We start from the raw sequence: 144179 nt of genomic DNA, 5'->3' as shown, positions 1-144179 counted from the left end.
GAAAGTAGTGGCCTTAGGTAATGCCCATGTTTTTATAAATGTGCAGACTTCTTCAGCATCTTGTTCCTGCTGCAAAGTTGGGTATGAACTCTGTGGGTCTGAATTTATCTCTTATTTTCCTTTTTATCTGTGTTAGGGGCTGGGATGTAGGCAGTCTTGCCTAGTAGTCAGAGCAGGAGTCCAGGTTGGGTAACAAAGCCAACAGTCAGCACCAGAATCAACTGCCAATTACCAGCGCCAGGGGTCAAGCCAGAGTGAGAACCAGGAATCGAAGCTGAGGGTCACAGCCAAGGTCAAATACTAACTGCCAGAGTTGGTTGAGGAGACATGATGGCTGAGGTCAGAGCCAGGACTGGTAACTGATGACTGGAGGCAAGGTAAAAGGGCAGGAACTAGAGAAAAGGCAAGGCTCAAGCACAGAGCAGGAGCATGGTAGGAACAAGAGCAAAGGTAGGGTGGGGCAGCAGCCGAGCAAGAATCAGGAACAAGGGTGGATGCAGGAGGCAGGCACAAGCAGGTTCCCATACAGCCACAACAGGAAATCACCTTGTCACTCAGACAAACTTCCTGTGCCACCTTCTCGCTTAAATAGTGTGGCTGGACCAACAGTGTAGCCAGGCGATCCTCCAATCAGGTCTCCCTTCGGTGGTGCCTTAGAGGAGCAACAGTCTTAAAAGCTTCTCAACCCACTACATTTCAAAAGACATTGGGTAGAAGCCAGGATGGCTCTAGACCTGAGACATCACAACCTGCATGTTCAATATTGTCCCAATCTTAGGAGTATCATGCATAATTGGCTTTGTTGTTGATTTCTCTCCTAAGCAGATGGTTTCCATTGTTGGAAATTGACTCTGGGCTTTGTTCAAATGCAAGATTCTTTCTCACACTCTCCACTGCTCTGCACCAGCATTCCTGATTGTGCTCTGCTGCCTCAGATTAGGGTGTCACCAATGTACACTTTCACGCCGAGAGGCCGTCTAGCATCCGCAGCTATTGCCACTGCCAGACATATTCCAACAGGAAACCTCAAGAATATCTGCCAAATAGCACATTCAAAATGCAAACCTAGGAGCTTTCCGCATCCAGGGGAATCTGCCAAAATCCTGCCAACACATTTAATTTGCTAAAAAATATGGCTTCTTTCAGCCCAGCAAACATTTCAGTCCTGGTGAGGAAATAGAAATGTTCTGTTTTAACGTACTTGTTCAGTTTCTCAGGGGCAAAGCAGAATCTGAGTGAACCCAGTCTCTTGACTCTTCTATTCTATGAATTATGCCAGCTGCTATCACGAGTTTTCTTGCAAGGAATTTTCATGTTACTTTGCAGACAAAGTTGTTTAGATTTGGGCTTTGCTACAGACTGTTATGGAAAAAGATCAATGTCTTAAGAGGACATACTATGTTGAGTTTCAGCCTATATCATTCACTGAGTTTATGGAGGTGCTTAGACTGCTTTGTGCTAGTCTGTGAGTGGGAGCCTTGTCCTTACTTACTGGCCAAGTACTGACTCCATTGGTCATTGAGATTATCAGCATTTCTCTACAATTCTTAAATAAGATGTTGTGGCCCATGCTCAAGAAGCCAACTCTTGACCTTGACAAACTGGCTGTCAATTTGTGTCCCATTTCAGGGCCTGTTGTGGAGAAGTTTGATGTCCGGCAATTTTGGCAGATTCTTGATTCTTCAAATTACCTTGATCCTGGCCAACCTGGTATGGCGTAGAAACTACACTGGTAGTATTAGTTGGTGATTTCTTCTTGTTCAAAGCATGGGAAGATTAATGAGGTAACATTGGCTGCAGTGCATTTATACAGATGGCAGTTCTACGACTCCATCATATCTGACCCAGCCAGAGCAGGAGAATAAATTACGTAGGGCTTGTCTATCTGGTGTGGCAATGCGCTGGAGGGGGTCGATTTCTAAAGTGCACTAACACGTTGTGCACCAACTGGTCCATGTAGACCCTAGTGATGCACGCTAAAAGTTCCTTAGTGCACCTTAACGTAGTGCTGTTTGAAACAGTAATATGGTAAAGTGCACTAGGGAACTTTTAGTGCACACCACCAAGGTCTGCATGGACCAGTGAATGCACAACAGGTCAATGAACTTTAGAAATCACACACAAACCCCATAGTGCGCATCACTGCTCCATGTAGACAGCCTTTAGTGCCTAAATGAATCTGGGGCTAAGGTCAGAGTTAGCTGGTTGTCACTTAATCTAAATAAGACTGAGATAATCTCTGTGCTGGGGGGCGGGGGGCAGGAGTACACAGATTAGTTGGCAGAACTTGTTTCTGATCCCCTGCATTGAGGGAGCGAAACCACTATTTGTAAAAGAGGTGAGCAACTCTGGAATGCTGGTAGATGCTGGGCTGGTCCTGAATGCCCCAGGAACAGCTTGTGATCAGAGCACTTTTTTTTCCATCTCCACCTGGCAAGACAAGCCTTTTCTCACCTTGCCACAATTATTCATTCCTTAGTCACCCCTGGAGGGCTGCAAGCAGGTTTCAGGAGGCCTTCCAAGCAGGACCAGAATTAGACTTGCTGGAGCCCAGGGCAGAAAGCCAAAGCCCCATCGTATGGGGCCGAAGCCCGAGGCCCTGAGTTCCACCAACTGGAGCTGAAGCAGAAGCCTGAGCAACTTAGCTACACAGTGCTCCCTGTGGCATGGGGCCCCAGGCAACTATCCTGCTTGCTACCCCTTAATGCCGGCCCTGGCTTTTCTCTGCAGAAAACCAGTTGTGGCGGCACAGGTGGGCTGTGAAGCTTTCACACCATGTCTGGGGGGCCTCAGAAAGAAAAAAGTTGAGAACCCTTGCTGTCAAGCGCTCTACATGGTACCTTGAGACCATTCAGAACTAATGCTGAATGCTGTGGCCAGCTTATTAAGTGGAGTTACACAATGGGAGCACACTAGAACAGGACTAAAAGATCTGCCTTGGCTTCCAGTAATCTTCTGGGTGGAATTCAAGGTGCTGGGTTTTAATCTATAAAGCCTTCACCTCCACTCTCCATGAGATACTGCCACTGCTGAACTCATCTGAGATGCTCTAACTTAGATAAATGGGAAGACTCCACTGGCAGGGCATTTTCTGTGAGGAGTTCTCCATTTTGGAAATCACACCTCCCTTGGTCTGTCAGAATCTGTATTTCTCAACCTTTTAGGAGTTCTACAAAGCCGTCTCTCTCTTTTCTCAGGCTATTGAGGAGAGAGCAGGCTGAGGGCTGGGGTGGTTATATTTATATGCAGTCCTTTCCTATTAGTTGGTATTTTGTGTGGCCTAGTTGTCCAGACCACAGGATGGTACCTAGAACTATAATGAATAATTTTAATAAAATCAGGTGGCATGTCCTACATCCTCCCATAACCATGTTTTGCATGCTTCCAGGAGACACCCTTTCCTTGGCATGTATCGTCATATAGTGCAGTTAACAAAATGTGGCAGAGGCAGATAGGCTATCAGAATTAGTATTCTGACTCTCTGTGGCATCTCCCTCTTGCCTAGCACCAGCACCTCACAGGAAAGCCCAAGACTGGTCTCTTTCCTCAATCTACAGTAAACACTAAGATTGTGTGGATATTTTGCAACTGTACTTCACTGGTTGTTCACGTGTGCCCAGGACTGGAATTTTTTCTCTCACTGTAGGCCTGATATAGAACAGGGTGGAGCAACTTAAAACCAAGACATTTTGGATCATTCATTTAAATCCCTTGATATTTTAAAAATATCTTGGACAGAAATCAGGTTGAGGCTTTGTCGAACTAATTTGAAAATTTGTGCTATGGCAACTTTAAATTCTAATAGATAAGTAAATTATATATTTTAATGCCACTACCAGTAAAGTAGCTTAAACTTGACTTGCCCTGTCCCAGAAAACCCTTAAGCAAGTAGCTAGCATTACTGACATTAATAGTCCAGCTAAAATAAGCATGGTTATAGCCTAAGAAGGCTAAAATTGTAGGTTTATTAAAAACTTCTCTGAGTGGTGTAAAAATATTTAACGTCAGAATAAAATGGGTCCCATATCAACAGTGAAAAGTTATTTAACCTTTCAATACATTTACAAAGACATTGTGAACTCTTTATACACACAAGCTGACATTTTGAAAAATAGGCTAAAGTTATGATATCTGAGGAGGGCATTTTCAAAAAAAATTTTGAATCAGAAAATGAGATTTTTTCCCCTTCACCTAAGTGATTTCTAATCACAAATCCTGTTGACTTCAAACTATAAACCCTGATGCAGGTGAATAGCCTGGTTGAAGCATTTCAATTTTCTTGACTTGTGGATGCTCAATATATTGGAGAGTGGTGTTGGTTGCCAATATAGCACAGAATATTTGGTTATAAAATCCTGAGGGACCCAGAGCCCTCAGCCCCTGCCATCCTGCCACAGCTGTGGTGAGCTGCGGCACTTAAACTGTATCCCCTTCACTATAAAAGATAGGGAGTGGCTGGCAGAGTGTGTGAGCTCTAGGACACTAGAATTTGCTCCCTACCTGGGTGTGATACAGCCTGAATTTGATGACTTTCTGGGCCTGTTGCAAAAGATAGCTGTTTGATAGGGCTTTTGGAGAGGGCGGAGGTTGTGCTTCCTAGATGATGAAAGGGCTAGCTGGCTGGCTGAGATACTGTGGAACTGATTTGTTTAATGCTGCTGTGGTTTAATTTAGGGTTATGTCTATACTGCAGCAGGAGTGTGCCTTCCAACTCGGGTAGTCAGATATGTGCTAGCTCTCTTCGAGCTAGTGAGCAAAAAGTAACAGTATGGGCACTGCGGGATGAGTGGTAGGACCTAGCCTAGCTCCACAAGTACAAACCTACCTGATGCTCTGGGTCCATACTCTCATGGGAGATGCATTCAGCTGCTGTGTAGACATACCCTTTTTCCAGACAGCTGATTCATTTTCCTCCCTAATCCGGTCTCCCAAGAAATGAGGCCTTGCCCCTGTCCAATTACTCATGTTAAACCAGGCCTACAACCCTTAATTGCATTGATTGTATAATTAATGATGTTAGCGCTCCTAGTGCTTTAGAGAGGTGTCTGTTTTATTTTAAATCTAATAAACAAACATCAATTTTGTGTTTGAGTTTGTGTTGTCCAGGCTCAGGACTTGTCTTTTTCAGCATAGATGAGAATTTTAATTGCAAATGTTTTAGTAGAAAATAAGATTTGTAAAATCTGAAATTCTACTCACACTTAGGAAACTATTTAAAGAAACAGGCACAAAACATCTTTCCCAACTTGAGACTATAAAATGGAAAGAAAGTAAAGAATTAGCAACAAGTAAGAGAAAAATCTGATCCAAATTTTAAAAATTGATTTATCATTTTTTCTTACATTGTGATATTTATCCACTCTGATCCAAAGCCCATTGCTTTGCTGGAACACTTCTGCCAAGCAGATGGGCTTTCTACGTCTTTGCCTGAATGCTCGACATTCACTATACTCAGGGCAGTTGCCACATCACCATTCCTTCTTAGGCATATCTATTTTCCTTTTCTTTATTTTCTATTTTTCCTCCGAGGAGATTTATAGTCACGGCCTCTGTGCCTCTTCCGAGAGCCTTTGTTTGCTTTTTTGTTAAGCAGCTGTTTGGCATATCTATTTTCCATTTGTAAGTGTCAGCTGCAAGCCTGCAGTCAGCTAAGCCCAAGCAGTGAGCTTCAGGGAGGCATAAAAATGGTGGAGAGATCTGGGGGATCCATTCTTGGGAAATGTTGAAATACCAGGTAAATAACTTTGTACCATCCATGGGTCGTGTCTGACAAAGAAAGCAAAAAAAGCGAAGGTGGTAGTCTGCATTGTAAGCATTTGCTTGTCTTAAAAACAGATGAGAGCCTGATTGAAACATAGATGCAGCCAAACTTGGATGCATGACCCTTACATTCGGCTAAGTACTCTTTAGACAGGGAATTTCCCACACTTCACAGAAGAGCCCAAGAGAGTGGAAAAGAGAAGCAATATTAATTCATTGGATGGGGATTATTATTATTATTTCAGTAGCATCTCCAGTCAGGAGCCCCATTCTGCTAGGTGCTGTATAAACAAAATGAAATATAGCAGATGGTCAAAAAGCTTAAACACTTTCTAGACTCTACAATGCAGAAATCCACACAAATCCTTAAAAATCACTTTCTCTGGACCTATTAGATAGAAAAATGGGAATGTATTGATTTAAACCTATACAATGAAAAAGGCTCTGATCCTACAATTAGCCTACTCACAATAACATCTGAATGGAGCTCAATTGTCTTCAGTAGGACTTCAGAGAAGTGCAAGGGTATGTCCATGGGGCTCTGATTGCAGCATCAGTGCCATGGGACTTGTGCATGGGCATAATCTAATTTACACTGGTTCTGTAGAGAGACACCTAATTTATACTAGTGTAGTGAGTTTAGAATCAGGCCTTATATGGTTCATAAAAATCACTCATTGCTTAGTGAGTTTTATTGCTTAATCACTCATTGCTTAGCATGTTTTACCTAGGTATAAAAATGTGGGACCTGAAAGCATTCGCAAGTGTAATGCTCAATTTTTTTTGTCTTAACAGTTTAAGTTCACCCTCTAAAATAATTTCATTTGATACACTCCATGTCATCTATGGAAACATTGCAAAGCTGCACTGTATAATAAAAACGTACTAGGGAATTATAAGTGGAGAAAAAGCATTATTAGAACACACAACCTTCCACACTAATGTCATGTTGCCCCTTTAGGCTTCAGCTTTTTTGCTTTAAAAATTATGAGAATTTGCAGGCATTGAAGAAGCCACCAGAGGAACTTCCCACGGGCCTCTCAGCACCGCAAATTAGAGAAAAATGGGATATTAGACAATAGGTTTGATCTTTCAAAGCATAGCTCCCACAGACCACTACACATTCTTGTGAAACAGAAATCAAGCATGCCTTGGCCCTGGTCCTGCAATGAGTCCCATGTCAGCAGACCCTTGCAGAATTCAGGCCGTTGTTTGCTCCCTTTGAAAGGAGTTATTTTCCAGGCCAGGGGTGTGTGTGCTGTACCAGGGAGTCTGTGTAACTCCAGCTACGGATCCTGACGTAGGTCTACTCCTGACTTTGCCCAGGTTAGATAAAAGAGGTATTCTATTGTTAAGGATGGTGCTTAGTTTGGGGATTAATGCTGGGCCCCCTTCCTCCACAGGAGGAAGGGCGGGTGTTTGTGCAGAAGTGTGTGGCTGACACCTCTCCCCTGACACTGGGAATCCCCTACCTGTCAGATGACTGAGGAATGATGATGGGGTGATCCTGTTGAGTATCTCCAGGCAAGAGCTGGAACCATACCTAGGCAGGAAACAGGATGAAGTACCCCCCAGCTGAAGAGCCTGGAATGAGGCATGGTGAGAGATGCTGGAGCTGTACCTGGTGCTTTGAGGGACTGTTGGGACTTGGAAGACAACATATTGTTTGGACTGTGCTGGGGAATTCCGGATTATGGGGGTAGGACTTTTGTTATGATTTTCATGCATTGGACTTTGGTTTTAAGTTACCCCTGTAAGGACTATGTATGTGTGTGGAGAGTTTGGGTGCAGTCACTGGGGACTCTGCAAGAAAGTGGAAACTGAGGCAGGCACATCTGTCATGCTGCAGCCCACCACTAGAGGAAGCCCAGCTGGGCTTGCCTGCTCAGTCTGTTTTTATCTTTAGTTAGCATGCCATCTAGAGGGAGAAATAAAACAAACGTGCCACCAATTGAACTGACTACCCTGTGCAACAACACTGGTACATGCTGGGAGGAATCTTGTTCTGGGATAAGGTAAAATCTCTTTGAGCTGATGTGTGAATGAGTCCCTTATTCAAGTCTGTTGTAAGAGACGGTTAAAGGGACCACACCTGAAAGAAACCCTCATGGAGTCTGCCCCCAGAAGACTAATATGCAGTGGTGGAGATACTGTGACCTAGTGTTTGGGGCATGAGGAAGAGGGGGGAGAGAGAAGAGAACATACAGAAAAAGACACACAAGGAGCAAGAGACACCAGAAAAAAAAAAGGAGTAGCTGAAAGCACAGTGGCTGACACTGGAAGAAGGCTGCAGAGACATTCTGGGGGTGGGGGAGCAGGATGACAGAGTGCCCTGGGTGCTGTAAGCCAAAGAAGCGGTTTCCTGCAAGGATTCCTTCTGCACGTGAGACTATACAGTTTTTGTAAATAAAACGAAACTGCAAAGAAAATACTAAACTCCAATGTCTGCTTCCAACTGGAATGTATCCAGGGCCCCAAATGTATTCAGTCAGGCCCCAAAGGGGCAACTGCACATTCTTCTATACTGTTGCACTATACTGTACTCTCATTACAGGACACTGGTGACTTTCCCCTCACACACCTGTGGGAGAAAGTAGGAGGCAGAGAGGAAAGAGGGCTCACTTACATGGAATTAAAAATATGCAGCCTGGATGCCAAATTTAATCTTTTAAATGCTCGGAGATGCAACCAGGGCAATTTCTTAGCTTTTCCTATCCATCCAGGCTTTGATGTCACCACAGTATCGGACGTAAGATTTTAGTACCGCCCATTGACTCTTTGATGGATAGTGGGTAGTCTGAGTGGTAGGGACAGAATCTATTTCCAGAGAAATGACAGTGTTTCAAGGCTCTAATTGTATTTCAAGAGCATAGCAAAGCAAGTGGAAGTTGTATAAACACACATCACAAGGTCAGTTTGTATTTTAAGCATCACACTTTTAATTACACAGGGGAAGACTGAAGCAGAAATTATATATACATATTTCCATTAAGAATAATAGGTGCAGAAAACTAACAAACAAAGTAATGCAAGTAGAATGAGCTCATTTGGGAAGAGCCAGATTGCAGTCAGGCCCTTGGCATGTTCACGAGAGAGGGGAAGGGACCCCAAGTATTTGCACCTTTGAGCCCTCTGCATACAAGGACTGCTCTTCGATTATGCTGCCAAAGCGAGTGGGGGAGGAGATAGAGGGAGGCAGGGCCCTGGCCCCTCTACAGCTGACAATCACATCCCTTTCCCCGCAAGCAAGTCAGTAACTTTAAAGGCACAACTGAGAGCAAAGTAAGGAAGTTATGCACACATTTCCCTTTATACTTGTACCAAATGACAAACAAACAGTTGAAGAAGAGGCCAAACAGAGCCCAGCAATGTACCACCACACAGTGATAGCTCAAGAAGAGTTCATGTGGTCTTTGCAAATTTCTATCGGGCTGCATTAATTAATTCTTTCTAGGGTTGGGCAGAAAACAAATTGAGGCTTTGAAATTTGTTTTCAGTCCAAATTGGGACCAAACACCCTCTCTCTCTCTCACCTGCACCCCCCCAGAGATTAAGGCAGTCAGCTAGAGTGTTAGAAACCCTGCTCTGCCTGACTTAGATCTTGCCCATGGATCTCTCACATCCCAGGTGAGTACGATAGCCACTAGGCTATTCTAGGGTCTCTTTTGCTCCTCTCTGAATCCTCTTCTGGATCAGAGAAACCTTCTAGCCAAAAATTTCAGACAATATGTTTCCATGAAAAGTTTTGGTTTTCGCAAATCGGCATTTTGCTAGGGGCGAGAGTTCTGCTGCCTTTGCCAGTTCTATGCCAGGGCACGTTACTTCTAAAGGAAGTGAATTGTCTCAAGAATTCTCTGATGGTTTAAGCAACTAGTGGACTGGAGAAGCCGCTCTTTGGAGTTTTGATAGCAGTATTTGATAGAGACGAATGTACCTGGGAATTTAGGATCTGATACAGAACCAACTGAAGATGGCTTCAATGGGCTTTGAATCATACCCTAACTGCACTTTCCACTACAACTCCCACTGAATTCAACTGGAGCCAATATTACGCAGCACCTTTGAAAAATTACACCATTGTTAATAAAAGTGCCAATAATAATCAGTAAATAAAACTTAAAAGCCAAACTTGAGACACCTACGTTGGCAAAAGGTGTGCTGTATCTTTAAAAGTCTGCTAGTGTTCAGTCAGATCTAGCCATCTGGACCGATCATTTACCAGCAGGGAGATTTTGGGTAGCTTGTCATATCTCTGATGGGGAGATCTGACTTTGAGGCCCCAACATTGCAAGCTTTCCCACCTGGGCTCAGTGGCCTGTCTGTGCAGGGAAGCTTGCAGGATTGGAGCTGACGTACTGGAACTCTCCCCTCCCTTCAGTGCTGGCAGTTGAACTATATTTGTTAAAAAAAGTTTTACTGTTTTCTTGTGCGAGAGTACACTGAAATGTAGAACTGCTTGTAAAACCCACTGAAACATTAGATATCCCCTCATCTGTAGTAAACTGTTTTTATCACCATAAGCTCTTAGCAGCAGAAACTATATTTCTGAGTTCTGTACAACCCCGAAAACACTGTAGGTGCCACACAAATAAGCAACGATCGTATTTTGCAAGATTTTACTCTAACATGCAAGCTGACATTTACTCACTTTATTACCATTTGCCTAATAATTCGGCACAGTCACGTGTAGAAGATCTTCTGCCTTCTCTCAGTTAACAGACTATTAAGCTTTCCCCTAAGAGTAATAAACTCTTGTAACATAGCAGGGCAGCAGTTCACTTTGGCACTTTTTTCAAAGTGAAAATTTGTGTTTCAGATCTGTGAACATTGCCCGAAACAGCTTTTGCCAAGTTGATGCAAAGGAGACATTCACTTCAAAGGTCACTTTGAGCATTTCTCAAAGGAGGTGTGAATATATATATCTCGCATATAATTCAATCTAAAATGTTTTAACTGTCTCCTTTAATTTTGACAAAAAATACTGTATATTTTAGTAAAGATACATATATAATCTGCAGAGGCTGTGAGCTGCTGAGCTAAGAGATATAGGGCCTCATCCTGCACTGAAGCCAATGGTAAATGCCTACTGACGTCAGTGTACAAGAGCAGGCCTCGAAAGACCAGTGCATGATCTGACCAAGTTATATCGCCAGCTGCACTGTTTTTCAGTATGAGTGACTATAAATAAAGGAGTTTGTGAGCAGTCTCTCAGAAAAGCAGCGAAGTTTGTCTGCAAAGTATAAAAGCTACTGCTATTGTGTAAGTCCAGTTTTTAGTTAGTTACACAACGTGTGACCTTCTGGGAGCCACCCAGACCATTGAAGAGTTTGTTACCGCCTGCCCTGCACCTTGAGTCTTTATGCTGTGCAGCTTTTGTTCAGATCCCTAACACCAGGAGCCTGCCCACAAGCACAACTCTCAACTTGCTTCCAGCAGCCTAGTTACTCCCTTCCTCCCTAACCACCTTTCCACATCTCACCAAATCCATCCTGCCCAAGTTCCTAATTATCAGACACTTGGACTTTTCCCCCCATGGTTCATTACACCTGAAGGTGTGAAACCAGCCCCTCAGTTATCAGCTCACTTTGGCACACACATTCCACACAGTTTGCACACTAGAGACCTACATGGGTAAAAATAAACAATGTATTTAACAGAAAACCCACAGATTGAAAGATGAAATAGGAAGAGCAAATATATGTTACAGAGAATACAAACAAATATGCAATCTCAGGCTTTACACTTAAGTATTAGATAAATTCCCTCTTCTAATGTAAGTTACCTATTGCCTTTGAACTGTTCCCCAGCATACCTACTAACAGTAGGGGGGATCCAACATTCACGAAGCTTCCCGCTCAGTTTCTGGATGATAGCTTCAGTCTCAAACCTCCTTTTCAAAGCGTTTCCCCCACCTTTTCTGTCATGGTGGCTCGTGGTTATTCAGAGTGGGGGAAATTCCCAGTTGCCTCAATATCTTTCCATTAACTCTAATGGCCCGTCTTCCCCCCCTCCCCCGGGTTGTGCAATGGATCATTACTTGAGTCCTGTTTTGTGTAAACACCTGGCTTGGGAGGTCTCCCTGCTATGAGGTGGAACAGAAGTTTATGAGCACAGTTCTCTATTTACATAAAATCAGTGTGTGTACACACTGATTATCACGTTTGAACATAAGCTTTCATAGATGATCTTACTGGGTACATTCTATAGTACAACAACATTGTATGCAATCTGTTGATTTGATGACTCATTCTTTGGTAGGGTTGCCAACCCTCCAGGATTGCCCTGGAGTCTCCAGGAATTGCAGATTAATCTTTAATTAGAGATTATGTCATATGAGGAAACCTCCAGGAATACCTCCAACCAAAATTGCCAACCCTATTCTTTGGGGGATCAAGCTCCCCTGTTCTTGCCTTGTGTTTCTGGACCCTGACTGTCTCACCCAGTAAAAACAAAAATCATAGCCGAGTGAGAGCATTTCCTTTCAGCAGGGAAATGAAAAGGTCTGAGCGTTCACAGTTTCATGGGCTTTGAGGCCAGAAAGGATCACTAGATCTAGTCTGACCTGAATAACACAGGCCATAGAATTTAAGCCTGACTAAAGCACGTCTTCCACAAAGGCATGCAGTCTTGATTTGAAGACTTTAAACAAACTACCAAGGGAAATGGTGAAGTCCCCATCTCTTAAAGGATTAATCAGCCTCCCATCTATAGATTTTGAGCCCCACTGAAGGTCTGAAGCCCTGAAGAGCACATAGCAATACTAGGAAACTAAGGAGTTCCTATGCTGAACTGCATCAAAACAAGACTGATGCCTTCAGGTATTCATACAACATCTATAGTAGACTTTCAGGAATACATTTCAAGATCATCTACTGTGTAATTCAAAGTCAGCCTAAAAACCTGGTGGTCCCAAGCTTCTTTCTTCACCATAGCCATATCACCCATAATTTCAATCTCTTTCCCCTCTCCTACAGGTAGTTTTCATGGTAAATTCCGCAAAAGACGTTTGTCTTAAGGCAAAGTCCAGTGCTATTTTTTTTTTTTTTGACTTGCTCAGAGAAGACTACATTGCCAGCTGTCTTTTTTGACAAAGTAAGGGCCAGGATTGAATTGCATGCATCGCTGCTGCACATACAAGGTTGTGCTCCTCTGACAGTTAAAGAAGGCAAGCAAGATGGTGCCTGACGCCTCTGCATCATCTCCTCCACAGAGGCCTGCTCATTTTTACATAGCTCTTGCTCATTTGGAGATCCAGAGGCTGATATTCAGAGTCCAGCCTCAGACAAAAACCTAACAGCTGAGCAGTGTTGCTGCAGGTTTTGAAAGGAGTGGTAGAGGTTGAGGGAGAGAGCACTCGGGACTAACAAGCTGCTTGTATCCAGACATTACATGATACCCTAGACCACAATATCTAGGACACAGCTCTACATTTCCTTTGAATCTCTGTGGTTTCTCTCTCCCATTAGACTCAAATGTCAGCTTCTAGCAACACAACTTTTTATTAGAGATCCCAAACTATACTCTGAGGTGTTTGTGTTTTACAAACCTAGCTGGAATTTATTTTCTCTTTTTTTTTTTAAATTCTCTCCCCCTCTTCCCCCAAGAAAGTTTTGTATATATGCTATGTATATATACACATATACCCAGAAAGCTGTGGTATGCTGACACTAGCAAATGCCCTTGTCTGGGAATATATACTGAACTCCTTTTTAATTGAAAAATCTCTTTTCTGCTGGTTTCACTGTGTATACTCTACCTTTTATGATTTTATAAATCCCTGTTTTCTGAATTGCATAGGGTACCAAATGTTCTGGTCAGACTAATCCAAAGGATCAGACCACCATCATCTTCCTTTGTTTCCAACTTAACTTCAAATCGCATTCATAATCGCTCACTAACTTTACAAAGCTGCCTCTGAACTTATTCCACCCTATTTCTCTCACCTCCTCTTGCTCTTTCACCCACTCACTCAGTTTATTCTTCTCAGGTTTCATTATTCAGTTTCTTGCTCGTACATTTCTTTATATGATGAACGCTCTATTACTTGTGTTGTTCCATCCAGATCTCTCTCTCTAAGGCATTTCTTTTCAGATTCTATCATAAAACCCCCCTCATCACTTTAATGGGCAATTGATTCTAAACTCCTCTCTTTCCAGTCTCCCTTCATCAAACCTGCTCTACAGATGGGACATCTCTCTTCTCATACTCCAAGAATGAAATTCGTCCCCTGCAGAGGGGTCAGTCCCAGGCCTCTGTCCACCATCTAAGTTCCACTTAAGCCTTCAAAAGAATTTCACCTCCAGTGACTTTCCCCCTTTAACTTGTTTCTTTCACAATAACTTTTGACAATGACCTCTACTAGATTCCTTCACCACCTCTAAGTTGTACCAGCACTTAATGTACTGTATGTGCCTGAACTGTTCTGTGTTTGTAATAGGCTGCAAATTCCTTGAAGCATGTCTCCTTATATTTTTGTATGGCACCAATCACACTGATGGTACTCAATAAAAAACTGCTATAGCCTGCAAGAGTACTTACTCTACACAACTGCTGGTTTAAATGTCTGCTGTTCTGCTGTCCATTTTCTTACTGAATTTTTCCTTTTTGATAATAGTCATTGGTCTGATCTCTGATGTGCATGTACACACATTTTTCTCTTTGTAACATGTTGAACTTTTTATGATGGACTTTAAAGACAAATTATATTGCAGTGTACAAAAATTCCTTCCACATAAATTCACACACTTCAGACCGTTCTAGGTTAGCTGGGGACACAATCAGTCTCTTAAAGGTTCTGCACTTTCACTTTCTTCATAGCAAGCTTTCTTTTTTAAACCCTAAAAATAATCTCAGAAAATAAAAACATCGTTTTAGTGTCCTGCCTTAATCCAACAAAAGTAAAAAGAGGCTGTATTAGATGGAAGCCCCATGTTTAGCTTGCCCTGTTTTATCTATAAGTATATCACAGATGATAAACAGAGGACTAAAAATATACTGTAATCCTGAAAACTGGAACAAAGCCTAAGTAAAAGGGCTGAGGAAAACATACTGAGGAAAGAAAGAAATCCTCACCAGGTTCCCACTAGCACAGTAGAAATAGAGCATTTCCACTATACGGGGGCATGAGGATTCCCAAACCAACTAGGGATTAGACCTGCTGTGTGATCATCAGGGCTGCAGTCAGTTTGTACAGGGTCCAGGTCAAAATTTAAAATAGCACTTTGACCCCATTTTAATTTATTCCCCAATGAGGAGAACCCTTTCCTCTCACACTTCTTCACCTTCTTCTTCCTTATAGCCATCCCCAGTTTGTTTTTTTAACCAGCTTGTTTAATTCATTTTATTTAATTGTTTTATGTTTTAAAAAGATTTCCTCTCAACAGTATTTTTTTTTTTTAAATCCAGTCACACTGTCTGACTGCAGGCAAGATGACCAAGATAGGGCCAGCATTGCAGAGAGATGATCAGGTAACAGATGCAGAGACAGCAAGCAGAAGAGGCCAGAATTCTGGAGTTTCTCTTTTGCTCTGTGGTTCCTTACTTGCTGAAGTCAGTTTAGTCATCTGGGGATTGCCAGCGCATAGCAGCAATGTGACCCTGGGATTCCCCCACCCCACAGGTTGTTGGTTTATCTAGTCTAAATATTTTAAAAGGTCAAATTTGCTGGCTTTATAGCAGGCCTCATTCAGATGTAGAAGAGCAAGTTGTTTTGTTATCTAGCTGAGTTACTTATGGACCCCATGAATATAGAATCTGAGTACCTCATAATCTGCAATTGATTTAACTTCCCTGACACCCCTGTGAACCAGAGAAGTGCTATTATCCCCCTTTTACAGGTGGGAAAGTAAGGCACAGGGAGGCTGTGACTTGCGCATGATAACACAGGAAGTCTGTGGCAGAGACAGCAACTGAACCAGGGTCTCCCAGGTCCCAAACGAGTGCCCTCACAACTGGACCATTCTTCCTCCTATGGGTAAATTGGTTGTAATGTGGCTTTGTGCCAGAATGGTAAAAACAGCTTTAGCAGGAGTCAGGATGTGTCTCATAGTGATACCTAGGCCACAGCACTCAGTTTTTGGCACTAAAAAACTCCTCCGTGTACATATTTATATTGTGGTTTCTGTTTGACTTTATATTATTTCCCTTACCGGTCCCCCATTCCAAGAAGGGCTCAGCCAGTCATTTTACTGTGTACCAGGCACTTCCACCTTCCCTGGCAACAGAACCCCATGCTGCTTACGAGAAGGGAGTTGCTGAGAGAAATGATACATGTGGGTAGGGAGGGGATCAACAGCTGCCACTCGTGCAATAGCGGTGGAGGCAGGTGTGAACAGGGACCACTGCCCTCATGTGAGGTTGCATCTGCCAGTTTCAAGACAATACTATCCACATTCATTTGATCCCTGAAAACTCTTTTTGCAGCACCAGAGCCTGCTTAACCAGCTCGTCTGTTTGTATAGCAATAAAAAGCTACATACTCAGCCTAGAGAGTATGTAGATAACCTCATCACCCAATTCTTCCTCATCTCAAACCAGCAGAGTCACTGTCTCTTGATCTTGGGACTGCTCAGGAGGTCCCACACTCCCAGCATGGTCTTTGCCAAGCTCCTGATCTGGCTCCTCATTCCATGTAGTGGATTGGAGTCATTGTTTGTCTTCTCCCTTCATCATCCTTAACAGTGGGCAACAGCATAGCTGACTGTGCTGAACAGTGAGCTCTAAGAAGTCTTTATTCATCCCTAGCCCATTACTGTTCCTGGGCCTTATTCTATTGCACCTTTAGGCCCCAACCTTTTTCTTTCTGCCAAGGTTTGTTGGACACCAGGTCATACACCAGGGTGTTCCCAATCAGAGTTTGGCTGCAACCGTACCTCCTAGGCACCAGTGCACAGACATCTGCTTTTGGCCAGCAGATGGCACGCTCATAGGAAGTCTCCTTCTGCAATACCCTTGCTGTTAAAGGAGTTGAACAATGGCGTTGTTGATGCTTGTAAAATGATATGCAATGATAGGTCTGTGAAAAGCTATTTGTACAGGTAAAGCTCTTCTAGTAGCATCTAACTAGACAGTGATCAGACTCCAATGCCATTAGGATTATACCAACTCTTACCATCAACCATGGCAATGCATCAGTGAAGACAGGCACCAGGGAGGACCCCAGGATGGTTAGCTTCGCTCAGAATAACTCTTCTAAATAATGGTGCAAATGCCGGTCTACTTCAGCAGCCATTTTGTGTGTAAATAGGTTGTGTGTTACAGGTGTGCTAGGGAACCATGTGATGGCTCACAAGCCAAATTTTATTTGTGTAGGCTCAGAGTGTTTGTTGACCTTTAGAGCACAGTAGACAGGCGCCTCTACTTACACATGCATTTGTCGGATGATGCAAGGGGAGGAAATGCAATGAGAGGTATGGAGCAGTTCTGAGCAAGGAGTCACTTTACCTAAAGTACTAATTAGTTGCCTGTTCTATTTTGCGTAAGTGTGCTTAGCCTATACATTTTTGGCTAAGCACACTTCATAAACTGTAAAAATAAAACAAACAGCAGGAGATCTGGTATACCAGAAGGAAGAGGGAGAGACAGCAATGCCTCTGCAATACACTGACAGAGGGAGATGAAGAAAAAATAAAGTAGTGCAATTCTACCACAATGAACAAAGTTTCCAAATGCCAAGCAGATAAAGAGAAAACACAATAATGAAAGTTCTGTTGTGAATTACCTATACTTCAGGCAACCCTTTAAAGAGTGTATTCAGTGCGGGCACTGCTGCCTCTTCACGGATAATTATTTCTTCAGGGGTCAGGATTTTACCCTAAAGCTTCTTGTTCGTGTGTTCAATGTGTACTCAAAACACAACTGAATAATATTACAGTGCCTAGCACCCTAGGGTCCTGTTCCATGACTGGGAATCCTAGGCACTATGGTAATACAACTAGTAAACAATATTAAGAAAACATTTGAGTTTCAGCAAGCCCTGCAATTGCTAGATTTCCAGATGGGAGGCTATGAGCAGCACAGGAAAAGTCTGAACCTACTCTAATTTATGTTTGTCAACATTGCTTCTGATTTCTTCCCTTTTAGCACAAGGCACCAAACTAAGCACTTTCCGTTGTCCTCTCCACTGACTGAGGAGCGCTTTTTTCCTGTATCTTCTTCCATGTTTCCCCTAACTTCTAAGTTCATCTCTGATCAATGATGTAGACTTCAAAAAGAAAATACCACATCTCTCTCTTATTTGTCTTATGTCCTTTCTGATGTTCTCTCCTTGAACTAATGCTTTCTATCCAGTGGCCTTTGTAAAAAAAAAAAAAAAAAAAAAAGATAACATTGGTTTAAGAAAAGTGTGGATTTGCACTCCACACTCCTTTCTTTCTGCCCTGCTATGCAGCTTCCTGAAATATAAACAGATACTAGGGTCAGACCCAGCTATAGGTCACCTCCTCTCTTCTCAGTGGGCAGCCATATCACAGTGCCTTATTAATACTTACAGCTGGAGAATGCTAGGTATGGCATGCAGTCATGCATAATGCAGTACCTTTCCGAAGAAACATTCCCCTACCATTTTTTTGTCCAACAAAAACTATATTACGATATGTTTTTTCTTTACCCTTCAGGTGGTATGGTCAGGTTTCCACACAGTTATAAAATTAGATGAGAGGACTCAAAGCAAGAGGAGTGGAGGAAAAAGTAATGTCTGAGTTGGCTTTGACTGGGATAAAACAGACACCACCACCTGCAGGGATTACCTGACCCAAATCCTTTTAGGTTTCCAAACTTATTTACAAATAAACCAGTTTTTAGTACTGAGGGATTTTTTACCTGTGGATGGTTCTTCAGCTGGTGTAAACCAGGGTAAATTCCATTGACTTCGCACAAGCAGAGGAGCTGGCCCGCTGAGTTTTAGTTTTACCCGGGCTTCCTGGCTGTTGCTAGTTCTTTAATATTATGAAGTATTAATTCAAACACTAAGGGCCAGATACTCCCAAATTGCTACACTGAATAGAAGAGCAAAGGGGGACAAAAAAGCCCCTTGAAATGTAGCCGACATGGCGAAGCAATGACACTGCAGCATGTTGTCCTGTGGCTCCAGAGCCCCTCTGTATGAGAAAGTCAAAGTCATGGCTGTGAATCTGGAGGGGGGTAATGCTAGGTCAGCACCAAATTATGGTGAGATGGTATGAAATCTCAGTTCAGTTACTGCTAATTTGTGTAATCTGGGGCACAAATGGTACCTGCAAAATTAAAGGTGGGCCTAGATCTGAGTGGTTGCACCACCAACTACTCATTTTGCATCCACGCACAAAGATGAAGGATGGTCATGTAGTTAAAGGCACTGCACAAGTACTCAGGAAATCGGTCTTCTCTTCTCGGCTTTGCAACAGATTTCCTGTGTGATCTGGGGAAATCATATGCTGGGCTATTTGCAGAAGATGGAAAAGGCTATTATGGGATTCTCAGAAAACAAAGGGACTTTTAAGAGCAGAATATGGATGGTACCTGTACTTTTAAAATATTTTCACTCTTCTCCCTCCAAACTGGGTAGGCACGCAGTCTAATCCTGAGCTCTCAGGTCACTGGGATTTTCAAAAAGCATAGTCTAGTGCTGTAGTTTCTGTGCATTACCAGGCTGCCAACTTCAGAATTGCCACTTCCTACCACCAACGGAAGGACACTTCACTGCTTCTCTCCTGTGTCACCTGTGATATAGTAAGGCATTACAAAAAGCACACCTGTCCGTGAAGAGACAGAAAAAGCCCACTCCTTTAAAAAAATAAATATATATCTTATACTTACAGCAGCTTTCTGTGCTGACGTTGCAAAAAGGGAATATGAAAACAGGAAGTTTCCTAAATACACAAGATCCTAAGCAATACCTTTGTGTGTCATGACACTTCAAAGACTGCTTGTGTCGGGACAAACTGTTCCAGCCACCATGCTAAGTTCACATCTCACTCTCTCTGTCCTAGTATGATTTGTAAAAGCTGACAACTTGGAGACTGTCACCTTCCTGTGGGCACAGAGACCCAGGCAGGCAAATATCAGGAAACCACATAAATAGGACAGATACCTGAATGTCCCAGAGGCCATACATGAGTACTATGCTCCTGGGGGAATTTTGCACAACTACGCATGTGCAGAATTCATCTCCCCCACAGATTTCTTTGCTTCCCTGCAGAAAAATGACTTTCTGAAGGGAAAACAAAGGTAAGCCGCAAAAGTGGTCATGTGCCCCTCCTCAGCAATGCAGATGTGTCATTTTGGGCACCTGGAGCAGCTGGTGGAGAGGTAAATCACTGCAGGGGAAAAAGGCAGGGCTGAGGATGCCCTGTCTGGTGGCTCCCACCCTGTACCAGGCTCAGATGCTAGTCCTGGCTGCGGTGGATGGGACTTGCTCTTCCCCTAAAAGGAGCGGCCAGGCCCAGGTCAGACCCACCCCCAGAAACCTCCCTGGTTTCACCAGAGAGCTCTGCACACACGCCTCCCACCCCCATCACTCCTCAGCCATGAGGGAAAGAATCATAATATGGGGAGCTGCTCCCCTATGTATCCGGTCCCTACCACACCCAAATCCCCCCCACTGAGGTCCCCACACTTGAACCCCCACCCCATTGAGTCTCACTTCCTGCTGTGGAAACCCCCCCCCACTAAACCCCATCCCCCTTCAACCAGACCCGCACTCCAACCCCCACCCTGACGAGCCCTCTGCACCCAGACCCCCAACCAGCAGCATCTGGACCCCCATTCACCATGCCCCACTCCCCCAGCACCCCTATCTGCCCCCACTAATCCCCTACACCCAGACCCTCCTGCTGAGCCCCAAACACTTTCACCTGGACACCCCCCCGCCCCCGAGTCCCCTTGCCCCTGAACCTGGAATCCCCCAACGAGCCCCAATGCATCCAGATATCCCCATCCCGCACCCAAACCCCACAGAGCCACCCACACCCCAACTGCCCCACATGGAACCCTCTCACCCCACACCTGGATCCCCTCCACACACTTGGATCTGGCAGGCTTGGCCTGCCTATCCACACCTGGTGCGGAAGGGCAGGGCCCCAAAGGCATTTCCGGGGCAGACCTGGATCTTGCACTGTATCAGGGTTGGGTGAAGCCCCACCACTAAGCCCATGTCCTGGGCGGAGCGGGGGGGGCTCCAGCATGGCTGTTGGGAGCACAGACCACTGGCTGCACAGAGATGGGAGATCACCCTTCAGCTTCCCCTGCACTCCTCCCAGGTCTGGGTGAAGGGGGATGAGATTTATTTATTGACAAATAGAATTTGCAGAAATTTAAAATATTTTGTGCACTTTTTTTCTGGCATAGAATTTCCTGAGTAGTAGTACTAGGTGTGATCACCACCTGTGGGGTTTTCTGTGGAACTGTTCAAAATAATTAGATCAGAGCAGACGAAAAATTAACTAACACCTCAGAGTGAACGGTGACTGATGTACCCCCAATCCCAAGGCCTCCCATCACCACCCTTCATTCTGTGACTCACACTGGAAGCATATACTCCAAGAATACTAACTTTGATCACAAATTGTAGCGTAAAGCTTATCTAATGGGCACAATTGCCGGGAAGTTTTAGTTTAGCATTTAGAAAAGTTATTTTTCTCATGGAACCACTCAGAAATTTGGAAATAATAGCTATGAATTGAAGGTACTCAAAGTCTCAATGGCCGACCAGGTGCTGGATGCAGCAGGCGCTGTCCATACTGTGCTTTCTCGCTGGTGGTATGAGAATTAACAAGCATGGAAACCTTCTGTGCCCTGACACTGTACCTTCTAAATACTGTTTCAAAGGGATACACTTTTATAATGGTCAAAAACAAACAGGTTAGTGATGGATATTACCCCTACAGACTCCCCCCCCCCACCCGATGCCTCAGTCAGTGTCAGAACAACAAGAAGGGCCACATCCTGCCCCTACTTGCTTTCCCCCACCATTTAGCTTGAATGAATCACAGTTTCACATGGAAAAAACCTTGGTCTTGCTGCCTGGTTTAAGGTGAGCATATTTTACCAGAAACAAACAGCCCTGTGGGAGTGTTCAGTGTGATAAAAGTGTTTGGAGGGAAGAGAAAACTTGTAGGGGTGTAGATATCATCAAAGATATTCTCTTTGATCACCGAGTGCTAGCAGCATTTTGTTCAGCAAGTCCAAATGTTTGTTCAAACCAGCAACAGAGCTCTGCATAGACTACCTATGCCCATTCAGAATCCTATTGATCTCCAGTTTCTTCCTACTTCAACATCAGACACCTTTTGTTTCGTGTGTTTAACCCCAGTTATTGTACAAAGAAATTAAGATTTTCTTGTAGAGACTCCAAAAATTGAAAAAAAAATTCGCAATTAGGGTCACATAATTTGCCAGCAAAATTATCTACCTGCTCAATTAATGTCCTGGTAACACTACTGACTCCAGTGAAGCTCTGTGAGGGTACCAAAGCGCTTTGGGATCCTTCAGAACAAGAAGGCGTTACATGCAATAAGGGCCTGACCGCACTGTAATCTATGGAGTTTTGTATCAACTTCAATGGAAGAAGGATCTGTCCCGCCCCATCGCGTCATACTTTCCAGATGAAGTTTCCTGACAGAATCTTATGAACAGATATTTATCATCCTGTCTGGCAGTGCAGACAAGGAAAGTGTATAATCAATTAAAACTGAATCTGAATTACTTTCCTGCAGTTGTGCAACTCCACATACAGTACGTTTAAGAACAAGTTCTTCTAGTACTTGCTTAAAATTCTGTGGTGGAACACAATCTTCTGCACCCCTCAGTTATTGCTGTTCACAGTAACAATTATGGAGGACATTTACACATATCAGAATTAAAAATTATGTTGAATCTTATCTGTTTTACTAACTCATTTCCACCAATTTTCATTGGTTTCTTACTGCATATTTTGTTGAAGAAAATGTGGGGTCCTTGAAATCCTGCAGTTACTTTTGGCTGATGAAAGTTTACATTACTAGTGTGGTGCTACTGGACCACGAAGACTCAAAACAGAAAGGACACATAGTAAAGTAGATTTAAAAACCATCAACACAATGCATTTTTCTCATTTATTCAAATTTTCTGCAGGAAGTAAACACTGAAAGATTTAAAAAAAACTTCACTCTGCAGTATGTACAGGTTTGTGACATCACATGAAGAAATTAATTTCTAATAAAAAATGAGACCAGTTATATTACTGAAAACACATCACAACAAACTTGGTTGCAGTAAACCCCAGAATTCTTATGTATGGCAATGAGAACCGTCATTCCATTGTTTTAAAATGGTGAAATACTCCTGGTACAATATTTCAATTATTTAAAATAGAGTTGAAAACGTATATGACCGATTACAATTGTGTGAGTTCTTTATGCTTTAAAAGTACTTTTGAGGTTTTTTTCAAGACCCTTTTGATTTGAAGCACATTCTTTCACAAAGCTAAAATACCACAACAGAAGTCATGTCCAGAAATGGAATACTGTTGTGTGTTTTGATGAACTGACCCGACTTTAAGACATTTTTGCCAATGCACAGGGTCCCCCATGCACTTTTCATGCAGAAGGTAATCACAACTTTAAATAAAAGGTATTTTCTATACATTCTTCCAGACTTGCAACTGTATACTTACATGCAAAAGTTTTTAAATCTATGTGATCATATTTACACTTATACATGGAATATACATAACCAAAAACAAGATTAGAAGGTTTTTTCCTTTCCATTAGAATACAAAATATGTATTTTTCATTAAGGAAACCACTATTTACATCACCTTTTAAAAACCAATTTCAACATATTATATGTTTAACAAGTCAATTTATTTACATATATAAATATATATAATATATACTTACCAGTTTACTCCTCTGTAAAATGCTGCAGAGAACAAACTGGTAATATTTCACAGACGTCAATGAGAGCTGTAATACTCTTTTATTGACAACATTTAGCAGGGAAATTTTAAATCATTCATATCTTTTTTTTTTAATCGTAAATTAAACATTTTAAAGTGTTATAAACAATAGATGGCTAAAACAAGTGAAAAATATGGCTGAATTCCATTTCAATCTTCTGATCTTCATAAACTGTTTCACCTGAAATGATGGTTTAGTCATATCAGTGGAAGCCTCCCTAACCTTTATTCTTTCTATGGTCACATGCACCTTAGCAGTTTATGCTTCTAAAACTGAGGCAGAAAAGAAACCAGAAATAGCAATTCTGCCCTCAGTCCTCCATACCTCATTTCCCATTGAGACTTAGTGCAATTCTCGGCTCTCTCCACCCCAGCTATCATATTCTACACTCTTATCTAGCTGCAGTGCAAGCCCCTCTTCCTCCATGGTGCTGCAAACCTGGATTTTGTTAGTCAGGTCCCACAGCAGTATTCACCAAACCTGCAACCCCCTCCTAGACTACTATTCTCATCCATAGTATGATAATTTAAGCTCCTTCCATGCAGGTCTGAAGAATAAGGGTCAAGTTGCAACCCCAACCACTTCCTCTCCCACTTTTGTCCCCCACTCCCACAATTGGGAACCCTCTATTTGAGGAGTGGTAGTGGGGAAAGCCACCAACTGCGTACGCCTTGGAAGAAAGGGTCTACTAGTCATGGGGCTGAGGATTACTAAGGATAGAGCTGTGAGAAAGTGCAGAAACACAGAAACACAAGGCCTCTGTATGGATGATCTTAGTCTATCACTGATCCTTCAGAATCCATTGCTGGTGAAGCAAACCCTGCCCCTGCATGCTGTTTGATGGAACAATTAGGAAGAGAAACCCATAAGAAGAATTTTAGTGATCTCCTCCCCTGTAACTCCTGGGTGAGAGCTAACAGAGAGGGCTATCAGGCCTTTTAGTTTCAATTGGTTGAAAACCAATTGGTTGAAATTGGAAACCAATTGGTTTCAGCTTGCCAATATGGATAGGGGCAAACCAGGCTTTAAAATTTTCGTTGCTAGGCAAGAATCACATTGGTATTTGGGAAGCTAAAGTGGACAATAGTTTTGCCCCATCCACCAGTGGCTAACCAAACAGTATTAAGTAACCAGTTTAGCAGGAACTGTGTGCCAGAAGAGTGCCCTCACCTCTTTTCTAGGGTCTTACTGATCGTTGCAAATTCTGCCATGGGTGAGATTTTTCTATCAACATGTTCTAAAATTATATTATGCTGTATTGTAATTTACTGACGTCTTAGAATTTTAGTTCTCTTTCATTAACCTCATCTAAAAGGAAAGCTAAATTGTTAACAGTTAAAACAGTTAACATTTTAACTTAAATGTCACATAAGCTTTAGAAAACAAGTTTAAAAACTATATATTATAAATAACAATAGACTACCATAGAATAAATACAAGGTAAGCACCCCCTAGGGGATTCTGTCTCACTTCTTGCTAGGGTTGGTTAGAAGACAGCGAAGTCTGATGTTCCCCCATTTTTCATCAGAATTTTGTTATGACAGAAGTTTTCCAATCACATCTACTTCACTCACATTCAAGCTGCCTCCTACTGTGTATGAAGTACGCAGTGCTCCTCAAGTAAACTACATCATTGTATTTATTCTAGTGACCATCTATTATTCTATGTTTCATAGCTATATACATGTAATTTCAAGAAAAATGATCACTTAAGACTCTTAAGGGACATGTTTCATGGATGGAACAAAATGCCGTCTTTTTTTAATATTTATGTCAGGCTGATTCATATAAAAAGATTCAACTCCAATGGAAATAATCTAAAATATAGTTTACCTTGTTAATTTCTATGACATTTTATTTGTTAGCAGAAAGAAAAGGAGTACTTGTGGCACCTTAGAGACTAACCAATTTATTTGAGCATGAGCTTTCGTGAGCTACAGCTCACTTCATCGGATGCAGGCCACTTATTATAAATGTTAACTATGAAAGACAAACAAAAAAACCTTTTTTTTTTGTAATTTACTGCATAGCTGAAATCAGGCTAGTGATAATGAAGTTTAAAATAATATTAGACTCATGTGAAAGTTTTAAAATACATATCTCCTTCATACAGCTCAAGCATATATTAAGCTTTGCCCGGACAACATAAAAATGTATTTTTTATTCCCTCTATAAATCTCTATACCTTGTGGGATGTTTTGTATAGGGCACTGTTAAATATTTGTGTTCCCTAACACACTACAACTTTGATTATCTAGATAGTACCAGGATTTTGTTCATAACATAGGGAATTTTCAATGAAATAAGCAGCTATTGAGAACATGATCCAGTATTGGATAAATTAGGTTCAGCAGTACTTATGGTTATTAATACAGTTACTTTTGTTTTGGAGGAGTGGGGGGAGGTAATTCTTTGCATTTTTCAATGAATGTTTGGTGCTTCTTGGCATTCATGTGTGCCACTAGAAAAGCGTGCTGCTCAGCTTTTCCCACACAACGCTTTCAATGTATCTCAGCTTTGACCTACAACTCTCCACTACTACAGTCCAAGGCTGATTTTGAAAAAATGCTGTCAACATTACAAAATGTTGGGTGGAGGCAGGGGAACAGAGGTGACAGGCCATTTCTGAGAGGATATCCACTATGGAATAGAACAAAACCACCAATCTTATTTTCACACACACAGTGACACCTAACAAATTGTTCTGAATCTAGGTTTTCAGGGATGAAAGGCCAGTGTATTAACCACAGATCAGCTGCTCACAGAGTAATAAATATTTGCAGAATATGCAGTTACAGGAAGACCCACCATGTTTTCCACCACTATCTCACAATTTCCACTGAAATATGGAATATGTGTTCTATAAATACCATAACTGTTCTTTTAACAGGAAGCAACATGGTGCTGAAAAAACATTTTGCTTATGCGTTTCACAAACTGGTATCAATGGCAGTTTTCTGGCCACAGAAGACGGGTCTGTTTATTCCAAAATTATAAGATGCCTTTTTTACCTTCCCTTTATACGTCTGCATTTAAACTCCTAGTGGCACAACTGCATTGTAGACACATCCTACACTGACAGGAGGGGTTCTCCCATCAGTGAGAGGCGGTAGCTAAATTGATGGAAGAATTCTTCCTCTGACTTAGTCCTGTCTACACTGGAGGTCAAGTCATCTTAACTGTGTTGCTCAAAGGGTGTGGAATTGTCACACCCCTGAGACACATAATTGGGTCAACTTAATATTGACTGGTTTCAGAGTAACAGCCGTGTTAGTCTGTATTCGCAAAAAGAAAAGGAGGACTTGTGGCACCTTAGAGACTAACCAATTTATTTGAGCATAAGCTTTCGTGAGCTACAGCTCACTTCATCGGATGCATACTGTGGAAACTGCAGAAGACATTATATACACAGAGACCATGAAACAATACCTCCTCCCACCCCTTTAATATTGACTGTTGACTTGGCTTAAGACAGGGGAAGCAACAGGTAAAAGTGGACCAAAAAAAGACCTTTTTTTATTTTTTTTTTAAAACAGTGTAGATGAAAATCTGCTTTTTATATAAAATGCTAGGAAAACCTAGAAAACAATCTTTAATCATAACCCCTATTTTATATGACTACTACTCCGGGTTCTGCAGAATGTTCTAGTCAAAAGCAAGTGGAAGGGGGAAAAAAAAAAAAACCCACCACACCATAATTCGGGGATAATCACAAAAATAATTAAATAATAAGAACACAAAATTTGGAAGCACTAAAAATTACATTTCAGTGCATTTGATTAATTAAACACTGACAGATTACTATCTCTACTCTACTACTACCCTGGATGGACTGTTCCATTTCTTAAAAAAAATTCTTAAAGTTTCACAAAACGTATTAAACACATATCAAAGGTTACACTGTCTCTATGCTTAAACCGCCAAAAAAAAGGGAATATACTACGTGGAAAGAATGAAATGCAGCAGAATGCATTACCACCACCTTGGCTGTATGCTTACTTTATTTTATACCTAAATACCTGTTGTTCCAAATAAGACTTCAGTCACAGACTATTCATAACTTACTTTGATGCATACAGAATTGTGTCTTGTACAGCTTATAACTCTCACAGTTTCCTTGTGACTATCTACGGTAAAGCAAACATATCTACATGTTTTTAAATATCACCAGAAAAACAAAGTTTCTCAAATGAAAATATGATTCAATAAGACCATGCTTTTCTCAAATCATGCTCAATTTATACAGTATTCCAGTTCATACTTTTTTTTTAATTTTATTAACACAGATTCAAACTCATTGACTATAAACTCATTGTGTTGGCTGTATATTTCACTCAGGTTCTTTTTTGATTGTTAGCACCTTTTCCAAGAGTCCATACACTTCTCCATTCACATTGTGTTGATGGGAGCTCTTATTCCCCATATGGCTATTGTAAGGGCTTCTTAAATTATGAAAAGGAATTTTAGGTTCTGTGTCAGGTAATAACTCCTCCTTTATTGTAACAGGAGTTGAATTTTCCGTAAATGAAGGTTCACTCCAAATGTCCTTATCATGTGCTTCTTGGCTATTAACAGAATTGCCTCCTTTCTGTAACATGTAATACAATATTGGATTGGTTTTGGTTAGTCTTGGGGAGTCTTTTTCATATTCACCCTTGTCCATTCCTGTGATAACCCATCTGATGGGGCCTTTTTCACTGGGTATGGGGCAAACACTAAATTGGTCAGATTCAGGTCTAGATACTGTACATCCCAAATGTTCAGAGAAGGGGGAACTAGCAGGACTCTTCACTGCTACTGGATACTGAAATGTCCTGTGATCTACACAACTGTTTGGTTGCACAGGATTTCCCATTAATGCATTTACTGAGGAAATGCTACATTCGGGTTTATTATTTGCTACATTATTTTTGTTTCCTTTCTTCTTGCCCTCTGTTACTGCATTATTCCTATGCTGTGAAAAATCTCTCTCAGAGTTTTCTGAGAGAAGCAGTTGTTTCAACACATTAAAGCCTTTACTATCTCTAGACCAACTCCTATTTTCACTTTCATTATTCGAACCATGACCTGCAGTATATTTAAATTCAAGATCGCTTCTGTTAAATTTCAGCTCTTGCTGGTTAAGCAAAGGCCGATACAATGTCTCTGCAGGAGACATGTGATTGTTTGAAGCATCAGTCACATTACTTTTTACCTTTTTTAATGGACTTTCTGAAGACTCAGTATGAAATTTCCTCTTCTTAGGAATGGTGCAAAGGCTCTTTGAGTCTAGAAGTGTCAGTTCACTATTTCTGTGACTTCTGTCCAGATCATCAACGGGGTAACTATCTTGATTCTGTCTCAGCAATCGACTTAACAAGCCATTTTTTGAAAAAGAAAAATCTTCATGTGAAAGAGGCTCAGGTTTCAAGTCCTCAGATGCTGGAGAGGCACCTGTGTTTCTCTGCACTGAACGAGCTATTCCTTGAAATGTGTTACCCTTACTCTCTCTTATTGGCTGTGCATTTGGATTATGAGGAACATCTGATTCTTCACAAGGTTCAGTTTTTATTTTCACAGTCAATATTTGCTCACTCAAAGCCTTATCCACCTGTTCTTGTGAGCTTTCATCTTTTAAAAGCATCCTCTCTTTCTTTTCACTTTTACCTTTATTGGGGGTTCCCAGAAGCAACTGAAGGACAGTGCGTCTTTCAAGGAGATTTTCTATTTCTGAACTAGGAAGTCCTTGTTCAGTGGGTGTAGGATGACAATTGAATATTTTGTTGTTTTCTTCAAATTTACCTGATACATTTGTGAGCAAAGGACTATTCAATCTATCAATCAACCCTATAGGTTTATCTGTATTTACTGTTAGCAGCTGTTTGCTCGTTCTTTGCTCTTCACCTGACATGGAAGTCTGCATTCCACATTGAGCTAAGTTCTGCAACAGCTTGCTGGCACTGAAAGCTGCAGAATTTTGTGCACTTTCATTTCTGTTCATTTTAGTTCCTTTAAGTTCTTTATTTTTTGTAAGATCTATCAAATGTTTAGATGCTGGATTCATTAACCTCTCTGGCTGGACGCTGCAAGCATATGGTGGAGAATTATGTTTGACTGTTAGAGAAGATTGGTGGGAGAGATTTATAGGAGAGTCTGCTTTTGTAGAAATAAGCAAAGGTGGAGTGCTTAATGGAGTTCTTCGATTTGCACTGGAACTTTCTGTCACAGGAGTCCTCTTACCAGTTTGTACAGTAAATGTTGCCACATCAGCTGTACTGTGTGGTCCCTGAGAGTCTGTATTTTTCTCTTTATCTTCACTCTTATGCCCAAGTAATAACTGAAGCAGTGTTACTTTCTGATGTGGATTCAGTTTAGAACCTTTAGTAGTGTCTTTATCTTCTTTATTCTCCATACTGTTATCTAGACATGGAATTTTTGGATCCCAATTATGAAACAATGGCCGACTCAGATTATCTACAGAAGCAGGCTGTCCAGAATCTTGTTTGTCTGTCCTCTGTTTGAAAGATAAATCTATAGGAAGACAGTTAGAATGGGAACTTTCATCGTCACTGCTGTCATCTTCTGTAAAACTAGGATTGTTGTCTGAATACTCATCCACAGTAGTTGGTGTGCTACTGTCCTCAAAAATACCTGACCTCTCATTCTGCTCATGCCCTTTTGTTTGTTTAGTTGCATTCTGACTTTTAAGAAGATGTAACAGCAAACTGTTGCTGGGAGATGGTTTTAAATGGTTTCTTTCCAACGTATTTTTGTATCCTACATTTTTGGGAGGAGAATGAACGATTCCAATGGGGCTCTGAAATGGTGCCATATTGCTCTGGCTAGTTATTGTTTTTGCTGATGATCTCATTTGACCATTAAAATGGCTTGGCATTCCTTTTGACAGACTGAAATGGCCAAGGTCTTTCTGGGCACTTTCTTGTAATCTCGCCATAGCAGCAAGTCTCTCACTTGCTACCTGATTTGCATTTTGTGCTTTTAAAGCATGTTCCCTGGAATACTGCTGCAAATGAGCTTCACTTGAAAGAAGTAAAGCTAGCTGACTACAAGCTACGCTGGGTTTAGGAGAAGCAGTAGGACTAGATCTTTTCTCTACCATGCTTGCAACTGCTTGTAATCTTGCAGCACATGACAGAGGCTCATTCATCACCTTGGGTCCATTCTGCCCTGTATGTGGAGATTCTATAAACCTCTCTTTAGGCAGGTTCGTTGTTACATCAGGCAGAGTGGTGTCCAGCTTTTGATCTTTTGCTTTTCTTTTCTTCAGCAGAGTCTTCAAGCGACTAGTTGCAACACCATAGCACCTTACATCTTTCTCCACTTGTAAAGAATCATGGCTGAGGGAATACCCTTGCTCCTTGAGGCTCTGCCTAATCTGTTGTGACAGAGCAACACTCTGCAGCCTAGAGCTGAACGACTGAAGCAAAGAGGCAAGTAGTGTGCTATCCTGTTTGCCTTTAGGCACATTTTCAACCATGCCAGCTAACAAAGCTTCTTTTTTTCCATTCAAATCCACAATGGAATCAGACAACCGCCTTCTCTTTGCTGCATTCCAGTCTTCAGAAGACTGTAATAGTCTTGCTTTTTTGAGATGCAACATGCCAGATCCCTGATATGTATGTGTGTTAAGAACTGGACCATTACTTTGACAGTTGGGAAATATATTTCCAGAAATCTTAAAGTTTTGATCCTCTCCACTATGCCCAGTAGGCTTTTTGTCAACTGCAGTACCTGAGCCTCCCGCTGCCTGATGCATTAGTAATCCCTCTAGGTAAGTTAGAACAACAGAATCCTGGTGCATCTCAGAGCCAGGCTCTTCTCCATGAGTCATGTTCAATAAAAATATCCACAAAGGCTCTGCTTCTATTCACTTTAAAGACTAGAGTTTGGTGTGGCTGAATTGAGATGCAAGGTTAATAAATAATAGGTAGAAGTCTATAATTTTTTCACATAATCTGAACTAAAACAAATGTTACGTTCCATGCAGGCTTCTTCCAGCATATATTGCTTAAGAGCCAAATTTTCAGTCATATCAGTCTCTGTAGATATATAAAATATTTATGAAAGATGTCCAGAAGAATTACTTAGAACATCGTTCCAATGTAATGAAGTTCTACTAAACATTCATCTTCTTCACCTTTGTCCAGGACAGCAGCTTGTTTTTCATCCTTTTTCACCTCCATCATGCATGTCAAATTCCTAGAGCAAAGATAAATAAAAATGATCAGGAAAGATACAAGGGAGAGATCTAGAACATAAGACACACTCAAATGGCACAGGACATTTAAAAAAAAAAAAAAGTGAGGTCCCATTTCCTAGATCATTGCGGGTAACTAGCAACACATGTAATAAATAGCCAAATTAAAGAAAAAACTAAAAAGTATATAAAGCCTACACCTAAAATAAAGCAAATCCCTGAAATTACCCTAAAGAATGAAAATGTAGAGGAAACCACAAACCCTCATGTGCCCAGGTATTAGAGAGGGTCATGAATATACCTCTAAGTATGCACTCTATGGCACAAAACAAAAAAAGTAGCACAAAGGAAAATCCCAATGTATTTAAAAACTTCACAGTTTAAAAAAATTAAGTTGGCATATATTTCATAGTTCTATTATTTTTAGCAAATAAAGCTTACACAGAATATCCTGCACACTGTCAAATTATGACATAAAACTAACTCTTAATGAGGATCAGTGGCAGAAGAAGGAAGCCTTAACCTTAACAGCCTTCATTTTGAATCTATATTGGATTTTTTGTTTGTTTGTTTTTGTTTTTAAATAGGTAGCTTCATTTTTTACATATTTGCCCAGCAGACAGATGACACACTGGAGATTTAAAAGTAAAAAAAATAAAATAATCGCTGTCATCCCAGACCAGGTGCCAATTAAATATCCTTTCCCTCCTTTCCCTGATGCTAAATAGTCTGCCTCAGTCTTTCATTAACATCCATCATATACTTAAATATCCATGTGGCCAATTCTCTGCCTCCCTCCAACTAGCAGAAATCTGAGCTGTGGCTCCCAAACTTTACTGGTTCAAGTACCATCTTCTTAAAAAAAAATATTGTTAAATAAAGAGACGAAACATCAAGCTCACGTACCACCAGTGGTACATGTACCACAGTTTGAGAAGCCTGATCATGAGGTGCATATCACCCCTCCCATTATCAATGGGCACAACACAACAGATCCCTGCATTGCACTGAATACTGACAACTACACTCTTCTCAATACCTCCCCTCACTGCTCCCAACTAGCAGCAGTCACACTGGAGGTGGAATAGAAAAGCGGCTGGGGTCAAGTTCTGCATGCATGGATATTTGGAGGCATTTTACTTTTATATTAATTTCCAGGGAAGTGTCCCTTGATTTCTCAGCTTGATTTGAATATGTAGAGAAGCCTATTTGATTCTTTCATCAGCGAAAGTAGAAGATCATAAAATTCTTCTCTGGAAATCCCAGCAACGGCACTTGCACTGGAATCAGGGGAGACATTTTCAGTAACCTCTTAGGTCTACCGTTCTTAACTGTATTAGTCTGGTCACCAAGGGAATGGCTACTGTATGGACAATGCAACAGTTGGGATCACTGCACAGGCCTGATTATTCTCTCAAGTTATACCAGCGTACAACTCAAATGCTCAACAAATGCAAGTCAACTGTTGTAAGCGGAAGACTGATCAGGCTCTATGACTTCCTATAAATGCAGTGTGAATTCAAGTTTAAAGAACAAGGTTTGCTGTTGATTATACTGTGACCAGAATTACACCCAAGAGATACAGACATAGGTTAAAGGGACACCACAGTTCTAGAAATGTCAGTAGAACAGTTAAAAATGCATACTTTTTGTAACCTATATACTCAGGCTGTGCAAATCCTCAGTTTTCATATTTCAAGCAGTATAATGAATCCCTACAAATCTGTCATAAAAAAATTACACACCAGCATTTTTAGAATATCATCAAGTCTAAAGTCATCTAAAGATTACTGAAGTCTCAGCTTTGCTCTCAGAGATACAGACACACACTACCCATACTTTATAACAGAACTAACTACAGTTGTTTCTACGTTTAGTCAAGGATATGAACAAGACCTAAAGAAGGTTTCAGAGTAGCAGCCGTGTTAGTCTATATTCACAAAAAGAAAAGGAGTACTAAATAAGTATGCTACGTTTGTATTCATCTAACTAAATGCTGTTTACTATGTTACAGCTTCTCCCAAACAATAAGCCCCGGGGCAGACTCTTGCCAAATATCACCTCAGTGTGAATTAAAATCAGCAGTCCCTGAAAATCAGGGTTCCTAATGGGAACATCAAGTAGTTGGCAAATGCAATGCTAATAAACTAAGGCTGTGTAATAGATGTGCTGAGTCAGGAGCTGACTCAGAACCCTGTCACTCAAATTCCCATCAATATAAAACTAACTGGGACCTAATTAGAGGATCAGTTAAAAGCGAAGATACAGCTGAAGGGCTAATTAGAGGGGGAAGCAACCCCAGCATGATAAACAAGGAGGAAGGAAGCCCTGAAAGGAGGAGGCGCTGAGAGCCTGAAGGAAGGTAGAGCTGGCTGCAGCTAAGACTGTTCCCTTTCCCAGAAGCAAGTGGAAGAGCTGGCTAGGACTTGTAAATATGCAAATAGCACTACAGGCGGTGGCCTGCTAGAACAGTATAATAAAGCATGGTGGTGGTGAAGACTACCTAGAGGGGGTGTGGTTTGTACTTAAGGCAAGAAAGGACTCACAGTGGATCACCCTGTGGGAAGCTAATTTCTTCAAATATTTGGGTATGCTGTGTATTCAGGGAGAAAAAATGGTTTACTCCTGCTGTGTTTGCACATTTCAGAAGAGAATCAGGAGTCCACAGAAGACTCTGAAGGCAGCATTTGGCCTAAGAGAATTCTTTTTAGAAATAATTTTACTTCTTTTACAACTAGAAAAATTGTATTCATCCTTGAATGGTTTAAACACACAAGTCCAACTATTCCTAAAGACTTATGATAATCCAAGTTAGCCCTGCTTTGGTATTTCAGGACAAATGACCTGAACAGTGTAAAACTTAAGGTATTAGAAAAGGAGGAATCCAGATTTTGTTTGCCTTGGAAAGGTTCTATGATGACTGAATGAATGAAATGTCATTGCCAAAATCAAGCGAGTGAAAGTTGAGGATGTTTTTGTTAATTGTTAACATTTTGGAGAAAGGCCTTTGTTAAAATTTCTGCATTCCCCCCAGCCCCCAATTAAAGGTATTAGAATATGCTTATTGTAAATTCTGATCTTTTTAAGAGAACCTTAAGCAAAACCAGAGAAAACAAGACTACACGTTCTTGATATTTTTGAGATGAAAAAACAAAAACCCCATACACAAATGGGGGGAGGAAACCCAAATATTTTTAAACCTTCTTCAGATATCATACAAACTAATAAAGTGCAACATTGAAGAAATCCTTTGCAGGTAACTTTTAAATTAAATACTTTAGCTAATGTTTTATGCCAATTCTTGATTTAAATCAAATCTCTCCAGCTCTGAGTAATTAAACAAAGACATTGTATTTATGCAAATCCCTCAGGTGCATAAGAGCTCTGTGATAGTAGACAGTTTAGTTTACTCATAGAAACTGCACAAGAAGTGATTTTTTTTAAAATTACTCACAGCAGGAGAAATTGATAATTTAGAGAAACTGATACATTGATCAAAGTGGCCATTTGCTAAAGATTAAATCTGAAAAAAATACGTAGAAGTATGAGGAATGAGGACTTCACCAGCTCTTTTAATAAGGCAATTAATTGGGGCAAGTGAAGAAACAGTTATTATGTAATATTGTAAATCACTGTGTATGTTTTTATAACAGATAAAATGTGCTGAGCTAATCTGTCGAGAGTTAAGCTGGGTCTCGAAGTCAGGTGCAGAGGATGAAATACACTTTTCATATTTCTGATGGGAAGCAGAGTAGCTAGTTGCCTTTTTTGGGTCTGGATCTAAAAGGTATTTGTCTCAAAACTGCAGATTTCAAAGGCCTCTTTGTCTCATGTATTTTTGTTCCACTCTGCTCAATACTATGGCTATGTGGAAATTGAGATCAGGTTTAGATTTAATACACAAAGGTAGATCAGCAGCATTGATACACACATCGGAGATATGGGTTGAGAGATTTACAAAGTTCTTTTAAAGTTCATAATTATATATAAAGTTATTAATACACAGTATTACAGAAGCTTCGTACAGCAGCAAAGAGAAAGGCAGGATTGTAAGAGGTAAAGGTAGAAAACAGTAAAGAAACCTTCAGGAATGTGTTTATCCTTGAACAAACCAGTAACCTTACTGAAATGGATCCTTAACATATATGCACCTCTAGAGTTAGATACTGTAGTTAAATATTATGACAAACTAATGGATAAATTAAGCAAATATTCAGATAAACAGACCAATTGTATTGTCTCTGAACTAAAAATATAATACTTTCCATTGCAACAAGATCCAAAAGATTAATTCACTCTCTCTTGGGTATAGTGCGATTATCCACATTATTTTTTTATGAATATGATGTGCACCTCTATTTGATTACTATCATGCTATCGGCTACAGGGGTGAAAAGGGTTAACTCAGTTCTGAGTAGTTTTTGCATATCTGCAGAAACCAAATCAAGGGCTGTACATAGCCCAATCACCTGTGCTTAAACAGAACAGGTGTCAATTACTTTGACCTCTTAACCCCACTATGCTCTCTCTGGTCAACAGGTTGGCTAGTAACCCAAGGAAAGGGGTGGGGTGGAAAGAGAAATCCAAGTGGGGAAAACGAAACAAAGGGGGGAGGGGGGGAGAGAGGAGAGGGGTGTTAAAAGTCTTAGCCCTGAAGCTGAAAAGGGAGAGGCTGCAGAAAAGCAGAGGGAATCCCAGTCCTCAGAAGCAGGGAGGAAGGTCCATGGGAGTAGCTAAGCCTGTCTAAATCTTGAAGGGAATGGTAAGCTTTAGATAGGACTAAAGTTTAAAAGCAATGGGTAAACCTACTTGGATCTGCTAAGGAAAAACTGTTGGTAAACAGAGGTGCTGTAACTTGAAGCAGCAGTATACAAGAGGGGTGAATTGTAGGATTCCACTCTGAGAAGAGTAGGTGCTGGGACTGTCACTTGAAAAGTGTGCCCAGGGGAGACTGGTTGGTGGGGACAAAGGTACGCCTACCCTGAACCATAGCAATAACTTTCAGGTGTCAACAGATTTGCTACCAGAGACTATACTTTTGGTGATTTCAAAAGATGGGAAAATAAAATCAAGTGACTAAAACATACTTTTAGGCTCTTTTGATAACAAGATACCACTGAAGCCAAAAAGGTAATTAATCTTCTGAGAACATCTTTTCAAAAGTTAAACCACTACTTTAGAGACAAAGGAACTTTCAAGACCCCATTAAAACAATGAAAAGTTATAAGAATGAATCTATTTCTAAACAGCAGTTTAAAACCTAATCTGAGACCATAAAGAATGGTCATTCTCCTATTTAGTTCACTATGTGCACATTGCATCTCCAGTCCAATGAATCAAATCCAGAATTAATTCCTGTGCCATTTTTCTATTCAGACATTTTAGCAACTACTGTAGTATCATCACTATCTCAGAATTGCATTTTAAACTAACAATTTCTAAGGGGTAGAGAATGAAAGTAAATTATTTTGGACTAGATCATCCCAGTTGAAGGGCTACTCCTGTTCAGGGGTAGTCAAATTTGTTCTCATAGTGCTTCCTTGGAATTCTTTGCCTGGGTAACATGGAGATCTCTCCTCTCCACCTCTACTATGTCTCAGAGGAGTATAAATCTAGAGAAATCTGCAATGGCTGGAAGTATCCTTACAGGAATTCTCATAAAGAGGGTGGGTATCCAAACTATGGATGGGAAAAGAGCAAGTTAATGTTGTCACAGGCCACTGCACTTTCCAATTCTAGGACTCAAATGCAATTCCTTGGAACACACAAATAGACCAATTTAGCAAAAAGTAACAGACAGGACCCTCGGAAGGAAAACTATAGAAGGTGCAATTAACCTCAAAATCTTGCTAGTTATAAGGGTCAGTTTGGGCAGCAATCAGCTGGATCTATGACTTACCTTTCTTAGCACCCCACCCCAAAACCGAAAACTTCTCGTTCCTCAGTGTCCTGCTGTGCTAGACTCCCATTTGCAAAAAAACAACACAATTTCTCATCTATCTGCCTACTTATATGGCCATATCACCTTAGCATTGGAGCACCTCACAATCATTCATGGATTTTGTCTTCATAACAACTCTGAAGTATGGATGAATTAGCTGAGGCACAGGTGAATTAACCTGACTTGCTAAAGGCCATACAGGAAGCTTGGCTGAGCCAGATATGAACCCAGGTCTCTTAAATCCCAGTCCAGTGTTTTAGCCACCAGACCAACATTCCTACCTATCTAAAAGGAGAGTTGCAGAAAGGTGAATAGACTTACCCAAGATCACACAACAGGCAAGTGGCAGGACTGGGAAAAGAATTTAGGAGTCCTAGTCCAATGCTGTACCCAGTCTTTCCTGAACAGTACGTTTTGCACAGGACTGGATGGGTGCCCCACCATTACTGGCAATACATGGCCTGATTCTCTGTGACTTTATGCATGATGCAGTAATTTACACTTCTGCAAAATGTTTTCAAAATACTACCATTTTGGTTTGGACTCACTTTGTGCAGATGTAAATGACTGCATAAGGATGCAAGTGAAGAACCAGGCTCACCACCTTCAAATGTTTTTGTTTTTCTTTTCAATATGAAGTAACAATGAAATAAAGATGTGAAGCAACAGAGGTGAATTTAAATAAATAAGGATGAGGAAGTAAAGAAGGGGATTAGGAATTGATCATCAAGAACACAGAAACCGCTTAATGAAGGTGGGTTGCTTTAACACCTTCCTTATCATAGCAACATGCAAATATTAGACAGCTTGTAGGACGACTTTATAGACATGCTCAGACTTGCCTCTTTGAATTCTAGAACGATAAGACATCATCATTATCCATAGTCTAGAAAAGGGATAAGCCATTATGTGTTATATATGTATCACTGGGAGATCCCTCTGGTGACAAAATGGTGGAAGAGGAATAAAACCTTCTCATTGTTTTGTTGAATTAATTCATAACGCTAAGATCATACTGTATAAGAGAAGGTTTGACAACTGGCTGGTACATGAAATTAAGCTACACACAGTTCTTGAAATTAATTTGGACCGTAACACATTTTAATTTAAAATCAACCCATAAACATTCTTGATATTGATAACAAAAAAGCTATTGAACATAAAAGGGAGTAGAATAGGTTTCTCTTTCTCTTCCCCCCTCCAACCCCGTACCCTCACATGCATATTTCCGTATTCAAACACTAGAACACACCAGGCCAGATACTCACATTAGTTCTTTATAATCAATTAAAATAATCCTCAAGAAAACTAATTCCAGATCGGAGGACATCCTTGCTCAAGGAGTCGTCAAAATGTACCATTTCATCACAGCATGTGAACAGTTCAATATTTCAGTCACACAAAATTGACATGAACACAAAACTCCTGGCTAACACAACAAATGTTCTTGCCAGTGAGAACAAAAGTGACAGACTGTTCAATCAAATTCAGTAGCAGTAACCCAACACCTGAGAAACAGCACAAGGATGACTGCTCTGGCGGATGAAGCAGAACATAGGCCGCCTCCACAAAATTTCCCCTCCTCCCATACGACAAGTTTGATCAGATTCCCAGGAGACAATGTCTCTCTCTCCTTCCCCCAAGTTTCACAGGGAAATTCTACGAGTCCAGGGATCCACAAGTGGGTCACTTCCCTGGCAATAAGGACCTCTGGGAGGACATGTAATACAGAAAGGGGCAGGCCTACATTTCCACAGCCTGCCTGTCTCTGGGGTGGTGGTAGAGAGGGTGGAAAGCTATATGAGTGCTTCTGCATAATGAGTGAGAAGCCTGGGCAGGCATGTATAGGGAGGGTGCTGTGGGGGCAGGAAGAAGGATCAGGATAGATAGGAAAAAGAACCAGAAACCAGTCAGCGTAAAGATAAAAGGGAGAACTGTGGTCAGACCACAGGTTAATGCAACATCAGGTCTGTATACGTTATATACACACTAATTTTCCTCATTTATTACAATACTTTATGGTATTTCTCAAGTTATAGAGCTCAACAGGATACACCATGTATATTAGATACCTTTTGACTAGCATTGTGATCTTTAATAGCCACAGCTGTCAAGACCCTGATTTTACATTTCATCCGAATTAATACATCTCCTGCACCCAGGGGTCAAATTGTGTGAGTGAGAGTGTGAGTGTGTGTGGGGGGTGGTATTCTCCCAAACACTGTCCACAAATTTAGCTCCACCTGTGTGAACCATCAAAAGGAAAGACCTTACAAGCAACAGTTTGTGGAGAGGTTCAAAATATGAACATACAGCTCTCTGAGCAACACTGGGCTCTTTAGGCTTGGCTTCTTTACAACCAGTGAAAAGATAAGTGGTAGTATCTCTCAAATGTCATTTACTTCTGGTACCAAAGTGAGACTTCATTCATTCACAGTAGACTAATTGTGCAGATCTGTGATGGTCCTTCTCTTTCTTCTGAGATGAGGAATGAAACAGTTAACATTTAAATCAATTATCATCCATGGACACCTCACTGAGATGACTGGCACAGTTCACACCTCTATTGTTCTAGGCTCTCTGCAGACTCAGGTAGACATATTTGCATTAATTACATGGTCAACATTTTTGAAGTTTTCTTCACAATCATAAAAGCCAGAAGATTTTTTTTTTTTTTTAAGTTGAAAATGGAGTTTCTGGAAACCTTGGTAGCTGCCTGAGAGAGGTGCCAATACCTGGCACTACCACAAACCAGCTGATTCCAAGCCCTGCCTGCATCACAAAATATACTGCTGGGACATAGCACTTTTCTGAGGTGAATTGTATCTACTGAAAGGAACACTTCTAGTGTCTCCCGCACCATTAAAATACTGACCCATCTCAAACCTGTTTAAATGGATAGTTCATCTATCCACAAACCTAGAGAATACATATGTGTCATCCTTGGGTGAGGCAAATCCACCTTAGTCACCAAGTTACACATATATAAACGTACAGTTCATACATTTAAGCCAATTTTTAGTTAACATACAGTCTCTCTCTCACACACAGACACACTTACTTTTAAAACAAAGTCATACTCACACTAAACTAAATCAGACTATTTCTGAACCTTTCTAGGTTCTACCTATCTCTTCACTTCCAACACAACATCCAGAAATCTGTGGATGTCAGAACTTCTATTCTGCTGCATCTTGCAACAGAATGGAGCGTTTTCTTATGGAGACAATTCCAAATTATTTTGCAGATAATAACTAGACCAACCTGTCTCTCTCTGCTGCAGCACAGTTGTCACTCTGGGGCAATAAAAAGAGAGTGTCTTCTCTGCGTGAACTTGAGCCAGTTAAGGTTCTGGAAATGCTGAGGGATGGCACATACTAGAACCTGTGAATTACGCTGCTGCTGACCTCATCAGAAGTTATCCAAATTTTTACCCTCTTTACAACATATTACTGAAAGGCACCCTATGTGGGGCTACACCTTAGAAGCATTTAGTTGTTGCCTGCAATCCATGCTGGCAACAAAGTGTGTGTGGTTTTTGGAGGGGGGTGAGAAAACCTGGATTTGTGCTGGAAATGGCCCACCTTGATTATCATGCACATTGTAGGGAGAGTGGTCACTTTGGATAAGCTATTACCAGCAGGAGAGTGAGTTTGTGTGTGTGGTTTTTGGAGGGGGGTGAGGGAACCTGGATTTGTGCAGGAAATGGCCCACCTTGATTATCATACACATTGTGAAGAGAGTTGTCACTTTGGATGGGCTATTACCAACAGGAGAGTGAGTTTGTGTGTGGGGGGGTGGAGGGTGAGAAAACCTGGATTTGTGCTGGAAATGGCCCAACTTGATGATCACTTTAGATAAGCTATTACCAGCAGGACAGTGGGGTGGGAGGAAGTATTGTTTCATGATCTCTGTGTGTATATAATGTCTGCTGCAGTTTCCACGGTATGCATCCGATGAAGTGAGCTGTAGCTCACGAAAGCTCATGCTCAAATAAATTGGTTAGTCTCTAAGGTGCCACAAGTACTCCTTTTCTTTTTGCGAATACAGACTAACACGGCTGTTACTCTGAAACCTGAGCAAAGTCTGAGGCATTGGTTTTGACCTACCAAGTCCCAGACGGTCTGGGTTCTGGCTTTCTCCTTCTGATATCATGACAGCTGTGATAAGCTCAGGTGTCCTACCTAACGCCTGGCTTAAATGGGAGTAGTTTGTTAGGAAGGGACGGATTCTCAGTTTTGGCACTCAGTTCCCACAATGGATCATTCAGAGCCTGGAGTTAGTGACATTAGGAAATTGCCCTACATTCATTTGTTTTCCCAAGGCTTTCTATGGGGTGGGGGAGGATTTGACTGAAATTCAGTTGGAAGGATAAGCAGTAGGAATTTATTATAAATTTTGAATAAACCTACAGAGTTGCTGACTAGTATAACTCTCACATCTAACTACAGACAAATTAAATCAGAGAAAGTTTCTGTCACAAGCCTTCCACATTCAGAAAGTCAATTCTTTCCCCTTGGAAATACTACTGGTGGAATCAGGTACTCTTCTTCTATATGTTTAAATTTAGCATCTTTAACAACACACAAGTATCACAGGACCTCTTAAAACCCCTTAGCCATAGGTATAAATAAAGAAAATAATATGTAGTTTAAATAATATGCATTTTATTATATTTTATAAACACAATTGTCACCCTATGCCTGGCTATTTAAAGAAAAGTAAGCCCATACGAGTAATCTAGGATCTTCTAACCTGTAATGTTCTAATCTAGAAATTGATACGTTTGCAAAGTCTCTTGTCCATTATTCTGGCAGTCAAGGGAAATAGCCCTACCTATAATTTAAGTCACAAAGTCGGATTGAGTGTTTGACACCTAGAACTGTCCCCGTCAGCAACCTGCTTCTATTGGAGAAAAAAGAAAAAGTAAGGAAGAACATACTGAAGAATACCGAAAAATACAGAAGAGATCACGGGGGCGGCAGGGAAATAGAAAACCAAATCTCGACAGTGAAATATGCAACTGATCATTGACTGACAGCTGAAAGTGGAACTGTCTAATTCACACTTGAATACAAGACTGATGGCAAAAAAGGGATGGAGAGGTTGTTTTTTTCCAATCCTATTCGATACTTATTTAATTTTAAATTTAAAATGGAAAAAAAAAATCTCACCAGATTCTTATTGTCCTTAAACTTGTGACAACTAATTACCAATTCAGCATTTTACTTGCCAACACCCAAAGAATGAAACTTCATTCATATACAGTGAAGAAATCAATATTCTCCTCAGGACAGTCATGCCATTGAGGTTTGATCAATACTCACAGATGATGTGTTTCCACAGAACTCTGACCTCATACCTGCTGTAGAAAGATAGTGGCCAATTTCTCTATTGCAGGAAGTTTTACAATTCTCAGTAGCACTATTGGAATTGCTGGAATAGCTTTAAATGGTTGGTGACATTCACATTGAAAAGTAACCTCCCGTTGTAGGTTTTTCTTTCTTTTTCTTTAAATCATCATCATCAAATGCATGTGCATCAAGGCACACAATGCTTAGTAACCAAGGTAGTGTGACACCAGTTCATCCACTTTGAGACTAATGTTCTGATGTGGGTCATTTTCTTGAATGTTTTCCTCAAAACAGATTAGAACAATAAAAACAAACAAGCCATCATTTCATACTAATGGGAACAAGATAGGGCAGAATTCAGTGATCCTGTCTTTTACCACCATGATAAAATGAAAAATCCACTGCAATATCGTACCACCATCTTTAAACAATGGCCCCCATGTTAACTGGTACTATTAGTTTCTCAAACCACAAATGGCTTAGCATGGAGAAGACCTTGTACAATTTCTGTCAAGTGGGACAGGAACTATTTGCATTAGCAGAAAATCTCTACTACAAAGTAAAATTGATTTTTCTCCAGAGAAGTCATATTATTTACTGGAAATAAAGATGCAACCTGAAAGCCAACGCCATATAAAACTAAGCGGGAAAATTTCAGAGACTAACAACATACAGTAAGGAACGTTATGGCAACTCCACCATAACTGTGCAAGAATGAATGTGAGAAGTGCTCACAACATGAATCCTAAATATTATTTGCACAGTTTAAAAGTAACACATATTGTACATGAATACATCAAATAAATAAATAAAATAATATTAAAAACATCAAAAACTAGGCTGCAACCTCCTCACTTATGAACACAAGCTAGCTATAGCATCATAATGTTTTTCGAGTAGTTGAATCACTACTTTAACATGAATAGAGAATGTTATTCTATATTCACTGCCACAAAGCTATGATTGAAGGGGTGGGGAAAGATGCTGGGGCTTAACTATCGTAAATGCTCAACACAAGGACATACTCTAAAGTAATTCCTCAAATTTTATGTTGATAAAAATGACAAGCATTTTAAGCAAAAAGATGATATGCTGTCACAAAGTTGTGGAAATAGCTCTTACCAGGATGTTTTATATCTGTCTTTCATGAATGCTAAAACAAGAAAATAATTGCAAAGCAACAAGAAAAGGCTATTTATCTTCACTGCTTGTTCCATTAAATGTCAAGAAAGTTCAGACAGGTACTCGGACTCATTTAAAACTATATAAAACAACAAAAAAGTACATAGGCACTTACTGATCTCTGAAAAAAGTTTATGGTTGTGCACACATAAAACATTCCCCCCAAAGTAAAAAAAAAAAGTCAAGGCAACATTTTGCTAATTAGAATCCCACAAACAACAATTTTTGGCTACCACTGCTTGTTAATAAGGATTAGCGGGTGATCACCACCATTCCAACAATTTCACTGTACATACAACAAAAGTCATTTGTTCCAAAGCCTCAATCCTGCAAAGCACTTAAGCATGTGCTTAAGTCCCATTTAAGTACATACTAAAGTTAAGCATGTGCTCAAGTACTTTGCTGAATAGAGATGGACTTCTGAACTGGGGGGTCTAAATGGACATTGAACAAGTATCATCTATCTGAAAACCAACATAAAACTTAGCCGTATACAAAACTTAAGTAACAACAAAAACAAACCAATATGTTCGGGAGCTGTAGAGGTTTTGTATGTAACAAAGACCATCTTCTACTGGAAAGAGGGGAATCCAATCATCAAACAGACAAAAAAAATTTTTTGAAGCGTTTTAGCATTCTTAAGACTAACAAAAAGCATGCACTGTCTAGAAAATATCTTCCAGATTACACAAATAAAAAACAAAAACAAAAACCTATTATTGTGTCAATCATACCAAGTTTCAAAGGTATGATTTTAAGACTATAAGCGGTCAGGAAAAAAACCGAAATGGAATAACTTCCTTTAATTTTTATATTGCAGTGGGACATCCTGTGAGGTTGGAATATAAAGCCTATTAAACTGAACTATGGTTTGTCCATCCCTAAAATAGATTTGACATACAAACAAGTACAAGTACAAGGTCAAGGTCACAGATCAGCAAGAAAGATTACAAAACAGGACTGATGTAACAGCTGGCATTTGTTCAAAGCTCCTGGTTTTTTGTTTTGTTTTTTAAGTCAACTTACAAGTGAAACACTACATTTTATTCATTCCGTACACTGTATTTTCAAAAAGATGTTCCCCATCTTTGTAGACCAATACCGTATGCCTGTTTTATCTGATATGGACTGTTATGAGGAAAATTAACAAAACTGAGGAAGAACAATTTATGTTGAACAAAAAAAGGGGGGAGAGTGCCTTCTACCACCATTTTCCACTAACTACAACTGTCAATCAACATACATTAAAGCCCAACATTGGGGGAAAAAAATCCAACAGTCAAGATTCAAAAAGATCTAATATCCTGTTTCAGTCTGGAATTCCACTGACTTCTATGGGACTCCACATGGGTGCAAGGGTCTTTGCTTGTGAGACAGGACTTTTTTCCATGCCACAATCTAAACCTAAATTAAAATGATAGTCTGCTTAGTTGCACACACTGAAGTCCCCCCACTTGCACATCCATCTTCATGAACTGCATTCACCACATATCTCACTATGAAAAAAGTGAGCAACTAAACACAAGGTCTATGTAGAACACAATCACAATAACCTTTTCATAACAATGTCAATACTGCTGTACTGCGACAGCCTCCTTAATGCTGAGTGTTGAGCCAATAAGCAGATTAAACACAGTAGCAACTTATTAAAACTGCTGAAAATAGTTAGCCATGAAAGTCATCTACCGATTCATCCATCCACCAACCTCTACATTCTCAATGCTTAAAAAACAAACAAAAGAATATTTAGCTTATAGGTCACATTCATAGACATACCTTTTGACACTTAAAGACAAAAATAAAAGACACATTGCCTTGTGCAACAAAGTCATGTGACATTTACTTTTTTAAATTGAGAGAGAGAGAGAGAGAGAGAGAGAGAGAGATGGGTGCAGATGCTTTCATAATGCGTAACTGCTTGAGGAAGAGTATAGCTTGTGCTTTTCTTTCGACCCAACACATATACAGCTCACTTGATGTCAACCTAGACATGATTGGGAGCAGTTTATATATAGACAGACATCTAGCTCTATAAATAGGATGATGTGTGTTAGTATAAAGCTTTTACTGGCACTCATTTGGGGTGACCTGCATAAGTCACTTGTAATTCAGGCATCTCAAACACTGCCAATAAAACCTTCATTCCATAATATGCTCTCAATTATTTTGTTTATGCCACATTTTAAACTGCTTTAGTCCCCTCCCTCTTTTTTTTAAATAAAGTTTTAAAATGTTTTATGGATACTATATTTGTAGCACTCCACCTATCTGACCACATTGCCTTAGTTTATGATGTTCAGGCCTTGCAGTGAGGGTTTTTGTTTTTAATACCATGAGGGTTTACAAACAAACAAAACAAAAAATCTTTCACGTGAATCATGTCATATTTTTAAGCTATGGTATCTCATGAACCATTGGGACCAAGAAACAAATGTATATAATACTTCAAATCCTGGAATGTGAGCTCCTGAATGTAATGGTATAGGTGGGTCTAGCACTTACTATTATTCCTAAAATCTTAAACTCAATGACCATTTAAGACCAAAATGTGTCAGTTCTGGACCTCAGGACAATAATTCACACTTCCTTACCCCATCTGGAGTGAATGAGGGCGGGGGTGGGTGAAGGGACATTTGCATATAAAATTCAACACACACACAAACACACACACACCCCCAACCAAAACCAAAACCAAAACAACCCACCATGACAATGAGTATCAGAGTCCCGGTCAACTGAGTAGGGCTCATGCAAAGGTGCTAAAAACAGCAGTGTAGATGTTCAGTCTTGGGCTAGAGTCCAGGCGGTGAGACCCTGCCCCCTCCCCAGGTTTCAGACCTGAGCCTGAACATCTACACTGCTATTTTTAGTCCTGTAAAGCAAGCCCTACTCAGCTGCCATGGTTTTTTTTGTGTTTTTTTTGGCGCTGTGTACACACACCCAAAGTTATTTTCTTTGTAAAAGGCTGACTGAAAGCTGTACTGTGATTTGGAATGTTAGGAGTCATCCCAGCAGATATTAGTAGGCAGAGTACAAATAAGAGGGTCCAAGATACAAAAATAAATGCAATTTACTTAATTAAAAAAAACCACACAACTTCTTTGCATTATGAAGCATAAAATTACTACCTACAGTATAACATAATCACATCTCTCTCACCCAGCCTAACTGACTGCATCTTACTTTCAGCTTAATCTGTCAGTGCCGAGATCCAGCGTGGCTCAAAGGTCTTGCTCCAGGTCCTTTTTGATACAGTCACCTTTCTTTTAATGTGCATATGATGGGTGTTTCCCAAGTCAACACGCCATTGTGGAGAGACTTCAGGTTTTTAAGTCAATACACTGTAATGCAATGGTACTGATACATGGATAACTTTCATACATACAGGTGTTCTCTTACTGAATTATGCTAATTGTTGTTTCTTTTTGTCTCACTTTCCTTACAAAAATACGAACATGAAACTAATAAATGGATTTCGGTCCCGCTTCCACTGACTACAGGTGACTAGTGGATGCTATTATGAGGTTTCACAGAAGGTTTCACTATTGTGTTGATTGCCTTCAATGCCTTTCAAAAGAGAATGGTTTCACTACTATACAAATGGAGGCAGAACCCTTTTCGGGCTAATGCAGTTACAGAACATGCCTTATAGAACCAGAGCCAAGCTCACAGAACAGAGTCATTACAAATACACTTCATATTGGACAGGCAAAGTACAGTCCAATCAAACGGGTGCCGAAGGCGGCTAGTTATACCTACAGTCAGAAAAAAAAAAATTGTGTATTGCAAAAAAAATCCTCAGTTCAGTTCCTAACGAGCACCTGTCCATGCCCCCAAAACACAACAATACAATTATTAGTACTCATTGGCACTCTGGTGTTCTAAGGAAACGAAGGTCACTTCTCATCCCATTTCAGTCTTTGAACTATCATCCGATCCCTCCTTGTACAAAAGTGACAAAGACTAAACCTCTGAAGTGGATCAAGTTACCACTCATTGCTTGAGAAAACAAGGAAGAAGGAGGAGAAGGAAACATACTTTTTCTTCAGAACCCTGATGGCAGAAACTCCTATGTTAAAGGAGACAGCCCTAGACCTTTGTCAAATCTATTTTAGAACAAAAAACAAACTAAATCAGAAAAGTAGAAAGTGAAGACAGGACAGGAAACATCCATTATTTCTATAGTAGTGAGAAAGAAATTCTGTTAATTTTGTATTAGCTCAATGAAAGGGAACCTTTCCTAGCCCTTACTGAGGTGTCAATAACTAACTAGAAGAGAATCCCCCATGCCCAGTTAATTTGGATGTATAAGTGGTCCATTCATGAGATCAAAGTCAGAACGCTCAGTACGAGAGGCAGTGAAGATAAATCCTACCTGTTTGTCCCTACTTCTTTCTCTGTCACTGTTTATTATCACTACTAGCCAGTGTCACCTACTCATCACCAGAGGGTCATCTTCAACTCCTCCATCCCCTGCCACATGTCCAGGTTGTTCCTTAACTTGACATTTCTTTCTCCATCTCCAAGATGGAATCCTGTTTTTTCCCCATAGTTAAGACTTTTATGCATGCCTTTATCACCTACCGACTGAGACCATGTCTACACCACCACTTATGTCAGCAAAACTCATGTTGCTTGGGGTGTGAACAAACAAAACAAAAAAAACCCACCACTACCACCCTGACTAACATAAGTTTCGCTGGCATAAGTGATCGTGTGCAGAGCGCTATGTCTGCTGGAGAGCCTCTTCTGCCAACATAAAACCACCTCCACGAGCAGTAGTAGCTATTATGTCAATGGGAGTGCTCTCTCCCATCAGCACAGAGTGGCTACATGAGAGATCTTACAGCGGCGCAGCTGCATCTGTACAGCGTGCCACTGCAAGCTAACTAGCATAGGCATGGCCTAAGTTACTGCAACCTGCTCTTCTCTGGCTTCACTGGTATCATCAGGGCCCTCCCCTAGCACATCCCAAATGCAGCTGCTAAATTTATCTCTTACCATTTGCTCTGATCACATCTCACCTCACCACACACTCTTTTATTCCCTTTACTGGCTTCCCCGGTCCACCATACCAAGTTTTAATGTCTTGCTTTAATAGCTTTCTGGGCCTGGGTAACTCTGGCCCACTGACATATATGACTTCATCTCTTATCGCAGCCCTCTCCCTACACCCACTTTGCTTCACCAATGCCAACTTCATTGCAACAGAAACCTCTCCTACAAGAATTTCCATGACATGCTCCTTCCTTGCACAAGGATGGCCTCCTAAGAGTAGCCTGCCAAGCCACTGTGTTCTCCCCATTCATATCCTTCCCACAATACCCAAGAGAAATGAGTCAAATGAAACACACAACTGAACCAAAATGATGAAAATGAGTCTACGTGTTAACACATTGCTTGTCCTTCCTTGCCTGTCCTTCCTTACTGTTTGCTGCCCTCCCTCATCATGTCATGTATACATTTAGACTGTTAACATTTCAGAACAAATTTGTGTCTGTGAGGCACCTCGCATACCTATATTGTCAGACTGACCTCTGATAATTAAATGAAGTCCATGAACAAGACTAGCCCCTAGAATAGACTGATTTTTGTCCCTTCCTATTGCAAAGAAAGGATCTGGAGAGAACATGTTATTTATTGTTTAAAAAACAGCATAGTGATAGAAAGTGCTTCATAGACACATAAAAAGCCACATATGGTTCCTTCCTCCCAAAACCCAACAAACTAAAACTGATAATGCAATGAAAAGGGCAACAGAACATGGTGAGTGTTGATGAGGAGAGGAAGATGCCCTGGGGGGTTAACATAAAGGGGATTAGATCTCTCCCCTCCTCTTTGGTTAGTGCTATTAAAAATATAGTGAAATTTTCCCCTCTGAGATTTCCCCCTCCGATTCCAATTTACTTTCACTCCTGAGATTACAAACAGAGGAGAGGCTAGAGGAAGAAAGGAAACACTGCTTATAGAGGAACTTTATTTTGAGAGTGGGTTGTTTGATATAATTTTTAAAACAATCATGAGAGCAAATGGTGCCAAAGTGGAGATTATAGATGGAAAAAAAAGAAGTGAATTTTGAGGAGAGATTTAAAGGAAGAGAAAGGAAATCACCCTAGGGATCTAGTTAAATATAAACTAGGCCCTGGTTCAATGTAATAGAGAAGGCTTTGCAATATGCCTCTTAATCATCCTATAAACAGAACTAACCTTTCTGGCTCAAAACAAAAGGCTTTTAACTCAATGGAGTCCCCACTCCACCACTTTTTTTAAGTGAGAGAAGGCAGCCGCCATTGGCTCCAATTCTGACCTCATTTACTACAGATTTACCCCAGCGTAACACCACTAAAATAAATTCTATTTCTCTGAACTGACTCCAATATAAAACTGGGATCAGAACCTGGCCCACTGTAATGCAGGAAGCAGGACCCTAGGTGGTCACTCAACCGGATGTGCTATAATGACCCTCTTTTTGCTATGGGAGCAAAAGAAGCTTTAAAATAAAATTTTGTTCTTCTCTACCTGTAGTGGGGGGAGGGGGAGAAGAGAAAAGAGGGGAAGCCTGGCTTTTTCCCCCCCAAAGTTGACTTGGTATTCCTCTCCTAGCTCACATAGGCAGTGTTTCAGTCACAGCCTCTCTGAAGCTGAACAATTTGGTGTACCAAGAGTTGCTGCAAGTACTCCTGGGCTTTTCTTATGCTGGCAGATTTATGTGAAGAAGTCTCTCTGCCTTTGACATTTGCCTTGAACAACTGTGTTGCAAATGATCTCTAGCCCTAGAGAATGGCATTAATTATTACTATAATAATTTTTTGTAGCACCATAAATTCACACAGCACATTACAGAACACAGATATGTCTCCAGCTCCAAAGAGCTTACAAACTAAGACAAGTCATGGGGACAACAGTTCAGGAAACAAACAGTCTGGCAGTAGGGAAGATGGGAGGAGGGTTTTCCTTACACGATAGGTTTCAAAGAGGCATTTGAACGAAGGAAGAAAGAAGGTACTATAAGATGAGAGAAAAGATACTATTCCACGTATATGGGAAAGTGTGATAAAGAGCATGAAGTCATGAGTGAAGGAAGGAGAAGAAGATGGAGCAGCAAGAAGCATGTGTAATGTGAGGGCAAAGATGTAAGTGGAAGCAAAATTATGTGGAGCTTATACTGTAAACTAGGATAAGAAACCTGAAACTGATGCACTACGATATGAAGCCCCTGGAGATATTCAAGGAGGATTTGTCGATGATATAAGGAAATACCAGCATGGTTTTTGGGCTCTCTCTTCATAGTATAGGATTCCCTTCTCCACTATTGTAAAGAGGATTTCATTGATGGGGAGGATAGATAAAATGTTCCAACTCATCTGGACAATGAGCCACTTGCCGGGTGCAGTAATATGTAGTGGCCATTAATAGCATGGAATGATCAAAAGAAAGGAAGCTGTACTGAAGTTAATCTTCCCAGAACAAACCCTAAGAATGATAAAATTGATGCACTGGGATATGCAAATAAGCATTGTACAAATCTAGTGACGCCAATAAATCCCTTCTTCAGTAAATCCTTTCCTTCTCTCCTCTACTGTGTGATTAGTTGCTGCCCATTTTGATCAAATTTTATCTAGTTAGCTTTTTTCATGTGAAGTTGGTTCAGCCACCTTTAATCTCAGTGATACATCTCAGATGACACAACCAGAGAAACTGCACATGTAAATACAGAACTGCAAACAGATTCCATTATTCTCAAGTTATCCCATGGTGGGACACAGAAGGAACTTCAACTTTATATGATAGCCTCTACTTACTATTTATAAAAAATGTTCATCCAGTGCAGTTTCCTGCAACTCTTCCATGAAATTATTTTCTTTGCCAAATGATAGCCACAGGAGTAAACATACACACTGAGAAAAATTCTCTAGATTAATTCGAACATTCTTAGCAGTCTACTTCTCTTCAACTGAAGGCACAAGAGGCATGAAAAAAAGATGTTACTTTCCTCCACTTAGGTGAAGTGATGCCAGAAAGCCTTAACTATGAGAAAAAGATTTTGACAATAATACAGTATGTCTCTTTCTCTGCAAAAGAAATCCAAAAACAAAACAACCCTGCTGTGATCGTTGCTTATGACACTGATCACAATTGTTTTACTCTTATCTTATGCACTTATCTTAAGTGTGTTGTATTAGCTGGTTATCTTGCATCATATATTTAAATTGTAGGCTCTGTGAGCAAGGGAATGTCTTTTTGTAATTTATTTGTACAAAGTCTGACAGTCTGGGCATGATCCCTGATTGGGGTCTCCAGATACTACCAATAAACAGTAATAGCTACACACATGGTCCTCATCACAGCAGTATCAGAGTGCTTCACAAACATCACTGAACATATCACCACAACTACCCTTTGAGGTCGAGCAGTGCTATTATCTCCACTTTACAGGTGGGGAACTGAGATAGAGGAAGATTAAAACGACCGGCCCGGCCCAAGGTCACCCATGACCTCTGTTGCAGACTTGGGAACGGGACACAGATCTACTGAGTTTCAGTCAAGCACTTTAATTACAAGACTATCCTTCCTCCCCACTGATAGGTGCATACGGGGTGAAAACGTCACATCTGTTTAGTATCAGAAAATAGTGTATAACAGTTTATCTCCTCATCTATCCAGGATTGCAGGGGGAGACTGCAGTTACATGACTTGGAATAGACCCAGGACATTATAATAAATATCCTGATCTGACAACAAACAATGGGGGGTCTTTAATGACCCAATAGAGTCCAGATCTAGGTTTTACACATCAGACAGCATATACAGCAGTAGCATACTGCACAACTCTACGCAGGGCAACTGGTCCAATACTGAATTGGCCACATCCTGGGGCAGGGACACTACTTCCTGCAGCACCCTAATTTTCCCTCAGAGATTCTCCCACCCTGGCTCAGCGTGGCCAAGCAAGGACCTGGCCCAAAGCGTTCCTGGCTTGTGAGAGCTGATGGGACAGCAGTACAGCTTCAGAAGACAGAATTTTGAAGCTAGTCATTGGTCCACTGTCTTGCTCCACATAGTCCTACTGAACTATGTATCAATACCGACTAATTTCTAAACGCAATGAATTCCTGTAGTTTTGGAATAAATCTCTCTCTCTCACACACACACACGTACGTTACTTGTTACTCCCTCCCACAAAAATCCATTTTTTTTTAAATTGGTCATACGGCTTCTACTCGCCACTTGATCTGGATCACCTGGAGTGCTTCTGGGAGTGGCTTGATTAGGCAGAGGAGAAGCACATGGGGGAGGCCTTGATGGGCCATAGTGGAAAGGGACCTGATCTGAAGAAGCCAGATGATAAGACTACCTGATTTTTTTCCTTCACATTTAACAGCTTTGCTAATTCAGATCCAGGTTCTGGAACACTTCCTCACACAAAGTTGTATCTCACTCTGTAAGGAGCCCATTGATTTCACTGGGGCTGATAGCAGGGAGAAAAAAGATACTACTCTGTGACGGGGCAGCAGAATCTAACCTTCAGAAATTAATCATCCCATGGGTATCGTGGAAGCCAAAGCATAGAAAGAATTTGTATTTTTTAATCAAACAATATTAACTTTAAATGTGTGTTTTATTAAACTCTAGCAAAACTTCACCTATGGATAAAGAAATTGGTAAAACAGGCTTCAACAACACAAACATTCTTGTTTGGTCTTGAAAAAAAAAAAGTGTGGCATTTTCTGAAGAGTGTTTTAATGTCTCTGTTGCTGGACCCCTTTACAAGTAGAATTTGTAGGCCCCTTACATGGCTTTTATCGCTTTAATGAAAGAAAACATTTAGAAAGGAATGCACCAAGTGCACGCCACTGGTTTAAAAAAAGCAAATACCAGAAGAAACTTCGGAATGGGAGAGGAGAAGGGGAAGCCCCAGACTTTGGTTCTGCTATCGGTCATTACTTATTATGGCTCAAATGGAAGAAAAGCACATTGAGAGTAAAGAAAAAAAAAATAGTTTGGAACTTTTGCATCCTTTAAGCACCAAAACTACTACTTAGAGAATAAGCTATTTCTAGATTTGCAAATGCTTTCATAATAATACATAAACAAAGACAAATACAAACATAAGCGTCTGTGGCCATTTACACAATGTGGCCTTGTCTACACTAGAAAATTTATCATTTTTTAGCAGTGGGGCAACACAGGAACTACAAGTATAGACAAAGCTCAGTTGTTTTTACCACTGTCATAAAAGCCTTTTACTGTTGCCAACTCTCCAGGATTGTCCTGGAGTCTCAGGAATTAAATATTATGTCATGTGATGAAACCTCCAGGAATATGTTCTACCAAAAATTGACAACTCTAAAGCCTGCAGATAATCTACACTAAGAAATTTTGTGTGTTTAAGTCCATAAAATGAGAGAGGACCCCAGGCTTGCTCCCCACCATCCAGATCATACTGCATGATCAAATATGATAAATTTTATGTTTAAACTAAAGTTAGTTAATTCAGAATGGATACAGCATCCAACAATTTGAAATAAGGCAAACAATATGAGAATTAATTGCAGTGGGAGTTAGGCACCTACATGCCTTAAAAATCTGGCCCTAGGTTTCAAAATAGAGAATATTTGTAACACCTGTATTTTTCAGGGAAGAATTACCTAGCATAATAGATGCAACAATTCCCCCAAAGAGTTTTAGCAATAGTCTCAGTTCAGTACATGGGGACATTAATTACACAACTGCCTCTAGCATTAATGTGAATTGAGCAGCTGCAGACACAACAACAAGATTATATTAATTGTTTACACACATTTCCATTTGCTTCGGAAAGTTATGCAACAGGTCAACTTCCTCTGTTCTTTGTGCTGAAACATGGTAACAGAAGGGAAAGGGATGGAAATGGGGAACAGAAGTTTCACAATCTTGACTTGGGCATGCATAACACCCGTTGGAAGATGCATGAACTGTAAACCTCTCCCTTCCATTTCCATGATTGAATACTGCATTTACAGGCAACTCTGCATATTTTTAAAAGATATCTTTATGTATCTGAAGGGCAGGCTATACTAGATAGGTCCACACTGGACTCACTACTGATCTTGGCAACCTGTAAAGTCAGTAAAATCAGCACTTTGATTTAAAAAGCCCAGATGCAAAAGATACAGTCACAAAATCCATTCCAGGCCAAGTTTTCCCACCACATTAACAGCAAAAGGAAATAGTTTTCAAACATATTAACATATTATATTGTACATCGAAAGTTTAAATTCTATAGATGTAGTCCTACATTCCAATTAAAAAACAAATCCACACCCCATCCTAAGCATACAGATTGTTCTGGATCCCATGACAGGTCATTTAGCATGAAAAGTGATGAACACTAAGGAAGCTTTTGCCTTTAAAAACAAAAACATCTTCCTTCCTCTTGAACACAGAATATATACTATACCAAAAGCAGTGCTTATCCAAAAATAAAATAAAATAAATGATACATATATTTGGAATAGTCAGAAAAATCTTTGCTGGTAGAGTTTTCAAGGTCTGACATGATTTTAATCTGAAATTTTCTTTTTCTCTATCATTTATTTAAAGTCATAGGTTGATTTATTTATGAAGGAAAGTTATTTGCATTGAAATACTGTATTATTGCCCTGTATTTGTCTAACAAATGTATTCCTCCAAACTCAAAGCAAAACAGCTTTTCAATAACTGGTTAAAAATAGCTAAAAGTCATTGCAGAATGGAATAAGCTTTAAGTAAGAATTAACCAATTCTAAGGTGTTGTAGTAATTAAATATTGATTTTTTAAAACTCTTGTAAATTTGGTCAGTTTCTTTTAACTTATGGTTTGAATGTAAAGAACCTGTGTAACTGTTTTTTTATTTTATTACAAAACATGTTTTTTATTGCTTTAAATTGACTACAAAAGGTGCTGGGAAAGAGAACATCCCATTCACAGAGTACTTTCCTTGTATAAATTAGTTTAGACTAAATAGTTTTAATTTCATTATGTGTTACTTAAATACAAACCATCACACTTAATTACAAACCATCACATCATATTGCCACTAGGTCCATGCCTCTTGAAGAAATTTTTAGTTTTCAAAGGGTCTATATGATAAATAACTTACACCCATAAGGCTACGTTCACACTCTTTGCAAGCTGTAAAATATAAACTCAAGGGTACTCTTGTATAAACATATTGCACATCTATAAAGTGTTAATCTTAAATCTACAAGGCCATATGATGAAAGTAACTATTGTAATGCATGTCAATACTTCAGCATTTGGCATCTTTTAGGTCCCTGGTTTCCTTAAAGCAGATTGTTTACTTGTCGTCATCTACTGGAACAACGTGTAGAGGGACAGTTTTAAAAGCCTCTCTCTGATAACTTGTATCTAGTGATAAAAAAAAAAAAAAATCAGCAAAGATAGATTTTCATTTCCCCATCAAGTTATTAGATTGGGTTTGCATCAAGATTTAAATGTCCTGGACAAGTCTTCCACCTGTCCTAAACTTAACTGGTTGAGACTGTTTGCATTACAAGGGCAGAAATACTTCAAATGTGGCCACAAACAAACATCCAAACAATCACTAATAAAACAACTTCAGCAATGTTAAGAATGGAGCACTGAGTACAGCTCAATATGAAGCAGCCTGAATCTTTTTAACAGATTGTTCTACACTTCCCATCAAACATACAATTGACATCAGCACAGCATCTAAAAAAAAACAAAAAAAACCCCACACCCAGAGAATCAACTAGGTAAAGTCTGTAACTGACATAGCAAATGAACAGCACTAACCTACATTTAAAAAAAAAAAAAAAGGTACAAATGTCTATGCAAATGAAAATAAACTACAGAGCACAAATACTACACAAGACTTTTTCCTAAGCCTTGCTCTAGTATAATATTAAACAGTATCATATACCCTATAATATATTCCTCTTGCTTTTCCTCCCTCTGCAGCACCAATACATTGGGCCAGTTCAATAAAAGGAGGGGGGGGGGGGAGAACCCATACTCAGCAGTTAACTAGAACAACAAAATCAATAGTCACATCTTAGATTTTTCCCCATTCATTTGGATATTAAAAAAACCTCAACCTGGAATTGCATCTGTGCAGGCATGTTGCAACCAGTGACAAAGATTTGTGTCACTCAGCGCTATATGTGAGTTTTTGTTATCAATCTGGTTATGTTACCAGTGAAGTACACAGCAAATTTGTCTTATTAGAATGGGCTTAGTTGATTGTAGTAAACAAAGCTGCAGACTCAATGCTCTCACAAACTTTCATTCATTCATTTCTTGTTCTTTACTTAAGCTTACAGCATGTGCCACAGAAAGAGCTGAATGTTAAATATGCCTGGAGTGTCACAATACGTAATACAATAAAACAGATTACAACCATACCTTTCTTTCACAGCAGTATTGCCAAGCACAGGTACACTGTAGCAATCAATTTGTTCTGCAGACAGTAAGGCTTTCATAGAATGCTAATGTAAAAATCTCTTTTCTTTCTCCTTTGACTTGACTCCCCAGTGCCTGGGTCCCGACCAATACAAGGAAGAGGGCGGAATGTCTTCTGCTGAGATAACCACAACTACTAATCAAGTATACGTGTACAAGGGCACAGGATTAAACCTCCACCAGGCTTGACTCAGGCACTGAGAGGCGCTAAACACATGCATAGCAAGGTCAGAATTAAACATGCACACGGACGCGTCTACTTGAGTGAACTATTCATCACACTTTACCACTGACGGCTTTTTACTTCAGGGGAGTAAAATTACATCCTGGTGAACTGATGAGATTTAGACATAAGAGCATCCAACAACAATTTTGTTTTCCTTGAAATGAGAACTAGTGAACCCTGCTCTCTGTAGTGAAAGGCTGACTGTTTCAGAAACAAAATGTATATGGCAAACTGTTCTGAAGAAGATAAAATGGAATTATGCCATTAAGTTTAACACACATTTAATGTACTTTGGGGGAATTTTCTTTCTAAACTATTTATCTTTAATTTTTAGCATAATCAATCTATCTATGTAAGAATAAGAATTTCACTTTTGTCTAACATTGCAAAAGTCAAACAAGCTGTTCATTTACCTTGAAGTTTATTAGCATAGCAAAGTAACATCCAGATGCTCTCAAATATTGTCAGCAGTACTCATAACATATTTTCAAAATCATTTAATAGGTTTTTATTGGCTGGCATAGTTGGATATTGCATTACTCCCTTAAAATGGGCATGGCATTACCTTAGTCACATAGCCCTAAAGCTACTTTAAAAGTTCTCCTTTAAACATTCGTTTATTTTACTTTCCTTCCTTTCTTTTAAACTATTATAATATTTTACCACTACATGATATGAACACATATATAAACAAATATTTTTATTATAAATACGTGGGTGTGCACATCCGCACATTGTAAATTACTGAATCACCACCATACAAAGTCTGGAAAGAGAAATGTTAAAATTTAACAGCAGTTTATTTCCCCTTTAATTTTGCCTAGCTGCATTTGCTTTTTGGTATTTCTTTAGCAGTAAAACCGAGTATGTACGCACATTTATAAAATACATCAAGGCCACCACTATAAAACATTATTAACACGGCTTAACGAATATTGCTTCTCCTGTGGGATCTGTATTAAGAAGAAATAAATGTAAAAATACTCAAACACAACTCTGATGTTACCATTTGGTACTTTACCACCTTTAAAATTAACAAAATACTTTTGAAACATCAGTGGCTTCAATGAGATATAAAAAAAGAGAAGCATAATCAATACAGATGAGTTTGTCCTTGACATACTGACCGTGTCATCAGGCTATTGTCATGTGATATCATGTCATTTCCCCACCTGGCTCATGACCTTGTCCTTTAAATGACCCAAAGCTTCCCTCAAGTAGCAGGAGGCCCCTCCCCGCAGTCTCAGCAAGGTCGAATGGGTCAGCATGTCCTCATCTATAATCCACCACCATTTGTCAGCAGGGAGGCTGGAGGAGGCAGGCTTGCTACAAGGGGAGAATGCCCAATTAGGCAGCTGTCACACAAAGCATAGGCTGCAAAATTATCCCCTGTCAAAAGAAAGAGCAGCTGCGGGTGCCAATTACAGCAACCTTTCAACCCTTTAGGTACTGGAAACTACACAGAAGTAAATGAAGTACAATTAGTGATAACAAATCGATGAATTAGGACAGTAAATTAGAAGTTACTAGCAGGTGAGCTTAGGTCTCACATAATGTTAAGGGCATACTACACCCCAGGCAAGGGCAAGAATGTACAGATTTTACACAGTGTATCAGTTTTCTTCTATCCGTTTTTCTTGCATGAAGTCTGTTTTCCTCCATCATTTTATTCTTACATGCCTGCTGCCATAGAGCAAGTGCAGAATGCGGTGGGGGAGGGGAGGGAACCCAAGAAGAAAAGAAGTTGCATTTCCTACTCTTACCCTTTCATCTGGGTAAAGGCTGAGTTTCACTTCTCATAGGGAGGTCCCCACCAAGAGCAAGCACAATTTATCTATGCTAAGAGTTAATTTCAGCCTGACATTTAATGTTCACAGCATCTGACATTCTACATTGAGGAGGTTTGTCCAGAAAGACCAGAACAACAATCCAAATTATAAATCCTCCATGTGTTATTTCATTTACATTTGAAAGCCCTTAAATCTCTATTTGAAGTGTCAACAACTGTGTTACACTTCAGATTAAGGGGGAAATATTTCTCCTTATTTCAGTTCTCCTTGAGGCAGCAACTGTGTATAAGCACAAAGAATGCTATCAGTCACGTTACTCCATGTTTGTTGGCAAAAAATTTCTTACCTCATGTATAATATTTTTAAAAAGTTGGTAAACTGCCTAACTAACTTAAGTTCGTGGTTTAAGAGGACAGCAATTTGCAGCTGTGCATGAAAGCCAGGCTCTACAGGACACTAAATACTCATCCTTTCCTTCTCCTCCTCTCAAGTCTATTACAACAGCATTATAGCCCAAAAATTTACTATCTTTTGAGCTATTTCCTACCCTACGGTCAAAAGGAAAAAAAGTAGGGGGTTAAGGAAGGGAGGAAGAAAGAAAAAAAGGACAGAAAAAATATTGATGACCAATATAAAGCACCCCAGCACACTGTTAACAGTACTGAATCAGTATTTTGCACACGTATTTTGGACCAAACACAAAATCCAATAAAAAATTCCTATTCCAAGACATGTTATGTATTGTGCAAAAAAATTGAGTTTTAAGTTTAACTGCAGTTAGCTCTTTTTTATATTACAAATGAGCACTCTCTCCCTCCTCTCAAATATATCTTCCACAGGGCTTCTCCTTCATAATATTTTTTAGTGGTAGGGGAACTAGTCCAAATTTCTTAAGTTAACAGTTTTGAACACAAAAAGTCAAAACATTTATATACATACACTGAGAACCAGTTAAAAGAATAATACAGCAGCAGGAATGAATTCACTGATCTTTCAGAAAAAGTTTTATACTCTTGTTCTATAGCCATGAGTAGCATTTCAGGGTAAAAAGAAAATAAGTTCCCTGACTTTTATAGTTCAGATACAGATCATCATTATATGCACATTATTGTCTTATTTGTAAATAGATGGATAATGTTCATTTAATAGCAATTAGAATATTTCTCATGAAGTTTGACATTTCTTTTTGAGTAACACATGGAAATCGCAGCGCAGTGAAAGAGTTAATGTCTTTAGAATTCAGTTTCCATCATACTTGGGTGACTCTCTCTTTAAATAATTTAAATCCTCTCCATCAACTACAAAGCTGTTTTGAAGCCATTTAGCTTTGTTCTTTACATGTGTTCTAATTAAGAAATGACCTTGTCATCACACACACCAGAAATCCTGGATTATTTCCTACAGCAAAAATCCACGAAGCCAAAAAACAGAAAGGAACACTTCTTCCTTTAGTGAGGAACTGAGGAAGTTGTTGGTTGGCTGGCTGAATGCTGAAGCAGTTTCACCGCATAATTTTGTTGTTGAATGTCACAGGGCGGGTTAGTGTGACCTTGAGCTGCATCAGCAGCACAGCAAGGGTCGAGATGCCTGCAGGCGCCCTTGTACTGGATTTGCAAGACAAAACCTTCAAACTGGCTGAAGGACATCTTAAATCTCTTCAAAGGTTTTCCGTACTAATCTGGGCTGCTCTTAGCAGGATCTGTGCCAGTGTGAGAGGCAAAATTAAAACCAAGGTCTTTGACAGAATATTGTCTCCTCTTAACCCTTCTCATGCAGAAGGCATCGTAGTGTAGGCATTCTAAAGACAGTTTAATAAGCAACAGATGCACACAGTTTAACCAGCTGCATTCCTTCAAAATTATGTAAGCAAGCATGCGCTAAGGATGGTACGGTTATTAACAGTGAATATTCAGCAACCCCACTACACAGCATTCCCCTCCCCCCTCCTTAAACCTGAACTATGTTATTTTTCTGCTGCTCTTATATTTATTACAGGACACTGCAGTAACAATCTTATTCTCTCTGGGCCCAATCTTAAGAATTCAATGGGAGCAGAGGGTGCTCAGCACCTCAGAATCTGGCAACCCTATATAGTCATGAAGGGCCTGATTCTCTTACAGTGGGAAAAGAGGCCCCCTTCCACAAGGACGGTGGAGGTGGGTAGTAGGTGAACTGCATGCAACAAAAATGTTTTTCTTCTCAGCCACCTTGTGCATTTGAGTACATACAGGGAAAGGCTGATTAAGACTTAAGGACTTGCAAGGTAGTAAGGAATCACTCAAGTAGGGGATGTCTACATGTGACAAGCCTGGTAGAGCTGGGAAGTGTACTTGGAGTAGACAAGAACAGTCAGCCTGCCTCAGTTTCACCAGGTTATCTGGCTGATGGCTCCCTTCAATTGGCTGACAAATAGGAGTTGTATTCACCAAGTGAATTTGTCAGTGTCATTTAAGAACTATCAACACTCTTACTAAAAAGAAGCATATTATTCAGAGATGTGTTTCTGCACAGAATCCTCTACTTCATTTTTTATCTGAAGAAATAAAAATGTTCTAGGTACCCCCCAAAAAAATAAATAAATAAAAGGCAGCTTTCTGTATCAGCGGATAGAAAACTACCTGGACTTTGGTGTATGTAAATGGAAAAAAAATGGCTTAACCACATAACCTACCTCACATTACAATGGCTGATTTGGTCAACAGTAACAATACAACTGTTGTAGGAAATTACAAGTAAAGCTGGGTCAAAAACAGACTCATCGTAGTTGTGAGAAATCACCATGACACTTTAGAAATGCCTTTTAACATTTACAACGTATAGGCCAGACAAGTCCTTGGGGAAGGAGAATTGGAAAAGGAGCCCACTAACAGCAGAGGGTGCTCCAGTTCTTCACCGGCTATGCACTTACAGTTTAATTTAATCTGCTATTGTACATTGTCTTTTAAAGTACTTGGCTCTACTATAGACAAGAAAGATATTTAAGTTTACTGAAAAGATAATATTGCTTTGGCAATTCTATCACAACTGTTACAGCACTACCCATCTACTGCTAAAATGGGCTCAATTGGTCACTCCTGTGAATGACAACTCTTCTCACAAAACAGCCTACTTCAACAGTCTGTTTTCAGATAAATATGAAGGAACTGTCAACATTTATCACCACAGAGGGAAGCTACACAGTGTGAAACACCTCATAGATCTCCCAAGTTTCAAATGTACTTATTTTGTTTGGGTGAAGTGCCACTATATTCATTGCTGTCAGAGGAGCCCCTAAGGATCACTGGCAGTTGGGCATGAGCACTTCCCAGACATGTGACTGTGGCCAGATTGGGGAATAAATGGTGGCATAAGATTGCCTTTGCAACCCTTCCCCATTTAGGGCCCTGCAGAAAGCACAGCTTGGCCAGAGCCAAGGATTAGGCCCACTGAATTTCTGCATTAACTCCTTCTGTGTCCTTTGTGCATTAGAAGAACACACAGGCAGCAAACACAGGTGAAAAAGAACTACTGGGTCATCAAGTCTAAATCTATCTCACTGCCATTGCAAGACTGTTTTCTACACTTCATTTTTTAGTAATCTTTCTATTTTAACATTCATTAGGCAGGGACTAGGAGAGAATCCCTTAAGTCTATGTATTATAAGTCCCTCTAGAAGAAAGTACTATGATGCCTTTTATACCATAAGTATGCAGTGAAATGTAGTGCAGCATAAGTGGCCTCCCAAATTTTTCCTTCATGTAATTGAACTACACACAGTGGAGGCAGAAATCTTACTAGTTCCCCGACTATCGCCACCAAGTGTTGTGAAGCTCCTCAAAACAAAAACAAAAATGTGTTGCAATGACCTGGCTGAACAGGGTGCGTTAAAGACGCAATTAAAGCTTTTAAGTCAGGCAACAGATGCTGCCAAGTTTGACAGAGAATGTAGTCATGCCAAACCCAGGAGCCAGAAAACAAAATGCAAGTTAATAGCTTCATTCTGGAGTTTTAGCACTCCAGTGAGAACGTCCAAAATCGGAATGTCTTTAGAACATCAAACAAGAGGTGGAATGCCTACATACACATACAGCACCTATATGCACATACCAAGAGTTACGGTGTGGCACTCTACACCCATATGCATGGAATTCAACCATACAGATACATTTATCCATCACAACTGTACCAAGTCAGGCAATCGGTCACTGGGCCTAAAATCTGTCATGCTTTGTCTCTGCAGAGGAACACCTTGTTCCAGAAAGTAGGATTCTTGTTGATCCACTTGGTTCTTCCCCCCACCTTTGTGATATTAGGCAAGACTATCATTGTGTATCCATGCATCATCCTTAATTCTGGCATTTTCTAATGGCTGAGTTCTTGATTTTGCAGCCATTTAACATTCTTTAAACATGGATGATTGTGTGTGCTGTCTATAATACACACATGAACACCCTCCCCTTTCTCCCCCCACCCCAGTTAATCAACCAAAAAGGAGATAGGGATTGTGGAACTCATCACAATTTATCCTCCTCTCAATTGGAACTCTACCAACTACAGAATTAAATCTATAAAAGCTAAAGTTCCCCTTTGTAAGCCACTGCACACTCTCATTTGAGATCCGCCCTATCAAAAAATGAACAATTTAAAAATTGTACTATGACCATGACATGGATCCTGTTGCACTGTGCAGTCTCAAACACTGTTCTTACTATCATAGTTCAGCACTGCATATTAGTCTTCCACAAAGACAACAGCCACACATCATGCTGCTCACCATCAAACATCCTTTCACAGGTTTTAAAAGTCATAATGCAGACAACAGTGATAAATTTGGTGGGGTGGGGTTTGCTTTACAAAAAAGAAAAATCAGCTTTTCTAATTATGTGCCTTACAGACAATAGAAACAAAACACCTCCAAAAATGACTGAAGGATAAGAGACCAAGCTTATTTAGCTGCATGAGCACAGAAAGCTTTTACAGTAAACTTCTAATAAACACTTAATAGCTACTATGAGGATGCACATAATCCTTAGTAATAGAGGTAATGTCAGTTATTGTTGCTGCTTTAAGCTTGAATTTGTTTTTAGTAAACAGAGCATTATTGATTAAAAGTTGTAAAGATAGTTGTGAACCATTTGAAATAGATAGAAAAAGAAAAAGCATTTTTAACAGAAACAGCAGAATTTGGACTTTAGCGTAACAATTTAAAACAAGCAACTTATCTGGGCTAAAGTCTTTGGATAACATCCATGTGCTTTTGTAGCCCCTCATCCCTCCACCCTTTTTTGTGGAGGGGTGGTGGTGGTAGAGTGTTAGTAGAAATGTACACATTGTTTGAATCATGGCCCCTACTGAGCCCCATGGGTCTGCACCAGCGGGTCTCAACCTGCAGCCCATGAGCTGCTTGCAGCCCAATCAGCACAGTGCTGCGGCCCATGTGACATCCTCAGGGCCATACAGGTAGTACAGGATGTAGCCCACAATGGTAAATAGGTTGAGAACCACTGCACCAACCACCTCCAAAAAGGCGTTTTGCCAGAAGAGGGCAGATTTAAATTTGCACTTGGGGCTTTCATGGTGTCCCCCTGGTGAGATATATTCAATTGAATCATTTCTTACACATGTTGCTACATCTCCACAGTTAGCATCACCATTTTTAGGGCTTTACTGGCTGATTAGACAGACACATGGACCTCACAATTACTTACACGGGCCTCATGATCATAGCAGCTTTGCACACATTAATGAATGTGTTTCCAGCTCATACAAGGACTTAAGCATTTGCTTACCTGTATGTAGGTGAGCACTCCCACAAGTGTCAATGAGGACTTACTAGCTTACAGTTAAGCAAGTGCTTGAGTTTTTTGCTAAACCAGGGCCTTAACCCTTAATGCAGATTCTTCACATAGCTTCACTGGTTTACGTTAGTAAAATACAAAAGCACCACCACCTGTCAAGGGTTTCTCCTCATGGTCATTGTAAATATTCACAAGCATAGCTTTCTGGCTGTGTGCACAGCAGAGATGCACTTTTTAAAAAAAAAAAAAAAAAAAAATCTAAGAAAGATGTCTAAACTTTTTTTAAAGAAATATTGAAAAACATCTTTTAAAATTGTGTTTGCTCTGCTCTCCCCTGCAGCCCCTTGTATGAGGCCTTGCTCAGCAAGTCTCGCAATATGAAACCTTGCAAGTCTCTATGATAGATGTCTCTCCCACTTAAAAAAAAAAAATAATAAAAAATTCTGTCACTCCCCCACACACTCACACTCCTTGTAACAGAGAAGATCTGGTTTTGGGAAAGAAAAACCCAACATCTGATTGTTAAATATTAACTATCAAAAATAGTTTTAGCAGTACCTGACTGCCCAAATGAATATCAGAAACTTGAAGAAAAGTAATTTCTTAAATTGCATTACCCAAGCTTACATTTTAAAAAGACCGAAATAAATTGCTACCCTGAGGACACCTGACATGCTGTTATTACTCATATACCCACCATACAGTGGGACACTAGTGTCACTATAATCACTATAACGGGGAATCTATGAAACTGGAACATTAAATCCTGAACATTCACTATGTCTACTATGGTTGTCTTTACAATACTTTGCAATTGCCTTTGAAAACCAAGTAACTTGATTTCTTTCTGTAATGTATTCCCCCTAGATAGTCCCTGTGCAAAATACAGAGAAGCCCAGTGAATACAGAATGGAGATAAAATTATTTAGTCATGAAATGCAAAGACTGGAAATGTTTGGTGGGTGACCGTTTTATGTATTTTTTTAAATTTGGTATTCTATGTCCTTTAGGATAAGAAGTAAGAGTCTTGAGAACCGGACAGGCATAGTGAATCAATAAATCATGAGTGCACAGCTCCAGCAACGATCAACAGCAATACCGATGCCACAGGTCCAGCGTATGGTAAGCATGGGAGTAACAACAGAGGTGCCAAATGGTAACTGAAGAGTTTACTGTGATTCCTGGTGACAATATTCATTAGGGAATTCAGGTGTCATTTTTCCCTCAAATGCGCTTCAGTTCATCTTTAGCCATTCCTATTCCTGTATTATATAATAATTTAAGCTTGTAGTGCCAGTGCTCATCTCCAGACAGCCGATGGCTTTTACTCAACAAAATTATGAACTTCTTTCTTGCAGAGTGTGCCAAAGTGCATCTAAAAGGCAAAAGGTCTTGCCCTTATTTTATTGATTTTGCACTTTGAACCGTTTGAAGCAAGTTTCAAGGGCTTTTGGCTTGATTCCGCCATGCAACTTTGTCCTTAGTTAGCTCGATACTGAGTCAGTGGATCTCACACCCAAATTATTTAAACTGCACACAGCTAAGGCTAAGATTTAGTCACAGGTATTTTTAGTAAAAGTCATGGACAGGTCATAGGCAATAAACAAAAATTCACAGCCAGTGACCTGGCCATGACTTTTACTCTATAAATACCCCTGACTAAAACTTAGCAGCTCCTGGGGCTGACTGCTAGACCCTTCACTGGCTGCGGGGGCTGATTGCCTCCAGCCACACCTGCTCCAAGGCCCCGGGGACCCCTGCTTCGTCCCGGGACTACTGGCCCCGGGGAGCACCCGTTACTCAGGCACTCCCCAGGGCCAGCCACCCCAGGACTGCCTGAGCAGTGTCTGGCGTGGCTGGCCGCGGGGTGCCTGAGTAGCTGGCCCTGGGGCCAGTTGCTCTGGCAGCCCTGGGACCAGCCGAACTGGCCATTGCAGCTGTGAAAGTCTCAGGGGTCATGGAAAGTCATGGAATCCATGACAGAATCACAGCCTTACACATAGCCAACTACAGCTAAGAATTTTAACGTTATTAGGCATCTTCATTCAACCTTAAAAAAAAAAACACAAAACACACAAGTGGTTACTTATCTAATATTCACCTTAGTTCTGGAAATGTAGCCTCCACTCCATACAATATCCAATCAAATCCTCCTTCCATTCACATAATTGAGAATCTTAGTGGGAGCAGAAGCTGGTAGTTAGGACTCAATCCAACTCTCAGTGCAGTCAGTTAGTTGAAAGGTTACAATTGATTACAATGGAAGAGGGGTCATGGCATTGATGATTAGCCCCACTCTAGGCTTTCTTGCATTGCTGTTGTCCACCTCCTATTCAGCGACATATATTCTAGCTTACAATACACATCGGACTACTTCAAGTATTTGTCTTACAAAGATTTATAGCAGCCCAAGCTATATACAAATTAGGGAACTAAATGGGACATACTAGGTGCTGCCTACTAGATCTGAGGTCTTCTCTACCAAGCTGGTACAGGTGCTCAAAGATGTTCAACCATTGTTATAGTATAGGGGTGGGCAAACTTTTTCACCTGAGGGCCACATCTGGGTATAAAAATTGTATGGCAGGCCATGAATGCTCATGAAATTGGGGGTTGGAGTGTGGGCTTTGGGGTAGGGCCAGAAGTGAGGAATTCAAGGCATGGGAGGGGGTTGAGGTGCCGGGGAGGGGGTGTGAGAACTCTGGCTGGGGGTGTGGGCTCTAGTATGGGGCTGCAGATGAGGGGTTTGGGGTGCAGGAGGGTGCTTCAGGCTGGGACTGAGGAGTTCGGGAGGGGGTTCAGGGCTGGAGTATGTGTGAGGGGGAGCGGGGGCATGCACTCAACTCAGGGCAGTGCTTACCTCAAGCACCTCCTGGAAGCAGCATCATGTCGCTCTATGCGGAGGTGCAGCCAGGCGGCTCTGTGCGCTGCCCCGTCCAGAGGCGCCACCCCTGCAGCTCCTAGAAGCAGTGGCATGCCCCCCCCCAACAGTTCCTATGTGAAGGCACAGCACCAGGTGCTTCCCTGGAGCCAGCCGCCTGAGCAGCAGCTGGTGCAGCTGGCCCCGGGGCAGCCTCCAAGACCATTGCTCTGGTGCTCCTCAGGGCTGTCCCTGGGACTGCCTGAGCAGTGGCCAATGGGAGCTGCGGGGGCGGCACTTGGGGTGGGTGCAGCGTGTGGAGAGCCCCCTGGCTGCCACTACATGTTGGAGCTGGAGTGGGACATGCCGCTGCTTCCGGGAGACAGGCAGCAAGCCACCAACCCTGACCCCTCTCCCCGATGGGAGCTTGAGGACCGAATTAAAAGGCCTGATGGGCTAGATGCGACCTGTAGTTTGCCCACCCCTGTTAAGTAGATCCTCAACCCCAAAATAAAAGGTTTATAAAGAATAATCTCAAAATAACATTCTTAAGTCATATTTTCTTTAACCTTTCACTAAAGCTGTGTGTATGAAGAAGTATTACTAGAAGGGTTGCGCGCTTGTGATTACAAATTATTTTCTGAAACTGTTAGGATTTAAAAACAAACAACCACCCACACCACACCCCACAATACATGCAGACATTGTTCTGGACTAAACAACCCACTTCAAATAGCAATTGGCACAACTTCCTTAAAGCTCAGGACATTTTTTCAAGTGCTGTAACTAAAACCTTCAAGAAACTTACACAATTTTGTATTCAGTAACAGATTACAGCGATAGGACAGACATCTACCGTTCAAGGGATAGTCTCGGTCAGTGAGAAAATTCATCAAGTTGTGAAGAACTTCACTGCTCTATTGCCATTGAAGTTCAAGAATGAGAAAAACATTTTAAGATGTGTGAGCTGACCATCATATAAACTTTAATTTTACAGTAGATCAGCAAGCAGCAAATAATCCCTGTAAGCAGTGAAGATGATGCTATTAGGTAGATATTTTTTGCAAGGACTAACTGTTTTCATGTTCCTCCGATATGTCAGCCACAGCAAAAACATCCTTCAACATCAAACAAATCTTTTCCCCTTTCGTTTGGGCAAACATAAGGAAGAGTTCACTCCCTTTACATCAGGGGTCCCCAACACTGTGCCCGGGGGGCACCATGGTGCCCGCTGGGGCATTTGTGTGTGCCTACAGGACACCCCACTGCCGAAATGCCACCGAGAAACATTGCCATTCCCTGGCGGCATTTTGGCGGCGACGCTTCTTGCCGCTGCCGCTTCTCAGCGGCAGCATTTCGGCGGCGGGGTGTCCAGCGTCCGCCACAGTCTTGTGGGAATAGCATATTGCTATTCCCACAAGAAAGGTTGGGAACCACTGCTTTAGATGGTTACAATTTTACAGTGGGCCTTGCAGCATGTCCTGAAGATCATCAAAGCATATATATTACAGAAGGAAAAAACCTATTAGGAGGTCATTAGTATTGCCAGCAAGATTAAATTTAGTATACCATATATACTCGTTCATTAGCCCATTCGTTTATAAGCCAACCCCCCCGCCAAAGATGGATAGGTAAAAATAGTAAAAACTGCATGACCCTTTCATAAGCTGATCCTATATTTCAGGGGTTGGCAAACTTTGGCTCCTAGCCCATCAGGGTAAGCTGCTGACGGGTCGGGACGTTTTGTTTACCTGGAGTGTCCGCAGGCATGGAGCCCCTCAGCTCCCATTGGCTGGGAATGGCAAACCGTGGCCACAGGGAACTGAAGGGCTCCATGCCATGAGACGCTCCAGGTAAACAAAATGACAACGTATTAGGTGTTCAATGATTTCATAGAGTTTAAAATCAAATTTTGGTGTAGACCCGTTTATAAGCCGACCCCCACTCTTTGATATGTCACTTTTTTTTTTAAACCAAAAATATTCAGCTTATGAACAAGTATATACGGTAGTTTTTCCTTCTTTGAGGATTGCAATACCCAGCTCTTCGAATGCACTACTGCTGTCTTGCATCACACTGATTAGTAATAGAAGCATAGCCATCTGTAGGAAACACTTTAGGGCTTGTCTATATGGGGTGTTATAGCATATCCACACTACAACTTTTTCCAATGCAAGTTATGTCAGCATAAAGCCACCACAATTCATAGATCACTTCTGCACATGCATACTTGGTTCCTTCTATATCGTGGTGCACATGCTCACAAGGAGTGCTTGTTTAAATGTACAGTGCGGCACACCACGGATAGGCACCCCAGTGTGCAACTCGTCACTGTCCAGTGCATTGTCTTTTGGGAGGTATTGGCAATGCATGGTGGGCAGAACTAAGTCATGCAGGGGTGACTGGGACTGTAATTTTCTCCACCACATAATGCAATCTCTAGCACATGAGATTTTCACAGGAGCAAAAACTAACAAACCCGCATGAGACTTGTCACTGTCTGCCATCTCTGACAGAAGCATGGAGCCTGCATGGTTCTGCACTGTTGTCAGGAGTGTTGCAAGCACAGAACACACGATTCTCCGGTACTTGAAGAGCCACAAGAAGAAACGTGGTGAATGTAACAATTTCCAAGAGGGCAGATTGCTGTGGAACATAGCAAGAATCAATTCATAATTGATGGTGCTGCTCACCGGGTGGCTGCAGATGGTGGAAAGCCACTTCAGGGCCCAAGAAATGAGCACTGACAGGTGGGATTGCATCGTAATGCAGGCATAGGATGATGAGTGGTGACTGAAAAGCTTCAGATATGCAAGGCGACATTCCTGGTTCTGGTGCTGAGCTTGCCCCAATCCTCCAGCACGGGGACCACAATGAAAGCTGCACTGACAGTGGTGAAGCAAGTGGAATCAACTACAGAGATCACACTGTGGAAACTTGCTAGATTGCTACTGGTCAATGGAAAATCATTTTGGAGTTGGAAAATCCACTATGGGGGGCCAATGTAATGCAAGTGTGTAGGGCCATTAATTGTTTCCTGCTACAGAGGACTGTGATTCTCAGCAAAATATAGGACATAATGGATGGATTTGCAGCAAGAGGGGTCCCAAATTGTGGTGGAACAATACATGGCACACACCCCCCTTCTTAGCACCAGACCACCTTGTCACATAGTGCATCAAAAGAAAAAAGATGGTTAAGCAAAAGATGGTTGCTATGGTTAAGCAAGCGCTGGTGAACCACCAGGGACACTTCACTGACATCAATGTTGGCTGGTCAGAGAAGATGCATGATGTATGCATTTATAAGAATACAAGACTGTTCAGAAAGCTACAAGCAGGAACCTTCTTTCCTGACTGGCGGATTACCATTGGCAGTGATGAAATGCCAATCACCACCCTGGGGGGGCACAGCTTACCCCTTACTCCCCTGGCTCACGAAGCTGTACACCAGCCACCTCCAGAGAACCAGGGAAAGATTCAACTACTGACTCAGCAGGTGAAGAACAGCTGAATGTGCTTTTGGTACATACTGATTTAACAATATTTACAGGAGTCTGTCACGTTCAAATTACTTTCATTTATGGTTGACTAATATTCAATAATTAACACAGGCATAAAAAAACTAAAAGGAATACGACTGCAGAAAAGCTGGCTAAATTAAAGTCATGACAGATACATCAGTCCTTCCTCTGCTACTCCCAAGTATGCATTAGACCCATACTAATATTAAAAAAAATCTCACTCAAAAATATTCAATGTTTTGCATTACATAATTAATAATGGAAGAAATGGTTTGTAGAACACTAGTCACATCAAGAGAAGCGGTAAAATATCACTCTGTTGTTGCACTATCTTATTGCCACTCTGAATTAGTTCTGAGAAATCATGGCTGATCAGGAGGTACAGTACTGAGAGAAAGTAAATGTAGTATTATCTTCAAAAAGATATAGAAAATGGATCCTGGCAATTGCCATTCTGTACATTTAACTTGTATACCACAAAATAGTTGGACCAATATTAAGCCTGACCCTGAAAGGCTTCAACTCTTGGTTAAATAATGGGTCTCTCAGGATCATGCCCATTAAAATGGAAAGGGGGGGGGGGGGGGTGAGAGTAAGGAGGATAAAGAAACCATGCATAAAAGCCTAACAGATTTATAAAGAATTACTCATATTAGTAAACAAATCTGAAGCCTCTAATGATGGAAAAGCAAAAATGAAGGAAAAGCACTAATAGATATTCCAAAACTAAAAACTTAACCAAAAAGTCAGTTATAACTGCTAGATAAAAATCTAGCAAGTCTTTCCCATTCTTAATTTCTATAATATATCTATTGCAAAAATGTGGACCTTGTGCCTGAACATGACAAATATAAAATTCAAAATATCCCTAACTTTGAGGAAGTAGTGTCCAGAAACTATTTCTACAAAAACCTTATACTGCATGTTTTATATTCATAAACCAATTCTCTCAGTTGGTATACTGAAGGCCTTAAATTCAAATTTTTATCCTTCAAATTAGGTACAGTTCACTGAGATCGTATGCCAGCCAAGCTGACTGCTTAGAACTCACCAGAAAGTTGAGAATGAATGCTAGCTGCCATCCAGCTAGATGGAGGCATGCATACTAATGTCCTTGGATTGCTGCCACATTTTCCATGTATGTTTTATTATAGCTCATCTTAACATGTAGAACATACACCTTTGATTCTTTCAAAATTAGAACAAAAAAAGGCAGAAAGATTGTACTATAATATTACTAGTCCTAGGGTATCCAGAGAACTTAACATGGTCATCTTATGCTCTTTTGGTAGATTTATTCCTTTTATTGTTACTTATCTGATCAAAAAGATAAAAATTATTTTTTGTTTTAGTAGTAAACTCTTTACAAATGCAGTGAGTAGATTTTCTTCACAACAAATTTTTGTAGTTACATTAATTCAATTGAGGTCAGGAAGTCTTCATGTTAATAAAATGGATTGTGCCAAAGTCAGAATTCCTATCTTCTCTATATTTCCAAACATGCCTACCAATGATAAGCTAAGACCTAACCATTTCAATAAAAATTCCAAGCAACCATAATACAGAACAGGGATAGGGCTTGATCATGAACAACGCTACTCAAATCAATACCATTGGGTTCAATTTTACATGAGAAAGGGCTTACAGGATTGAGCCCAAAAACACTTAAAAAGCAAATAACTACGTAATGCCAACAAAAACAATACTATTAAGCATATGAAATACTGGTATTCTCCCATTTCTTAAGTGGAGAACGTGAAGTCAAGTAATGCAAAGAAGAACATAAGAACAAGAACCATTTCAAAGAACAGGAAGGTTCTAATGGATAAGCAACTGGAGAGTATTTTTTTAGAAATTGCAATATAAAGTAATGCTAGCCCAGAAAATTTCTTTGAAGATGAGCTACCAGATGTGCAATGAGAACTAAACTCATGCTAAAAACTGGAAGACTATGACAACATGGAATACTTACAAAATATGTTTATATCAACGTTGCAAAATTGGCATAAAAGTTTACCACTCCAATACAAATTGTGTTGACCAGAATTTTGCCATAGCTACAGTGAAAACACCTACTTACACATCAAAAAAATTATTCACCCTAATTTTTCTAATCCTGCTAGTCTCTCTTCTATTACTAAACGTTTCTTGTTTTCTTAATACATAAAGCAATGTTGCGCATGTTAAAGGAATACTATTAAGCTATACTTTTTATTTATACACACACACACTTACTTATATGGCAGCTCACATCACCTAGCCCCATGAGAACAGCAGCAGGAGTGGCTATATTGTCATGTACACCTCCAAGTTTCCTACTTTCAGTAGGTGATTTGCCCCTTCTACCAAAGAAGCAGGGAGTTCAGCTCCCAAGCATCACAGGTCTCAGTGGTCCCCTGGAGGCACATGACAACCCAGGCAATGTGTCTTCAGTCTGGTTTCAGGGCCTGCAGCGGTGTGGCTTTATTAAATTCATGCTAGGCTAGCCTGATCTTTCCATTCTACACTTGTCCATGAGACTCATGTAACAGGGGACAGTGGAGTTGTTAAGAAGTGTATTAAACTTTCCTGAAGATTGCTCCCAACCGCACAGGCAATGTGTGTCCTCACTGATCCCATCTCACCAGCTGTTACCCCCTACTCAGGCTTCAATCCTGGACCCCTCAGAGCACCCCGTGTAGTGTTTCAAAAAGAAAGATGCCATAGACAGCATACTAGACACAGTCGTTGCAGCAGCCTGTTTTGCTTTACCATTTGTTGACGTCAAGGGTTGTTCATGGCTGCTCATAACTTACCTTTCCCCCACCTCCACAAAAATAAATGTTGAAAAACAAACACTATCTAGGACAAACTTGACCATTTACCTGAACTTTGCAAGACAGTGATAAGAAAAGTTACAGTTAGTCAAATTTGGGACCTAGCATCCTTGATAGTATCCCCATCAATGTTTTTGCCTCTTGAATAACATGTTATAAAGCAATATAATCCCTGGTTGCATATTTGGAGACAATTAGCCTTCTTATAAGAAAGTTCAGCAATTCCAAGGAGGACTGTGTTAATGTTGGAATTTACAAGACTCAATCAGTTGAAAAGTGATTGGTTTAAGGAGTATTTATCCTCCCCCAGAGTTCAAGGGGAGTTCTATAGGGAGTTATGTTCAGGATCAGGCTCCTAGTTTATGTAAAAGCAAGCATGAAAAACACATAGGACAGTGCTTCTCAACCAGGGTCCGGGGCCCCCTGGGGGGCCGCAAGCAGGTTTCAGGGGGTTAGGATGACCAGGCAGCAGCAAATGTGAAAAATTGGGACAGGGTGAGGGGTAATAGGCACCTATATAAGAAAAAGCCCCAAATATCAGGGCTGTCCCTATAAAATTGGGACATCTGATCACCCTAGGGGGGTCCACCAAGCAGGACCAGTGTTAGACTTGCTGAGGCCCAGAGCAGAAAGCTGAAGTCCCACTGCATAGGGCTGAAGCGTGGAGCCCTGATCCCCATCACCTGGGGCTGGGGCTGAAGCAGAAGCCTGAGCAACTTAGCTTCACGATGCCTCCTATGGCATGGGACCCTGGGCAATTGCCCTGCTTGCTACCCTTAATGCTGGCCCTGGCTGCTATATACAGAAAACCAGTTACCGTGGCTCTTCTGGGCCATGGAGTTGTTATAGCATGTTTGCAGGGCCTCAAAGGAAAAGGTTGAGAACCTCGACATAGAACAACACATAGGCAAAACCATAATTTAGCCAATTCTGGGTGTGGGTTTACACACACAAAGCTGTAGGTCGGGGATAAACCAACCAAAAGATGAATTCGGTTTAAATTTAATTAATTCACTTCTGTGAATTAAGTGAAACATTATTAAGGCCACTTTAATTCTGAATGTGTGTACCCACACAGGGGTTTAATGCAGTTCGATCTACTTTAAATTCACATCTCTAGTTGTTTTGGATTCAGTTTCCTACATGTCCCCAGAGTAGACAAGCCCTTTGACATAGAACAAGGATACCTGATCTCAGGAAAATGTAATGGGGGCGGGGTGAGGGGAAGAAAGGAGGAGACATTGAATAATTTTGAAAAGCTACTAGATCACCTTTAAAGTCTTCTCTTTCCTGGTGAGAGGGAAAAAAAAAAAAAAAAAAAACTGATGACAAACTCCGTGTAAATTAGGCAAAACTTTTTCATGCTAAAGGTAATAAACGTGGTATCAGCTACCATGGAAGGTGACTGAAGCAGAGTTTACATGAGTTCAGAGACATTTAGATTACTTTTTGAGTTAACGATGGACTTTAATAATTGCTTTGCTTTTTGTCAGTGCAAGTCAGATCTTTAATATTAAACCTAAAAAAAAAAACTACCAAAACTTTTGCATTGAGGGGAGCGGTTATGTACACAGTGTATTATACTGCAATTGTTAAAAAGATTAATCTCACAAAACACACACACGGATCTAATTTTAATTCCAAAAAGCAAGGATCTGCAGAAGCACGTCTAGCCTCTATCCTTACAGCAAACCCATCAGACAAGTGTGTAGTTATCGCCAAACTGAAGGATTTAAACCAAGGGTTCCTAAACCGGGGTCTTCTGCCCCAGTCCTATAGCTCCCTCTGCTTCTGAGCCGATCTTAGTTTAAATCCTCACCTCTGCCTGTTCTGTGCTGGGAGAAAGAGGAAAGTTCCCCAGCTAGCTTCCTCCCCTTTGTCCTTGCAATGAGCTGCATGAAAGGAGTCAAGGCTGGGAGGCCATTCTATCAGTCTTTTTGACAACACACATCAAGCAGCCATGTTTATACCCTCCATTTTTGTGCTAACCTCAGACAGCCTCAGGAGGGTGGCTTGTTCTCTCAAAAGGTGCCATCATATTCCCAGTAATTTCCAAGAGGGCTGGTCCTGAGCAGAGGCTGGATCTGAATGGATTTTGGAGGAGATGCAGGGGAACAGAGGTATGATAGATTGATCAGAAAAGTGAAGTACTAGAAAGGATGGAGAGATGGAGGGTGGGGATTGGTGGCTAAATTAAAACAGAGCAGGAGGAGGAAGGAAAAGACAGAAAGGAAACAGCGAGGGACTGAAAGAACATGAGGGAAGATAGACCAAAGAGATTAAGTGAAAAAGAGACCCAGAAAATACATGAAGAAAGAAAGTGAAGTGCAGGGAGAGATAAGGTAAAAAGGCAGGAGCAATTAAGAGACAGCAAATTGAAATACTGTTATATAATAGAGAATGCAGCCATGCTGTAACAATACACCCAATATGCCATTTCCCCCGACCACACACACACACACACACACACTCACTTTGAGGGCCAAGATCTGCAACCCTAGCTCCACCTGCTTTTGGTAGGCTAGCTTCTCTACTCCCCCATCAGGGAATGGGGCATATCAAATGCATGTCAGGTCAGGCCAGAGCACACAGCACTTTGCATGATCATTTGTTGAAGCAACCTAGCCACCTTTTCCCCTCAAGTCATTCACTCTTCTCAGTGGCACCAGGCGTAAACCCCGTGCTCAACATTTTGTAAGCTGGTCTAAATTTATTTGCCCCAGGTCACTTGGCACTTGCAACTCCAGTGCTATAGCAGCCATAGCCCAAGCTCCTATTGCAACACCAGTAAGGCTGAAGATCAGAAGAAGCCGAGCAGAACATTTATATTAAATATGGACGAGTCCTGAATTTTGGCAAATAATTTGATAAAGAGCTCCTTGCTTGAGAACTAATGATTTAGTATACCATTAGGTCTTAAAATTCCAAAAGCACAGAGTTGAGGTTAACTCTGAATTGCCTTGTTTTACCAGATAAAAATCTGGCTGCCAATGTTACTTGAACTTTGTTGGGGCTTAGTTTAATTATGAAAGGGTTTAATTACATACTTTCACTACCATTCCAACTACACCTCTACCCCAATATAACGCGGTCCTTGAGAGACAACAAAAAAAATCTCACCACATTATAGGTGAGACTGCATTATATTGTGCTTTGGCCCTCCCTGTTCCTTGTTCCCTGACCTCCCCCTCCAGAGACCCCCGTCCCTAATCACCCCTAGGACCCCATCCCCCCTGCTCCCTGTCTGCTCCGACTCCTATCTACACCCCCTGCCCAGCACTCACCAGCAGCGGGAAGCGGAGCAACGCGGCCCCAGCCCACACCGCTTTCATTGCCCCGGCCCCAGCCGTGTCAGGGGGAGAGCAGGAGGAGGTGCTGGGGAAAAGGTCCTGCACTCACCTGCGGTGGGCAGTGGAGCACCACGGCTGGGAGCTGGTGGAGTGGAGCGGGCTGGGGCCGGGCTGCTCCGCTTCCATCGCTGTTGGTGAGTTTGGGGGCGGGGGGGGGGGGAATCTCTTCCCCCAAGCCCCCTCCCCCGAGCGATGGGGCTGGGGCCGGGGCTAGGGAAGCGGAGTGGGCTGCTCCCAGCCTCCCACTAATCTCCCGGGCCACTCTGGGACTGCGGGACCCCCAAAAGTGCCCCCCCACTGCTCCTGCCTCCCAGACCCTGTTCGGGGGAGCCCATGACTGCTCCCTAGACCCTCTGCCCCTTATCCAACCCCTCGGCCCGGCACCCTTAACAAGCTGCTCAGAGCAGCGTGTCGGAGCTTTACTGCGTTGTATGCAAACCCGTGTTATATCAGGTTGCGTTATATCGGGGTAGAGGTGTAGTGCTATATAGTATTACATGAGCTAGTACAAAGGAAATCAGCAAAACATAAGTGAAATAATTAAAAGAAAAAAATTGTCTATGTATGTTTTCAGTAACATTGAGGAGGTTCCCACAAGGACACAACAAACCTTCAGTAGATTGTGTCAGCTACGACTCAAATGTAACATTTTTATTACTACTAACATTCCCCAGACTTTACTGATTTTTCTAAAGATGATACAAGCTCCTGGGACTTAAACAAAGCAGCATTTTATTCTCTGACTAATTCTTCCATTGACCCAGCAGAGTCTATACCAGGGCTTACAGTAGCTTAACTATATTAAGGTGTTAGTTTTTCACATCTGAGTGATGTAGCTAGGTTGATCTAAATTTTAGGTGTAGACCAGGCCTCAGTGCCAACTTAGGCCTATTACATTCTTTTCAGCCAACGGGGGAGGCTACTTAAATTTTCAGGAAGCTGGAGATATTTTAATGGTTTGAAAGTCCTCCTTTCCCAGCAGGAAGGTGTCTCTCAAGGACTCACATGCAACCTTAGTCTCTCACACAAAGCTGAAAAAGAAAATACTGTGGGGATGTAAATTTGAACTGATCATATACAATGCTACTCCATCACCTTACCTCCCAGACAGCAATTTTAAAGGTATGAAGGATGAGGCAGACTAAAGAAATTAGAAGTGATGGAATGGATAACAGTCTGCTTGGGTCAAAATCACTTTGGGGAAGAAAGCTAATAGAGGTTCTTCAGGCTAGTGCTTAGGGTATGCTACAGACCCCCAGATCTGGATTTGGATATGGATAGCCACCTCTAACGTTTTTAGTGAAATAAAAACTACTGGGAGTTGTGTGATTATGGGAAACTTTGATACAGATTACAGAAGAAGAGCTACTAATAATAGTAGGGCTCAGATTTTCCTGGCTGTGATCACCGACAGATTTCTTCACCAAACAAATCAGTCACTAAACCAACAAGAGGTGATGGCATTTTAGATCTGGTATTGGTGAGTAGTAGTGAGGACCTCAGAAGAACTGGTTGTAGGGAATAACCTTGGTTTGAGTCATCATGAGCTAATTCAGTTCAAACTAAATGGAAGGATAAAGACAAATATATCTAGAACTAGGGTCCTTGCTTTCAAAAGGGCTAACTTGAAAAAATTAAGGGCATTAGTTAGGGAAGTGGACTGAATTGAAAAAATTCAAGGATCTGAATGAGGCGGTGGCGGCTTGAAATTACTTTTTTGAAATTACTTGCCTGAGTCCCAAGCAAGGGGAAAAAAATTTGTAGGGAAGGGTTGCAGACCAACCTAGATGAGCAAGCATCTCAAACAGGTGATTAAAAGAAAGCCTACAAGGAATGGACGATGAGATGGATCAGAAAGGCAAGTTACTTCTTGGAGGTCAGAAAGTGCAGGCATAAAGTGAGAACAGCCAATAGCCAGGCAGAGCTGGACCCTTGCAAAGGGAATTAAAACCGATAGTAAAAAAGGTTCTATAGCCATACAAATAAAAAGAAAGTGGCCCCTCTTCTTTCCTTGTTAAGCACTGAGGATGGGGTGGAGATTAAAGCTAATCTAGGCATGACCCAACACCTAAACAAAATACTTTAGACTTATTCAAAACTGAGGCAATTAAGAGCTTAAAGTTAGCGGCGGGGTGGCTAATGGGGATATGGAAGTAGAAATTACCACACCCAAGGTGGAAGTCAGACTCAATCAGTTTAATGGGACTAAACTGGGGGGCCCGGATAATCTCCATTCAAGAATATTGAAGGAACTGGCACATGAAGTTGCAGCCCAATAGCAATGGTTTCTATGAATCCGTAAACTCGGATGTTCTAAGAATTGCTAATATAGCTCCTATTGTTATGAAAAAGGGTGGTGGGGGAGGGGGGGGGAGAAGGAGGAGGAGGAGGAGGAGGAGGAGAAGTGACCCAGGAAGCTACAGGCCTGTTAGTTTGACCTCAATTGTATGCAATGTCTTGGAACAAATTTTGAGAGAGAAAATAGTTAAGAAGATAAAGGTGAATGGTAGCTAGGATAAAACACAACATGATTTTACAAAAGTTAGATCATGTCAGACCAATCCGATCTCTTTCTTTGAGAAGATAACTGATTTTTTAGACAAAGAAAATGCAGTAGATCTAATCTACCTGGATTTCAGTAAGGCATTTGATACAGTTCCATATGGGAAACTATTAATTGATTGGAGAACATTGGGATTAATAGGAGAATTGAAAGGTGGATAAAGAACTGGTTAAAGGGGCAACTACAAATGGGTCAAACTGAAAAGGTGAACTCTCAGGATGGAGAGAGGTTATGAGTGGAGTTCCTCAGGGATCAGTCTTGGGACCAATCTTATTTAACATTTTTATTACTGACTTTGGCACAAGAAGCAGGAGCATGCTAATAACTTTTTCAGATGATACAAAGTTGGGAGGTTTTGCCAAGACGGAGGAGAACCAGAATATCATACAAGATGATCTGGACAAACTTGTAAACTGGAGTAATAAGAAATGGGATAAAATTTAATAGTCCCTAAATACATGACTTTGCACTAACAACAAGAATTTTTTCTATTAACTGGGCACATATCCATTAGAGGAGACAGAGAAGGAGAAAGACTTAGATGTATGGATTGATCACAGGATGACTATGAGCCACTAATGTGATGAGGCAATGGAAAAGGTTAATGAAGTCCTATGGTGCATCAGGCAATGTATTTCCAGTAGAGGCAGGGAAAAGACAGTTACCTTTTCCGTAACTGCTGTTCTTCGAGATGTGTTGCTCATGTCTATTCCACAATAGGTGTGCATGCTTGCTACGTGTGCCGGAAGTTTTTGCCCTATCTGCACCCGTTGGGGAGGGAGGGGGAGAAGAGGAGGGCAGTGCCCCCCGCGATCCCTGGAGAGGCGCCTGCCTGGCTCGGGATAGGGGGAGCTCCTCGCTCCCCCCACCCTCAGTTCCTTCTTGCCAGACAACTCCAACAGAGGGGAAGGAGGATGGGATGTGGAATAGACATGAGCAACATCTCAAAGAACACCAGTTACAGAAAAGGTAACTGTCTTTTCTTCTTTGAGTGATTGCTCATGGTGTATTCCACAATGGGTGATTCCAAGCTATTTCTTTTGGAGGTGGGTAGGAGTTCACAAATTCCCAGGATGGAGGACAACCCTGCCAAACCTGGTGTCATCCCTGGTTTGAGGGACGATCACATAGTGTGAGGTGAAAGTGTGAACTGAAGACCATGTGGTGGCCCTACATATGTCCTGGAAGGGGACATGGGCCACGAAGGCAGCCGACGAGGCCTGTGCCCGAGTCGAGTGTGCCCTGACAATGGATGGCGGAGGGACACCCGGCAGCTCATAGCAGGAGCGGATGCATGAAGTGATCCGATTAGAAAGCCACTGAGTGGAAATCGGCTGGCCCCTCACGCACTCAGTTGAGGCGATGAACAATTGCAAGGACTTTCTGAATGGTTTGGTCCACTCGAGGTAGAAAGCCAGAGTCCGCCACACATCGAGCGTGTGGAGATGGCGCTCCTCACTGGACGTGTAAAGGCTTGGGGCAGAGAACTAGTAGAAAAATGTCCTGACCCATGTGGTAGGCGGAGACCACCTTTCGGAGGAACACAGGGTGTGGGCAGAGCTGGACCTTATCCGTATGAAATACCGTGTACGGCAGCTCAGAAGTCAGGGCCCTGAGCTCCAAGACCCGCCTGGCCAACATGATTGCAACCAGGAAGGCCACCTTCCACAAGAGGAGAGACCAGGAGCACGTGGCCAGTGGTTCAAACAGGAGCCCCAGACCCCAGCAGGTTTAGGTCTGCAGGACTAGGGGTCTAGAATATAGAAAAAGATGGTCCAAACCCTTAAGGAACCGGCCAGTCACAGCATGGAAAAATACCGTGTGCCCTTGCACTGGTGGATGGAAGGCCGATATGGCCACCAGGTGCACCTTGACGGACGAGGGCGCCAGGCCCTGGGCCCTCAGATGGAGGGGATAATCAAGGATAAGCTGGATCAGGATGGCCACTGGGGAGACACCCTGGTCCGCCACCCACCTAGAGAACCGGGACCACTTCGCCAAATAAGCGCGGCAAGTGGAGGGTCATCTACTTTTGAGGAGGACGTGTTGAACCTTGAGGCTGGGATGGAGGAAGCGGCCCTGGTCCTGAGAGAGAGTGGGTCCGGGTAGAGCAGCAAACGCCATGGAGGAGCTACCACCACGCCTGCGAGGGTCCCGTACTAATGCTGCCTGGGCCACGCCGGGGCAATCAGGAGGACCCAGGCCTTGTCCATCTTTATCTTCTCTAGGACCCTGCTGATTAGAGGGAACGGGGGAAAAGGCATAGAGAAGCCAGCCTGACAAGGACATGAGAAAGGCAGCGCTCCAAGACAGCGCCCCTCCCCAGGCCTTCCCTGGAGCAGAACCGGGGGCATCGCTAGTTCTGCTGAGTCGCAAATAAGTCCACCTGGGGAGTTCCCCACCTTCAAAGAGCCGGTGGGCCACTTCCAGGTGGAGGGACCACTCGTGTTGTGAGGAAAAGTCCCTGCTCAAGCAATCTGCCCTCCTGTTCCGAGCGCCCAGTAGGTGGAAGGCCTTCAGGTGGATGTCGTGGGTCATACAGAAGTCCCACCGCCTGAGGACTTCGTGGCAGAGGGCAGATGATCGGGCCCTGCCTTGCGTGTTGATTTTGAACATAGAGGCCATGTTGTCCATGAGAACCCTTACTACCTTGCCCTCCAGGTGCGAGCGGAAGGCCATGAACGCCAGCCGTACCTCCCTGAGCTCCTTGACATTTATATGTAGGGTCAGGTCTTGAGGCAAGCACAGGCCTTGGGTCTGAAAGTTCCCCACATGGGACCCCCAACCCAGGTCCGATGCATCGGACACCAGCTCCAACGATGGGGCCCTGTCCCTGAATGGGACCCGTTGGAGCATGTTGTTTGGTAGCTGCCAGGCTACCACCATCACAGGGAGGTGATCACAGAGTCCGGCACAGTGCGGACCTTGTCCATCCTGTCTGTAGCCTGGGAGAACTTCGAGGCCAACCAGAGCTGGAGGGGCCTCACCCTGAGTCTGGCGTGACGGACCACGTATGTGCATGCCAACATGTGACCCAAGAGTTGCAGGCAAACTCTGGCTGTCGTCACCTGAAACCTTGTGATCAAGTCGATAAGACCTTTCAGGGTCTCGAATCTGTCTGGCAGGAGAGGCGCCCTGGCCGACACTGCGTCCAGGAGAGCCCCGATAAACTCTATGCATTGGACTGGGACTAATGTGGACTTGGTGTTGTTTACCAACAGGTGTTGCACCTCCCTGTTGCAGGTGGTAAACCTTTGACCAGACAATCATCCAGATAGGGAAATATCTCGACCGCCCGCCGTCTGAGGTAGGCTGCTACCACCGACATGCATTTTGTAAACACCCTGGGGGCAGCTGACAGACCAAATGGGAGAACACTGAATTGGTAATGATTCGGTACCAGCACGAAATGGGAGGAAGCACCTGTGCCCCCTCAACTATGTGAGGAAGTATGCATCCTGTAGATCAAGGGCAGCATACCAGGCCCCGGGATCCAGGGAGACCATGAGGAACTTGAGCTTCACCATATACTGGTTCAGACTTCAGAGGTCCAGGATGGGCCTGAGCCCCCCTTTGGCCTTCGGGATAAGGAAATAACAGGAGTAATACCCCTTGCCCATGAACTCCTCAGGAACCATCTCTATTGCTGCTAGTTCTAGGAGCTGCCCCACCTCCTGCTCAAGCAGAGCTTCATGAGGGGGTCCCCCCAAGAGGGATGGGGGGGATGGTTGGGTGGGGAGGAAGTAAACTGGAGGTCAAGACGCCGGCGATCGACGCCCGGGGCTGCGATGTCTTAGCGGAGACTTGGAGCAGGAACGGTGTCGACGACCGCACTGTGACTGACCGTGGTACTCTCTCCGAGACGAGGCCTGCCGTGGCCCCACCAATATTTGCTCCTTGAGGACAAGTGGTGCCGCGAGTCCCGGCCGGACAGAACCCAGCCAGACACTCTGGTCAGCGTCAAGAGCAATCCACCTGGACTCTGCCCCGAGTGATCGCTGGGCGGTGATCGGCGTCGAGAATGTTCCCTCGACAGAGACTGATACTGGGCCGCAGGCGACTGCAGAGATCCCAGGGGCGGCTTACCTCTGGAGCACAGGGCCAACATCAGTGGCACTCCAGGCACAGACATGGACGGCATCTGGACATCCAGAGAGGCCTGTTTCGAAGGGGCCAGGCTACTCCACTCAACGTGAGTCGGAAGCCTGGGGCCCAATGGGGATCGAGGACAGCCCAATATGGACCTAGCCTCCATCCCAGACTTGGATGGGGAGCAGTGCCAACTAGTCGATGACACTGGAGGGTCACTGTGTATTGACACTGCAGTGCTGGTTTGGAGCAGCGTGCTGGGGTCGGGGTCAGGGTCAGGGTCAGTGCCTACTCCATCAGGATGGCCCAGAGCTTAAATGTCCCTTTCTCTTTTGGTCCGAGGCTTAAACAACTTGCAAATCTTGCACCTTTCACTGATATGGGTTTCTCCCAAGCAGCACAAACAGTCTGTATGGGGGTCACTTCTTGGCATAGAACGCCTACAAGAGCCACACGACTTAAACCCCGGGGTGCAGGGCATGCCCTGGCCCGGGCTCACGAACTAATTAAACAGCTAACTAACTACAGGTACTAACGCTGAACGAATGAACGAAAGAACGAATGAACGAACGATTCTGGGGACGAGCTACAGCAAAGCTGGAGCAGAGCAGTTCCAATGCACCTTCACTGTCGGCAAGAAGGAACTGAGGGTGGGGGTAAGCATGCAGCTCTCTCTTATACCGCACCAGGGGTCATGGGGGCCGCTCCCCCCCACTGGTACTGCTAGAGGAAAAACTTTGACACCGATGCATGTGGCGAGCACGCACACCTATTGTGGAATACACATGAGCAATCACTCGAAAAAGTAGTGTTGGTACCATTATACAAGGCACGGTGAGACCTCATCTGGAATACTGTGTGCAATTCTGCTCTCCCATGTTTAAGAAAGATGAATTCAAACTGGAACAGGTGTAGAGAAGGACTAGGAGGATGATCAGAGGAATGGAAAACCTACCTTATGAGAAGAGACAAACAGCTTGGCTTGTTTAGCCTAACCAAAGAAGGCTGAGGGGAGAGAAGTTTGCTCTCTATAAATACATCAGAGGGATAAATACCAGGAAAGGAAAGGAGTTATTTAAGCTACATGCCAACGTGGACATAAGAACAAATGGATATAAACTGGCCATCAACAAGTTTAGGCTTGAAATTAGATGAAGGTTTCTAACCATCAGAGAAGTCAAGTTCTGGAACAGCTTTCCAAGAGGAGCAGTGGAGGCAAAAAAACTAACTGGCTTCAAGACTGAGAAAATGGTATAATGCAGGGGTTCTCAAACTTCATTGCACCGTGATCCCCGTCTGACAACAAAAATTACAACATGACCCCAGGAGGGGGGACCGAAGCCTGAGCCCACCCAAGACCCACCGCCCTGGGTGGGGGGCCAAAGCCAAATTCCACCGCCCTGGGCGGGGGTCTCTAAGCTGAAGCCCAAGGGCTTCAACCCCAGATAGGGGGCCTGCAACCTAAGCCACGCCACCCAGGGCTCAAGCCCTTGGGCTTGGGCTAGGCCCCAGACCCCAGCAAGTTTAAGCCAGCCCTGGCAACCCCATTAAAACAGGGTCACAACCTACAGTTTGAGAACTGCTGGTCTAATGAAAGTAGCTAAAGTGGCATGTAGTCCATCTGTGACTGCCAGCAGCAAATATCTCTAACAGCCAGAGATGGGACATTTGATGAGGTCGGCTCTGAGTTACTACAGAGAATTCTTTCCCAGGTGTCTGGCTGGTGGATCTTGCCCATATGCGCAGGGTCTAACTGATTGCCATATCTGAGGTTGGGAAGGAATATTCCCTGGGTCAGACTGACAGAAACCCGGGGGGGTAGGGAGGGTTGCCTTCCTCTGCAGCACAGGTCACTTGCAGGTTTAAACTAGGGTAAATGGTGGATTTTCTGTAACATGATGTGAGGACTTCAGTAACTCAGCCAGAGTGTAAAGGGTCACTATAGGAGTGGGTGGGTGACGTTCTGTGGGCTGCAATGTGCAGGAGGTCAGACTAGAGGATCATGATGGTCCCTTCTTACCTTGAACTCTATGAGCCAAATACATGTAGTAATAAAATTCACCCTTCTATCCAAAGAAAAGTCGCTTTCGTTTTAACAAACGTACATTAAAGAAAAATACCACATCAAACCACACATTTCTCCCTTTTTGTTTCTCCCCCTCCCTGTGTTGGATTTTTAGTTGTGGGGGGAGGGATAGCTCAGTGGTGTGAGCACTGGCCTGCTAAACCCAGGGTTGTGAGTTCAATCCTTGAGGGGGCCATTTGGGATCTCGGGCAAAAATTGGGGATTGGTCCTGCTTTGAGCAGGGGGTTGGACTAGATGACCTCCTGAGATCCCTTCCAACCTGGTAGTCTATGATTCTATGTGTTGTCCCAAACGGCTCAGATCCAAAATTTAGTAACTAAAAACCCATGCAAACCTGCCTCTTTGTAGAGGCAAAAAGAGGAAACGAACAAGCCCTAGAACAATTCCTCATCTCTTTAGGCAAAGAAATGAGATGGGCCCGGCATTGCACCCTGTCAGCAAACTGACTGTCAGGCCAAGTTGTGGAGCTCTTTCCAGATTCAAAAGTCCTTCAGAGAACTTCCTGCCAAAGGCTACTTGACATTAAAATCTAGGGCAATTCAGGTCGAACATCCCAACCAACATTAATTTTCATGCTGGATCAAAATGGCAGCCCACTCGTTCAGCCTGAGTCAAAGCCATGTCGGGCTGCAGTGACCAAGGCCAATAGCACCCAGAACCAGATAGGAAGCCAGTGCAGCAGTTGAAGAACCGCAGTTGTATGTTTACATCACACAACTCCACTTAAGAGGCAGGCAGCTGCATTCTTCGTGAACCCTGATCTATGCTACAAACTTATGTCGGTATAACTATGTCACTCTGAGGTGTAGAAAATCCATACCATGAGACATAGTTATACAGATCTAACCCCGAGTAGACAGTGCAACATCAACAGGAGGGCTTCTCCTGTCAACGTACCTACAACAATGGGAGAAACTCTCCAACTGGCATAGGTAGCATCTTCACTAAGAGCCGTAGCTGCAGCACGGTAAGCATAGACAAGCCCTTAGTCAAACTTCGAGGCTAAGCTTGAAGACTTCTCAGAATACCACATTTCTGTAGTCCAATGTGGAAGTTACAAAAGGCACAAAGGGCTGTAGTAAAGTCCGTATCCTAAAGAAAACAGTTGGCCTAATGAAAATTGAATAAGGCAAATTCTTAGACATGGACACTCCTGGAATTACAGAAGCAGAAAGGTGTTCAAGAGCAACCCCAGAGTGCAGAAGTCTTGAGGCAAAAAGGTGAAATGAAACACCCTCAGTTACAGGTGCAGAAACCACCCTACTACACTCCAAACAGCCTTTCCTCCAACCTCCTAGTAGTACCTGCATCTTCAGTTTCACCAGTTTGCTCTCACCCACATACCAATTTTGTCTACATAGTGCATGGACTCACCCTTCGCAGTATCTGGCTCTGAAGCAAATGAGACCTAGAGCTGCAGGTTGCCTTCATATTGACAGAAGAACAAGCCAAATTGCCTCAATCTTCCACCAGACAGATCACTAAAAGTGTTTCAGAATCCCACTCACTGGAGCTCCATCTGACAGAGAATGGTTTGGGGCAATTCCTTCTCTCCAGAGAAGGATGAGATCATTTGAAACCCTGAGCCTGTAAGTTAATTTCTTTTTTCAATAAATAAAATCAGCGCTCCCCGACTGCTATACAGGGTAACCATTGTTGCAAGGCTGTTTTGTTAGTGTCATCACACCAAAAAGTCTTGCAGGAGGATCTGAGAGGAGAAGGAAGTGGCTTGATGGATTATTTAAGAGCTGGGCAGCACACAAGGAAGTGTAAAGATCTTGAGGGAGAAACCAACAAATGGGTATTTTAAGGCTGTCATCATTGTTTGAGCAAATACCAGCATGAAAGGGGTTGAAGGAAGCCCAAAATATCCAGACGATACCAGAGATACCTCAGAACAACTTAATCTTGTGCAGAAAGGAAAGCGTAGATAAAAAAATTGAAAATTGGTTATTGTTAGGATATAGATATTCAGGCCTGTCTGTAAAGGCCTGTACTTTAAGAATTTAGGCGTATTTTTATCACTTGGCTAGTTAGAGGTATAAAAGAAAGAATCAAAATCACTGTCTGCCAATGTAAGGTCTTTCTCTTACTGTGACAGTCTGGGGCCCCATTCTTAGGCTAAGGCCTTTGGCTAAGCGACAGAGGCAGCCATAAGCTGGGAAGCGACCGGTCACATCCTCACATTCCAAAGTAGTCACATGGAAAGAAGGTGCTATTGGGCTGTTAGGAATTTAATCCTGTCCTGATAGTGCTTATCAGCTCCAGAGAAAGGGAAGTGCCTAGAAAATGTAAAAGAAAAACTTAGTTTGATAGCATCCTGTCTGGCAAGAACTCACTTATCAATACTGGGATGTGAAATCCTCACTTCTGTATTGTCTTGCCATTATAGTTCCCACTTTGCTATTGTTTGTCTGTATAATCTCTGTCTGGTTCTGTGATTGTTCCTGTCTGCTGTATAATTAATTTTGCTGGGTGTAAACTAATTAAGGTGGTGGGATATAATTGGTTACATAATCATGTTACAACATGTTAGGATTGGTTAGTTAAATTTTAGTAGAATGATTGGTTAAGGTATAGCTAAGAATATTACTATATAAATTAGGGGCAAACAGGAAGTAAGTTGGGATTCGGAAATAAGGAAAAGGAACTTGTATTTAAGCTTGCTGGAAGTTCACCCCAATAAACATCAAATTGTTTGCACCTTCGGACTTCGGGTATTGTTGCTCTCTGTTCATGTGAGAAGGACCAGGGAAGTGGGAGAGTGAAGGAATAAGCTCTCTAACAGTTATGTAAGACAAACAATAGCGTTCTTCGAATGCAAAAATGAAAGAATTCAAAGTTAATGAACCCCATTCCTAGACTTGGGCTGATAAGTGACAGAGGGCCAGATTCCAATATCACTGTTTGTACTGGATTATTTTCCCAGGATTCCCAGTGATTCGAAAAGGGGTCACTCACTGAATAAGTCTGGCAGAATCTGGGTCAAATTAAGTACAGAGAATTGTAAGAAAGCCTCAAAACACACTCTCAAGAGAGCTCCTGGAAAAATCCTGAGAGCTAGTTTATTCATACAATTACATCTTCCCCTGCAACTCCTGCCAATAGTCACAGCAGAATGGCAAGCCACGGAATGTGTTCTTGTGAAGAAAATACAGCCAGAATTCCAAGAATACTTGCTTATCAATCAATTGCCCAATGATATCAGAACAAATATTGGGAAGCTTCAAACTCTTGAGACTTCGCAGCATGAAAGAGCATTTTAAAGGAGAGAGAGAGAGATTGATTGATTGGATTAATAATTAAAGAGTAAAAGATTACTCAATAACAAAAGGAAGGTTTCCAAAACAATCAGTATTTTTCCTTACATTTAAGTTTGGTTGCAGCCTACTGCTTTTCCCATGTCCAAATGCCAGGAAATCACTTTCAATATTACATACAGCTATATTATGGTGTAAACGTAATATCAGAAGTTCCTTGCAACACCACTATTGTTGAGGGTCCATTTGTATTACTATAAAACAAAATTTTTTTCTTGCAGTGGTTCTATATATTAGCCTGAGCAATTAACACTGAACTAATATCCAGTACACAAACTGATTGCTATACTTGCCTCAAAACAGCATTATTGAAAATCAGTTGATATATAATTTTGAATATAACAGTTTTAAAAACCAATTTATAATCATGAAATGGACATTATATTTCAATAAAAGTACATTTGTAAACATGTTTAAAGTTGGAAAAACTACTTTAAGCAAAAATATTCAGATTATTTTTGTCAATTTGAAAAGTGAATCATATTTAAGAGCAGTAATTCAACAGATATGAAAGCGCCTGTTGATATGTCCATTTTGGTCATCTGTGAAACCAGCAGCACTGTACAATGTTCATTCCAAAGACATCTGTCATGTTTTAATATTATTTGTTTATGCAATACAGAGATCCTAAGGTCTAGCATCTGATATAAATAATCAAAAAAGGTTGAGCTACTAAACAAGTTTTAAAAATAGGAGAGAGAGAGAGAGAGAGACTAATTTACAATGTGACACTTAATACATACTTGCTGGTGTCAAATGTTGCTTTTTTAAATAAGCTAACAGACACCAGAAGGCAACTAAAACATCAGTTTCCATAAAATAAAAAAGAAAAAAACAAAAACAAAAACCCTACTGTCATTTAGACTGTCTTGGCTTCCAAGTAATGCAAGATAAAGTATTCAAACAGAAATAGTACGTCACCCACAATTGGTCACAAAAATACTATACCTGCAATACACTCCATCATATTCCTCAATTTAAACATACACACTTTTCACTCATATGCTCTCAAGTTATTATTGTAAGTAAGGAGGTGAGTCTCAGTCTCTCCCTCTAACAAGAAAGCTGTGCAAGCTATAGCATAACCTTACTAATTCACAGTTTCTAATTAGCATAAAAAAAAACCCTGGTGGCTTCCCCCCCCCCCCCCAACTTGTGCTAGGCTGATGTCTTAATATGAACCCTTGTGGCCAGATGTGGCATTGGGGCAGCTGTGCCTCAGTTCCCCACCACTGTCCTCTGGCCTACTCCACCCAGACAACTTCAGAGAGTACTCCCCCCTCCAGGGCCAGTCTTTTATCAGAGTCCAACAAAAATACACAAAAACCAAACCTCTAGTCCAGCTGGGCTCAGTTGGCAGCCATCTCGTCAAAGCAGCAGGGGCACACCTTCAGACGGTCCCATGCCTCAATCCACCCTACAATGCAGGGGCTGGCCCATTCCTCCCCCACTGAGGGGTTCAGGCAGTTTCCTGGTAGGTCTTACCCCTGGAGAAGCCTGTCCCATCATTGCCCCTTTCTCCTTCTCAACTTTCTTTTAGGCTGCTTTTCAGGGAGCAGGAACTCCTAATCTCCACTCCTCAGGTTTTCCTCCCCACAACAAAGCTCACCCAGCTCTTTATGGAAACAAACCGTGCTCTCGCCCAGCTGGGCTTTATCTTTATTCTTGGCCCACACTCCAGGTGCAAGGTGGCAAGTTAATTGGCCCTTCAGGCCCATATTAAATCTTTTCACAGCTAGTGTAGGGTGAATTTTACCACCTTTGAGCAGTTTCAATCGGAGATGCTGTAATGGATCCTCTTAACTATAATTTCCCTTTTTGAAAATAATATTTACCTTACAATTTACTTTGAAGGTTTTAGTTAAAACTATCTGCAAAATAAAGTTTACAATATACATTCTGTGATTTTTTTTTTTTTTTGCTGTTTTGTTGTGTATTTGTTCATATACTTACACAATACAGTAATCTGCAGTGAACCTCGGTCTTTAGTCCAAGGTTCTGATGAAATGGCCAGTTCCCTTGTTTAGCACCAATTTGTGTGTCATGGGTGTTCTTGTACCACAAAAGGAAGGGGGGGGGGGGAAGAGAATAGTATTTCTTATGTTGTACTGTTGTAAGAGGAATAAGGATTTTTGTTCAGATTCACTGAGTATTGCTGCAACAATTTACAAAGCAGCATTTCAGCAGAAAATATGAAAGTATTTCCAGTACTTATAGTACAGTTAGACAACCTTTTAAACCACTTGTCGAAGAACTTGATGTTGGTATTTCTAGGCAAATTAAACTATATTGACTAAAGAGTTTTAAGTTATGTCCAGAGCATTTTAATAATTACTCAAAAAACAAAAACAAACAGCGGACAAGCTTGCTTTTGCCAAGGCTTGTTTATAAAAAAACTCAATATACTAGACAGAAATTCTAACAAGGAGAGCTTTAAAAAAAAACAGAAACGGGTCTTACAGTCTATAACATGGATTGGTGCCTTCTAATACTGGGGGGGGGGGGGGGGGGGAGGTTATGAAATGGCTGTGATAGTTACTTTTTTTAAATAGCTCAAAATTTCAGAACATTTTTCCAGTGTTTTGGAACTTAGTATATATTACTGTATATGTTTATTTTTTTTAAAGAATTTATGTAATTCAAAATAATCCTTCGTTAAGTGCTACAACACTTTTTAGATTTCCATTTTAATACAACAATAATTAAATTAAAAGTTGGGTCTAAGTGTTAACTGTAGTGACTACTTCTATACAGATTTAATTTCTACAAATAAAATTTTGTCCTGCTTCCCAAGTTCTACATGCCTGGCTCCGGAACTAAACTTCCAATAAGAACCACCATAGGCTAGATTAGGGTTTGTACAAGAGCATGAACTGCAAATATTCTCCGGGTGGCTCTGGTCCCATTTCACCTAAATTCTTGAGGATTTCCTCTCCCCCACTCCTTTGCGATTAATTAGTCCCCTGCAAGCAGCTGAAATAAAACCCAGCAGCAAAAGAGGGGCAAGGGAAAGAAAAAACACAACTGTTCATAACATTGAGGTAGCCAGCTCTCTTTTAAGAAAAGAGTATTCCTTCATTTATAAGAACCTGCTTTTTCTTTTCCTGCTGCTGCTCTCGGTGATCTGGTCTGCAGGCTCACCCTTCAAGGGTCCAAAAAAAAAAAAAAAAAAAAAGGGCCAGCTGATTATAGCCAAGGAGTCACTCCTCTCATGCCTCCTGGGAGGTCATTCCTAATTCAGAAAATGACTCAGTCATAGCTTTCAAACTTTCCTCTGCAAATGTAGAGAGTCTGCCAAAACAGGCAAAAGTTTTAATTTCACATTATTCAGTTTGCTTGACATTTTGAGTCAAAGTCAGAAATGACTAGTACACTGGCACAAATCAGACCTCTCCCCGCTTATGCCACTTTAGACTCCTATTTACACCCGCTCTGCTTACATGTAAAGGAGTCTAAGGTATAGACAAGTGTAAAATTAAAGTAGCACACAACCCTATATTTAGAAACCAACTAGAGAAAATGTCTTTGTTTCCTTAATTTAAACCCAGGGTTACCTGGTTCACTTCATATTCTTGGAAATTAGAAAAGAAAAATACCCTTTATTCTATTTTGCATCTAATGAAGAAAATTCCTGGAGTGTACTGTCTAACATATGGTCTCATCTAGTCTTATCTACCCCTTAGGAAAGGCTTCAGCCACTTTTCCTTGGCATCTAATCCAGAGTATCATGGAGTGCACTGTTAGGAAGACACCGATATTTTTGCTTAAATATTCCTTTTTGCTAATTTCAACCCAGTTCCTCTGGTTCTATTCCCCTGTACTCTACTAAGTAACTTCTGACCCTGCATGTTGTTAGCACGTGAAGCTGTCAAATCATGAACTCTGCATAAAGAGGAAATTTGTTCCTGTGGTCAAGATACTTGACTGGGACTCTGGAGATCTGGGTTCAATTCACAGTGTTGCCACTGGACCATGGGCAAATCACTTAATAGCTCTGTGCCTCAGTTTCACATCTGTATAATAGGAATACCACTACTACACACTACTAACACCACTAATACCACTACTACACCCTCCTCTTTTGCCTTTCTTGTTTGTTTGGACTATACACTCTTTAGAGCAGGGACTCTTTTCTACTATGAGTTTGTACAGCACATACTCAGACCCGCTGACAGGGTGGAGCAAAGGGGGAAAAAACTGCCCAGGGGCTGGGCAGTTTAAAAGGGCCCAGGGCCCCCAGCCACTGTTGGTGGTGACTGGGAGCCCTGGGCCCTTTTAAACCGCCCAGGCAGGCTGCAGGGCTCCTAGGCACACGCGGGGTAGCAACCACTCACGGCCCCACGGGCTGGTGCGATTGGCCAACGCAGTCAGTCCCAGAAGTGATGAATTTGTCACTTCTGCCACGGGACCCGCGTCCCATAAGGGATGGCCCTGGGGCTCAGAATTGCTGTCGGCGGGCCTGAAACTACTATAATACTAAATAATAATTTAAAATAGGAAGTGTATTGTTAAATTTAAAGAAAAAGGAGTGTTCCATTTTCCTCAGATATATAAATCTGTGTATCCCTCGTTATTACAGTGTGTCCCCGGCCCTCATTTATTCAATATTGCATCCCAAATTGAGAGGGATACCGGTCTGTTTCAGAGATCAAAATGAAGTGAGTCTTTCCAGGATTCATCATCTCTTCCCCCCGCACACACACACACACACACACACACACGTACGTATACACACAGAAGTGCTCCAATATGTTCTGAAGTCTCTCCCTTAGATTGTCTTCTGGAACTAGCTCAAATCCCATGCTGCAGATTTTTTTTACTGTGTCTGTTGACACCATTCATGAAAGCAAGGAAGAAATGAAGTCAGTCAGCCTCAAATTTTTCCAAAGTGTTCATATCCAACTATTTTACATTAAAATAGATGCCAAATCCAGCAAGGAAAGAAAGTCAACCATGTGCACAAGACCCAAGCAGTACATGCTGGCTGAGACCCATATCTTCCTACTGTATTCATGCCATTACACGATTGCTGACACAGAAGGCACCATTCTGTATATATAGCTACCTTGCGCACACGCACACACACAAAAAGAGGTATTGTTAAAGCAGATTTTAGAAATAGGAGAAATTGTGAACATATCTGTCTATACCCATAAGCTAGTAGGTCTAAGGCTAGGTTAACCAGTCTTGACAACAGCCCTGCAACAGAACAAACATACCGTAGGCTTTAGGATATTAAGGATCTAAAGCTGGTGCCAGTTTTCTCCCTAGTGAATATACTTCAACCTACGATGCTTTGACCAGTGTTAAAAAATGTTTAAAATTGATATAGCTCAAAAAGGTGGCAGTTTTAAACATCAAAGCCTGTCTGTATATAATCTTTAAACACACACCTCAATTTATCACAAAAAGGTGCTGTACTTAAAAGCCTGTGGTGAGTACATATGAATCAGAAGAGAAATTGTTGCTGCATACATTCATTTTACACTGCTTTTATAGAAGCAGAGTTGTGTTAGTATTGTACATCTTATTAAAAGAGACTACTCAGTGATGGCACAAATAAGCTTCATTTGATCCACTCCATAATGACAGTGGCATACAACTAGCTAGAATGTTCAATTTTGCTAACGTGTCTTAAGATGTATATAAAAGCGACAGATTCAGACGCTCTTATTCACACTGAATAATCTGTAAATTGTCCCACCTTGTAAGGTACTACTGAACTGAATATATATACACACTTATCTACATCACAAAAAATGGCAGAGGAGCAAATTATGTCTCGGGAGAACTTAGAACTGTCACTGGAGTGTAGACTGGAGTATCTGCAGCACACAAGGAAGCATGATTGTCCCAATTCAGTAAAGCGCCTAAGAACATGAGCAAGTCGAGTCCCTTTGATTTCAGGCAGAGGTTCCCAGGCAGATGATGCCAGCTTTTCACATCCTGGATGTGTAGTGTGTGTTCAGTGCAGCAGCTCCCCAGGCACTCAGCACAGAAAGCAGTGTTATGATTCACTCCTGCTTGTGGGAAAGGAGACAGAAGGGACACACTGAACCACTCTGTCTCCAAGTACACCCAACTTGAGAGAGCCATATTTTACCCCAAGGCATTACTTCTAACCTCATTACTCCACTACTAGGCAGGAACACCTGTCTATTTTATAATACACTGAAACAGTTCACCAAAACAATCTCTTGCTTTAATAAAACACTTGCTCTCACAGGAACATACTAAAACCAAAATACTACTTTTCTCCCACATTTATGTTCCTGTGACAGCAGTAATAAGTGCCCCTCAGTAGACCAGTTGTTTATGTTATTCCTTTTTATAAGTCAGCACCACCAAGACCAATGTGTTTCAGTAAATTAAAAAATACACAACGAATACTTCAAATTAAATACAGGGGATAGATGCTCAGCTGGTGTAAATCATGAAGCTCCACTGACTTCAAGGGTGTTATGCAGATTTACATCATTTGAAGATCCAGCTCTAGAAAATAGTGTAGTATACTGACTTATACTGAGGGAATGGACCTCACAGCTCACATGAATGGTCAAAGTCCTTAGTATCAGTCTAATACAGCAGTTCTCAAAACTGTGGGTTGGGACCCCAAAGTGGGACACCAGGGCTGGCATGAGACTTGCAGTGGCCTGGGGCCAAAGCCCAAGCCCCAGGGCTTCAGCCCTGCATGGCGGGGCTCAGTTACAGGCTCCCCACCTGGGGCAGAAGCCCTTGGGCTTCAGTTTTGGCCCCACCAGGCTTTGGAATCAGCCGCCCCCTCCCCCTGTGCAGGGTTTGAGTAGGCTCAGGCTTCAGTCCTCCCTCCTGGGGTCACGCAGTAATTTTTGTTGTCAGAAGGGGGTCACAGTGCAATGAAGTTTGAAAACCCCTGTTCTAACAGCATGAAAACACGTGCTGCCTTCTGGCAAGTTGCCTGCTGGTTGCTATGCTAGCCCCACAAAGCCATTACACAACTGCATTTAAAATTGTTCTTGATTTTTCACTTATTTTCCCTCCACCCTTTCCTTAATGCAAACCAAACACATAAGCAAATTCTGAAGAGTGAACAGCACATCTGGCAAATACAAGTGATTTTCAAAAACCTGCTGCCATACATATACATACATGCCAAAAAAATAAATCTCATAACCCTCTTATGAATGAGGTGAGCAGGGGAGAAAAAACCTGAAAATGACAGACATGACAATACAATGTTCTTCCCCATTTCGGTGCCTCACTTGGAAATAAAAAAAAAAAAAAAAGCGCACCAGAATATGATGTAGGAATACTCTTGCATAAATAAGGACATAGACAGTGCCTTTATAGGTCAACTGAAGTCAATGAAGCGATGCTAATTTACACCCACCAAGAATCTGGCCCTTAGCTACATAAATTATAGTTTCATAGAAACTATATATTAGTAACTGACAAGATCTTTAGATAAAAAGGTGGGGAGGGAGGAACTAGCTTTATTTTAACAGATACACCAAGCTGTACATTCTGAAAAAATACTGTCCTGGAAAGTAAAGTATTTGTTTCTCAAGAATCTCTGAAGAACACAAAATTAATTTAATCCATCAAATCATGAAATGCCTTCAAACACAAACTCCTTTTGGCAGAATTGTTTCAAAAGTGCCAAGTAGTTTATCTATGCTAAATGACCTCTGTAATCCTGAAGAGGTCTATTCTCTTACTCGTTAGAAAACTATATGAAAACCATAAAAATAATATACCTTATACTCTATGAAGAGCAATGACAAACATCATGTTAAGTTTTTCTGAAGTTTCCACAAAGTCAGCTTTACTATCGCTACAGTTTCAAATATGGGATGAGGTGGCAGTATGCCCTAATTCTCCCTAATGAGCATGCATGTGGTCATTTGATAGAGGTTTTAAATATAGAATCTAAATTAGGATTTGAGAAAAAATTGTTATGTGCTTGAATCTTCATCCCTGGGATACCAGGATAGCTGTCCAAGAACTGAAAAATTAATCCTCATCCATTAAAGCTGAGGGAGACAGTCAGTGCATTTCAAATTACCAGTCCCATCACCAGTAAAATATACCATCCCATTCCTTTCTCTTAGCTTCTCCCCACTCCATAAATTCATACTGGAACACAGCAACTACCATACAGTGGCACTTTTGCATTTTATGTCTCTTTTCTGAAACACTAACAAAGGCGCCTCTTGCTACAGTTCACCACAGCTTAATAGAGTTCACTAACTCCTCCACAGCATATTCTCTTTTAAGAAGAGGTGGGGGAGGGAGGTGCTTTTTTTCTCCTTGAAAGTTTCTCCTCAGTCTCGAACAGTTAGACATGCTACCCAAAGCGGGACGGGATCTCATGGCTGAATTAAGTCATGTGGGAGAAACAGAGGAGCTTGCAGCTCACATGTGCTAACTACTCTCCCACAGTCACAGAAAGGGCAGCAAAAAATGGACATTGATGACTTTCAAGCATCTTTTTAAGTCGGACAAAGGTGAATCCAGAGTCACAGTTTTTTCCCCACGTTCCTCTTCTCTGTCCTGCAGATCCACTTCCTCCCGCATGTTTCAAAACATTGCTTTAATAGCAAGAGGCAGAGAGAGAAATGCTTCTATTTGCATGATCATTGATTTCTGCCGAAGTGTTTCACCTGTATCAACCTTAAAACAGATTTCCTTAGTGGTAACTGTAATGATCAGAGAGTCCTGTTCTTCCTCCTCTAAAGGAAGCAGCACTGCTATTATGATGTTTTTCCACTTCCCAGGAAGCAAGAATGGTCTGAGGATATGAATTAGCCCCACCTACTTCCTTCTCATTCAGTACTGAAAGAAATTCAGGTTAACATTTGAAAAGAGGTTAATGTTTGGAGATACACAGGAGAACGGGGTAGGAGAAAAATGGGATAACACAAACTGCAGGTAAATCATACTTCCTTGCCATATTCCCCTCCCCCCGCTTTTCTAGAAAGGAAGTTTCTTTTGAAAAAGTAGCTGTGATGAGTCCTTCTTTAAGGATTTGATCTAAAGCCCACTAAAATTAACTTAAGTTTCCCACAAACTTTGATAGGAATTGGATCAGGCCCTGTAACAGAAATGGGCTTACTTTCTTGTAGCCTCTTGAAGCATTTTTCTGCCAAAACACCTCAGACAACAGCTGGTCCAGTTAGTATAACTGATAAACTAACAAGGATTAGCTCAAAATAGCAGCCCTAGAAGTGGCAATATTATGACTCAACTTCACCTTGCCAACAAATAACCTTTAGGAAGCAGACAGGCAAAAGTGTTTGTATGTTAAATTCACACAATCCTTAATCCAACAAGTAAGAGAGACTTAAGGCTCTGAATCGCTTTTTACAAGCACAGCAACAATTTCCTTTGATGTCCAAAAAAGAGTCATGTAGCTGAAATGCGAAGAGTTTCAGTGCTCTTGGTATCTAATTGTGATGCGCGCATGCCGATTTCTCCAGGAAAGTTAAGCCCCAAAGCAACAGTTTTCCCAAAGGCATATGAGGGGCAATTGAAGAAGCTTGGACTCACACAGCTATTTTAATGCTGAAGTTTACTCAGATAAAGGCAAAACACAGTCAGTGTTTGCATAGTCAAGGCCCTGAATATGTTGGCTGCAGTAGTGCACTCTTCCCACGTGAAACTTCAGTCTGCTAACCCAAAACATTGTCTCAATTATAAATCCTAAACAAACCACAGGGAGCATGAAGAGGATTAGGAATTCCGTCTTTTGTACCCCGTTAAAAATATGACCCTAAGCAGTCAGAAAATTGTCCACTATCTGAAACACTCATGTGCCTATTAAGAGTGACTCCATCTCAATAAGCAGTCCCTCATCCCATGAGGATGATTCAGTAGAGAAGGGTTGTGGTGAAAAATGGAGCCCCGAAGCTAGAGATTTGGGAAGACCCGGCAGATCTGAAAACTATCAGAATTGTGAATCATAGTTAAGGACATGATTCTGTCACACATTCCGTGACTTTACAGGATCTCCATGACATCTACTGGGCCAGTCCTGAGGCTGCCAGAGCAGTGGCCAGCCCTAGAGCAGCAGCCCGGCAGCCAGCCCTGTAGCTCACAGGAGCAACAGCTGGGGTTGGGTCAGCCTCCCTGGGGCTGGAGCAGCAGCAGTCAGCCCCAGCCACAGGAGCAGCAGCGGGGCTAGAACAGCTTCAAGCCCTGGCCACGCTATGTTTTTCATCCACACACTCCCCAGGGTATTTTTAGTAAAAGTCAGGGACAGGTTGTGGGTTCCTGTGCATTTTTGTTATCGCCCATGACCTAGAATCTTGACCTTGCCCCAGGCATATGGGGAGAATACAGATAAGCACTTTAAGACTTACAAAGCATAAGCATAAATGCAATAGATAAGAGTCTAGCCTTTTTTTCCCCCCCATAAAGTTATTCAATTATTTTATGATTTAGAAGTCAGGATCAAAAGACATCCCTGTTTTTTGGGCCAAGTACCAGAGTAACACACCTGGTTCAGCCCCCTATCATTATTATAGCCTGAGACTAAGCTTTTTGGGTCATCATATATGTTAGCTCCTGCTCTATGGCTCAAGTTTAGTGTCAAAACAAACTAATCCATTGAAGTCTGAGAAAGCAAGAGTATGCCCCTTTGTGAAATGGTTAAGCCACGTCCTACATTTAGCAGATGGAACAGAAGGAGATGCAAGGACAAGGCCTTCATAAGGCTGCTTTGAAGAAGAGAGAAATGGTCATATCACATCTCTTGGCACTAAGGGTCCCTAGAAAGGTGGCTTCAAAAATGGAAACAGGGCTCTCCAAAATAACACCCTGTGAAATTACTTCATAGAAAGGTTTGAGAGCAAGAAAATAATGGCATCTGTGTTCAAGAGCTCCACCAAAAAGGTCATGACAAGCTTTCATTTTTGATATTTTACTCCAAGGATAACTTGAGTTCTAGAGACAACGGGCCTGATTCTCCAATGCCTCATACCTTGCGTTATCATTTTAACCTGTGCCTACTGAATGCAAAGGGACTGTAAAATGCTGCCATCCTGATTTGGTAATGTTTTTGAACTCACGCTGGTTGGGTGTAAATGACTACACAGGGTGCAAGACAGTGGAGAGTTAGGCCCAGAGTCCAAACTGAACAAATGGCTAAGGGGGAAGCCAGCATCCATCTCTGCAGTGGTTCCTGGAAAGTAATCAGTTTCCCCAGTGCCAAGAGGACTTCAAGCAATCTCTACTCATCCTTAGGGTGGCACTGATGAGCAAGTCCAAAAGACTAAGTGAAAGAACTATACTCTCAGCCCAACTATACTCTCAGCCCAGCAGAAGCAGCTGTTCTATCTCGGGGCCTCTCCTTCTGCCCCTCCACCCCCACGAACATGATACAGTTCTGTGGTGACCTAGAATCCTATTTTCGACATCTCCGACTCAAGGAATATTTCCAAAATACCTCTGAACAGCATACTAATCCACAGAGGTCTCCCTACCAACACTACAGAAAGAGGGATTCTAGGTGGACTCCTCCTGAAGGTCGAAACAGCAGCCTGGACTTCTACATAGAGTGCTTCCGCCGACGTGCACGGGCTGAAATTGTGGAAAAGCAGCATCACTTGCCCCATAACCTCAGCCATGCGGAACACAATGCCATCCACAGCCTCAGAAACAACTCTGACATCATAATCAAAAAGGCTGACAAAGGAGGTGCTGTCGTCATCATGAATAGGTCGGAATATGAACAAGAGGCTGCTCGGCAGCTCTCCAACACGAGTTTCTACAAGCCATTACCCTATGATCCCACTGAGAGTTACCAAAAGCAACTACAGCATTTGCTCAAGAAACTTCCTGAGAAAGCACAAGATCAAATCCACACAGACACACCCCTGGAACTCCGACCTGGGATATTCTATCTACTACCCAAGATCCATAAACCTGGAAATCCTGGGCGCCCCATCATCTCAGGCATTGGCACCCTGACAGCAGGATTGTCTGGCTATGTAGACTCCTTCCTCAGGCCCTACGCTACCAGCACTCCCAGCTACCTTCGAGACACCACTGACTTCCTGAGGAAACTTCAATCCATCGGTTATCTTCCTGATAACACCATCCTGGCCACTATGGATGTAGAAGCCCTCTACACCAACATTCCACACAAAGATGGACTACAAGCCGTCAAGAACACTATCCCCGATAATGTCACGGCTAACCTGGTGGCTGAACTTTGTGACTTTGTCCTTACCCATAACTATTTCACATTTGGGGACAATGTATACCTTCAGATCAGCGGCACTGCTGTGGGTACCCGAATGGCCCCACAGTATGCCAACATTTTTATGGCTGATTTAGAACAACGCTTCCTCAGCTCTCGTCCCCTAAAGCCCCTACTCTACTTGCGCTATATTGATGACATCTTCATCATCTGGACCATGGAAAAGAAGCCCTTGAGGAATTCCACCATGATTTCAACAATTTCCATCCCACCACCAACCTCAGCCTGGTCCAGTCCACACAAGAGATCCACTTCCTGGACACTACAGTGCTAATAAACAATGGTCACATAAACACCACCCTATACCGGAAACCTACTGACCGCTATTCCTACCTGCATGCCTCCAGCTTTCACCCTGACCACACCACACGATCCATCTTCTACAGCCAAGCTCTGCGATACAACCGCATTTGCTCCAACCCCTCAGACAAAGACAAACACCTACAAGATCTCTGTCAAGCTTTCTTACAACTACAATACCCACCTGCAGAAGTAAAGAAACAGATTGATAGAGCCAGAAGAGTTCCCAGAAGTTACCTACTACAGGACAGGCCTAACAAAGAAAATAACAGAACGCCACTAGCCGTCACCTTCAGCCCCCAACTAAAACCCCTCCAACGCATTATTAAGGATCTACAACCTATCCTAAAGGATGACCCAGCACTCTCACAAATCTTGGGAGACAGGCCAGTCCTTGCCTACAGACAGCCCCGAAACCTGAAGCAAATACTCACCAACAACCACATACCACACAACAGAAACACTAACCCAGGAACTTATCCTTGCAACAAAGCCCGTTGCCAACTGTGTCCACATATCTATTCAGGGGACACCATCACAGGGCCTAATAACATCAGCCACACTATCAGAGGCTCGTTCACCTGCACATCCACCAATGTGATATATGCCATCATGTGCCAGCAATGTCCCTCTGCCATGTACATTGGTCAAACTGGACAGTCTCTACATAAAAGAATAAATGGACACAAATCAGATGTCAAGAATTATAACATTCATAAACCAGTCGGAGAACACTTCAATCTCTCTGGTCACGCAATCACAGACATGAAGGTCGCTATCTTAAAACAAAAAAACTTCAAATCCAGACTCCAGCGAGAAACTGCTGAATTGGAATTCATTTGCAAATTGGATACTATTAATTTAGGCTTAAATAGAGACTTGGAGTGGCTAAGTCATTATGCAAGGTAGCCTGTGTCCTCTTGTTTTTTCCTACCCAATCCCCCCCCAGATGTTCTGGTTTAACTTGGATTTAAACTTGGAGAGTGGTCAGTTTGGATGAGCTATTACCAGCAGGAGAGTGAGTGTGTGTGTGTATGGGGTGGGATGTGAGAAAACCTGGATTTGTGCAGGAAATAGCCCAACTTGATTGTCATGCACATTGTGTAAAGAGTTGTCACTTTGGATGGGCTATCACCAGCAGGAGAGTGAATGTGTGTGTGGGGGGGGGGGGGGGGAGGAGGGTGAGAAAACCTGGATTTGTGCTGGAAATGGCCCACCTGATGATCACTTTAGATAAGCTATTACCAGCAGGACAGTGGGGTGGGAGGAGGTATTGTTTCATATTCTCTGTGTATATATAAAGTCTGCTGCAGTTTCCACGGCATGCATCCGATGAAGTGAGCTGTAGCTCACGAAAGCTTATGCTCAAATAAATTGGTTAGTCTCTAAGGTGCCACAAGTACTCCTTTTCTTTTTGTGAATACAGACTAACACGGCTGTTACTCTGAAACCTGAAAGAACTGAGTGTATTTAAACCAAACAGACTAGAAAAGAAAGGGAAATAAGCCTAAGAAGCTGCCATTTTTCTTACTCTGACCAAGAAACAGAGGGTTGACTGAAAGAGAAAGGGAATTAAGTCACTAAATTATGTAACTTAACTGTTTTTATATTTTTCCTTGTCTTTTCTGCTTAGACTGAGAGGAAAAGACAAAAAAAAAAAAAGAGGTTATTTGATTACCAAAACCTGACATCCAAGCACCAGGAAAGGAGAGAAAGAGGAAGAGAGTGGGCTAACTAGACTATTTATACTAATTATGACTGGCTGTTTTTGAACTTCCTTCAGTACTGATAGGTGGAGACATAAGACACTAGCTTTAATGGAGAGTTCTTTGGAGGATGGGAGATGAAGACAACATACCACAAACACTGTGGAATGGAAATAAATTTCTTCAATAAAGCAAGCTTCAGCAAACACCCCGAGGTCAAATAAAACTATTATTTGCTTTTCCAAACATTACGTTCTCTAGCAGCTAAATAAAAATATTACAAAACCATTTTATGCAAAAAAAGTTTAACTTTAGCTTGACCTTCCATTTTAAGTAAACAAACCTTTCTAGCCAATAAGCTTGCCTCTGAACTCTGCAAGATGATAAGCAATACCTTAATTACATTTACATGACTTTGAAATTGTTCCAGACTGAAGTCAATTACTGCAAGGTCATAGAGTATGGAAAAAGTAAAATGAAGAGATACACACATGGGGCAGTTTACTCAAACAGGCTGTGGCAGTCTCTTCTCACCAATTATTTAGGGCCCATGATATCAACAAGCGCCTGCCTTTTCATCAATTACATGTAAGGAACAACGTTTTAAAAAGCTGAACTGTATAACACCATATTTCCAATTTTTAGATCGGATTCAAAAAGGGAGACACTGGACAATTAAAATTGCTTTTAATGCGTAACGACCAATGTAAGCAAGATGAATATTTTATAACGTTCTAATTGAGAGCACAGAGAATATTAAGAGCAAGATGATGTTGGTTGCCAAATGTGCTGTGATTGTTACCAACACCACATCACTATTTTCAGTTATATGAAATGGGAATGTTTTGCACTGATTTATTTCGTAATGTAGGCAGTAGGAAAAGGCACTGTATTACCTTCATGCCATTGTAGCTCATGGATCACATAAGTGGTGTTAGGTTTAGGAGTGAAATCCTATCAGAGGGAGTTTTACTATTGACTTTAATGGGGCCCAATATGTCACCCCTGAGGTTGAAGGAGAGAAAATATCCAGCACAGCCGTTGTCATTAAAATCTTTACTATTTTACCTAATTCAATTTACTACAGTATTTGTGCTATACTTACTATAGGAAATACCAAAATTACATACAAACAGCATCGTAAAGATTGTAACAGTGACCACTAAGTAGTATGAACAGAGTATGTTATTCTGTGGACCAGCAGAAGACTGATACCAAGTCCATCCCATTCCCAATCATATTTGCACTGAATAATGTGTTAGGTGTGATCAATAGCAATAAAATTACCTGAAATGTAGCACAATTACAATTTTTGTCTTTTATAAAAGCATTTTAAATTTTACAAAATGTGAGAATATAAAAATCTCAAGTATTGCATTTGAGATCTAGCAACCGCACATCAATTCCCTGAAGCTGACAATGGTTTTTAGTAATAAATTAGATGTCTCCATACAGCTTTAGTTTACTAGCCAAGCACTTTTACACAACTCTCAAGCCAACCTTCTGCAATTTAAGAATGATTTAGTACAAGTGAAGCAATGAGTATTATAAAATTTATGCTTGTTCACCTTCTCTCTCCCCACAGAGAAGGGCAAGATGCTTTTTCCATGTAAATATGTATGAGATCCAAATAATTTCAATAGATATTCCACGGAGAACAAGATGCTGAATACACCCATTTCAGCTCCATGTTACTGAATTAACTGCAAGATAATGATGCTGTCTTACCCCTCTTAAAAAAAGACAGTGAAAATATCTCCATGTTTTTCAACCAAAAGTCAAAGGAAAGAATTTCTCCCTCAAAAAAAACTGAAGGGGGTACCACAAATTCAGTTAAGATGAGGACACCTTGTATGTGATAAAGCAAAACTCATTTTACATATCAGTTATAAATGCCCCAAAGATACTCTGAACACAGTTCCACAAGATTAATAGAGATTGGTATGTATCAGTAATATTTTATTCACCCCCTTTCCTCCCACCTGAACGACAGTAAGAAAATTATACTAGTTTGTGGGATGCTAGAAACTAAAATTTTAGGAAATGGACTAATTTTGTAACAGATAGAGTCAGAGCATTAATGGATGTATACTGTGATTTAGTTTCCCTTTTTTGTACAGCCATAACTACCATAGCTGGAATTGAGGGAATGGAACCAGTTAAAAACTCAAAACTTTAAGTATTCATTTACTTTAAGCCAGGGTAGTCTTAATCAAACAGAGAAAGATATTTCATTGTATTATTTCCCTTTAAGAAATTATTAAAGCTACCAACAAGTTACCGTGACTCTCATTCATAGTCAATGATTTAATGTGGGGTGCTTATTTGTATAAAGCATGCTTTACATTGGTTTTGAAGCTACCCACATCTCATATCTTACAGCATAACCTGATCTCTGCGTGACTTTAAAGAAGGATAACCACTTTTCACTATGTATGAACTCTGAACATCAAAAATACTTTTATTGCCTCAACAATTTAATAGTTTTATATCAATAGTGATGTTACTTTCCTGACTTCAGAAAGTCATAAAGATGACAAGAAACAATCAGACTTATTGTACCATTCATTTTATTTTAGGCTCGTAAGCAGACTTATGACACAGTTGGGAAAGCGATCCACAGGAGCAGGCAATGTAATAGCAAAAAAAGAAAAAAAAAAAAGACGACAACACACACATGCTATCTATCTATATTCTGGTCAAGTAACAAAGTGGAGAGGTTTAGGGGAGTATTATGAAGTTAAGTGTGAAGTCAGAGACATTTTTAAATGTAGAGAACCTCCTTACATTCAGCTTAATTTGTGTCTGAAAGATTATTACTGAGACAATTAACCACTGGACAAATACATTTTTTAAAAAAAAAAGTGATGGTTGTGAAGAAAAATCATGCACCACATGTCGAAACAAAGTAACTCATATAAAAGATTTTATACAATGAACAAGCATTACAGCTCAAGATTTAAAATAAAACTTAAAAACAAATGTGCCCACACCCTGACCTATTTCAATTCAAGACACCTGCTTCAGAATCTCTGCAGTTTTTTTCTTGTTCTATAGTCAATGTTTATAACACTATAATAGCAGTTATACCTATTACAAAACACTTTACAGTTAAAACAAAGAACCACCAAGAAAGTACAATATTCAGCAACTGACATTTACTGCACTGGCCTTGGACTTCTAATCTTTACCAGACAGGCACACAATTCAATCCATCAGCTCATAAAGGTGTGCTTTCTTAACCTCTAAAACAGATGGGATTGGCTAGAAATGTCTGGCATGTCAAACTGCTAATCACTGTTGCCCTTTGCACAAAATAACCCACTTAAATTGAGGCATGGTTGCACTGTAACCGACATTAGTCTGTGGGAAACCCATTTAACTGTCACATACTCCTGCCACTCCTGCTCTCCCTTAATTAAGCCTAATGCCTTATGCTTTGACCTTTTGTTCTAGCCTATTAACCCTATCCAGTACAAGTTCACATATGTTAAACTAAAAACTTTGCTGTAAAATATTAAATGCCAAGCTACTGAAAGCATAAGGGTCATTTTTCTTAACCCGAAGGTTATAGACATCATATTATCAAATTCATTTAGCAGGCAAAATGGAAAATGGCAGTGATGTAAGGGTTAAATCCTAGAAGGTACTGCATAACCACTAACTAAAAACACTAACCCGCATTCACAGAAAAATACAGTTTCTTTTTCTTCTGTAATGAAGTATAGTATGCTCCCTAGAACAAAAAAGTGTCACTAAATCACTTTAAAATAAAAAATACTGCAATGTTTGCTCTCGCCCTCCATCCTTCCTCAAACTGCCCATTCTACGCATTTTTTTTTAAACTGCATAATCCACTCTGATGGTAAATTATTGTATGGATGATCACTGAAGCCTGTAAAACAAATCACTATTTTATTTTTAAGATGTCAATTTCTCCTCACTGACGGCAAATGTTCTGTCCGTCCTTGCTCACATTGGGTAATACTTTCCTCCTTCAATGGCCTCAGTGATATCTGTTGTACTACTTGCAGAGTAAGATACTACTCACCCCAACTGGTAGACTCTAGCCTTAAATGATTCACTTGCAATATCTTTAAGGTAGGGATTCTCAACCTTTTCCATGTCACATTCCTTGATGGTCTGTTGTGGGAAAGAGGATTGAGATGTATCTGGGGCTCACCCCTCTTTCAGCAATAGGGGAATAGACACCTTTCTTACTTAGTAGCATAACTTGTAGCCCACAGGTTGAGAGCTCTTGCTTTAAGGAATAAATCTGTTCTGGTATGCAGGATGATTGGTACTTCCCTACCACACGCAAATTACTTTTGCTTAAGAACTCAGAAGATCTTCTGGGAATTGCCCTAATGATCTAGAACTCTGATATCCAAAAAACCAATTCCAACGACAAGAACAAATGTCTGATTCTAATGCAAGAGGTAGTTTCAGGGCAGAATACAGCACAACCGTTTGTAACAACTTGTAATGCAAGCTTGTGCATTGAAATAGGCTGAATACAAAAACCATCCATAACAAGACTGTTTGTACCACAATACAGAATGTGGTCACCAACTCAAAATTTGTATTGGTCTGCATGGGCAGAGAAAAAGCAATTTTAAACATATCAGGATATATGCTGTGCATAAACAGGTAATAAATATTCCCTCAATTTTATCAAATAGCTACCTTTTTTTGACAAGTTGATATACTTAATGCACAACATTTATTTACAATTCAGACTTTTAGAACCCATGAAGGAAATATATTTTTGTGCTGCACAACCAACCACTTTCTTAAAAAAAAGAAAAGATAAGCACAGCTCTTTGAACAAAACCTTCAACCCACTTGTGATATATTCAAATACTCATTTCCACAAAAGCCACAGTTCTATTAAGCACAATACAGCATAAGGAACATCTGCTGTTGACAATAGTAATTCATAAATTTAAAGTGGCCACTTAAACCCATGTATTTTAATAGTAAATTTTATAACTCGGTGGTTCTGAGATCAGCAAAAGTCATAACTAACTTTTCAACAACCTTGTGTTGCCAAGATTACCAAGAAATACGAGAGCAAGTCAAGAGATCATCCTCTACACTCTTCTGAGTGGTTAAATGTAACAAACTAAAGAATCATGGACTGAGACCAGGTCCACACCAAAGAAGTCAGGTCAACCCAGCTATGTCTCTCAGAGGTGTGAAAAATCCACACTCCTGGGTGACAGTTAATCCAAACTAACCCCTGGTATAGACAGCGCTAGGTCTACCGAAGCATTCTTCTTAATCAAGCTATCACCACTCAGGCAGGTGGATTAACTAGTAACAGAAGAACCCCTCCTGTCGCTGTAGCGAGTGTCTACACTGAAGTGCTACAGCAGCAGTATTCTAAGCGAAGATATATCCTGACTGATAGCTACTGCAAAAATCAAAGATACTGAATGGATTCTGAAACTCAAGTATCTAAAGTTTAACAACATGATGCAGATTTTCTGGCGATTATCCTTGAATATACTGTGTAGGTGCAGATGTTCTCAAACTGTAGTGCATCCACTACTGGTAGTATGTGGGCTGCAGTCAGGTGGTACATGGATTGGTTTATCAGAATAAGAATCTATTATAACCACACTGATTACAATTATGAAGTTGATAAGCCAGGTACTTTTGAGTTTTCAGTGTGGTCTTAAAATCCGAGTACAGCTCTGTTACTGCTTCTTTTTTGTTTGTTGGTTTGACATTGACATTGTCCTTTCCAAGTAAACACTCCTAAGAGTACTAAATATAAAACAAACAGACTACCCTGCAACCACTCCCTGCCCAATCATTTCATTTTTCTTCATGCTCATTAATGGCCTTATTCTGCAAATACTGCTACTGAATTCAATACTCAAGTGGTTAAAGTTATTCACATGCTTAAGTGTTTTCAGCATTGGGCCATAAAGCAGGCAATCTTTGGAGAAGACTAAAGGGATGATTCCAATATACCAAAGGGAAACAGGATTTGAGAAATGGAGACAAAGTTAGCATATATCGACAAACTGATAGTGGCATTAAATGTCTGCAAACCATTTGCAATAAGTAGGATAATATTCATTAACCATTTTAAAATACCAGTCACTTCCCATATAAGCTCACCTGTCTCGTATTACATATATTATGGGTTGAGCTCATTTTATAGGAGGTTAAAAAAATCATTTTTTAATTTGTATTTTATTTCCCCTCTCAGTCTTATAATGTGAGAAAACAGGATCCCTCCCTATCCAAGAATGACCTCCCAAACAAGTCTGGAAGATCTTAGGGCCCACTAGCCAGTTCCACACCAAAAAAATGCAACATCCAAAATGTATTATTTCTGCCTCTTGGGTATACATTGTATAAAAACTTCTCCATTTCTTGCTTTGGCGAGTTTTAACTTCAAAAAATAGATAGAATTATACAGAACATTTTAAGATTAAAAGTATATGGTAGAGAGTCAGCCAACGGACACTTTTTTTTTTTAATTAAATAATGATACTGTCAAGATAAAAAGAAAAGGAGGACTTGCGGCACCTTAGAGACTAACAAATTTATTTGAGCATAAGCTTTCGTGAACTACACCTCACTTCATCGGATGTCAAAGATAGTTAACCCAAAGAAAAGATTTACCTTCAGAATGTTCCAACCCGGAAAGCCTATCCTTCAGGAGCCCAAGGGTACATTAGTTCTCCTGAACAATTCCATGCTCGATCTGAAGACAAAAAAAACCACACACACACACACGAGTATCTGCACAACAGTCTATCACAGCACCCAGGGATTGGTTTACTGTTAGGAAAGTTAACACGCTTCACTGAGTGTGTTAGATTTACACGTAATGCATGGTTTATGTCAGCAAAATAAACATAACTTTGAACTCCAGAAAGTAAGACCTCCCAGACAGGACCATTTTTGAAGTAAATACAGAAAAATGTATTACCCCACTACCCAGACAGTGTTTCTTCAACATAAAAACTATAATATCTATGTAAAACAGTGAACTTTGGATTCAGAGACAATAGCTCTTTGATTTTTTTTTTAAACTTGGACTTGCTATACTAGGATTATGACTTAACACTTATTTCATATGCACAAATAACCAGGGGTCATGTTTTCTAAAAGTGCCCTTATTAAAATGAATATAGCAACAAGGAAAATATCAGTCCATAGCAGAACCTTTTACTTTATATAACGTATTGCATGTCCCAAAACATTCTAAAGACCAGGCAAAAAACCACCACACACAAAAGACTTTTAGTTTGGAGAAATTTGTTGACTTAAAACAAATCCACGGGCATGAAAAGCTGTGAGATCACGATCCACCTCAAGCACTTTTGTAACTACTTCCCTCACTACCATTCCTTAAATGGACACATGATAAAACCCTCAAGTTTAGAGGTGGACCAAACCAGGTTTGGGGTTTTTTAATAAAGAACTTCTATAGTGCTTGTCACTAGAGCAACTAAGAATTTTGATTAAAAAGTGATACACATTATAGGTAATTTTAAATCTGCTGCTCCCACAACTATCACTACCAACATGCCTTAATAGACCAAAAGGGCTCTGTGTGCATCTTCTGTTTTAATCAATTTTAACTACTACTCTGAGATTACCTTTAAAAGCCATAGGAACTGGTTATCACCTACACCTTCAATGCACCCTGAAGCGAACAAGTAGCTAGTGTAGAAACCAGAGCATCTGTGCTGTGTGTACACAGTAGTTCCTTCTATTGCAGTGACACCCAGCTGTAATGTCCACCAACAGAAGCATGCTTCCAGATGAACTTCCAAGGAATTCTAAAGATGGCTGTAACAGTGCTATCTAACCAGGAGCAATAAAGTTGCAGATAGATGCCACAAGGGTCATCGACCAAGAGAAGAGCAGTCAAAGCATCCAGCTACAAATAAACTGGATGCCCTCTGGACCACTGCTACCACCCAAATCCATAGGGAATGATGGATCTATTAGGACCACCATACTGTAAATCTTTTGGGCAAAAGCAGGTAATATTTTTCCATGCTTCTCCAAATAAACAAAAAGTTATTTGGCCTCGCTAAACAGAAGAGAGTCTCCATTTTTTGTTTTCATTAGGAAGAGAGATTAGGCTATCATTGGAGTCACAATAAAAAAATTAATAAGTAAATGGTGGGTTTAGCCTATGCTGCCAAAAAGCATTAAAAAACAGGGGTTCTGAGTCTTTTTCACTTCATTTTAACTTAAAAGTGCAAGGAGGACAGACAAGTGAGTACAAATTTGATCAAATACTAATTCTTATTAATGTAGTCACAGTAACAACATCCACCTTTCTCACAGACTATTATGACTCACAAATTGAGGAAAGGGGGTAAGACAGGAGGCGGAAGCAATGCTTCTTTAGAGGACGTTTGTCTTTTGAGACCATCTTAGCGCTCAGCAAGGTGTTTTCTTGAATAGTTTTTTTTCTTTATTGTAAATCTGAGCAGTCTTCTTCTGTATTGCCATCACCATCACATCAAAAGTTTCTTGTATACCAAAATAAAACAAAACTAGCAAAAGAAGCTAAGCTTTCTATGTAACTGCAAACCGTTTTGATGCCGTAACATACTGCTGGCTTCAAGAAAAGCCAGTGGCTAAGGATTGTGCTGTATTTTTTTCAAGGATGTACAAGAGGCTTCAAGTTTACAAAAGTTTAGAGAGAAGAGCACAAGCAATTCCATTTTGATACTTCTGGAAAGATGGAAGAAATTCCTACACTTGCCAAAATTCTGTTAAAAGCTTTAGGAAGAACAACTCCTTGAATTGGAAGATGGGTTGTGTATAGTTTCTGCAGGAATACTAAGTTTGACAGTTTTAAAATTACAGGCGGTCGAAAAGAAAAAATGAAAGATCTGAATATGGCAACCACTTGGGAGAACACAGATAGAAATGCATTTCTATCTCTGTGAGAATCGGAGCCCACTTCATCCACAAAAGAAGTTCATTTCAATTATTTCTTCAGCTCTGAAATTAAAAAGGGTAGTAGCCACAAACCTTAACATAGACATTGAAAAACAGACAATACGGAACATTAGTACCAATCAGTTGTCAAAGGAAACTGAAGTACTATGTGCTTCCTATGGGCCAGACACTTTTACACAAAAATCCAATAAGATATTTTGTGGAACCTTCCAAATCTTCCTTTATTTGTTTCATGTAATCCTTGCCAAAAAACCAAACAAATACACACACCCCCACACACAAAGCAAAGCACTTGCTTATAAAATGCATTTATCTCACTTAATTTCACTCCTGCTCAAACTAGATATGTTTAAGGAAAACTAGGCTACAGTACTTCACACAAGGAAAGATTGTGTGTGTGCGCGCGCGTGTTCAGGAAGATCAACTTCAAAGAACTGATCTCCGACAGAAGACAGGCATTCTTCCAAACAGGCGGCAGCTTCTGGCTTTATTCTGATTATGTCTAGAACAAAAACTTTCCTTTTTCCTCTGTTGTAGACACAGACACATTTAGAAATAAAATATACATATAAAAATTGAGAACATGTTGTCTTTCTCAAGGTCACACTAATTAAATAACACCCTCCTTATAAAAGAAATAGGTTGGAATGTAAATTGTTGCTGGGACCTAACGGAAGACAAGGTTTCTTTCTTTCTTTGGCCAGAGGCAAGACAGAACCTCTTTCTCCTTCCTAGTTTGCGATGTTTACAAATCCTTAGCTTGCATCCTACTTCCTTAACCCGGAAGCCTAGATGCCTGGTACCCAAAAGAGGGGCAACAAAACACCAAATCATATCATTCTCTCAAATTTCCTGGAATCCAAGTACCATAGTTCTGTCCACATTTCTGTGGGGATTCCCATAAATAAATACATCTCTACCAACGACATTCCTTTGAAATTTCAGTTGCTATATTCAGTTTCTTCCTGTAGCAAGGACCTTCTTACATATGAGAATATAAGGAAGGACTATTTCCTTCTCACATATAACGCAGACTCCCCATCTCAAGATGTTCTTCTCAAATTCAGTATTTTCAAACAGAACAAAATGTCCTTCAACAACAAATAAACTAAGGGAATATCAAGTAATCATTAAATGTGCGTTACGTACAATAAAAAAGTTTCTGAAACTAAGTCTTAATTTGGCCTTAAATTTTTGGTTTTTAAAACCAAAAGCTTCATATTACCCTAAATATTTCATACACTGGCCTCAAACTTTGTGTTTGTTTTTCCCTTCTTGATTAAAGTTTTCCTATCTGTTTAGTTATTCTGGTTGGTTTATATTCTATCCCTCCTGTTCAAATTTCACACTATACCTGTTCTCTTAGAAACTAGTAGAGGTAATTTTTCCACTCATCTATAACTCCCTATTAAACCCACAGTCATTAATGATTAATTTATATTTAGACACTTGGTCTCAGGATTGTAAAATATTAGTGGTTGATAGGGTTACAACCTGGCCCAGTACCTCTCTGTATTATCAGTCAGTTGCAAGTGGCCTCTCGCATGCTTCTAGGTCAACTGGAGCTGGCCAAAGTCTGATCAACATTCCCAGCTTTGGGTCTGTAAGGCACAGCCCCAGGCTCACAGCTGATCTGATGCCCTTCCTTGAAACATGGAACTCCACAGTCCAGCCATCCTAGACTCCAAAACCAGTGTCTCACAGCTCTCAAGCCCCCCAGTTGCTTACACACACTCCCCCAGAGCTCCACTCAGGCTAGGGCTTTCAGGGCTTCTACTCTAACTCATTTGGGAACAATGTGGGAGGACAGCATGGAACACAGGCTTAGCAAAAGGACTATCTTAACCACCATAACTTCACTGTTAAAGCACTTGAGATTTACAGATTTTTGAAAACAATCAAAGGTCCTGAGCTGCACTTTCCCCATGTCTGGTCTCGCCCCTTCTGTGAGGCAGAGGTCTATGAGCATTTCAGCATCTCTTGCCCTCTATCTAATATGTCCTTATTACACATGGCAATGGTCAGCCCACCTGGACAGAGCAGTACTCTGCTTTTAAAGTCTCTTGTCTCCTTATGTGTGCAACTGGAATACTTCAGCCTCCCCAGCCAGCTGTAGAAAAATAACTGTTCCATAGGGGTAGGTCAGTAGTTCAAAGTCAACAGCCTCAGAGCGTAATCCTGATGACTTCCCAGTGATAGTCCTTCAGTGAGGAGTCAAGCACCTACAGAAGAACACCCATACTGTTCAGACTAATGGTTCATTTAGCCCAGTATCTTGTCTTCTAATAATAGCCAAAGCCAAGTGCTTCAGAGGGAATGGACAGAACAGACAACCATCAAATAGTCCATCCCCCGTCATCCACTCCCTGCTTCTGCAGTCAGAGGCTAGGGTCACCCAGAGAATGGGGCTGCATCCCTGACCATCTTGGCTAATAAACAGCCACTGATGGACCTGTCCTCCACGAACTTACCTAATTCTTTTTTGAACCCAGTTATAATATTGGCCTTCACATCTCCTGGCAACGAGTTCAACAGGTTGACTGTATGTCGTATGACAAAGTACCTTCTTTTCTTTGTTTTAATCCTGATGCCTATTAATTTCCTTGGATGAACCAAGGTTCTTGTATTATGTGAAGAGGTAAAGAACACTTCCTTATTTACTGTCTTTACACCAGTCATGATTTTATAGACCTCTATCATATTCCCCCTTACCGGTCTCTTTTCTGAGCTGAAAAGCCCCAGTCTTTTTAATCTGTCCTCAAATGGAAGTAGTTCTATACCCCCTAATCATTTTTGTTGCCTTTCTCCATACTTTCCCCACCAACACTTCCAATATAGTTTATTTGAGATTGGAGCAACCACAACTGCATGTTTCCTGGGCAGGGCTACTATGCAGTTCCATAGGCTTGCTTGGGGAAAAATTTAGACATATGTTCATATACATATGAATACAAATGGAGCTCAAACTATGAAGATTCCACAACCTCCCTATGAAATTTATTCTAGTGCATAACCACTCTGGCAGTTAGACAGCTTTTTCTAATGTCCAACATAAACCATCCTTGCCGCAATTGAAGACCTTTGCTTCTTCTCCTACCCTCAGAGGTTAAGGAGAACAGTTTTTCCTCCCTCCTTCTTGTAACAGTTTTCAAGTACATAAAAGGTTATGTCCCCTCTCGGTCTTCTCTTGTCCAGAAGAAACAAACCCTTTTTTTTCCCTCCAATCTTCTCTCATAGGACACGTTTTCTAGACCTTTAATCATTTGTGTTACTATTCTCTGGACTTTCTTCAATTTGTCCACATCCTTCCTAAAATGTGGCACTCAAAACTGGACACAATACTCCAGCTGAGGCCTCATCAGCACAGAGTAGAGCAGAAGAATTACTTCCCGTGTCTTGCTTACAACATTCCTGCTAATACATCCGAGAATTATGTTTGCTTTTTTTGCAACAGTGTTACGCTATTGACTCTCAGGTAGCTTGTGATCCACTGTAACCCCCAGATCCCTTTCTGCAGTGCTCCTTCCTAGGTAGTCATTTCCCATTTTGTATGCGTGCAACTGACTGTTCCTTCTTAAGTGGAGTACTTTGCATTTGTTCTTATTGAATTTCGTCCTATTTACACCAGATCATTTCTCCAGATCATTTTAAAGTTTAATCCGATCCTCCAAAGATTTTCAACCCCTCCCAGTTTCGTATGCTCTACAAACTTTATACGCGTACTCTCTCTGCCATTATCTAAATCACTGATGAAGGTATTTAACAGAACCAGATGCAGAACGGATTCCTGCAGGACCCCACTCAGTATGCCCTTCCAGCATGACTGTGAACCACTGGTAACTACTCTCTGGGGATGATTTTCCAACCAAGCTATGCACCCACCTTACAGTTGCTCCATTTAGGTTGTTTATGAGAAGGTCACGCAAGACAGTATTAATGTTGGCCTGGTATTAAAATTTCTAGAAGCCTTCTTTTGTCAGACTACATTACTTATGCAAAAAGAGAACAAATTTTCTCTGCAAGGACAATATGATAAGCCATTATCTAGCAGGCATGTGTCTTTGTTTTAACAGATCCCATATTAAGCAGAAACTAAAGGGAAATAAGATCAGTATTTCTGTTCACTCAGGTTTGAACTCTGATGACCTTTAGTAAACCTCTCTTGTTTTAAATCAATTTTTGCCTTGGTGTCATTTGAAGAATGATAGATACAACATATAACAGTCAACATCTAAATAAGTCATTCAAGCTAACTAAATGAAGACACTCATCACCAATACTTCTTTACCTAGTACTGTTTTTAGTACCATAATAAATCAAATCTGTTTCTCTCCAAATGTTGATTTTTTTTTAAAAAAGTCACCTTCAACCAAAAAAGAAAAAAACCCACAGAAATTTCCCTCTGAAAACATTGTATGTGTCATAATTATACGTAACCCTTCAGACAACTAGAAAAGTAATTCGCCTGGGTTTGCCAGTTTAATTATATTGTGCATTTGACTTCACTTTGTATTTAGTGCACTCATGCTCTAAAACAACATGTACCAGGGGATCTCGCCCTCATTAGATAATGATAATAATAAAGGATTGCAGGCCAGTCCAAGAGAAAGGCAGGAGTTCCCATTCACTATTGAATGCCTGTTCACTGTTTATCTCTTGCACAACCAAAACTTGCACACAAGTATGTGTGCTGAACTTATAGTCAAGCGCTCCTGTCAGTTAAATGTCAATTTCAATTCTGTCTCTCAGGCTGTACAAGAGAATGCTGAGAAGTTAACAAGAAGTTTGAGAGCACAGCAATGGGCCAGACAGCGAACTCTTGTATTTGCTTTGAATTTAGGTGTCCTGCATGAGAGCTCACTGCGTGAGATGTCAACTCTAGTTCTGGCAAATTTGCAGTTTTAATAAGTTTGTAAAATTCACTTTACAGCAAGTTTTCCCTTGAATGCCATTAAATCAGATGATTAACCACAAAACATTCTCACCTCTGACAACTTTTGTTTGTGAGATGGCTTACTGATGTGTCACATTCCAGTCTCTAGTCCAACAACCATTTAAGACAGCAATTGACTGGAGCACATTTTAAAAAAAAGTGGGCTTTGTGTCATAAATTCAAGGACAGATCACTCCCTTTTCAGAAGTGACTGCATTTTTCCTTACCAAGTTCTGTGTGCTGTATTACAATTCTTTGCGAACAAACTCAATAAATGTATATATCTGATAGAATTTAACTGAGTCATGGCAGTATAAATTAACTGGCCAGTGTGTCATCAACTGAATACAGCACCCAAATACCCACAAAATATTCCCAGAATCAAACAATTCAAATAGAACTTTCTTTTGCAGAAGGTATCTTGCCACAAGAAGAGTGAAAGGAGTAATAAGTAGAACGAGTTAACTGCATACCAGCTGCCCTAACGCTGAATCATTCCCTAAGTCAGAAACTCCACAGTTCTTAGAACATCATCTCCATGTGTCGAGGATTTCCAGTACCACCCTGGTGCTTTCAGTTAAAAAAGAATAATAATAAATAATAATAATAATAATGCATACCACCACACTCAAGGGAGACAAAGAGTACCCCACACAGCCACACAACATAGTACAGGTTTCAGAGTAGCAGCCCTGTTAGTCTGTATTTGCAAAAAGAAAAGGAGGACTTGTGGCACCTTAGAAACTAACACATTTATTTGAGCATAAGCTTTCGTGAGCTATGAAAGCTTATGCTCAAATAAATATGTCAGTCTCTAAGGTGCCACAAGTCCTCCTTTTCTTTTTGCAACATAGTATAGTGCACATCAGGGAAGTCTGATTGTCTAATTTATTATCTAATTTATTTGTCTAATTTATTATCCTATGACCCAAAAGTACATTTCTGTACGTTTCAGTTTTGTTACTATTTGAGAGAAGTAAGGAAAACCCTCAATCACTATAATTTTGTAGGGGACAAAAGGCAACCTTGAAGGGCTTTGGGGACACCAAATATGTGACAAGTCCTGAAATACAAACCTTCAGCTTAAAAAGCAAAGAGATGCCCCCAGGGGCTGCACGTTATGGAAGGTAAATGGTGAGAAGGCAGCTTTTTGCGCCGGGGGTGGGAGAAGAGTTGTGTATCATACACAGCAGATGGGGTCGGTGGGGAGGGGCGGCGGGAATCCCTAACCCACAGTAAACTGTGGGCGCCTTTGGAAGGGGCGGGGAGAGGGAAATGAACAACAAGAGGGGCAAGCAGAAGGAAGCATGGCCTTGCCTACTGCCGTGCAAGCAGCAAGAGGCGGCGATGGAGGGGGGGAGAGACAGCGGGGTTGGGGGACCTGGTCTAACGCTTCTAGATCCCAGGGCTTGTTTCCCCGCCCCGCAGCCACGCAGCCCCGGGTTGCTGCTGGACGTGCAGCCCCCGCGCACGGAGTTCGCGCTGCCGGAGCCCTGCACCCTGGCAGAGGCCGGAGGGGGGGGGAAAGGGGGGAGGGAGGTTGCAGGAAAAAGCGGGGCGGCGGCGGCCACAAACTTTGCCACGCTCCCAGCTACGCCCAAAGCCGCAATTTTGGGCCAAACTTTTCGCTTTCCTCACGCGCCCGAGGCTTGGGCAGGCAGCTAGAAAGGGGGGGGGGGGGAAGGAAGGTGTCACCGGAAACAATCCCTCCCCGCCCAGCCAGCAGCAGCGCCCGCTCCGCGGCCACCCCGGCATTGTTCCCAGCCGCCTCCCTCCCCGCGCGGCGGGGCCACCCCCAGCCCCGGGCCAGCCCCCCCCCCCCCCCCGCGGGCCGGTGCCGACACTCACCCCTGCCGCCAGCCCGGCGCCCCTCCGGCCCGCAGGCGCCTTGCGCGTCCCTCTGGCGCCCGCGGAGCCGCGTTCGCTGGGGCCGGGCTCCGGGGAGCGTTTCCAGGGCAGAGGGCTGCTGGGTGGGGGCCGGGGGCGAGCCTCCTCCCTGGGCTGCACGGCAAGCGGGGCAGCCTCCCCTGCCAGGCAGCGCGCATCCACACACACAGCTCGCTGCCCGCCCTCCGCCCTGGCTCGCTCTGCTGCAATGGCTGGGAGGCTGACTTTCATCCTCCCCTCCCTCTCCACCCAGCTGAGCGCAGCCCAGTCCCTCCCCTCTCCATGCCGCTCAGCTCCTCTGCCAAGTTTCTGCTTAACCCTTTCCTGGCCCCTCCCGCCACCGCGAGGGAGGGGCGGAGACAGGGAACTTCCCCTGCCTCCTGCTCAGCAGGGCTGCCGCGCAAGCTGGCTCTGTTTGCGTAAGGGAGATGATAGGACACGGTGGTAAATGGCTCCCAGGGAATAAATCTTGCCTGAAATCGAGCATCCAAAGAGAGGAAAGGCGTCCCTGGGAGTGAGACTGGAAAGGGCCAGTCCTGCCAACCCCCAGCACTCCAAAATCATGGAGCCAGGGCCCCCAAACCCCCTCAGATTGGTTAAAACAAATGAGTTTGTAGAAAATAATAAACTTGGGGTTCTTTCTCGTTGCCTTCTTGGTTTTGAGACTTTGGGGTTCCCCAATCACATGGCTTCAGAAGCTGGGATTGAAGGAAAGAAAACAAATATGGTGAGTTGCTCTATAAATTCTCCAGAGTTGACAATAGTGATGAAGGGAGCGCAGGAGATTAGAACTGCGTCCTTCCTTTCCCAAGTCCTGCCCACTGAACCAGCATTTTCACTGCTAGACGAAACTCTTGTTATTGGCCTTGAATCTTTGCCTTTAGTTCAAATATTTCAGTGAAGGGGTACTGTGGTAGTAACGCTCATCGCTAAGGTTGAGCAAAGCTTTGTGTTTAACTTATTCAGGGCTACCAAATATTTTGCGAAGTGCTGTCCAAACCTATGTGAAGAAGACACTTTCCCTGCCCCCCAAGGAATTACAATCTAATGTCTAATTTCTCTTGCTACAGGTATTCTAGTGCCGTTCTTGGAAAAAAGTTGAAGATAGATATGGGATATGCTGCTGCTTTATTTGTTTTATATATGTGCAAAACCACAAAATGTCTGACCTTGGTCACATCCTATCTATACAAACAGAGTGCTTGTGCTTAGAGTCTGCAAACATAACAAATGGGTTTATAAGTACTTTGCAGCACACTTTAAGATTTTTATGCACACAGCAAAAAACATGGTAATCCTTGCCTTTTCTAAATCAACACAATGTTTGCCTTTTTAAAAACAAAGTATTGAAGGAGGAAAGAAAACAATACATTCACAACTACATACAAGCAAATAACCATCAAAAACACAGGCAAACATTCTAGAGATAAAACAGACCCAAAATACACATTTAAACAAAAACCACAAAGAAACTAACAAATGACTATATTCAAACTTTTTTTTAAATAAACAGACATATCTAATAATATAACTATACAAATAGCATCTGGATTCCAGTTTAAAAAACAAAAGAGAGAGGGGCACATGGCTAAAGCCAAATATTTCAATCTACAGACTAATGAATGAAACAGGATGTTGAAATATTAAGCAAAATCTCTTGCACTTTGGAATGTAGGAATTGTGTACTAGCAGAACTAATAATGTATTAATTGACCTATTTTTTTAAGCCAATGAGAGATTTGGCGAACTTCCTCATCTTGTGTTTTTAACCACATTTTTTAAGAGGCACCAGTATTTTCTAAAGCATCATTGCATTTGCACATCAGAATGCCGGTAAAATCAGTCTCTGTATTATGAAGCATAAACTAATGTTATGGCTTGATCTTGCCTAACATTGCAAGAGAGTTTTGCCACTAATTTCCATGGGTGCAGGCCCTTTGTGATTTTAAAGAAATTCTCTTTAATTTTTAATTTCTTTAAAATTCTTTATCTGAAAAATGCTTCAGTGCTAAGCAGTTGGACTAACCAGAGGAAAGGGAATTTTCTCATTACTGCAGCAATTTACCAGCTATTTCAATCAAGTATGTCTGTAGTAGCTACCTTTTCATTCTTAACCTTAGGGAATGTCTTGCATAGAGAAGGAACCTACAAAATGAGGAACTGTGAACAAGCAATAGTAAGAATGCTTATCTGAAATATTCTGTAATAGGACTTTTAGCAAAATATAAAATGAACAGGGCTTGGAAAGCATCTTTTTATGTGGCGCAGTCAGCAGAGATTGTATTAAGTAGTGTTGTCATTTACAAACCAGTTTATTTTGAGTATTTTAAATCGTATTTATACAGGGCTAGATTCTGACACCCTTACTCACACTGAGTTCTCATTGGGCAGTTCAAATGACGCTGCCAAATAAGGTACTACGCCATATGCATAAAGGTGGAAGAATCTAGCCCATAATGAAAAAATGAATCAGTCTGCCAGATTTTATCAAGCTATTTGTATATATTTATTGGTTCTTTCTATAGCTTGTCTTCAACTAAAGTCAAATACGTGTTCATTTCCCCAACATAGACAGTGTACATGTGTGCATGTGTGATGTACACACGCAGTAGATAATCTAAATACATTTTTTTCATTACAGACAATGTGAAGGATAGAGGGCTACTTTTTCAATTATTGCTTTAAGGGGCTTCTTCATTGTCAAATCATCTACAAGTCCAAGACTTTTTATGACAGCTAGAAAGCAGACTATTTTTGAATTGCTCTTGAAAGACATATATATTTACAGAAGTTACTGTTGAATTGCTTCCCAGAATTACAAGCACTTACTGGAAAGTTGTTGGTACTGTGCTTAACATTTGTGAAGTGTAAACTCATATTTGCCAAAGCCAGTGAGCCATTTCTACTTACATATTACATTTCTCACCAGAAATTTCAAAATAGATCAAAAGCAAACATGCCTCTGTATTACTAACCCCTTGAAAATCAAAATGTAATTGCATTTTTTACATTCTTGAAGTACAAATTTGATCTTTCTATTTAGCTATGTGAAAACAGTTTAAAAATTGTTGACTTATACATAACTTTCTATTTGATCACCTTTATGCTTAGGAAAATTACTTCCATAAATGGTTAACAAATCTACAATACAATTCCAACTAGAAAAAGATTATCTGTCTGATGTTGAAATAAAATACATAAATGGATAACATCTTTTCCCACATGGACCGTATATTTGTAAAAGCAATCTTACAAAACTTCCAAACTCCCATGAGCTTCAACTGGAGCAGGATTAGGCTAGCCTAGCTTTAAACTGTGCTTGTGGCATGCGTGAGAAGTTAGATGGCTTCACAGAAATATATTTACACAGAAATTCTTATTCTAAAATAGTTTGTTAGGTTCATGGACAAATGATTAAATTCTATTCTTGATTCAGCCCAGTTCAATTCATACAATATGTCAGATTATCCACTTTTGGGAAGGTCCCTTAGAAAATCAGATCACCCAATACTGCAGCCTGTACACAGGTGAAAATCACACTGACACATCTTATATATTGTATTATAATATTATATTATATTGTATTGTATTAGGTATTGTTTCATGATTTCTGTGTGTATATAAAGTCTGCTGCAGTTTCCACGGTAAACATCTGATGAAGTGAGCTGTAGCTCACGAAAGCTCATGCTCAAATAAATTGGTTAGTCTCTAAGGTGCCACAAGTACTCCTTTTCTTTTTGCGAATACAGACTAACACGGCTGTTCCTCTGAAACCTATCTTATATATTGGATCACTGACTTAATGAGAGTTTTGCCTAAATAATAATACATAATAATAATAACAACACATGACGCTTATCTAGTGCTCGTCATCCGTATATCTCAAATAAGGAGATCAGAATCTATCTTCTAATCAGTAGTAATATCTATAATTAACTTAAATCTGTGGGAATTGCCCTGGTGTAACTGGGGGCTGAATTTGGTTCAGAGAGATAATTTCTGTGTAGACATACCATTGTTCATACACTGCCTTGTGCATGTGAGTAGTAAGTCTATAATAATTGCAAATGAAAGGTAATTGGATCTTTATATAAGGGTATTTGCAAAGGGGAGTCATCAAACCTAAGTAAAAAAATATCAAAAGTGTGTGCCATTATAGACTACTTCAAAAAATGAACTTCAAAATGTCTTCAAAAAGTGAACCAAGTTATATTTCCGAAAAATTATAAAACTCTTTGTGTATTTACAGAAGTTCTGTGAATTCTTTTAACATTCGTATTGGCATTGCTTTTCAGACCAAATCCTTTTTACAAACATTATCTAGAAAAGTCATTCCACGAGAGGTACCCTCAGCACCTCAAGTCCCTGCCAATATTTACTCTCTTCTTTCTTCTTTCTTTTGTTTTCATAGTCTTCCATGTTTCTGGAATTTCTCTTTCAGCTGGATGGGCTATTCTAAAAATATATTTCTCACTATTTCATTATCAGAAATCTCTGGATGATTAAAAAGTAGACTTCATATCATGACTCTTTGATCTAAGAGTAATAACCCAAGGACCTAAATGTTATAGCCTTTTCAATTACAAAAACATGTGAAGCCAGCTGTACCCTATAAACTCATGGAGGCATCATATGCCTTGCAACATGTGGTTGGTTTTGTCCATGCCTGTATCTGTTTTGATTCACACACTAAGACTTGTTTGTGTTTATTTGCATGTTTGTGTATGTGTGTGTATGTGCGTGTGTGCATGCCTACATCCTAAGTAGGAACTACCATTTCGTCCTTATATTTTGTGTCAGGAAATAATTAATAGGACTCTGTGTTTGTCACAGAGGTCAAGGAAGTCTTGGAATCCGTTACTTCCATGACCTCCAGGTACTTCTGCGGCGGCCAGTGTGGCTGACCCCAGGGCCACCCAAGCAACTGGCTCCAGGGCCAGCTGCTCAGGTGGCCCCGGGGACAGCCACAGCGGCCGCTGCTGGAGCAGCTCCGCAGCCAGCCCCGGCAGCCCTGCAGCGAGCCGCACCAGCTGCTACTGGAGCAGCCCCAGGGTCAGCCACACCGGCTGCTGCTGGGGCAGCCCTGGGCAGCTGGCCCCGGGGACTGCCAGAACAGCTGTCCCGGGGACAGCCAGAGCAGTCGCTCTCGGTGGACCCCAGCAGTGGTCCCAGCCAGAGCAGCCGCTGCTCAGCGGCCTTCAGCTGCTGGAGCCGCCCCAGCTCCCCCTTATTAGCAGCTCCACAGCAGTGGGTCCTCCAGACGTCCCCAGCAGCAGGCCCCAGCTCCCTCACAAGCAGAGGTCTCCCAGGGTGCCCCCCCTCCAAATTTTAATCAGGGAGGTTTATAGTATAAGTCATGGACAGGTCACAGGCCATAAATTTTTGTTTACTTTTACTAAAAATACCCATGACTAAATCGTAGCCTTATTAATAAATAATAACACTTCATGCCCCTGTAACACCTTTCATGTAAGAATCACAAAGAGCTGGACAAACATTACTTGATTAAGCTTAAATAATTATCCCTTAGAAATAAGCTTAAATAATTTCAACATATCCGGGTAGTAAATACTTGTTTTCTGTCTTTACCCATGGGAATACATCCCGTACTTGTAAAACTACTGCAGTCACTCTCCGAAAAATTCCTGAAAAATGTTGTATTTCCAAGAATGATGTTATAATACACTGACATATCACCATTATTGATAGTGTGAAGTGATGCCCAGAAGCAAAATAGTCTGGAGTTACTGCTTCCAGGGATGACATCAGAGAGCACCAGTATAGCAGGTATAAAAGTCTGGGTGAAAAAAACCATGGTATCCACGGGTTAATGGTATTGCTACATATGGAGATGTTCCAGTTTTTTATGACTGCATCTGCAACATCTTTAGTCTATGCATATTCTTTGTTGGACTTTGTCCTTACCCTGGTCTTCCTCAGTGTTTACTCAGGCAAAGATGTCACTCACATCAGTGAGAACAAACTGAGTAATAATCTAAGGATTTGGCCCTCTGTCAGACTAAACAGTTAGTGGTTATCAGAGTACAACACCATTGTTTCACAGTATCAGTTTGTTGGCTGGCTATCATCTGATCTGGATAACCCTTTGCATTGGTCCTTAAGTGAGACAAACCATGTTGTTGAAACTGTATGTTCTAAAATAAAATGAACACTATGTACAAATTATACATAAGGAAAGCTGGCAGCCAGTGCCCAACGATAAAAAGAATAAAGTTTGAGACATTAACATTAGGAATTAATTGAAAGGACAAACTAAGTGTTGTTCTCTGTGTTCAACTTTGAAAATAAACTATGCCGAAAGTAAATATTTCATAACATATACCTATGTTAATTACATATTAAATCAAGAAAATACATGAATATAAATGTTCCTAATTTAAGTGCTCTGACTCAGGAAATGAGAATGTTATGAAACTGTTTACTCAGCTGTGCTGCATATCGTGTATATTTTATGTTATATCTTCAACTACACATATATTTATATATGACAGTTCACCTTTAAAGGAATAACAGAAATAGAAAATATAACATATGTGCAATGCAGCCAAGTTATTACTATGTACTGGGGATCGGCAATCTTTGGCCCGCGGCCCGCCAGGGTAAGCTCCCTGGTGGGCCGGGCCTGTTTGCTTACCTGCTGCATCCGCAGGTTCGGCCGATCGCAGTTCCCACTGACCACGGTTCGCTGCTCCAGACCAATGGGGGCTGCGGGAAGCGGTGGCCAGCACATCCCTCAGCCCGGGCCACTTCCCGCAGCCCCCATTGGCCTGGAGCAGCGAACCGGCCAGTGGGAGCTGCGATCAGCCAAACCTGAGGACACAGCGGGTAAACAAACTGGCCTGGCCCGCCAGGGGGCTTACCCTGGCGGGCCATGTGCCAAAGGTTGCCGATCCCTGCATGGACAATCATTTTCTCTCTACTGACTTTTGAACACTTATATTGGTAAATTTAAGATTAAAGTAACTAAAGTTTTGGTGTTTTAATATCCCTGCTTGTTTTTCCTCAAAAAAAGAATTGAGAATTATTAAGTGTGAGGATCCAAGAACACCTGAGAAAAAGTAAGTAGGGCCTGTTCATGTGTGTGCAGAACACTCACAGTTTCACTGAATAATTGAGAATGAGTGCACCTAGCAATCTCAGAAGACTGGGCCATAATAATTAGTGGTAAAATATCTCTGTCTGTAGGACCAGGCCTTGTGACCTTAAGAAAAGAACTAGTGAGTGGAAAAGTAAGAGATCCTCTCTCCCAAGGATTTTGTGGGAGTCAAAACCTCAGAGCCTGCTGAGTGCTGAAGCTAAGACCTATAAGGTTTTCCTGTCCAGTGATGAATGGGGATGACGACAGATAATTTTGTTTTCAAAAGCCTACAATTAATAACTCTGACAAATGCAGGAAAACAGACTAGAAGTGAAGATAAGATGCAGTATTACCTGAATATTGCTGACACCTCCCATAAACCCTGCATGCACTGACTGCACAGAGTACTTTTGAAAATCTGGACATATCATTTGGATACCTAAATGAGAGCTGAGCTCTTCTGAAATATCGTCCCAATTGTGGGTGCGGAATACTTAAGAAAACCTGGCCCTACATACATAAAACTAGTGATTTTGGCTACCTTAGATTGTCGGGTACTCAACATTTTGAAAATCAGAAGCACAGAACACTTCAAGTTGCCTTAAATTAGACACCCAAAAACTGAAGCACCCACTATCACTAGGCAGTTCTGACAACATAGGCCATGTGTGGCTTTTTTGTTTGCCCGTTTGTTATTTTATTTATTTTTATTTTATAATCACATTCATGGTATAGATAGCAGATCCAATGGAATACCCCTCAGTGGGTTTATTAACATTCAATATTCAAGTTATATTAGGAGAAGATAGCCTTAGTAAATGTTAGATACATGACAAATCAGACTTTGATATTGTTGATCATAAGACTGTGATTTTGCACATCACATAAATCTGGCAGGACCAGGATAGTAGTCTGACTCACCAGAAGGCAACCGTTGTATTCATACAGGGTGTGTCCCTCTGACAGGAGTGGGGAAATTTCTCTTGCTATTTTTCATACTGTTTGTCTTATCAAAGAACTGCTTTCACAAGATTACTCTTGCTTTAAAAACCCTTTAGTAAGCACGTGACTTATTTCCAAATATAAACTTCAACTGTTGCAGGCTGTGTCTAGAATTTCTAAATTTAATTTTGTAAAGATTGCAGCTTTTTTCTGTCTGATGTATAATGAAATAAAACAAAACACACTTGAGAACATTTTCAGTAGACAGTCAGGGTTTTGGATTCACAGCACACAGTCCTCCTGTCAAAGTTCTTCAAACATACTCCTAAATATACACATTGCTGCCCAAATGGCATCCACTACACAGAAGCCTCAGTGGCAGAGAGTTGTTTAACTGTAGAGTTGGGCAGAATATGGTAATTCCATTTCACAAAGGATTTTGAGATTTCAAATTTGGTTTTATTCCAGTATGGGCTATAGCTAACTTCCTTTTGCAGGACGGCAAGATTTGGATCATTCTCCCAAACTATGCCTCCATACTTAAAAAGATAGTGTAGACATACCCATAGAGTAGTAGTACCTTTCTTCTATTTCTTTGGCAGGTGACTCTGTCTAGTTGCCAAAGAGATATAGAAGAGTTTAGAACTGAATGATGTGTTTGCAACAAATAATTATTCATTTTTTATTTGTGATTTATTTATGAAAAGACCAACTCTTGTTAATTTGTTCATTGTTCAGAATTATTTGACAAATGATTTGTGAGCTGATTGACTTCACCACACTTAGCTTCAGTCCCTAAATTAACATGTTTCAGCTCAGGGATGGCTCATGACCTATTCACCCAAACTATTTTTTCACTTATTTGCCATTTGTAATTAATTATAGATTCTGTTTAACTGATCACTTAAATCACATGATATTATTTCTTCTCCCTGACTGGATGATTTCCAGGCCTGCAAAAAACTTCAAAATCACCAAATGAACACTTTTGGTGTACAAAAAAAATCTGCAGGAGTATTCCCACCAGTCTCTAGGTCCACAAACAGAAAGTTGCTCATATGAATGTTTGAGGAAAGCTGGGGAAAGAGTCCATAAATACCACTGAAGCAAATTCACAGTTTTTATTGCAACAAATATTTATGGTTTTTTGAACTATCTCCCCAGTTGTTAGGAGGTTTCCTTCATTTCTTACAAGAAAGAGACAAGGTAAATATTAATTATAATTTCATGCTAATTGGTCTTCATTACACTGGACTGCACTCTTTTTTCAGAAGCAGAGGCTCCAACATGATTCAACGAGTGAATTCTTCTTACACTCACATGATTAAAAAACTGTACAAATTACTATCTGAAACACAAAGACTTCTGGTTATCTACAATTTATACTTTTTTGTTTCTATTCTCACTCTCACTGAAAATTCTGCTGTCTTCCCCCAGGGCCAGATTTTGCACCACCCAGATGCAAGGAGGGGAAGAATTACGCATTGGATCATACAAGAGTTCTTCCTAGATAGCAAATTCCCCTTCCTCTTTTTTCATTAACTGAAATATGAACCAAAAAATCATCAAAACTTTAGAATTTCGACTATATCCCTTCCTGGTTGAAAAATGGGTGGTTGAAGGGGAAATTTTCATGAAAATATTTTGTGATTTTTTTTTGTCAAAATTCAAAATTTTTATGAAAACTCTAATTGCAAAAAAATCCAGCCTATCTATGCTGTTGATTGTGGGGGGCCTCAGAGATTTCTGTTAATGACCGTGATACTCTAAACACACCTGCTTATGTTTTGGGGCAGAAACACCATCCTATAGCTTTACACTAGGTAGAAGAAAAGGATCCTGCCAAAGACATATGCTTTCAGTGATCAGAAAATAATCTTGTCTATGGATTCAGGTACAATCTATTAGATCAAAAACTTAACACATTAATTTGGGTTGGGACTGATTTTTCTCTTTACTTTCCTCCTCTTCCCTCACTACAATACTCTTCAAATTTGCCCCATGATAAAGACCAGAATATCAGCAGGTAGAGGAGTAGTAGTAAATAGAAGTGTTATCTCTGAGCTGGCGCCATAATAAGTAAGAGATGAAACATGCACATAATTTTATCTATAATGATAGTGGAAAAAATAGATGTCCCTAAATGAACGATATTTTAGTCTGCATGGGCCTAATCTCATTTCACAGCAGCCATTGATTTTAGTGGGCGTAGCATCAAATCCCATATGCTCTGTCTTTGTATGTTTAAAATTCGTAATAAAATATAAATGAAATAATCTAATCCTAAAGGCAGATTTTCATTCTCCATCCATTCTCATTTTGCTAGATCTCAATGTTCTTCTTGAATGCCTGAGGGACTTTCTGTTTGCCACAGTCCTAAATTGGCTTGAATCATATTTATCCAACAGTTATCTGCAGTATATTTCAAAAGGTAATTTGTGGCCTTTTGCTGGTGCACTTATTTCTTGTGCTCCGCGGGGTTCCACTTTGGCCCTGCTCTTATTCAGCATTCGTAAACTGCCTTTATGCAGGATTATTCATTGGTATGATATTGGTTTTCATTTCTATGCCGACAAGGCACAGATCTATGTGTCAACTATGTGTGCAATTTCAAACTATGCTATTACCATATTGACAAGTTGGTGACTATAAAAGCCTATATGAGCATCAATTTTCTTTAGTTAAAATCAAACAAAGCAGAGTTGTTTATGACTGGCATTTGAACTTTTAACCCATCCGTGAAATTCAACTTAGGTTCATCGGTTAAAACCTTGTTTTGGTTTTTGATTGCAAGCTCTCCTTTAGTGTTGCATTCAGAAGATTAAGGCCTCCTATTACTTGAAATAAAAGTATTTTGCTTTGTATATTGCTCATTCATGCTTTTATCTTCCCTAGACTAGATTACTGTAATGCCTGCCTTGCTGATCTGCCAATGAGACTGTTTATCATATTTCATCTTGTATACCCAATTCTGCTTCCAGGGCACTATATTGTGCAGAGAAACAAATACATTATACATCTTGGCATCGACACACTGGTTATCTGTTACCCATGGGATCTACGTTAGCTATAATTGCTGATGACCTACAAAGTCTTTCATGAGAGGGCGCTGGTTGTATCTTGGATTTTATATTAAGATAGACTAATTAGGGGTCACATTCTGCCACCACTGAAGTCAATGAGAACTTTGCTACTGACTTCAATGAAAACAGGCTTATGCCCTATATGACCGTTGTTCTAAGTTCTTAAAGCTATGATATGAACAGCGGGAGGCACCTTTCTGCTCTTATGCCCTATGACTGCAGAATAAGTTCTTGCTCTGTATATGGTAAATTAGTTGTTATTTTACGCAATTTTTTTCTCAGCTGCAGTCTATATTTTGTGTACATTTTTCACACATTGACCCTAAGGATGCACTGCAAGATACATCTCATATGTGCTAGCTGTTGAAGAAAGTGGGTTAGATCTGGGTCTTTGCGTGGAGTTGTATGTTTTGTCAGGGTTTGGGTTCTGTTGGCTGTCAGGGGTAAGCTGCTGTTTAATTTTATTTTGATTCTTTTAATTTATGGCAGGGGCACCTAGAGCCTTGGGTAAACATGCCTCTCTATTATAAATCTAAATAAATAAATTAATAAATAAATGATTTAAATAGGCAGTTTCTCCAATACCCTAATTCCTCTTGCCTATCACCTTAACTTTTGGATAGTCCTAATCAAATCAGTGGGAAATCTTCCCAAGTAAGGTACTATTCAAGGCGAGTAAGGGTATCAGAATCTGGGCCAAAGTGATTTAACACCATATGGAATGAACGAAACTACCATATGTGACAGAGTTGTCAGTCCACCTTGTTGTGTCACCAAACAGGGCACGTGACTTGTTGATTGATTGATGAAGTTTGTAATATATAGTTACAAAAAGGTGTGTTAAGTTACAGTTGCATGGAGCTGAGGAGTGTTCCACCCTCAGCACTGACTTTCCTTGATTTTGTTGGTTTAAATAATATATTTAACATTTCTTTTTTATGAAAATAAAGTAGACCAAAATTTAAGTGCCTAAAGGCTTTAATTTAATTTAATTAATATAAATTAAAATTTAAGGCTCCCAAATTCGTATTTAAGTACCTAAATAAATGTGAAAAGAAACAGACAATAGCAACCTGCCTGAGATCTTAGGGATCAGGAATGTTTATTTGTTAGTTGTTTTGGGGGAGACGGTGGGATTAGAGTGTCTCATCCAATTCCTTTTGAATTTACCATTTTCTTTGAATATCCAGGCAATTGCCCAGGATTATACCAGAGGGCACCCAAAATCATGAGTCTCTGTGGAAAATGGGAAAATTAACTTGTCTGTGTGTCAAAACCTCTGGAGAAAAGTACTCCACATAAATAAGAACATAACAGCGGCCATACTGGGTCAGCGGACAAAGGTCCATCTGGCCTAGTATCCTGTCTTCTGACAGTGGCCAATGCCAGGTGCCCCAAAGGGAATGAACAGAACAGGTAATCATCAAGTGATCCATCCCCTGTCACCTATTCCCAGCTTCTGGCAAACAGAGGCTAGGGACACCATCCCTGGCCATCCTGGCTAATAGCCATTGATGGACTGATGCTCCATGAACGTATCTAGTTCTTTTTTTAACTCTATTATGGTCTTGGCCTTCACAACATCCTCTGGCAAAGAGTTCCACAGACTGACTGTGCTTTGTGTGAAAAAATACTTCCTTTTGTTTGTTTTAAACCTACTGCCTATTGATTTCATTTGGTGACCCCTAGGTCTTGTGTTATGAGAAGGAGTAAATAACACTTCCTTATTTACTTTCTCCACACCAGTCATATCCATCCCTTAGTCATCTCTTTTCCAAGCTGGAAAGTCCCAGTCTTATTAAGCTCTCCTCATACCGAAGCTGTTCCAGACCCCTAATAATTTTGGTTGCCCTTTTCTGAAACTTTTCCAATTCCAGTATATCTTTTTTGAGATGGGGCGACCACATCTGCAAGCAATATTCAAGAAATAGTGCCCTTGGATTTTTATAGAGGCAGTATGATATTTTCTGTCTTATTATCTATTACTTCCTTAATGATTCCCAACGTTCTGTTTGATTTTTTGACAGCCGCTGCACATTGAGTGGATGTTTTCAGAGCACTATCCACAGACTCCAAGATTTCTTTCTTGAGTGGTAACAGCTAATTTAGACCCTGTCATTTTATATGTATTATATGGATTATGTTTTCTAATGTGCATCACTTTGCATTTTTCAACATTTAATTTCATCTGCCATTTTGTTACCCAGTTACTCAGTTTTGAGAGATCCTTTTGTACCTCTTTGCAGTCTGCCTGCGACTTAACTGTCTTAAGTTGTTTTGTGTCATCTGCAAATTTTGCCACCTCACTGTTTACCACTTTTCCCAGATCATTTATGAATATGTTGAATAAGACTGGTCCCAGTACAGACTCCTGGGAGACACCACTAAGACTCTATTTTCAAACATTCACTCAATTAGAGTTTATTTTTTCAAATATCAGCTATACACATCCATACACAGAATTCTCATTTGAAACAGATCATGACATTACCCAGTTATCTCAGTCTCTGAAAGAAATAAGCACTGGCTCAAGCTTAGCCCAAGTAAGACAGACACGATGCTGGTGGCTAGGGGGAAGTATTTTTAATATCTTATAGAATCCAAGGCAACTGATAGCTTGGAAGGTGTGTAGTCTTATCCCTGGTTAACCATTTTATTACATCAGTCTTATGACAAAGTTGCATGATGGTGAGTCAGGCTTATGCAGTCAGCTTGATTCTCAGATGCACACAGATGCTCAGGTTATAGCAGTGGCTACTAAAAACAGTTCCATCTCCAGCTGGTTAAAAGACTAAACCCATTTCTCATGCACCAAGACCAGATCAGAGAGAACTAGGTCTTTGCCTCTTCAGGGGTGGACTACTGCAATGCTCACTCCCTGAGGCTGATGGAAGAAGCCACAGAGAAGGTCCAGATGGTCTACCACACACTTACACATATCTCCTATGCAGAACAGGTGGATGAGAACACATCACATCTGTACTCTGCTTACAATTGTGACTCTATTTTGTAATGGTCCAGTTCATGGTCCTGGTCTTCCTCTTCAGAAGCTTTAATGGGATAGGTCCCACCTACCTAAAAGACCATCTTTCTCTCTGTAAAACTCCAGCACTATTGCAATCAACAGATATGATACAACTGACAATACATAGGATGGTTCTCATGGAGAGAGGCACCCTGCTGGGGAACCCTTAGTCACCGGTAATCAAGATGAATTCCTGTCTCGTCTCATTCAGAACACTCTGCAAGACTCCTCTCTTTTCAGAATCTGTTTGCTGTAGGCCTTTCTTTAAAAGATGGCACTTCTCTGGCTAGCAAATCCTCCTGCTCCTTTAAACTCCTGAAGAAAAACACAAACTATGAAACAACAACCCACTGGAGTTGAAGTTTAGAATATGGTCCTACAGGGGGCTATGATAGGGTGTTTAGCCTACATCAGCCTCAAAAGGGTTAATGAGGCTGAGAAGAGGGCCAATTAACTTGATAGGCCACCTCAGAGGGAAATTAGACTGGACAAGCAACTCCTGATTGGGAATTGAGCCCAGCTGAGAAGGAACAGGTAGGGCTACGATAAAATCAAAGCTGGCAACAGAAAGGGGCTGCAGTCACTTTCTAGGCTTAGATGGGAAAGGAAGAAACTATGGGGAGATTAGAGGCCCTGTGGTTCTGGCCCTGAGGGAAGGGTGTATCCAGAGGAGGGTGGGAAAAGATTCAGATAAAGGCAAAGTAGGAGCAGCCCAGGGAAACAGTAGCAAGGTTTGGGACAGTGCAGATCTTGGCTGGTGGTTGTAGGGTTCTTGGGCTTGAACCCAGAAGAGTGGGTGGCCCTGGAGTTCCCTTACCAGCCACTGGAAAAGTTGTACAGACCAGACTGTGGAGCAGCAGACTGCCTAAGATGATATTCTAGTAGGACTTGCCTACCCCAGAAGGAAAGGACTTTAGTGACCTGGCCAGAGGGCCAAATCACAAAGAGAGAGCACCCAGAGTTACAGAGAGAGAGAGAGGCACCAAGCTGCATGAATGAGTGACAGAAAGGGGCATTGGATGTGAGTGGAGCTAATACCCTGAGCAGCCAGGAGGAGGTGCCCCTAGTGCACTAGTCTGTGGACCCCGTGACAGGGTTATGCTGAAAATTAACACATTTTGATTCCAGTGATTTCCACACTGTAAGTACACATAGAGAGATTGATAGAGATTGAAAGTATCTAATTCACATCGTGCCCTACAAAATTTCACTTAAAAAAATGAAAGCTACTTTTAAGTAATAAGAACACACAAAATTCATTTTAGAAATATAAAACTATTTTGTTGTATTTTGATACTGTAACTTAAATGGCATATTTCTTTTGTTGTCTTTTAATTTCTGGATTGAAAAGAACAGTTTTTTACAGCAAAGTTCAAAATCACTAAAATCTAGACTTTTTCTTAGCGACACAATATTAACTACAGTATGGAGGGAGAGAACCAGTCTTATTGTACTAAGCAAAAAGTTTAAGCAGTGACTATCACTTTAATTACAGGTTTCAGAGTAACAGCCGTGTTAGTCTGTATTCGCAAAAAGAAAAGGAGGACTTGTGGCACCTTAGAGACTAACCAATTTATTAGAGCATAAGCTTTCGTGAGCTACAGTGAGCTGTAGCTCACGAAAGCTTATGCTCTAATAAATTGGTTAGTCTCTAAGGTGCCACAAGTCCTCCTTTTCTTTTATCACTTTAATTGTTATTAGTGATTAAATTAAAGTACTTATGAATGTTAAGATTCATTCTGGTCCATGTTGAATATGAACATGGATATTCAATAGACTTCTATGTAGTAACCCAATTCTTAAGAAGTTGCCCCAATCTTTGAGCATCTTTGGTGATCAAAGACTTTGGCTGAGATCTGAGAGCAGAAAGAAATGTGGACCCTTTTACAACATTTTTACCTTTGAAGTCTCAGGTTAAAAGTACAGTTACTATTTGCTTGCACAAGGAAAAGAATGAAGGATAAGATTGTGAATTAAAATAACAGAGAAATGACAAATGTCTTGCATGAAATACATTTCCCCAGAAAGGACAGAGTGCCAATCTCTTTGAAAATCAATTACAGTAGCCATTATTTGGAGGTCAATTATAAGAGTGAAAATAAACATCTGTATTCTTTGTTTTTAACCACTTAAGTGGGAATAATGTGTTTTTTCTCTGGAGTTTCAGATGAACTTTGTTTCATCCTTGTGGTAGAAAATGTACATGTTATCCAATCGCAACAAATTCCCCAGACTCAGCCCTGGTGTATCACATCTGACCTGTCCTCCATGCAAGCCTTTCATGGAAGCTTCTCTGTTATTCAAGATCACGCTATTCCCTCCCTTATATTTTTATAAGTGGAATTCAGTTCCATTCCTCCAGCGTGGAAAGAGGTCAAGAACTTTTATCTTCAGAGTCAGTTGCCAGTTCTGTTTAGTGAACCAGGCATCAGGGACTTCTAGTGCCACCAACACAGTTCAGTCAGACCCCTTTCTTCAGAAACATACCATATTATTATCCCAATGGCTGGACAGCCAGAGATGCATTTTTAGGTTAATTCTCAGGGAGAAGTTACTGGCAATTTTCTCCCTTGAGACAGTCCACTGGCAACAAATTTTGCTGCTGCCATGACACGAGAATAACTAAGGTACTGCATAAAGGTCTGATCCTGTCTCTAAAGTCTGTGGCAATCCTGCCATTCTTATTAAAGTTAAGTTGACTGGAATATTCAGGCAAGCAATGGCTTCATAATCAGGCCTTATATATATATATGCACACTCATAAATGTACAGAACTGTGTGGAGGACAGTAATTTTATGTGAAGGATTTTGAGATTTCAAAATGTGTCTTTCTCTCAAATTGGAATTAAACTTGAGAATTTCAAAAATCTCTGGGATGGAAAATTCTGAACATGTTTTCATTTCAGATCAATCTACATGTTTTTTTCCATTATGACTTTATAAATGTTATAATATATAAAATAGAAAATGAAAAACATTGAAATGAAAACTCATTTCAAAATGAAAAATGGAAACATTTTATTCTGAAAATATCAAAACAGAATGTTTAGAGACTGTCAAACCCTTCCCCTTCCCCCCCACCCCCCAGTTTTTCTCCAAAATAAAATTTTGGCACAAATCAGCGCAATTTCGCAAAGCATTTCTCTTTCAACAGAGCTGTATTTTCCAATGGAAAATGGTTCTGTCAAAACTTTTCCAACCAGTTCTATAAATTTGATAGTTGCCAGTGAAAATATTGATTTTATATAGTTCTATAAAAATGATTTCTGTTATCCCCGTGTCAGCCTGATCCAAAGTCAAAAGGGGATCTTTCCACTTACTTCAATTGCTTTGGATCAGGCCCACAGAATCTTTAATGCATTAAGATATTGTGATCAGCGCCACAAATGGCAAGTGCAATATTCCCACACAGAAATACCTAAGTGGGTTGTTTTTGTAATGTTGGTTCATTTTTTTTCTAGGATATTACCATACTTGGCAATACTGGGTTTAATTACACTTAAAATGATGAAATTGAATAGTCATCATTTTTAATGAGTAGATTCTATGCAGTTCGTCAGAGGTGCTGTTAAACCTAATCAGAAATTAGGCTGTAAAATTAATAGGCCTACATTCTGTAAAAAGTTATTTTATAAATTTGGAACTGCAGCAGATTTTGAATTTCATGTACTATAAAATTCAACTGTGTTGTAAGCTTCAGTTAAAACAAATACACAGTGAAATAGCAGGTATGCTATATTAGAACATTTAGTGGTTGTATTTTACATTAAAGGGGATTACCTTTTACTAAACCAGTGAATTATGTGAGTGTTTTAATTTTGATGTATATGCATACTGTGACCAAAAGCAACTGAATAAAATCCATGGGTTTAATCTTTTGTATAGTAAAACTTCTGGCTGGGGTAAGATGTAGAGTTATGAGCTTGACTCCCTGGTCTAAATGTGATTCTCCACCTCCTCAGATGGAAGAAAGAAGGTGATGGAAATTAATCACTCCAAAGTGGTGTCATTGCCTCCACCCAGACCCTTTAGAGTGACCCACATTGGGGTGAATGGAAGGGACAGGAATTGAACAGGCCAGGAAAGGGGATGGCAGGTTCAGGACAGGAGATGCACACCATCCCTCCTACCAGTCCTTAGCAGTTTGTCTAACAGGGGGAAAAAAGGAATAGAACCACTGGCCCATATACTTTTCTGTAGTGGGGAACACCCCATTTAGCAGGCTGTTGAGAAAGAGCTGGTAATATGGTTCAGTAGGAGCTACACTGACAGGAAGCTATGGAGAGGTGTTAGTGGCCCAGAGACTGCATTGGCCCTAGGTCACCAGATCCTCTTCCCTAGCAGTCTCCCTACACACAGACAAGACACACAGAGTACGGGCCCTATGTCACACGCAGGGGATTAGCCTCCCCATCCTGACAGAGTGATGTGGGGAAAACTCCATGAGGGAATTTGGGGAGTTTTCCTCCCCGTTTAGTTCCCCTCCCAGGGTTTTTCAGCAGGAGTGGGTTATCTGGCTCTATGTATGCACTGTTATGTAACAATGAGGGCTGCCACCCATGATGAATGATAAAAGGACAGTAGTAAGCTGATCCTTGTTCTCTGTTTAAAATGATAGACAAGGTGGGTGAGGTAATATCCTTTAGGGCAAGTCTACACTAAAAAATTAAGTAGACCTAAGGGCATGGCTACATTTAGAGCAGCACAGCTGCACCCAGGAAGCTGTGCCATTGCAGCACATGCAGTGAAGACAATCTGTGCCGATTGGAGAGAGCTCTCCCGTCAGTATAATAAAACCATCTCTGCTAGTAGCAGAAGCTGTGTTGGTGGGAGAAGCTCTCCCACCGACAAGCGGGGCTTATATTAGTGTAACGTTTATGCCACTCTGAGGGGTGGAATAGTCACACCACTGAGCGACACCAGTTTTGCCGACATAGGCTGTAGTGTAGCCATAGCCATGCTCAGAGTGTCACATCTAAATACAAGGTAGAACAGATTGTTTAACTTGAGTAGTTAACACATATTTCAAGGGACTGTTCAAGGTGAAGGGGCTCATTAATGCCCCTTCAGTCATAAGGACTAAAGAGGAGGGAGAAACAGCTCAGGAGTGCGTGTGGGGGTGTGTGTGTATGGGGGGGGGGTTGTTAGTAAGTTATAGCTTGTTATAATAAATCATAAATCCAGTGTCTTTATGCTAGAAAGTAAAAATCATGGACTGAAAAGTTATGAATTTAAGATGCCAGGCTCGTCTTTTGAAAGTGTCATGCAGGTTTCCTTTGAGAATGAGTACTTATAGATCAGATATAGAGTGATCATTTTGTGAAAAGTGTTCACCCACAGGTGACAGGGTATTTTTGTGTTTATCATTTTCTGTGTGAGTTCATTTGAGGGTGTAGTGATTGTCTGGTTTCACCACATAGTTGCTATTGGGGCAATTAGTGCACAGATTGTGATAGGCATGTGTAGGACCCAGGGACCTTGAAAGTTGTGTAATAGGGGTGTTGATCACTGTAGCAGTGGAAATATGCCAGCAAGTTTTGCATCTGCACCCATGGGAAAAAAAATGCTTAGCACCCACTGACAGCCCCCCATCAGTGCCTCCTCCTGCCCCCCCGAGCACCTGCCACTTGCTGTGGATCAGCTGTTCAGCGACATGCAGAAGACACTGGGGGAAAAGGGGGTGGAACGAGGTAGGAAGAGGCAGCGGTGGGGCCTTGGGGGAAGGGGTGCAGTAGGAGCGGGACCTGGGACAGAGCTAGGGGGAGCACCCCAGGCACATTAGAAAGTCGGTGCCTATGGTGTGTCCTGGTCTGTGGGGAGCTTGCTTCTGATGATGAGCTTGGAGAGGTTGGGTGGGGTTGTCTGAAGGCCAGAAGAGGGGTTCAGAAAATATTTTTTTCAGGTTGAGGTCCCCATCGAGTATAGAGTTAGTTGTTGGATAATGGCCCATATGCTTTCCAGTGTGGGATGGTAGGTGACAACTAGAGGTGTGAAGTCAGAGAGGGGGGTTATTTCTGTATTGAAGCAGATTCACTTAAGGTATTTGGGTGGCCTGTACCATGATATGATCAACTTCCTTGGTGAAGTGTCCTTCTTTAGCAAAGGCGGTTTCGAGTATATTAAGGTATATATCCAGGACTTTCTCCTATGAGCATATTCTGTGGTATCTAAGTGTTAATGAACCATTTCACCTTGAATAGTCCCTTGAAATATTAATTACTTATGCTAAACAATCTGTTCATTCTTGTATTTAGCTGTGACACTCTGAGTAAGTTTTGCAGACCTGAAGAAGAGCTCAGTGTAAGCTTGAAAAAGCTTGACTCTTTCACCAACAGAAGTTGGTCCAGTAAAAGATATTACCTCACTCTAACATCCTGGAACTGACACAGCTACAAACACCATTGTATAAAATGATAGTTGCATTCCTAATAGTAATGTTCACTATTTTAACTTTCAGTAAATCCCACTCACTGACTTACGCATAGTGCTCCTAGTTAAACATAGTATATGTTTACAATAGAAAATTTGCAGTGCTGAATTTTCTCAAAAACAGATATGAGTGGATAGATTAAATGGATAAGAGGATAAAAACAGATTAGGGAAAAAGCATTGTTTTGCAGGTAAGGCATTGGACTAGAACTCAGGAGAACTTTTCCTCAGCCTTTTCTTCTCCCTTTTTTTCTGTCTTGTCTCTAGACTCAGGCCTGGTCTACCCTGAGGGGGGCACGGATCGATCTAAATTACGCAACTTCAGCTACTTGAATTACAAATAACATCGGCTCTGCCAATGCTTCTCGCTCTGGTGGAGTTCCAGAGTCGACAGGAGAGTGCTTGGTGGTTGATTTATCACGTCTTCACTAGACATGATAAATCAACCCCCACTGGATTGATCCCTCCGGAGATAAGTGTAGATATGCCTACAGTAAAGTGGGATTGGGATTGGTGCAGAGATGGAATTAGTAGCAGAACCTAGAAGAAAATGGGATTGATGCAGAACAAGAAAATTCCATTTTCTTCTAGGTTCTGCTACTAATTCCATTTCTGCACCAGTCCCAGGAAGAAAAGAAGGGTGTCTTGCCAACAGAAAAAGGGCTAAATCAGTAGAGAGACTAATTTTGAAACTTTATAAAGATTATTACAGTGAAAAACAAAACAAAAAAAATTATTTTTAAAAATGCTTTATGGTGTCCCTTTACATTAATTATTTTAGTGAATGAATTTAGTTTGCTTTTTACCATTAATGTGAAGCAATGCAAAACAAAGTGAAAACTTTTGAAAAAGTATTTGATAAAAGAATAAATCTGCTCAAGGAATACAGTTTCTTTCTATAATAATTGCACATTTAAGAGCCCATTGCTTTACTGGTGGCAATTCAGAGTAACAGCGCTTTGATTAATGCTGTCATCTTGTATCTACTACTCTAGAAAATCATAGTTGTACAATTTTCAAAGTAAAATTAATTATGTAACATTTTTATACATTAAAACCACATAATTAATGCAGCTTTTATGTTGAATGATGCTTTAAGAAAAAAATCAAACTGATTTAGAACCAGTGATTGATTTACGAGGTAAAATTAAAACAGCTAAATATATATAGTTTGGCTGTGTACCAGCTAAGTACATGTAGGTGGCATGAGAATTGCCTTAAGGGGTAAACAGCAAGGAATGAGAAGGATTACTTCCAGAGTGGGAGAAGGTGATATATCTAGAAGTAAAGGAGAAGATTTAAGAGAGAGAAATATATCAAGAAAAACTACCTCAAACAGAGAGGGAGAGAGCTATTAGTGTATAAAAAATAATCTCTGAAGGAAAGTAATAGAAGCTCCATTGCTTGAGAACTCTAAAGTTAGAGTGCATCGAACACTAGCAAATAAAGGGCTAGATTCTGATTCCTTTACTCTCACTAGACGTACCTTACGCTGAGTAGTCAGTAGGACTATTTGTTTAGTTATGTTTACTCATTTTTGGTCGTACCTATCAGAATTTGGCTTATAATGAAGGAAACAATTCTTCTAGCAAGGGACTGACTTTCTGAGTTGCATTTCCTCTTTCTTTAATTTCTAGGGACCAGATTCTGATACCTTTACTCTCTCTCACATGTGCATATGGCATCTGCAGAGCAACATTCTATAAATGTCGTGGTAGGTCCATAAGCTATTTCAAGGCCTCCTCTGTGATATTGTGGATATCATCCAATTCACCCTTGAATCCATATTTGGGGCACTGCATTATGAAGTGTTCAATGGTTTGGATGTTTTCATCATAGTTGCATGAAAATTTTCCTCTTCAGCATCAAGTAGCTGTATCTTCCATGGTTTGTTTGGATGTGGTTCAATGGGGTCCAAAGTCTGCATGGCAGGTTGAAACCAGGAGGGTGGCTTGTTGACTCAATAATAATGTTCTTGTTTGGAATGGTAGATGAGGTCCAGACACTTTTCCATTCCCTGGCCAGATCCAGAGACATGAGGTGGTCATGTGCAGAGGTGGCGCTAGTGGGAGCTTGCAGGGGCTGTAATCAACCCAAAATTTGTCTTAGCCCTCCTCCTCCCCCCCCGCCCCATAGCTGCCACTGCTGTCCAGCTGTCCAGTTCTGAAGGCAGAGTGGAGAAAGCGGCAGCTGCTGGCCAGACACCCAGCTCTGAAGGTGGGAGCACTGCCATCAGCAGCAGTTCAGGAATAAGCCTGGGCGAGGGGACAGAGGGCCCGAGAGCACCCCAGCCCACGTCCTTGCCTGCCAGGATACACTGCTCAGGACAGGTGGAGAGTGCAGGGCTCCCCACTGACCTACTCTGGCCTGGGCTTCTGGGCCCCGCCCCTGGCGGTCGCTGCTCCCCAAGGGCTCTGCTGGCCCCAGAGTCAGGTCCCCCCACCCTGGTGGGTGTTACCAATGGCAAGCAGACGAAGGGCAGTGGGGAGCTGAGGAACAGCCACGGCCAGGGGGCAAGACTTCGGGGGAGGGAAGGGGGTGAGGAGAAGGTGGGGCCAGAATTTAGGAGGAGCAGGGGTGGGGACATGGAGAGGGGCGGTACCTCATGGATGGGGAGGCGCAGCCTCCCAAATTTCTTTCTAGGTCACCTCAGCCCCCCACCAGGAAGAGGCTGGCACTGTCCCTGGTCATGGTCTGATTCAGCTGTCTATCCACAGGTTGGGTACGATAGCTTCTTGTCTACACCAATGCACAGTACTCTGCAACTGAGTACATCAGGGCCAAGGCCAATGTTAGTAGCACTGAGGCAGTTAATCCCCAGCTTGTTCCTGCTAACTTTTGAATAATGTTGATATGAGTGTTGGATTTAGAGGCTACTTTCTTGAGCTGATCATGAAAGGTCAGTGTGCAGTCAAGAATGACACGGAGATATGCTGGTTTGGGTCAGAATGCAGTTTCACAGAAAAACTCGCCAGTGTTTTTGTGCGATTCTGTTATCAAGGTGGAAAGTAAAGGCTACCAATATGCTGGGATTTTGTCTCAGCCACCACTTTTGGAAGTACTCCTATGATCTTAAGGTCAGATGTAAGGGTCACTTTAAGTTCTTTAAAGCTATGGGCCTGAGTTGCGAGTGCCAAATAATCAGCATACCCTTAGTCATATTGCATGGATTTCACTTCCCAAAAGTTCCAGTCACTTCAGTGAAGCTTTTGGTGCAGTTAGGTGATGCTCAGCTTGAGTAATGGTGTCAGAATTTGGCTCTCCTCTTCTATGGAATCCTAGTTCTAAAATTGGAGCATTTTGATGAAATACCAAATTATCTGAGTCTGGTGTTTAAGTATTTCAATATATCTTTCTCTTAAATGATGTCT

General features: G+C 41.2%; 1 protein-coding gene across 6 annotated transcripts; it reads right to left on the bottom strand.

Moving 5' to 3' along the window:
• Positions 1 to 27647: 27647 nt before the first annotated feature.
• NRIP1 (nuclear receptor interacting protein 1) lies at positions 27648 to 120467 on the bottom strand. 6 transcript variants are annotated; one of them, XM_073303711.1, is made up of 3 exons: positions 120192 to 120467; positions 59168 to 59366; positions 27648 to 31874 (listed from the first exon to the last, which is right to left on the bottom strand). In XM_073303711.1, the coding sequence occupies exon 3, from the start codon at positions 31504 to 31506 to the stop codon at positions 28006 to 28008; it is 3501 nt and encodes a 1166-aa protein (XP_073159812.1). In that variant the 5' UTR covers positions 31507 to 31874; positions 59168 to 59366; positions 120192 to 120467; the 3' UTR covers positions 27648 to 28005. The 6 variants fall into 6 exon arrangements, with proteins under 6 accessions (XP_073159812.1, XP_073159819.1, XP_073159848.1 ...); XM_073303718.1 differs by having other exon boundaries at positions 59213 to 59366; XM_073303747.1 differs by lacking the exon at positions 59168 to 59366 and having other exon boundaries at positions 27648 to 28263; positions 28870 to 31874.
• Positions 120468 to 144179: the final 23712 nt, after the last annotated feature.

This window comes from Lepidochelys kempii, chromosome 1 (genome assembly GCF_965140265.1).
Source record: "Lepidochelys kempii isolate rLepKem1 chromosome 1, rLepKem1.hap2, whole genome shotgun sequence".
NCBI lineage: Eukaryota > Metazoa > Chordata > Testudines > Cheloniidae > Lepidochelys > Lepidochelys kempii.
Note: the sequence above shows the minus strand (reverse complement) of the source record. Positions and strands in the feature narration are given on the sequence as shown.

Excerpts from the sequence above, each read along its gene's own strand:
- NRIP1 (XM_073303711.1), bottom strand. The coding sequence starts at position 31,506 with ATGACTCATGGAGAAGAGCCTGGCTCTGAGATGCACCAGGATTCTGTT.